The 144,179-nt window shown below is 41.9% G+C and overlaps 3 protein-coding genes across 5 annotated transcripts; all 3 read left to right on the top strand.

Annotated features, from left to right (window-relative positions):
* The first annotated feature begins 2,865 nt into the window (after positions 1 to 2,865).
* rbbp8l (retinoblastoma binding protein 8-like) lies at positions 2,866 to 24,133 on the top strand. 2 transcript variants are annotated; one of them, XM_071202497.1, is made up of 14 exons: positions 2,866 to 2,921; positions 6,363 to 6,445; positions 6,551 to 6,593; positions 7,935 to 8,030; positions 14,650 to 14,762; positions 15,396 to 15,471; positions 16,088 to 16,251; positions 16,339 to 16,382; positions 16,926 to 16,987; positions 17,464 to 18,190; positions 19,022 to 19,118; positions 19,208 to 19,266; positions 21,873 to 22,017; positions 22,874 to 24,133. In XM_071202497.1, the coding sequence occupies exons 2-14, from the start codon at positions 6,385 to 6,387 to the stop codon at positions 22,933 to 22,935; spliced, it is 1,749 nt and encodes a 582-aa protein (XP_071058598.1). In that variant the 5' UTR covers positions 2,866 to 2,921; positions 6,363 to 6,384; the 3' UTR covers positions 22,936 to 24,133. The 2 variants fall into 2 exon arrangements, with proteins under 2 accessions (XP_071058598.1, XP_033934689.1); XM_034078798.1 differs by having other exon boundaries at positions 16,085 to 16,251.
* Positions 24,134 to 45,100: 20,967 nt separating this feature from the next.
* hck (HCK proto-oncogene, Src family tyrosine kinase) lies at positions 45,101 to 106,193 on the top strand. 2 transcript variants are annotated; one of them, XM_034078796.2, is made up of 13 exons: positions 45,101 to 45,303; positions 76,345 to 76,483; positions 83,464 to 83,497; positions 84,332 to 84,425; positions 84,596 to 84,691; positions 84,851 to 84,954; positions 86,067 to 86,216; positions 86,629 to 86,781; positions 86,878 to 87,060; positions 88,445 to 88,521; positions 89,776 to 89,929; positions 90,096 to 90,227; positions 104,243 to 106,193. In XM_034078796.2, exons 2-13 carry the CDS (start codon positions 76,352 to 76,354, stop codon positions 104,443 to 104,445), a joined length of 1,512 nt encoding a protein of 503 aa, XP_033934687.1. In that variant the 5' UTR covers positions 45,101 to 45,303; positions 76,345 to 76,351; the 3' UTR covers positions 104,446 to 106,193. The 2 variants fall into 2 exon arrangements, with proteins under 2 accessions (XP_033934687.1, XP_033934686.1); XM_034078795.2 differs by having other exon boundaries at positions 83,443 to 83,497.
* Positions 106,194 to 107,670: 1,477 nt separating this feature from the next.
* Positions 107,671 to 140,366, top strand: tm9sf4 (transmembrane 9 superfamily protein member 4). Its single transcript, XM_034078797.2, has 18 exons — positions 107,671 to 107,709; positions 120,885 to 120,995; positions 121,555 to 121,654; positions 121,807 to 121,963; positions 125,859 to 125,991; positions 126,154 to 126,277; positions 126,388 to 126,509; positions 128,414 to 128,525; positions 130,588 to 130,658; positions 131,512 to 131,644; positions 133,400 to 133,481; positions 133,601 to 133,676; positions 133,772 to 133,855; positions 134,244 to 134,419; positions 134,503 to 134,566; positions 134,799 to 134,918; positions 137,347 to 137,436; positions 139,743 to 140,366. Exons 1-18 carry the CDS (start codon positions 107,692 to 107,694, stop codon positions 139,890 to 139,892), a joined length of 1,923 nt encoding a protein of 640 aa, XP_033934688.1. The 5' UTR covers positions 107,671 to 107,691; the 3' UTR covers positions 139,893 to 140,366.
* The last annotated feature ends 3,813 nt before the right edge of the window (positions 140,367 to 144,179 follow it).

The raw sequence follows: 144,179 nt of genomic DNA, 5'->3' as shown, positions 1-144,179 counted from the left end.
ATGGACGTCTCTTTAAGATGACCGCTCAGAGGAGAGGAGTTCTCATTTCTCTAACCGCCTGCTGCTTCCCCTCCTCTCTCCTCGGTTCCCCTCCTCTCTCCTCGGTTCCCCTCTTCGACTCCTCCGCTCGCATTTCCTGTGGGCGGGACTAAGACACGAGGATAGAAGTCGAGGAGGGGAATTTGAGAAATGGGAAACCTTCATAGTAATTAGGTTTGTAGTAGTATATATTTTTTGTATGGGTAAAGGTTTGAAATATTATAATATATTATTGTGTGATCACAATGGGTTGGTTTGTGTGGGTCACATGGATATAGGCATAGTCATATGGATTATCATCAGCTGTTCACCTGTGTGAGGAGCAGTGTTGGGGTGGTTACTTAAAAAAAGTAATGCATTACACATTACTAGTTATAGCTTTAAAAAAGTAATGCCTTACTTTACTAAATGACTCACTGCTGAAAGTAAGTAGTTACACTACTAGTTATATTAGTGTTGGACTACTGTGTAACCTCAAGTGAGATGCACCATAAACCATTACAGACAAGTGTAATCTGATTACAGTAGCGTGTGACTTTGTAACTCTATTTTTTTGTTGACAGCAAACGTTAACATTGCTTTGATTACTAATAAAATGTCTTTGTCCATGTTGTAATAAATTGACCATCTAAGTTTTTCATGAAGTTACCGTTTTGATCTCAGCAATACATTTTTAGATAGCGCATAAGAAAATTGCCACAAGGCTTGACCTCAGTCAGCCTCTCTGTTTGTTTCCTGTAGTCACTGACACCTTCATGTAGTCCGTCCTCTTCCCAGATCTCTATGGTGAAGACCAAGTGGTGTGATTCAGAGTCTGTCTTTCAAGCTGCACCAAGTATTTGGACTCCTCTCCATATCCGTATACTTCAAATAAATCTGTACTGTCATCCTAAACTCTGATATTGTAACTATTCTTTTGGTCTGTTCTGTCCACCAGTGGCTCCCAACCTTGAGCTGGTCGCCATTCTGTAAGAACCCCCTCCCTCATCTGTGATTACTGATCTGGTGCTCCGGTGATGCTGCATGTGCGCTGGCTTCATAGAATGACTTGCCGGGCTTTACCGCATACAACGGGCTGAAGTCTGGCTGCGACAGATCAACAGATGTACAACTAAGATGAGAAATGTATTTCTCACCGAACTGCTGGTGTTTGGTATTTTGTCTTTGGTTTTGCAGCGATGGGACCGGTAGCTTTGTCCCTGCTTCACCATGCATCCATTCTTACCAACACTTTGCAGCTAACGTTAGCTCGTTGCTATTCGCGCCGCCGTAGCTACAGAGGTCAATCAGTCAACACCATCTCGAGAGGAACAGTTACTTGGCTAATGAAAATGGATTCACAATTTAATAAATTGCAATCCCTAATCTCTCTACAGACACCCTGCAATCCCCTCAAGTACCCCTAGGTGCCCCGTAACCCCGGTTGGGAACCACTGCTGTACACGAGGGATCCATTGCATGCCTGGACGTCACATCAGTGAACTCTTCATCAACAGAACATATCATCAGAGTTCATGCTGTTGATCTTCTCATACTGTAGGTGTAGAATGTATGAAACCTGTGACAGCCGGCCGGGGCAGAGAGGAGGAGGATGACATCTGGTTTAGGAATCAGGAAATGGCGTTTTTTCAGATGAGGCATGCATCATGTCTATTGTGCAGTTTCAGTGTCAACATACGTGCCAGTGCTCTTGTCTGTTGTTTTTCATAGTATTTACATACCATCGCCACTGTCAGCGAGTCCACCGCACCCTGCCACTGCTTTATGGCTCCTCTCACTCACACAGTATGGTACACACTAACAGAATTCAAGATATGAATCCTTTATGGTGATGGACAAACATGTAGACTATAACTATTATCTCACTCCACCTGCCTGATTCCAACCTCTGGGTCCAACATTCATACAGTTTAAAGTTTGAGACACAAGGAGTCTTTTATATAATGTATTACATTCCAGCACTCGATGGGCTATGAATCTTTCCTTATCACAAGGTTATCAGGAGTGGGAGAAGTACTGAGATCTCGTACTTAAGTAAAGGTAGAAGTATTGGAGAGTAGGAATACTCTGTTACAAGTAAAAGTCCTTCAAATTGTCCTCAAGTAAAAGTATAAAATTATTAGCACCAAAATCTAGTGAAAGTAGCGACAGTAAAAGTAGTCGTTGTGCAGATTGGTCCATTTCAGAATAATATATGATGTGTTTTATAATGATTGATCATGAAGGTGTTCTCAAAGCTGGTGAAGGAGCAGCTAGTCTGAAGTACTTTGTAGACTGCAGGGTAGCTGGTGGATTCACTCCAGGTGGAACTAAAGTCTGATTTAACACTTGGTTATATTTCACATCATTCATCCACATCTGTAAAGTAGTTACTTTACCTTTAGTTAAAGGTATTAAATAAATGTAGAGTAAAAGTAGACAATGTACCTCTGAACTGTAGTGGAATAGAAGTACAAAGTAGCAAACATGGAACAAATGTACTTAGTTACTTGAGTTATTATTTTCTTTCCTTCTTTTGAATGAAATAAATAACTCTAACTTCTGATTTCCACGTGCCAGGCTTCTGCTCTGCGGCTTTGTGTTTGCCAGTCAGTTTTTCTCTCTATCCCCACAGGGCTTTATGGGACCAGTTTAGCCGGTTATGTGGGATTTCAGCAGAACAGGAAAATCAAGGGCCAACTTGCCCGGGCCTCAGTGTTTGCGTTACTTAAGGGGACGACAGCTCCAACCGGTTTTTTGGGGTGGAGAGAGGGGAGGGTGTGGGGCGTTCTCCCTCGCCTTGTTCTCCTCTCTTCTCCTCACTATCGCTCTGTCTCTGTATCACTCAGATCATCTCCAGCACCGGGCGAGTGAAGGGCAGGAGACGGCCTCCGATATCAGAGGTGAGTTTCCATCTGAATGAGCTGAAGCTGTTGCCTGAGGGCCGGAATAGATTACCTGACAGGGAGGGGAGGGGGGGGGGGGCAGGTATGTGCAGCAGGCTGGAGGACTGGCAAGGACAGAGCTGGCATACAACCACAGCTCGTAGTTGATTTTATTTATAGTTGCTTGTAAGTCCTTTAATTAAGTGAATACAATGTGCAAAAATAAATCTGCTCTGGGGTCGTGTGTGTGTGTGTGTGTGTGTGTGTGTGTGTGTGTGTGTGTGTGTGTGTGTGTGTGTGTGTGTGTGTGTGTGTGTGTGTGTGTGTGTGTGTGTGTGTGTGTGTGTGTGTGTGTGTGTGTGTGTGTGTGTGTGTGTGTGTGTGTGTGTGTGTGTGTGTGTGTGTGTGTGTGTGTGTGTGTGTGTGTGTGTGGCCTAGCATTACTATACTTGTGGGGACCTAAATCTGTTTACACAGTCACGTGTGGGGACTCGCCTCCCTTATGGGGACAAAATGAAGGTCCCCATAAGGGGAATCATTAGGCGCATTCACACAAAGGTTCATGAGAACATAGTTCTCATGAGAACTCTTTAGTTCTCATGAGAACTCTTTAGTTCGCATGAACTAAGTACAGATCGCGTTCACACCAGAAAAAGTCCCTGGGGGTGGATTAGGCAAATGAAGCCGCTGACGTCACTTCTTCTTCTTCTGCTTTGGGTTTACTGGCAGGCCGCAAACCACTTCACGGCGTATACTGCCGCCCAAAGTCCCCGGCCGGAAGTCCCCGGAGTTGGGGACTGAAGCCTTCCGAGTAAATTGCCAGAACGCCGACACCTCCTCATCTCCACCGCTCCCATGTTTTATTTTGTGTTGCCATAAGTTAGTCTCTCTGCGTTTCTGCGCTGGGCTAATGCTAATGCTAATAATGCTAATGCGAGGATAATAAAATGGCGGCTTCACAAAACTTTTTGGGAGTTTAACGGGGCGTGGTTTGCAATCCGCCCAGCCAATCAGGAATATAGCTCTTTTCTCACAAGAGAGCCGCTCGAAAGTCCCTGCTCTCTAGCAGTGTGCTCTCTAGCAGGGACTTTCGAGGGGGTAAAAAGGTTCGCATTAACTACTTTTAGTACCGGCTCTTTTTGATGTGAACGCGACAAGAGTTCTCATGAACTAAGTTCTCATGAACCTTTGTGAGAAAAGTACTGCAGTGTGAATGCGCCTATTAATTTTAGGGTGAAGACTTGGTTAGGGTAAGATTAAGGGTAAGGTTAAGGGTTAGGGTTAGGCATGTGTTGGTTATGGTTAAGGTTAGGATAAGTCAATGTAATGTCCCCTGAAGTGATGTATACATGGTATGTGTGTGTGTGTGTGTGTGTGCGTGCGTGCGTGCGTGTGTGTGTGTGTGTGTGTGTGTGTGTGTGTGTGTGTGTGTGTGTGTGTGCGTGCGTGCGTGCGTGCGTGCGTGTGTGTGTGTGTGTGTGTGTGTGTGTGTGTGCGTGCGTGTGTGTGCGTGTGCGTGTGTGTGTGTGTGTGTGTGTGTGTGTGTGTGTGTGTGTGTGTGTGTGTGTGTGTGTGTGTGTGTGTGTGTGTGTGTGTGTGTGTGTGTGTGTGTGTGTGTGTGTGTGTGTGTGTGTGTGTGTGTGGTTGGGGGGGAGTTCTGTCATTTATCATGTATTGTTATTTGCTTTAAAGCCATACTCTTGCAAAACTAATACTCAGACAGTTGGACAATGGGAGGTTTGGAAGCAAAGCAGCTCCAACAGAAGCTTCCAAAGAGGTTTTTTTACTTGATTCAAACAGAATCAGTCGATAAAGGGTGACTGCAGTGAATATATTTCAGCAGCTGAACATCTTCTCAAGTTTGGTTTCTGCCAGACAGCAGAGCAGCAGCAGATGGGAGGTGTTCTGATTCTGATCCTGCTGAAGCTCCAGTGGTGAGATAAGCAGCCAGGTTGACAACTACACACATGCATGTATTTCTACACAGTAGGTGTAGAGCATCCAAGCTGCATACTGTACTTCCACCTTATGTCATAATGCTAATAGTGGGAGGAGTGTCATAGAGTAGCGTCAGACATAACAGATTTAAAGATTCTGGGAATTCAATGCTAGTTCACGAGGAGGTAAGACATATTGGCAACCTGTGCGTGAGAATACTGATCTGGAGACAGCAGAGCGGGCACATGGAGGCAGACAGGTATTTTCTTGCTCTACTGACACCCTTTTCCTGACATATCCCAACACGTTGAGAGCGTCTGATCCGCGCTGATCAAAACGCTCAATAGTGTTCAATGAATGTGCTTGTAGTGATCATGAAATAATGAGCAAGCTGAAAGTGACACTTTAAGTCACCTGCTTGCATTGAGACTTCAAATCAACAAAAGATCTTATTTGTAATCAGTGACACAAATCGACACCATGTGCTGTACTAATCTGCATTCATATACACAATGTATAAGAGCTGGGGTTTTGTATACTTGAAACACAACCCTTTGCAGAACCAGTCTATCGGGTTCCTATCATCCTTGATATAACAACAACATTTGCCGCCACATTCGTGTAGCAGCTTTTATGCAGCAGCAGCAGCAGCAGCAGCAGCAGCAGCAGTGTGTGACGTACACCCTGAACACAACACAGTCCCCAGGCTACAACGGCCAACAACCTTGAATGTCTCACTATCTTCACACATTAGTAGATGTATCTTATTTTAGTGCAGGGGAGAAAGAAAATGAATGAAAAAGTGAATGGTCATACAATTGTGTACTGTCAAGTCTAATACACCCTAAAGGATATTTCATTGACTATCTGTAGGGTTTTATGCACATTATCAATCTGCGTATAACATATTTGAAAAGCCAAACATTCATAAATTGCAATAAATATCACAAGGCTTTGCTAAGGTGGTATTAGTTGGTGTTTATAAAAGTAAATAAAACAAAGTGCAATGCAAACAGATTGAGCAAATACATGATGACACAGATCTGATGCCACCTTCTTTACGTTCATACACTGAAAGAACTGAAATGTTGAATTTAATTAAATGTATTACGTAAACTAATAACACATAACTGTATTAGGTAGGTTGAAAGCAATAAGATTACGTTTAAATAACATATTAGGTTCAACTTAATATTATTGCTTTCAACTAACCTAATACAGTGATGTGAGATCTGTTGACATAATACAATTATTTAAAGTCAACGTTTCAGTTTTTCCCTACATTTAACAATCAAAAAGGTCATATTTCTATCAATTATTCCAAGTTTATTTCCTAGTTGAAGGCCTGTACTGGAGCTCTTTTCATTCTGCACTTGTTGTCCCCTCTACAATATCTAGGAGAACTCAGGACTACTGTGTGATTAAGTCTGTTTATAATGCATTATCATCGCTTTCAGCTTCATTCAATGAATCCAAAACGTTGACAAAATATTTTCTGTCTCTCTTCTGTTGTGCAATCAGACTGAAATCAGAGGAGGTAACAATGGAGTGCTTCAACAGCCTGCTCCTGAAACTGAGGGAGGTCCACGAGCGGGAAGTTGAAGGTGAGTGTACAACGGGAAACCAGAAGCCATCAAAAGTTGTAAAGCAGCTGTAATGTGCAGAGTATCCTGTGGCAAGGGTTAAAACCATGTGTGTTTGACTTTCAGGGTGGCAGATGAAAATCCAAGAGCTGTCCAACAAGAAAGGCTGGTGGGTGGATCTCTCACCCCCTGAGGTTTTACAATGGTCGTGTTTAGACAACGCTTTCAAGATATTCAAGTTAAGCCGTAGAGCCAGCAGTGTGTGGACCGGGCTGCTCCTGCACCTGGCCCCGTGTGTGCCCGTGTCGGGGAGCTTGTGAGGAAGCTCATGTTGCAACAAGTTATTCAGTCTGAGTCACAACACTTTCGTTTCTTTTTAAAACCAGTGGAAAATCATCCTGGTAGAGAGGTTGTCTTCTTTTAGATCATTGCTACAATAGAAAGTCACAGTGATGATGCCTAGCAAGGGCTCCCTCCACAACAAGCAATGGGATTTCTCCATGCTTTTTGGAATATAACAACATATTTGGCAGACGTGGTAGAAGTACTTAGAGATGAGGTAGCTTAAGTGGTCAAATGCTAACTCATACCAAGGTTTAACGACTTTTTCTTGCACCACTCTATTCAAGAATGTCTTTACATCTTATAGTGAATCATCTCATCTCTATCAAACACTGGTCCACTTAATGTGGCTCAATAGCTGATTAATTATAATGTCAGCTGGTATAACTCGTCAGACGTACTGTGCTGTACAGGTTGTGCCTTACCTGTAACTTAAAGTCAGATCAACTCCTTTTACTGCATTGATGTCAATCCATTCCAGGTGACAGTATGCTTCAGCTTAGCAGAAGTAGAGCTTACATGCTGATGTGTAATTATAATTCAAATCCAATAATACATTAATACAGCACTGACCATTAGTGCAGAATTGTTCAGTTTCTTGTATTTTAAATGCTCATAGGTGAATCAGTGATGTTGTATATGTCTGTGTTCTGATACAATTCATTTGACTCGAGTGTACGTTGCTCTCAATGAACGTACAGTAGGTAAAAATAAACCTAGAACTGTTTTTTAATTTGTTTTACTATGTACATACATTAGGTAGATAGAGGCATAAATGAAAAAAATATAAAAGCAACATTGAACAACAAATACTATGTTTATATGTAAGTCACCCTGTTTCTGTAACCTGTAGATAACAACACATTAGTGCTAAGAGTGCTGCAATGAGTATTACATAATCAATGTAATGGATAACTTTACATGAACATAAGTAGAGGGTGTATTTACATGTTAAGAACAGCATGTGATATTTTAAAGACACAGGGATTGTTTTCTGATTCTACTAACTGATTTGGCTGTTATCACAATAATGCTTTCTCACTGAACATATAAATCAGACACGCTGTGTCATCTCATAACATTCAGACAGCAGCCTTATTCTTGTTGTATGCGTATCTGACAGTGAGTGTGTGGATGTGTGTTTCTATGTGTGTTTGCATGTAAACAGTGATACAAAGCGAATGGAAGATCTGTTCACCAAAAACCAGCAGATGAAAGAACAGCAGAGACTCCTCACAGAGAACATCAAGACCCTGGAGAACAGGTACGGATGCCACTGTGGTTCTAGAAATTATAATTGATAGTTCTCTTCCATTTAGGACATTTTGTTCATGTGTCTTTGTGATGCCTACACACGCTTGATACTTTTTTGTTGCTTGTCTTGGCCAGCACACTCTGAAAAATAGGTTTTTAATCTCAATGTATTACTGGTTAAATAATGGTTGAATCAAAAATCTATTACAAACCATCCATCCATCCATCCATCTTCTCCCGCTTATCCGTGGTCGGGTCGCGGGGGTAGCAGTTCCAGCAGTTCCATCAGAGAGCCCCAAACTTCCTTTTCCCTGGCGACATCAACCAGCTCTGACTGGGGGGTCCCAAGGCGCTCCCAGGCCAGCGAAGAGATATAATCCCTCCACCTGGTCCTAGGTCTACCCCTTGGTCTCTTCCCAGCTGGACGTGCCTGGAACACCTCCCTAGGGAGGCGCCCAGGTGGCATCCTAACTAGGTGCCCGAACCACCTCAACTGGCTTCTTTCGACGCGAAGGAGGAGCGGCTCAACTCCGAGTCCCTCCCTGATGACCGAACTTCTCACCTTATCCCTAAGGGAGACACCAGCCACCCGGCGGAGAAAACCCATCTCGGCCGCTTGTATCCGCGATCTCGTTCTTTGGGTCATGACCCATCCTTCATGACCATAGGTGAGGGTAGGAACGAAAATGGCCCGGTAGACAGAGAGCTTTGCCTTCTGGCTCAGCTCCCTTTTCGTCACAACGGTGCGGTAAAGCGACTGCAGTACCGCTCCCGCTGCTCCGATTCTCCGGCCCATCTCACGCTCCATTGTTCCCTCACTCGAGAACAAGACCCGAGATACTTGAGCTCCTTCACTTGGGGTAAGGACTCATTCCCTACTTGGAGTGGACAGTCCATCGGTTTCCTGCTGAGAATCATGGCCTCAGATTTGGAGGTGCTGATCCTCATCCCAGCCGCTTCACACTCGGTTGCGAACCGATCCAGTGAGTGCTGAAGGTCGCAGACCGATGAAGCCATTAGAACCACATCATCTGCAAAAAGCAGTGGTGCAATCCTTAGTCCACCGAACTGCAGACCCCCTCCCCCACAACTATCAATCAATCAATCAATGTTTATTTATATAGCCCAATATCACAAATGTTACATTTGTCTCAGTGGTCTTCACAGTGTGTACAGAATAGCAGTATGACAATATGACACCCTCTGTCCTTAGACCCTCACATCGTACAAGGAAAAACTTCCAAAGAAAACCCAGTTTAAAGGGAAAAATGGGAGAAACCTCAGGGAGAGCAGCAGAGGAGGGATCCCTCTCCCAGGACGGACAGACGTGCAATAGATGCCGTGTGTAAATTGAAAAGATAATAAATTTGCAACATAGGTAGTCCAAATGTTTGGAAATGCATGTGTGTATAATAGGAAGATGAATCCACGAGGATATCCATCCAGGACCGATGATCCAGGACCACAGCCACGACTCGCTCGTTTGCGTGGAAGATTCATCGTTGACACGTACAAACTGAGAGCGTTCAGATAGATAGGACCTAAACCAGCCTAAAGCAGTTCCCTGTATGCCAACTAAGTGCTCTAGTCTTTGCAATAGGATGTCATGGTCGATAGTATCAAATGCAGCACTAAGATCGAGCAAAACAAGAATAGAAACAAGTCCCTTGTCTGAGGCTATTAGAATGTCATTTGTGACTTTAACCAGAGCTGTCTCTGTGCTATGATGTGTTCTAAAGCCAGACTGAAAATCTTCAAATAAATCATTGTTTTTTAAGTAATCACACAACTGTTTTGCGACCGCTTTCTCAAGAATCTTTGAGAGGAACGGAAGATTAGAAATAGGTCTATAGTTGGCTAAAACCTCTGGATCGAGGTTGTGCTTTTTAAGAAGCGGTTTTATCACTGCTACTTTGAATGATTGTGGAACATAGCCTGATAATAAAGACATATTGATAATATTTAATAAAGAAGTGCTAATTAATGGAAAAACTTCCTTCAACAGCTTAGTTGGAATTGGGTCTAACATGCACGTTGATGGTTTAGAAGAGAGAATCATTGAATGTAATTGTTCAAGGTTAATGGCTGAAAAGCATTCTAGTTTACTATCTAGTGTAATATTAGAACTTACGATTCCGGGAGCTGTTGATAACACTATACTGGTCGAAGGCAAGAGGTCATTGATTTTGTTTCTAAGAGTAACAATTTTATCGTTAAAGAAGCACATAAAATCATTACTACTGAGTGCTATGGGAATAGAAGGCTCAATGGAGCTGTGGCTCTCTGTCAGCCTGGCTACAGTGCTGAAAAGAAATCTTGCATTATTCTTATTCTCATCTATTAATGAAGAGTAGTAGGCTGCTCTCGCTTTACGCAGTGCTTTCTTATATTCATTGAGAGTAATATGCCAAATTAAACGAGATTCTTCAAGTTTAGTGGAACGCCATATCCTTTCAAGTTGTCTAGACTTTTGCTTTATTTTGCGGGCTTTGGCATTATGCCATGGAGCTAATCTATGTTGTTTTATTTTCTTCTTCTTCAAAGGAGCAACATAGTCTAATTGTATTCGCAGCTCATCTGTAGCACTATCAACAACATGATCAATTTGGGGTGGTGTACATTTTGTATAAGTTTCCTCCCCTACATGCAGACATGCTATCGAGTTAAGTATTGGTGGAATCTCTTCCTTAAATGTGGCTATAGCACTAACAGATAGGTTTCTGCTGCAAGAGCTTTTGACTAATGCTTTGTAGTCTCGTAATAGTACTTCAAAAGTTACTAAGAAATGGTCGGATAAAGCAGGATTATGCGGTTCGACTAATAGTTGCTCAATTTCAATACCATAAGTCAGAACAAGGTCGAGAGTGTGATTATAGCAGTGGGTTGGTCTATTTACACTCTGACAGAAACCAACAGAATCTAATATAGAGTTAAATGCGACAGTAAGGCTATTTTTATCATCGTCAACATGAATATTAAAGTCACCTACGATAATTACTTTATCTGTTTTAAGAACCAAAGTTGATAAAAACTCAGAGAATTCTGATAAGAATTCTGAATAAGGACCTGGTGCACGATACACTGTAACAAATAAGATGGGCTGCAAAGTTTTCCAGGTCGGATGCGTAAGACTAAAAACGAGGCTTTCAAAGGAGGTATAATTTAATTTTGGTTTAGTATTGATAAGTAAACTTGAGTCAAAGATTTCTGCACCTCCTCGGCCCATGCCTCGAGCAATATGAGTGTTGACATGGCTGGGTGGAGTGGCCTCATTTATGCTGACATGTTCTTCATGTCTCAACCAAGTTTCAGTGAGACAGCATATATCAATATTATAATCTGATATTAAATCATTTACCAATATTGCTTTAGATGCTAGAGATCTTATGTTACATTCGTATGTTACATTTAATCTTCCTGTTTTGTTGCACTGTAGTAGTTGTTACATTTACTTTTATTAGGTTATTATGTATGACACCTCTATTAGGTTTTACCTTAAATTGTCCTTGGGCAGACACACACACCGCTAATATTGAGTATTTTATTGGGTTCGGGATTCCTATGGATGACTGCCTTGGAGAGAGCGCAGAGAAGCGTGTAAGACTGCGACTCCGCCTCCTGGTCTCAACTCCAGTTCGTCATGGATTAAGTCCACAAAGCCCTGAAATGTTTGCCGAAATGAGATCTGCACCTTTCAAAGTAGGATGAATGCCGTCTCTCTTAATCAGACCAGGTTTTCCCCAGAAGGCTGTCCAATTATTTACGAAGCCCACATTGTTTGCTGGGCACCACCAAGACAACCAGCGCTGAAATGATGACATGCGGCTATACATGTCATCATTGATCAGATTGGGGAGGGGACCAGAGAAGATTACGCCTCGAAATCCAATCCATGTATATTACAAACAGGATTGGTGACAAAGCGCAGCCCTGGCGGAGGCCAACCCTCACCGACTTACTGCCGAGGACACAGCTCTCGCTTTGGGAGTACAGAGATTGGATGGCCCTGAGTAGAGACCCCCTCACCCCATACTCCCGCAGCACCTCCCACAGTAACTCCCTGGGAACCCGGTCATACGCCTTCTCCAAGTCTACAAAACACATGTAGACCGGATAAGCGTACTCCCAGGCCCCCTCCAGGATCCTTGCGAGAGTAAAAATCTGATCCGTCGTTCCACGACCAGGACGGAATCTGCATTGTTCCTCCTCAATCTGAGGTTCGACAATCGGCCTGACCCTCCTTTCGAGTACCTTAGAGTAAACTTTTCCGGGGAGGCTGAGTAGTGTGATGCCTCTGTAATTGGCACACACCCTCTGATCCCCCTTTTTAAAAAGGGGAACCACCACCCCGGTCTGCCACTCCTTCGGTACTGTTTCCGACTTCCACGCAACGTTGATGAAACGTGTCAACCATGACAGTCCCTCAACACCCAGAGCCTTCAGCATTTCTGGGCGGATCTCATCCACCCCCGGGGCTTTGCCACTGTGGAGTTGTTTAACGACCTCAGTGACCTCCCCCCGGGAGATTGGTGTTGATCCCCCGTCATACTCCAGCTCTGCCTCTAACATAGAGGGCGGAGTTGTCGGGTTCAGGAGTTCCTCAAAGTGTTCCTTCCAACGCCCCAACACTCCATCAGTTGAGGTCAACAACGTCCCATCCTTACTGTACACAGCTTGGATGGTCCCCTGCTTCCCCCTCCTGAGGTGTCGGACAGTTTTCCAGAACAACTTTGGTGCCGCCCGAAAGTCCTTCTCCGTGTCTTCTCCGAACTTCTCCCACACCCGCTGCTTTGCCTCGGCCACGGATGAGGCTGCTGCCCTTTGGGCCTGTCGGTACCTTGCACCTGCCTCGGGAGTCCCCCGGGATAACAAATCCCTGAAGGCCTCCTTCTTCAGTCGGACGGCTTCCCTGACCACCGGTGTCCACCAGGAGGTTCGAGGGTTACCGCCCCTTGAGGCACCTAGGACCTTGAGACCACAGCTCCCCACCGCGGCTTCGGCAATAGAGGCTTTGAACACCGACCACTCTGGTTCAATGTCCCCAACCTCCACAGCAATGCCTGAAAAGCTCCGCCAGAGGTACGAGTTGAAGGCCTCCTGAACTTGGGCCTCCTCCAGACGTTCCCAGTTCACCCGAACTACACGTTTGGGCTTACCAGGTCTATCCAGAGGCTTCCCCCGCCACTCGACCCAACTCACCACCAGATGGTGATCAGTTGACAACGCCGCCCCTCTCTTTACCCGAGTGTCCAAAACATACGGCCTCAGGTCCAATGATACGATAACGAAATCGATCATGGACCTTCTGCCTAGGGTGCTCTGGTACCACGTACACTTATGAGCATCCTTATGTTCGAACATTGTGTTTGTTATGGCCAATCCATGACTAGCACAGAAGTCCAGTAACAAACCACCACTCCGGTTCAGATCAGGGGGGCCGTTCCTCCCAATCACGCCCCTCCAAGTGTCTCCATCATTGCCCACATGTGCGTTGAAGTCTCCCAGCAAGACTAAGGAGTCCCCTTCAGGAGCCCCATACAGGACTCTTTCCAGGGTCTCCAAGAAGGCCGTATACTCTGAACTGCTGTTGGGTGCATAAGCACACACAACAGTCAGAGTTCCCCCCCCCTAACCCGCAGGCGTAGGGAGGCGACCCTCTCGTCCACTGGGGTAAACTCCAACAACGATGTACCCAACTGGGGACTTGTGAGTATCCCCACACCCGCCCGGCGCCTCACACCTTGAGCACCTCCGGAGAAGAATAGAGTCCAACCCCTATCCAGAAGTAAGGTTCCAGAGCCGACGCTGTGCGTAGAGGTGAGCCCAACCAGATCCAACTGGTACCGCTCCACCTCCCGCACAAGCTCCGGCTCCTTCCCCCCCAGAGAGGTGACGTTCCACGTCCCCAAAGCCAGCTTCTGTCGCCTGGGTCTGGTCCGTCGAGACCCTCTGATTGCACTGCCACCCTTCTGGCAGCGCACCCGACCCCATCGCTGTTTCCCGTAGGTGGTGGGCCCGCGGGACGGAGAAGCGGAGGTGTTGCCCACGTTGCCTTTTCGGGCTGGGCCCGGCCGGGCTCCGTGGCAAGCCCGGCCACCAGACGCTCGCCGACGAGTCCTCCTTCTGGGCCCTGCTCCAGAAAGGGACCCCGGGCTTCCTCCGGACCGGGTATCCTCACTTCTTGTTGTTTCTTGTCTGGCCCCTTGCCTGAGACCAATTTGCCATGGGAGACCCTACCAGGAACACAAGTTTCCAGACAACACAGCCCCCAGGTTCATCAGGGCACACACACCTCTCTACCACAGTAAGGTGCTGGTTCTTCAGAGAGGTGTATTACAAACACTTTGGCAAAATGATATAATGGTAATATAAATACTATAGGTTAATAGTAGCACAAGTGGAACAAAGTCAGCTAACATGAATGCCATTAACACAATAGAATCTGTTTAATGTTTGCTAACATTATCGACCACAAGGTGTATTGAATTAGGAAATGATGCAATTGAATGCTTATAAATTCAACTTAGTTGACTGAATTCAAAGTGTCGTGGTCTCACTGTGGCCTGTGTGTGATGTATGTGAATGTAAAAAGAGGATGTGTGTTATGGAGTATCTGATGTGTGTTTCAGGCTGAGGGCGGGGCTGTGTGACAGGTGCACGGTGACTCAGGAAGTGGCTAAGAGAAGACAGCAGGAGTTTGAAGCGTCTCAGATCCAGAGCCTGCACAACCTCTCCCTGCTGGGTATTCTGCTTGCCTTTCAAATCTGTGATCATTCATTCCCATCTGTCACCTTCATCATACTCTGTCACGTCAGACTGAATCAGCATTAAAACTTTTTCATTTGATATATTTCTTATCTCTCTTTAAGACGGCATATAAGGATTGTATGGTACATTTTCATCTTAGTATTTCAGATTCTTTCATTGCAAATTGGACACGTTATTATCCTAGAGAATGGGTATTTTGGTAATATGTGTACTGTTATTATTATTATGCTTTATTTAATTTTTGTATAGTTTTGCCTTATTATAGTACGGCCAAAGATAGATGGGTCAGCATCAACAATGGCCTATAGTTTTGATGTACATGGGGAACATTTTTATATTTACATGTTCATCATTGTTAATTTTTAACATTTAATTATTTTAATCTCTGAAATATATTTTTTATATATATTACCCCCCCCTCCACCTGCTCTGTGATTTCATTTGAACCTGCGCTGACCCGAAAACGCTGTCATACTTCTTTGCCTTTTACATTAAGAACAACTCTCTTTCAAACTCTATCCATGTTTTTTCTTTCACCTAATAATACATTTGAAAAGAAAACGTTGTTGTCCAAAGCGCTGATCATGGCTTGATGTCTGTCTTGTAGCGGGAGAAATGAACAACCAGAAAAAAGAGAACAAGAGGCTGCGAGAGGAGCTCCGGAGTTTACGAGCAGCACTCGAGTTAGTATATCATCATTACTCAAATTCATGTACATTTTCACATTATGCTACTTCATACTTTTTACTCCACTACATATTGTAGGCCACTGTTGTGCTTTTTACTCCACTACATTTATTTTACATATTTAGTTACTAGCTACTCTGCAGATTTGTAAACTATGAATACAATTATATAAATCAAATAATTCATGATCGTAAATTATTATAGGTTAAGCAACACATTATTATATAAAGTAATTCAAATAAAACCAATTTTACCAAGTGCAACTGAAGTGATGAACAGATACATAGCCTCCACAGCCTGCACAAATAACTGATACAACAAATTAAAAATATATGGTGCCTAAATGGTCATTCTGCATATTGACTACTTTTACTTTTGATACTTTAAATATATTTTGAATGCAGGCCATTTACTTAAGCCGAGCACTTTTACACTGTAGAAATGCTACTTTCACTTAAGTAAATAATCTGAGTACTTCTTCCACCTCTGTATATATGTGAACACATGTTTGGTGTTTGACCAGTATCTGACAATGGAGGGTGGTCTGCCTGAAGGCCCCCCTCCCACAAAGCCCCCCTGCTGTAATAAATCATAACCCTGTGTGTGCAGCAGAGGCCAGAGTGACAGCAGCACAGAGGTCAAAGCACATAGCCCCCCCGACCTCTCCCCCTCCTCGGGCCCCGTGGCCCTCATCCACACGGCAACCAGCAGGTCCGGTAACCAGCCAGAAGATGGCGATGTTGTAGTGAAAACTGAGGCAGACCAGAGAAGTGAAGGTGAGAATGAGGAAGAGCTGTTTGCTTGTGTATTTATTGATTATCATGCTCACAATTTTACATTAGATGATGTTTGTGATCACACAGAAGCTCAACACAGACAACTGAGATGGATCAACAGAAACCACTATGTAAGTTTCTAAATCACTCTCATAAGAGTTAAGAGTTTTAAAAGAAAGGGAAATCAGCTAGCCTCACTTTGTCCAAAAGTACACTGAAAAAACTGAAATGTTGACTAATTAAATGTATTACGTCATCAAATTTCACATAACTGTATTAGGTTAGTTGAAAGCAATACAATTAAGTTGAATCTAATATTGTTTTATTTAAACTTAATATAATTGCTTTCAACTAACCTAATACAGTTCTGTTGACATAATAACAAATTAAAGTCAACGGTTCACTTTTTTCAGTGTAACAGAAACATGAACCTAACTGCAGGTTTAACACTCAATCATTAATATCTCCTTATTGTCAATCCTCGAGAAGTGTGTCGATTATTTCATTTCCTTTGCATAGAGCCAGGCTAGCTATATCGCTTTTTTTTTACTGGTAATTTTCTTCCTGAATAGATTCATATTTTGCATGATGTACAAATGTGAAATTATTACCTTTATGAATGTGATACTGAATAGCCACACATTTCGTTTTCTCGTCTTCCATAATTCTAACAGGATTCATATAAGCCTCTTTCCTGGAAAACAGAACCTAGCATACCCCATGCTGGAGAGCGGAGGTGAGACATGCCACTTAGGAAATAGTAAAATATGCTGTAAAATAGAACAGCAAATGGAACACATCGGTGATTGGGTGTGCAATATTTATCCAAAGACAACTGAGAAAAGATCGAGAAAAAAATGGAAAGAAGAACAAAAGTCAGCACTCCCAATAGACATTTGAAGTGTTCCCTACTTCTGAAAAAAGTAATCATATAATCTGGTTTGGGGAGTAACAGATTACATGTAACGAGATTACGTAATCAGGATACAAAAGTAAGATAACTGTATTTGATTACAATTGCATATCAAAAATCTGAATTCTGTTACATTTACAAACAAATTGAGATTACTATGAGGATAACAGTGTTACAATACATTTTTAAATAAAGATGAATATATTATAGGAGAGCATACTCAATGATTTTTTTTTAAGGTTTATATTTAGGGTACTTTAATTCTTTATTTTAAATAAAGAATGGCCTCTGTTTCTCAGATCTGAGAGTGTAGAAGGTCTGGACCAGCGACCCTCCCTCCCTCCTCAAGCTCTGCTTCTTAAGAACTTTCCTACGTTAACTGGTGGAGAAGGGAGACCCAGCAGACATGTGCTCCATGCTCCCGTCCCCTGCCGTCCTCAGCCAATCCAGACCTGCCCTGCCACTCTCCCCTGGCACCTCTCTGAGTCCTCTGATTGGGTCAGCCCGCCTGCTCCGGGGACCAGCCTGGTGGTGCAACCTTCTCAGAGACCAAACCCGCCACGCTATCCCAACCTGATCCCCACCAGCCATCATGCCAGCCCTAGAAGACAGGGGTTCAGCCTGACCAGGCACAGCACCCCTCAACCCCTGGCCAACGAGCCCACTGTGGTGGTCCGGTTGAGAAGTATGTCAGATACTGTGAACAGTCAAACTATGCCCCTGGAGAAGAAGCAAATCCTGCCACCTAAGACTGAAAGGGTCTTTGCAGAGAGAGGGACATGTGATGGGCCTCTGGACCTATCAGATCGAGGAAAGTCCAAAACCAACCAAACGCCAAGAGAATGTTCACCCATAGCCTTACAAGGTGAAGACAGAGGACAAAGGAGCCCTGACAAGGATGGGAAGGCCAATCAATCTGCACACGGACCAGTGTCCTCATCTCCTCCTGTCGTCGTCCCCAGAAGCTCCTCTACCCCACCAGGCAAACAACAAGACAAAGAGTCTGCCCACAACCATAATAACAAGGTACATTTTTAGCCAATAATAGTGGGATTCGACTTGACTTGCAATTTTTGTTTTTCCATTTAAGATTACCTGGTACCTTTTTTTCGTAGCACCTCAGCAGACTTTACAAGTGCAACTAAATGGTGGCAACCCTGTAACCTGCTGATTGATCAGAGAACATATTCAGTAGCGCGTCATTGGATATTCTTCAAAATCATCAATAGTGACTGAATCTTCTTTTTTTCACATCTCTGAGATTTGACAGTGTTTTCATTCAAATGGTGGTTGGCAAAGCTACACGAACACCACACCACTTCATCCATTTGGTAGCCAATGAAAGGATTCAGCAACTCTCTCGTTTACACAAGAGTGGGTACAATCCAAATTGGTAAATTAGATTGTGTGAGGCAAGTCGAGTGAAGTAGAGCCAGTGTGTGCTTTCACAGCTTAATGGTCTTTTGGTTCAAAATAAACTGTGGGCCCTTTGCCCGATTAGTATGGTTTATTATTCATGACAAATAAGACTTATGATGCTTATAATGACTTATTTATTTGAGGGCTCTTTTTGACACCAAACATAAATATATATCTGAAGTGTTAAAGAGCACCATGAACTTCTGTCAATCACATCATTTGATGTCCCTACGTGGGTGCTGATGATGCAAAAGGATTGACAAAACTTTCCAGTCAACTTACGTCTCAGTCTGTCTAACTATACGTTTACCTCTTGTAATAAAACAATTTCCCAGACCAAATGAACTGAATTACAGGTGTGAAAGCACCTTGGAAGACATGGAGGTAACGGTAAAAGGGACAAAAAGGACTCATGGCACAATGGTCTTGTCACGGCAGGTATTCAAAGAGGATGATCAGAAAGAAGAGTTGAATGGAAAGACCGACCAAAGCAACGAGAAGAAGGTGCCTGTCCTCACCATATCACTGCGTCCAGGTGAACAGCTTACATTCACACTGCACTCGTCTGTGTGTTTCTTCATTTCTACCTCTATTCTACTTACTGGGTTCATGTTTCTTTAACAGTAGTGGTGCTGGAGAGTCTGAATTCTGCTCTGCAAGAATCCTTAACGTCAAAAAGCAAGGTACGTCCATTCAAGTCAACAAAGCAAATACAGTAAAGGCAGTGCTTGCATATGTCAAAGGGAAAATGTTCATGATCTTAGTATTTCTGTTTAATGTTCCTGTTTAATCTGGAAATGTATTTTCTCTTGGTTTCTTGTCTTGTTTTACTTCCTGTGTTTTCCCTGCAGTTTGATTGTGCCTTATTATGTTCCCCTGTTACCCTTGTGTGTTTGCATGCCCTCCCAATCTGTATCTTGTCAAGGTCATAATATTACATTACATTGCATTTAGCTGACACTTTTATCCAAAGCGACTTACAATAAGTGCATTCGATCAAGAAGACAACAAATTTGAGGAAAACAGATTCATATAAGTACATCAGGTTTCATAGAGCCAAACCATTTCAAGTGCTACTCAATTACTCAACTACTCAACTTTAGATAAGCCAGTCCTTTGTTAGTAATTCTATCGCTCGAAGTGGAGTTGAAAGAGATGAGTTTTCAGTCTCCCCCGGAAGGTGTGTGAGCTTTCTGCTGTCCTGATTTCAATGGGGAGCTCATTCCACCATTTTGGAGCCAGGATAGCAAACCCACATGTTTCTGCTGATGGGAACTTGGGTCCCCCTCGCAGCGAGGGTGCAGCGAGTCGTTTGGCTGATGCAGAGCGGAGTGCACGTGCTGGGGTGTACGGTTAACCATGTCCTGGATGTAGGAAGGGCCAGATCCATTCGTAGCATGGTATGCAAGCACCATTGTCTTGAAGTGGATTCTAGCAGTTACCGGAAGCCAGTGGAGGGAGCGGAGGAGCGGCGTGGTGTGGGAACATTTAGGAAGGTTGAAGACCAGACGAGCCGCTGCATTCTGGATGAGCTGCAGAGGTCGGATGGCACATGCAGGTAGACCAGCCAGGAGGGAGTTGCAGTAGTCTAGGCGTGAGATGACGAGAGCCTGGACCAGAACCTGCGTGGCTTTCTGGGTCAGCTGGGGACGCATCCTCCTGATGCTGTAGAGCGTGTATCTGCAGCAGCGGGTTGTAGCAGCGATGTTTGCAGTGAAGGACAGGTTGTTATCTAGGGTCACACCCAGAGTCCTTGCAGTCTGAGTCGGGGAAACAACAGAGGGGCCGATGTTGATAGTCAGGTCAAGAGTGGGACAATATTTTCCCAGAAGGAAAAGCAGTTCAGTTTTGTCAAGGTTGAGCTTGAGATGATGAGCGGACATCCACTGAGAGATGTCAGCTAGACAAGCAGAGATACGTGCGACAACCTGGGTCTCTGAGCGGGGAAAAGATTAAATTAATTGGGTGTCGTAGCAGTGGTATGAAAAACCATGCGGGCTAATGACAGATCCGAGCGAGTTTGTGTACAGGGAGAAGAGGAGGGGACCAAGAACAGAGCCCTGAGGGACCCCTGTAGTTAGTTGACAAGGGTCGGACTCCGACCCTCTCCAAGTAACCCTGTAGGTGCGGTCTTTGAGGTATGAGGTGAGGAGGGAAAGTGCAGAGCCTGAAACTCCAAGTTCTTGGAGAGTACGAAGGAGGATCTGATGATTCACCGTGTCGAATGCAGCAGACAAGTCCAGAAGGATGATGACAGAGGAGAGGGAGGCTGCTTTAGCAGTGTGCAGTTCCTCAGTGACAGCACGGAAAGCAGTTTCTGTGGAGTGACCTGCCTTGAAACCAGACTGGTGCGGATCCAGAAGGTTGTTCTGATGGAGATAAAAGGAGAGTTGTTTAAAGACAGCGCGTTCAAGTGTTTTAGACAGGAACGGGAGGAGAGAGACAGGCCTGTAGTTTATAACATCAGACGGGTTGAGAGTGGGTTTCTTTAGGAGAGGTTTTACTCTTGCCTCCTTGAGACTGTGTGGAAAGTGACCAGAAGTTAGAGAAGTGTTGATGAAATGGGAGAGAAACGGTAGAATATCAGGAGCGATAGTCTGAAGGAGGTTTGAAGGGATAGGGTCCAGAGGACAGGTGGTAGGACGGGCAGAGGTAATGAGGGTAAGAACCTCACTTGGAGAGAGAGGGGAAAAGGAGGTTAGTGTGTGGGTGAAAGGAGGGTCTGGTGACCCAGCGGTGAGTAGAGGTGAGTCAGAGAAAGAAGAGCGAATATCATCAACCTTTTTTTCAAAGTAGTTAACAAAGTTGCTTGGAAGAAGGGAGGAGGGGGAAGGGGCTCTGGGGAAGGAGGGATGAGAAGATATACAATAGTTTGTTGGGATTGGAATAGGAAGATTGGATCTTACCTTGAAAGAAAGTGCTTTTTGCCTGAGAGATCGGCAAAATGCAGTCCTGTCTCTATAAATGCCCGTCAGACATAGTGTTATTGTCAGTCCGTGTCGTGTTTCCGGCTACCAGTTTGTTCCTGGTGTTCTTTCCTGTTTCCTTTTCCTGGTGTCATTCCTGGTTTTGTTTTATTTCTCTCCTTTCATTTTACCTCACCTGCTCCTGTTTTTTGTGGTTTTGTCGAACGAGCTTTAATTTAATAAAGCTTGCCTTTTGTAAAGCTTTTGTTGTATACTTCATTTGGGTCCTGCCTTCCTTACCCCCTTGTGACAGAAAATATTAGCTTTCCTAGTTTGATTTCACTTGAGAAAAATATTTCTTTCTGATTCCTCTTCTTTGTCAGTCATCGTCAGCAGCAACACAGCGAGGGAGCAGCTCAGATGAGCGGGAGGATGAGGGGAGTGTGTCGGAACGAGAGAGCAGCCAGGGCTGCAAGAGGAGGAGGGCGTCTGCGGGGACAGAGACCGACAGGGACTCTGAGACAGACAGTAGGCACAAGTTTATCATTTCAGTTCTCGACGTTTCTTGTTTTCCTACATTATTTTTTTTTCTCTGCCTGTGGTCTTCAAATCAATTTGCATTTCTAAATGCCTCAATAAGCATAATGCTCCTTGACCTTATTGCACCTTCAGCACCATTAACCACTCCATCCTCATCAGCCACCTCCAGTTCTACACTACCGCCCTCTCCTGTTTTAAATCTTACCTCTCTGACCGACATCAACATTTCTCTATCAGCAGCTGCTAATTCCCCACAGCCTCTGTCCCCCACGGTGTCCCCCAGAGCTCTGTACTTGGTCTCCTTCTCTTTATTATATACATCCTCCCATCCTATTATTATTGCTTCTACCAAGTTTTGTGAGAACCGGGCCAACAGTTTTCCCTAATTGTGCACAAATAGACAGACAAACAAACAAAATCAAACCCATATCGACCCCTAAACAAAACCACCATGGCGGACGATCTTGAAAACCCTGCATGTTGTCTCAAACCAGCTAAAATCTATCATTCAATACAAATTAAACCAGAATGTAATGGATAAAGTGTAATTGTCTTTGCATCTTAATCCACATAGCCAACTCTGTAATTATATAACTGTCATAATGATGATTTATCTCTACCATACCGTAAGACAGAAACACCACTATTATTAAGCATACAGAGAGCAGGATAGATACTCTTAATACAACTCTTGTAAAGAAAGCTATCTGATATAGTGTCAACTATTGTCAGTATTTGTTCTGCTTTCTGCTTCATATATACATTGAAAAATGATTTGCTGGACAATTTTTCTCCTTAACCAAAAGGAACTGTTTGGAACAATTTTCCTTTTGTTCCCTTAAAGACACCCAGATGGAGAAGAAGATCAAGATCACCGTGAGAACTGAGGAAAGGAGCCCTCGCTGAAGAGAACCATGTCCCATGGTCTCGTGATCTCACTCAGACCTGCGTCAGATGATTGAAATGGTCACTTGGGGCTGTAATGACATCACTTATTGCTTTTACATAAAGGTTAGTCAGTTTAGGATCAATATATTTAAAAGTCATCTTATGAGCTGGAACATATGACATCTTAGTTCATATAGTGTTTGCAATATGTCCTCCAAGTCCTACTGTTGCTACTTAGAACATTACAATATTACCAGTGTTGTATGTCATGTAACAGTTTACTGTATTCATTTTTTGGATAGGTAAACAAAAAAATGCCATTGTGTCACTAAATCCAAATCCAATCCTAATGGCATAAATATGCCCATCAGCATTCTGTTTGGCCATTTATAGTTGTTCGTAAGAGAAGTGGCTTAAAAAGTCACACATTGTGCAACACTTACAGCCCATTTTCACAGCATATGACCAACTGAAGAAGAGTGCAGTAGGTGACAGTTTTCCTATAGAAATGTGACAAATATATCATATGATAACTTCATGTAACGTGTTTATAATTATTTCACTTTCCTGGCATTACTGTAACTGCCCGGCTATTTTTGCCTCAGAGCCTCCCCGCCCTTTACGGCGTCTTAAGTTACCAACAAAGAAGAGAAAGAGACAAAAAACATGTTCCTCTTCCTCTTTCACATTTACAGAATGCACATATTTTGCAAGTATTAACTTTCCGTTCACAGCTGTGAAAACGTGTGGTAAGCAGGGTGGATAAAAGTAATAATTGACAGAGTCACTTCATAACACCTAGCCTACTTTTGTGAATCATCACTCTAAAGTCAATAAATATCCATTTTGTGTGAATATTGAACGTATGTTTTTAATGGAGATGTCCCAATCAATAGGCAGAATCAGCCAGTATTTACCCTGCATATGAGATTGTTATTTTCCCTTTTGCTCTTTTTCTGTTGTGCACTTGAAGCCTTTGTAGCTTTAATGCTGCTTTATATAAACTTTTATTTTTCTATCATGTCTCTCTAATAGTTTTCCCCTGTCAGTGGTATCTCGTTGATTATTAAAATGTGATTGACTGTACGTACTATTGACGCATTGACTTTAATAGTGATTTAGTGTTGCCGTCTGCTCTTGGTCAATTTTGTTTTCAAAATGACAAAATGTACACTTATAAACATTTTTGTCTGAACACACTACTTCTCATGCTGAAATAAACTCCCGTCCTTGAATGGTGCCTCTGTAGCTCCCACTGTATGTGATTCAGCTCCGATTTATGGTACCTAAACTGGATCAACACACACTTCCTGTTGGGTGAATTCCCCTTGGTGAATATTGATGAGTGTTCTTGGAGATAGAAGTAACACCACGCCTGACGTTTGTTCAGGACATTATGCAAAACAAGTTGCGTTGTCATAATCAGGGATGTCGAAACCATGAAAAGTTTGTCATGTAGGGTGTTATACAAGTCACTGTTGCCAATTCTATTCTATTCACAGATCACATGTTTCTGTAAAGCTACAATCTAACAGTGAGCCACACTGCAGAGCAGTTCCTCTACTTTATTTGAGTTTGTTCTGCTTGTGCAGATGAAATGTGGTTGTAAGGCTGCATTTCTGCAAGCTGGAAGTGACGGATGTAAATTAGCTATGTTGGGTAAGCTGTTTCCAGTGATGGAAACTAACCATAACTCTACATTACAAGTACTGTACTTTAGTACAACATTGAGATACTTCTACTTTAGTATTTCCAATTCCTGCTACACAATACTTCTCCTTCACTACAAGTTCCAAGTTACATTTTGCAGATTTATATTTAAAATAAAACTATCACTAATATTCATCAACAACCAACTACTGAAAGTGTATAATTAAATATAAAATTATCCAGCAACATATACAGCAATTAAATATATATCCATATGTATAACCAACAAGTCCCACCATGAGAGACAGCTGCAAGGAAAAACTCAAACAACACAACAGAAACAAAACAAGACACATATTCTGCTCATTCTCAGGTTCATATCAGTATTTTGTGTCTCTACTGGGACATGTCTCCATGCTTTAATGTTCAAAAAGCTCTTTATTCTTCTCATACTGCCTGTGCTGCAGCAACTCTTTTCACCCTCTGTCTGAAACCAGAGCCCAGTCTGCTCTGATTGGTTAGCTGGCCACCTCTGTCGTGATTGGTCAACCACTAGAGATGTCCCGCCCCTTCAGCCTATCACGTACGATGTGTTGGAGCGCTAACCAATAGTAGCGCAAGTGTTACATAATGATGTCACTATGTGATGGAAGTAAACAATGGAGTCCAATGGAGGCGTAACCCTAACGAAGCATCTACACGGCGGAGTGCGTTGAAGCTTGCCGGTGGGCGTGTCTGAAACTCGACCACAACCAATCACATGAATCTCCCGCCCCGGACACACAAGGACGCGGTTTGATTGGCTAGAGCAGGGGTGGGGAACCTCCGGCCCCCGGGCCATATACGGCCCGTGAGACCATTTGGTACGGCCCTCGAGGTAATTTATAAACACACGCAAAAAGGAAAACATTTAAGAAATCTAGACCGCAAAAAAATTAAACAAGCGAGTGCCTGTTTTTCCTGGCCAAGGTCAGGGTCCTTGAACACAACACGAGCCTAACGTGTCATCACGTGGTATATGTCTCGTCTGACAGGGGTACAGTTCTGCCAGAGAGCACCAGAACGCCGCTCCGGCACTTCCAAAAATTGTAGTACGCATAAGGAGCTGTACACATGCTGCAGTTTTTTGCGTGACGGTACGTCCACACAGCAGCTTTAGACGAATCTTCCACCGCTTCCAACGCTTCTCTGCCCATTGACTTTGAATGGGGATGACGTCACTTTGCCTCGCTTTTCACCGAACTGCATTGTGGGGGAGGGAAGCGAAGATTTCCAGGATTTCCAGGATTCAAAAGTTGAGCAATGTTCAACTTTTGAAGCTGAGCTGGAAGCGTCAGCCAATCAAACACGTTTATGCAAATCTGACAGTAGAAGCGCTAGCCAATCAAACCGCGTGTAAGCAGGGAGAACCAGACCGCAGTTCATTTCCTCATATTCCAAACGAGAAATTACGGGAGCAAATCACCCGGTTCTTTACGACCAGAACTATTAACGGGATACAAACCGGAGGAACCAGGCATGGAGGGAGGTGGCAGAGACAGTGGGTGAAACTGGTAGGTTTTCGCCTGTTTGGGGAGTTTATATATATATATATTGCTCGCATAAAATCCCCGGGGTTTTTTGCTTTGTATGTCGGGGGATTGGTTGTTGGTCGCATTGCTCACAAAAAATCCCCAAGCTGTCAGACACGCCCAGCTCCAAGATTTTCAAGATTTTTAAAAAGCTACTGTGTGGACGTACCGTGACTGTGTCTTTAGTTGTAAGCCCAGTGGCGATCTGTTCATCTGTCATACTGATCATACAGTCAATAACTTTGTTGTTATTAGCATCTGGTTAGCTAGCTATGCTAACGATTATAATAATATAATAATAGATTTATTTTGTTAGCGCTTTTACAGGTGCTCAAAGACGCTTTACAGATATAGTGAAAAGAAAAGAAGGGAACAACAAATAAATATATAGTCAAAGTTAAAGTCAAATAATACAAAAACAATCACACATTAAAAGCCAGATTGAAGAGGTGAGTTTTTGTGAGTTTTTTTAAGGTGGTGAGGTCAGTGCAGTCTCTGATGGGTTGTGGGAGTGAGTTCCAGAGGGAGAGGGAAGCGACAGAGAAGGCTCTGTCCCCCCAGGTCCGGTGATTGATGTGGGTGGGGATGGATAGGAGGTTGGCTTCTGATGAGCGGAGACAGCGGGAAGGGGCGTGGTGGTGCAGCAGGTCTGTGAGGTAGGGGGGGGGGGGCCTGATTGTTGAGGGCTTTGTGAGTAATGAGGAGGACTTTGAAGTTGATTATTTGACGGACGGGGAGCCAGTGGAGGTTCTGGAGGACGGGAGTGATGTGGTCTCGGGAGCGGGTGAGGAGGCGGGCAGCAGAGTTCTGGATATGTTGGAGTTTATTGAGGAGGTTGGATGGTATGCCGTAGAGCAGGGGTGTCCACACTTTTTTGGATGGTGAGCTACTTTTGAAATGACCAGCTCACCAACCAAAAATAAAATCCCAAATTGCAAGGGTTGCTGAATAACACGTTTAATTTATACATGGGATAACTACAATTGGGCTGCAACAAACGACTCATTTGATAATCGATTAATGAAACGATTAATCGACTATTCGGACTATTACTGTCTGCCTTGCACAATTTCTCAACTTATCAACTTTTAGATTTAGCTTGAGGTTGTTTTAGGCATGTGGAAACTAACAATGAAGACAATAAAGATGAATACTTGATTCAAAAATACATATATTATTAAATTAACTTAACAAATTGTGAACAAAATTAACATTGCTTTTTATTTAAATTAAATAAATAATATTTCACATCAAAAGAAACAACAATGTTTTAACAAATCGTATTAAATAATCTGATGACAGAACTGTAAACAGAATAGCTGAAACTTTAACAAAATAAAGAGTAACTCTGTTACCTCTAATCATTAACCCATGTTTGTGTAATTGAGTTAACTCCGTGTGTTGCTGCTAGCATATGTTACGGGTCCCAAAAGCTTGCGTACCACAGCAACAATAAATGATATCTGTAGAAAACAGAAAAGTGCAACAGCAAGAATTAGACACAGGATCCGATTGATCGTCTGGATTGCTTCTCATTCAAAGTACACATAGCTACATTCAAATAGATGTACTTTACAAACATATCACTTTTCTCCATTTAAGTTATCCGTATACAATAAACAATATAAACACATCACGCTATCAAATAATACTTTCTATCAATATATCTATCTTTACCAAATATAACATATTATGGAGCTCACATAAATACACTATCAGTGTTAATAAACAAAAAACAAGGCAATGTGCCTGTGACGTTTAGATACTACTGGGACCCCAAAGCAGAGACTGACAAAAAATAAAGTTTCAAAAAGTTTAATAAACAAGGTAATCCAAGGCAGGTACTGACGACAGGGAGCTTGGCTGGCCGTAGTAAACCAAAAAAAAAGCTGCGGGAAAACGTTTCTGACCAAAACTCAAAAAGAACTCCTAAACCAACTACAACAGACTCCAGGCTGCAGAAAGGCACTCCGGACCGCGGGACAGCATGAAAAATACTCTGGCAGAGAAGTGAGGTGAGGGCCAGGCTCTTAAAGAGCAGGTAATCAAGTGAGTGGGGACAGGTGTGCCTCATCTGCAGCCAGGAGTAACCAGCCACGCCCCCCTGTCACACACCAGCCCTGCAGAGACAGAAAGACAGAGTAGTGAGGGGTAAAAGGAGCACACAACAAGTTAAACACAAAAACAACAAAAGCCCCATGCAAAACATAACAGTACCCCCACCTCAAAAGGACGCCTCCTGGCGGCCTACCAGGACTATCCGGGAAACGGACATAAAAGTCTCTCAAGAGTTTTGGGTCCAAAATCAGCGAGCGAGAAACCCATTGTCGCTCCTCTGGCCCATACCCCACCCAATCCACTAAATACTGGTATCCACGGCCCCACCTTCGAACCTTCAGCAACCTCCGTACAGTGAAGGCCGGGTGTTGTCGATGAGCCGGGGGGGAGGAGGGGGTTTGGTTGGAGGGCAAAGAGGGCTGCAGGAAACTCTCTTAAGGAGTGACAAGTGGGGTGCACCTTCAAGGCAAGAGGCAACTTAAGCCTAACCACGCTAGGATTGATGACCCGTTCTATCTCATAAGGTCCAATGTACCTGGGAGTGAGTTTCCGAGAATCCGTTTGAAGAGGGATGTCACGGGAGGAAAGCCAAACCTTCTGGCCCGGTTGGTAATCCGGAGCTGGTCGTCGATGACGATCCGCCATCCTCTGGTTCCGGGCGGAGGTGCGGGTAAGAGCTGCCCGGGCTTCACGCCAGACTCTGCGGGCATGCCGAAGATGCCCCTGTACTGAGGGAACTGCCACCTCTCTCTCTTGAACCGGGAAAAGGGGAGGTTGGAAGCCGTTGGAAGCCATAAAGGGTGACATACCTGTGGCAGAGCACACCAGGGAGTTGTGGGCGTACTCAAACCCATGGCAGATGAAGAGACCATGAGGCTGGGTTTCGAGAGGCAACACAACGAAGAGCCGTTCCCAGGTCCTGATTTGCCCGCTCCGTCTGGCCATTGGTTTGGGGATGGTACCCAGAGGACAAACTGGCCGACGCCCCCAATGCCCGACAAAAGGCCTTCCAAACTTGGGAGGAAAACTGCGGAACCCTGTCTGAAACAATATCCTGAGGGATACCATGCAGCCTAAAAACATGCTGGCTGAGAAGAGTGGCAGTCTCGAGGGCAGAAGGTAGTTTAGGCAGGGGGACAAAGTGCACAGCCTTAGAGAAACGGTCAACGATGGTCAGAATAGTGTCGTTCCCGTCTGATGATGGGAGACCAGTCACAAAATCCACCGCAATGTGGGACCAGGGCCGGTGGGGAATGGGAAGTGGGCGAAGAAGGCCAGCGGGGGCCTGATGTGAGGCCTTGCTGCGGGCACAGACGGAACAAGCTGAGACATACTCCTTCGTGTCTGCAGACATAGTGGGCCACCAGAAGCGTTGTCGAATTAGAGCCAGGGTCCGATGAAAACCTGCATGGCAGGCAACTTTGGACGTGTGTCCCCACTGGAGCACTGGAGATCTAACATCGGGGGAAACGAACAGCCGGTCTGGTGGACAATTCTGAGCCGCTGGATGGTCCTCCTGGGCCTCCTGGACCACCCTTTCAATCTCCCATCTAGCTGCTCCCACGACACAGGAAGATGGCAGAATGGTTGCATCCCTTGAGACCTCCACTGGGGAAGCGAACTGCCGGGACAAGGCGTCGGCCTTCACATTCCTGGAGCCAGGCCGGTAGGTCAAGGTGAAGTTGAACCGTCCCAGGAAGAGAGCCCACCGAGCCTGGCGTGAGTTGAGCCTGCGTGCAGAGCGAAAGGTAAGACAAATTCATATGGTCCGTCCATAGTATAAAAGGATGGTTGGCTCCCTCCAGCCAGTGCCTCCATTCTTGAAGGGCCAGAACCACTGCCAGCAACTCCCGATTACCAACGTCGTAATTCCTCTCAGCAGGGGTCAGCCGACGAGAGAAGAACGCACAAGGTTGGAGCTTCTGGTCTGCGGGGGAACGCTGGGATAAAACTGCCCCCACTCCAGAATCAGAGGCATCCACCTCCACCACAAACTGGACCCCTGGATCAGAATGAGAGAGCACAGGAGCAGTGGCAAACAGACATTTCAGTTTTACAAAAGCTGCCTCAGCTGCAGGAGACCACTCAAAAGGCAACTTGACAGAGGTGAGTTTAGTCAGAGGCACTGCTACCCTACTATAGTCCCGAATAAACCTTCTATAAAAGTTGGCAAAGCCCAGAAACCTTTGCAACTGCTTCCTGTTAGAGGGAGTGGGCCACTCGGTCACTGCTTGGACCTTGGCGGGGTCAGTCCTTAATTGTCCCTTGTCGACGATAAAACCCAGGAAACTCACAGAAGAGGCATGAAACTCGCACTTCTCAGCCTTAACGTACAGTCTGTTCTCAAGAAGTCTCTGCAGTACCAGCCTAACATGCTGGACATGCTCCTGAAGAGTGCGAGAGAAGATAAGGATGTCATCAAGGTACACAAAATCAAACCTGTTTAACATGTCACGCAAAACATCATTAATCATAGCTTGAAAAACCCCAGGTGCGTTCGTTAACCCAAAAGGCATTACTAAATACTCAAAATGTCCCCTGGGAGTATTGAATGCAGTCTTCCACTCATCCACCTCCCTTATTCTCACCAAGTGGTACGCATTGCGAAGATCCAACTTAGTGAAGATGGTGGCTTCATGAAGGGGAACAAAGGCTGAGTCTATGAGTGGAAGGGGGTACTTGTTCTTGACTGTGATCTCATTAAGCCCTCTGTAGTCTATGCAAGGGCGTAGGGTCTTATCCTTCTTGTCCACAAAAAATAAACCTGCGCCCATAGGCGATGAAGAGGGGCGAATAAGCCCAGCAGCGAGTGAGTCAGAGATGTAACTCTCCATGGCCTCCTTCTCTGGCCTAGAGATATTGTACAGTTTACTAGACGGAAAGAGGGTGCCAGGGAGCAAATCTATGGCACAATCGTAGGGCTGGTGAGGCGGCAAGGATAGGGCGTGGTCCTTGCTGAAAACCTCCTTGACACTGTGATATTCAGGGGGTACAGAGGTGAGATCAATGGGTTTGAGGGGGTCTGGTGCTCTAGTAACTGTGGGGGGTACAGCAGAGTGTAAGCAATGAGAGTGACAGAATAAACTCCAGTTAATGATAGACGAGTTGGCCCAATCTATGTGGGGGTTATGGAGCTTCAACCACGGAAAACCTCAAACGAGTGGCGACATGGGTGAGGGGATAAGGTACAGGGAGATTATCTCGTGATGGTTGCCAGAGATCTTGAGGGAAACTGGAGCAGTACGGTGAGTAACTTGGGCTAGGAGTCTCCCATCTAAGGCAAACACATCCTTAGGTTCTGGAAGAGGCTCAAAAGGAAGTTTAGACTGCATCACAAAGTCAGAGTCAATGAAATTGTCATCCGCACCAGAATCAATCAAGACCTGCAGCGGAACAGAGTTCTGAGACCAGGAAATAGTACCTTTGACTGGGATGCGGTTGGAGGAGGCTGAGTTGATAGAAGTGTGGCTCATCAGTGCTCCCCCTGTCGCTGATGAGCCATGTCTTTTGGCAGAGAGGAACAACCGGCGCTGACGTGACCAGCCTGGCCACAGTAGAAGCAGAGTCTCTGACGAAGACGGCGTTGACGTTCTGATGGAGTAAGCGTCATCCTTCCCAGCTGCATGGGCTCCTCCATAAAGAAGGGAGAGGTCTGGGTATCTGGAGAAGGTCTGGGAGGCCCGGAGTCAGGAGGATGGCGAGAAGGTCCAGAGAATGCTGGCCGACTAGGAAACTTGGACGGAGGGGGAAAGGAGGTGGAGCTATGTTTTCCTGATCTCTCCCTACGCCTCTCGCGGAGGCGGTTATCTAGTCGTATCGCTAGAGAAATCAACTCCTCTAAGGAGGAGGTTTCATCCCTAACAGCTAGTTCATCCTTTAACTCATCATTAAGCCCCTTATAAAAAATTCCCAGCAAAGCCATGTCATCCCAACCACTCAGCTGCAAGAATGCGGAAATCAATAGCAAAATCAGCAACAGAGCCTGAACCCTGGTGGAGTGAAAGGAGTCTTTTACCAGCCTCCTTCCCCCTCACTGGATGATCAAACACTCTACGCATCTCTGCAGTAAAAGACGACAGAGACTGACTAATAGGCGAGTTGCTGTTAGATATGGCAAGGGCCCATGCTGCTGCTTTATCACTCAGTAGGCTCATGATGAAAGCAACCCTGGTTCTATCAGTGGAATAAGTGAAAGGCTGTTGCTCAAACACAAGACTACACTGGTGTAAGAACTGACTACAAGACCCTAAATCTCCTGAATACCTGACGGGTGTGGGGATAAAGGGCTCACGAGGATTGCAGGGCTGTCGTTCTGGATCAGCTTGAGGTGGAGCAGCAGGGTCTGTAGCTTGAGCATCTGCAGTCGGCGGGAGTGTGGAGAGATGTGCTGCGACCTGTTCCATACGGCCTCCGATGTTGGTCACACCGGCGGTTAAATCCCGAATCGATTCCATAACTCTCTGCAGAGCTCTGTCATGTTGCCCTATCATTACCCTTTGAGCAGCAAGCGCTTCCCTGAGTCTCTCATTCTCTGCGGGGTCCATATTGGCCAGAGTATTCTGTGACGTTTAGATACTACTGGGACCCCAAAGCAGAGACTGACAAAAAATAAAGTCTCAAAAAGTTTAATAAACAAGGTAATCCAAGGCAGGTACTGACGACAGGGAGGGTACTCTGGCAGAGAAGTGAGGTGAGGGCCAGGCTCTTAAAGAGCAGGTAATCAAGTGAGTGGGGACAGGTGTGCCTCATCTGCAGCCAGGAGTAACCAGCCACGCCCCCCTGTCACACACCAGCCCTGCAGAGACAGAAAGACAGAGTAGTGAGGGGTAAAAGGAGCACCCAACAAGTTAAACACAAAAACAACAAAAGCCCCATGCAAAACATAACAGTGCCTGCAAGACTCCACTCAGGTGAACAAAACAGATTATCCGTGCGCAGCAGCTAACCTGCCTGTGAGCCTTCGCTCAGGTCACCTTTACACCCGGTGCGGCTGAAGCCCGCGAAAATGGCACCTATAGTTGCCGACAGTTTAGTATTTTAAAATAACGTTACTATGTCAAACATGCTCAAAACTTTCTGACACACTCTCTTAAACATCTCTAACATTATATCTAATTTACACAAGTTAACATCGATCATTTTTATCATGTACTGACCTGTAGAAAACAGAAAAGTGCAGCAGCAAGAATTAGACACAGGATCTGATTGATTGTCTGGATCAGAGTCCTGCATCGGGTCGGTACCTGACGGGTGACCTGCAAAAAAAAGTGATTCGCGGGTGGTATTTTTTCAAACGCTTTTTTACGGGTTCGGTTCTGGGTAAAACAAAGATGATGCGGGTCGGGTCGCGGGTGTTGCATAATAAATATATTAAAATAATAATAATTTAGTTTAATGTTTAAATCCTCAAACCTCTCCCCCGCGGGACCCCGCATAATCATAACCTCTGCAGCGCATCAATCTGCTGCTGAGCGCGTCACATTCAAAATGGCTGAGGTGAAGCTCTCCAGCGGAGAATACAGAATTTTCAATAACACTTCCTCAAGAGCGAAATCCAACGTCTGGGAGGCTTTTGATGTCATCCTAGATGGAGAAAATAACCAACATCCCACGCTTTTTGAGACAAATATGCAACTGCGTGTGTTAATAATTGCACGTTTTCACTGTTCATAGCCTATATATGTGGGTTCGGGTCGGGTTGCGGATCTTGTGCCGACGGGTCGGGTCGGGTTGCGGAACTAATTGGCAATATGTGCGGGTAGCGGGGCGGGTTCGGTATTGCACGTCGCGGGTGCGGGGCGGGAGCAGCTCTTGAAAATCAGACCCGTGCAGGACTCTGGTCTGGATTGCTTCTGAGGAGGGGGCGGAAGTGTCCCCCCTAAGATAACCCAGGCGTCACCGCTCACCTGCCAAAGGTTCCACCTTGGCGCTGCTTACTATTACTGTTTCTCAAACAGTACAGATAAACCATAAAATGATATGAATGTCGCCAAAATAAATACAGATAATGTTGAGCTTTTCAAAACAATAAATTCACTGTTTAGCAAAAATAAATAAAAGTAAATACACAAATAATTGTACCATTTTTGGGGTGTACCACACATACATAACACCTGACATGGAAACGTTACTCGTGGATGGGGGGGCTACAGAGCTGCGAGAAAGACAGTCGAACGCGGTGCATTCCTCCGTCTGAATGTGGTGCACTTTTGCTAAATGTTTAGATAAATTGCTCGTGTTACCGCCCTTACATGCTAAACACTCTTGGCAAGGAGCATTGTCCACCTCAAGATGGGTAACATTTAACCACACCTTGGAGCGCTTTTCTCCGCCATCTCCTCCATGTGTTGCTGCATGTAGCAGCTGCGTGCGTGTAAACTGCCCCGCCCCCTCGCACACAGACGGGGGACAGAGAGATCCCGTCTGGATTGGAAAGGTCGAAAATACACCGACCACAGATGCATTCTTTTGTCTTTTTGCATGTTAGAAACGAGTTGGCGACACTAAGACTGCGAGATAATATTTGTGTAGCAATAATACATGACCTTTCTCAACTCGCTACTCGGAGGGAAGTCGCTGTCATATGCTTTGTGAACACACCGATAATGCCTCTCCACGTTACCTTTCTTTGGCAGAGCGACGCTTGCTTTACAAATAAGGCAAATAACCTTTGAATGTGACATCACAACAAAAATATTCTTCCTCCCATTCTGGGTGGAAGTGGTTTGTCTTTAGCTTTTTGCTCGGTCCCACACTCATTTTGTTGTTTGTCTCTTGTTTGTCTCTTGAACTTAATTTGAGTTTTCCCGGCACTTGACTGATTTTGTATTCTGGGTTAACAGACTGGAAAGCGATAGGTCGCTTTTTCTGTCAATCAAGTAAACTCCTGAATTAAGTGGCAGGGAGGCCAAGGGAGGAGGGATCAAAAGCTGTTTTGTCTTTTTTAACGGAGCTGGATTTTTTTTTTTATGAATGACTCGTGATCTACCAGAATTGCTGGTCGACCGCGGTCGACGTACTGGGCACCTCTGCTGTAGAGGATGCTTTTGCAGTAGTGGAGTCGTGATGAATGCATGAATCAGGGTTTCAGCAGCAGAGGAGGAGAGTGATGGGCGGAGACGGGCAATGTTTTTGAGGTGGAAAAAGGCGGTCCTGGTGATGTGATTGATGTGGTGGTTGAATTTGAGCTGACTGTCGAAGATGACTCTGAGGTTGCAAATGTGAGGGGGGGGATAGAGTGTGGCTGTCAATGGTGAAGTTGAAATTCTGGATGGCTTTGGTACGGGATGGCGGGCCGATGATGATGTCTGATTTGGCACTCTTCAGTTGGAGATAGTTTGTTTGCATCCATGCTTTTATGTCTGAGAGACAGTTGGTGAGAGTGGAGTGTGTTGTGGGGGTGATGGTTTTTGTTGAGATATAAAGTTGGATGTCATCGGCGTAGCAGTGAAATTGAAGGTTGTGACGACTAATTATGTTGCCAAGGGGGAGCATGTAGAGCAGGGGTGGGGAACCTTTTTCCTCTCAAGGGCCATTTCAATTTTTTCAACATCCTCCGAGGGCCGTACAAATTATTGACGTCTGCTTAAAAATACTAAAATCACAGCCCATTCATTTGGCCTTTCTTTCATGCTGTGCAAAGAAAAAGCAACCTCTTAATCCAGATATTTTACCATGATTTGCGCATGTATGCACGTGCACGGTTGTGGCATGGCCACCAAAACAGAAAGATATGGACACAAGATGTGTGCAATTTAGTTTCCTATCCATGTGAACATGATTTAAGTGGGGGGGGGACCTAACCTCCTCTAGCGGGGTCTGGGCCCGGGGCATGTTCCCCCGGGAAGATTTTTTTTTAAATGTTGAAGTTTGGTGGACTTTGAGAGCAACATTAGGAGATCTATGGATACCTCTCTCAGCACCCATATGAAACAGAACTGGAATGAGATTGTCTTTTTCTTTATGGATATTTTACAAATCACTCCCCTTTCAAACTGTATTCTTGTTTATTAATAACAACTTTTTTTTTACTGTCATATAGTATTTTATACCCGTTTACTGTATTCTCTTATTTTTTTACAACTATAATGATCATATAAAGATGTGCCTTTACCTCACTGGTAGTAGAAAAAGCTTCTTATATTCGTTAGTATAGCTAGCTAACCAGATGCTAATAACAACAAAGTTATAGACTGTATGATCAGTATGACAGATGAACAGATCGCCACTGGGCTTTCAACTAAAGACACAGCCACGCAAAAACTGCGGCATGTGTACCGCTCCTTATGGGTACTGACATTTGTGAAGTCCCGGCCCGGAGCGGCGTTCTGGTGCTCTGCTCTCCGGCAGCTCTAAACCCCTGTCGGAGGAGACATATACCACGTGATGACATGTTAGGCTCGTGTTGTGTTCAAGGACCCTGACCTTGGCCAGGAAAAACAGGTACTCGCTTGATACATATTTTGCGGTCTAGATTTCTTAATTTTTTTTTCTTTTTTGCGTGTGTTACCTCGAGGGCCGTATCAAATTGTCTCGCGGGCCGTATACGGCCCGGGGGCCGGAGGTTCCCCACCCCTGATGTAGAGGATGAAGAGGAAGGGGCCAAGCACCGAACCCTGGGGGACGCCTTGGGACAGAGGAGCAGTGGAGGAGGTGCAGTTGTTGATGTTGATAAACTGATGTCTGTCGCTGAGGTAGGATTTCAGCCAGGAGAGTGCAGTGTCGGTGATGTTGAGTGATGATTCGAGGAGGGACAGCAGGATGGCGTGGTTGATGGTGTTGAATGCTGCGGTGAGGTCGAGGAGGATGAGGATGTTCAGGTTGCCGGAGTCAGAGGAGAGGAGGAGGTCGTTTGTAATTTTCAGAAGAGCTGTTTCGGTGCTGTGTTTTGATCAGAAACCGGATTGAAATGTCTCAAAGAGGTCATTAGAGCTGAGGTGGGCTTTTAGTTGTGAGGCAACTACGCGTTCAAGTCTTTATGACAGAAAGGGGAGATGTGAGATGGGCCGGAAGTTGGACATGATGTCAGGTGTGAGTCCCGGTCTTTTGAGAATGGGTGTGACAGCAGCCAGTTTGAGAGAGGGGGGGGAACTGATCCAGATCTGAGGGAGGAGTTAATGATGGTGGCGATGAGTTGGGAGATGGCAGGGAGGCTCTCTTTAACACATTTGGAGGGCATTGGGTCAAGTGTGCAGGTGGACTTAATTCCAGTCAAGAAGTCAAGAAGTGCTGATGAGGGTGTCAGATTGCTGTAAATGTTGCTGATTTTGGTTTGGAAAAAACGAGAGGAAGGAGTTGCACGGTTCGGTGGTGAAGGACGAGGCGGCGTTGTCACAGGGTTTGAGAAGTTTGCTGATGGTGGAGAACAGACGCTTGGGGTTGCTGGAGCCAGACTGGATGAGTTGTGGGTACTAATTAGACCGGGCTGCTTTGAGTGCGTTACTGTACTGCTGGAGATAGTCTTTGTAGATTTGAAGATGGACTGTTATTCTGGTTTTCTTGTGTTGGCGTTCAAGTTGACGTTTCCTTGATTTCATTTGGCGGAGTTTGGGGGTATACCAGGGGTCGCAGTGTATGAAAGAGACATTTTGTTTTTTTGTGGGGGCCAGTTCATTGAGACAGAAGGAGAGGGTGCTGTTCAGATGGGTTTTCAGAAAGTGGGGGGGGGGGGGGGGGGGGTGGGGGGGGGGGGGGGGGGGGGGGGGGGCGACATCTTGCAGATAATGGATGCAGTGATTGCTGAAGGTGAGATGGATTTGAGATTTCTGTAGGTTATTGTGCGTGTTTGATTTTGGGCGAGGATGGGGATGTTGATGTCCATGATGATGGCCAGGTGATCAGAGATGTGGAGATTGAGGCTGGACAGATGATGGATGGTGAGACCAGTGGAGCAGACCAAGTCCAGGATGTGACCACGGCTGTGTGTTGGGAAGTTGATGTGTTGAGAGAAGTTGCAGCAGTGAAGGGTTTCGAGCTGGCATCCTTGTTAAATAACTCCCAGTACCTACTACCACCTCATTTGAGTGTGTTGTTTTCAAACTGGCTGGGTCTGCTCCGCTCCAGGTTGCCCTCATTTACCGCCCACCTAAAGCTTCCACTACCTTCTTGTCTGAGCTGTCTGAGTTGCTCAGGCAGCATCCTAAACGCGCCATTATGTTTAGGAACATCAAGACTGTGAGTGCACCGGCCCTATCCGACCTGATAGCTACCCACATGGCCTCGGCTCCCTCCGACTCCACCGTGGACGGCCTGGTAGCCCACTAAAACACTGCCCTCAGTGTCCCTCAGTCTCAACCCTCTCGCCTCAATCAAAACCCGGACTGTCTCCTTCACCCTTCACCATGTGAAAGCTTATAAGTCACTCATTACTACTCCCGTCTCATCGGTGCCCAGGAAAGCAACCCCAGAACACTGTTCTCCACCATCAATCGCCTACTCCGCCCCACTAACACCCCCCAGTCCTCAGGGGCTCCCGATCTGTGCTCCAAATTCCTTGACTTCTTCCAGGCGAAAGTCGAGGCCCTTCCCTTCCTAAGTAAAACTCTGGAAACAGTGGTCGCCGGCCAACTCCATCTGTATATGTCCAACCATGAGCTCTATGAGCCCTTCCAATCCGGCTTCAGACATCAACACAGCACCGAGACCGCCTCATCAAAATCACCAACAATCTCCTCATTGCTGCTGACTCTGGCCACCTCAGTATCCTCATCCTCCTGGACTTCTCTGCAGTGTTTGACACCATCTCCCACACCATCCTACTCACCCACCTATCTGACCTCCTAGGTGTCACTGGCACAGCCCTGTCCTGGTTTACATCCTACCTCCATAACAGGGAACAGTTTGTAACCATTAATGGCTCAAATTCACCCCCGGCCCCAGTCAATCATGGTGTACCCCAGGGTTCTGTGCTTGGCCCCCTCCTGTTCCCCATTTACATGTTCCCCCTCGGCCAGATCATCCGCCATCATGGACTCAATTTCCACTGCTACGCTGATGATACCCAATTATATCTCAGCACTACTGCATCCTCCCAGCTCCCCCCCCCCCCCCCCCCCCCACTCTCTCGTCAACTGCCTGCATGACATAAAAACCTGGATGTCGTCCAACTATCTCAAACTAAACACCAGGAAAACAGAGTTCATGGTTGTGGCACCCAAAACGCTGCTCCGGGAGGTTGGTGACTTCATCCTTGAGGTTGACGGCTGCTCCATCTCCCCATCTCCTGAAGCATACAACCTGGGTGTCATCATTGACTCCACCCTTTCCTTCCACTCCCACATCAAGTCTGTGACCAAATCGGCCTTTTACCATCTAAGGAACATTGCCAGACTCCGACCGTCACTCTCGGAGTTGGTTGCAGAAACCCTAGTCCATGCTTTCGGTACCTCCCGCTTGGACTACTGCAATGGTGTCCTGTTTGGGGTCCCCAAAAAAACCCTGGACAGGCTCCAGTATGTTCAAAACTGTGCTGCTAGGGTACTCACACATACAAAGCCGTGGCAGCACATCACTCCCACCCTCATCCACCTCCACTGGCTGCCGGTCAAGTCCCGCATAACTTACAAAGTCCTCCTCCTTAGCTACAAGTCCCTCCATGCCCATGCCCCCCAGTACTTATCGGACATCTTTCGCCCACATGCCCCACCCCGGAACCTGCGGTCTTCAGATTCCGGCCTGCTTACCACCCCCCGCACCAACCTGCAAAACGTAAGGGACAGAGCCTTCAGTGTGGCAGCCCCCACCCTCTGGAACGCTCTCCCTGTGGAGATGCGCAACATCCCCACGCTTGACGCCTTCAAAAGGGCCCTCAAGTCCCATCTGTTTGCCAAGGCAATGGCCCCTAATCTATTTGTTGTTTTGTCTGTCTGACTGTTTGTCTGACTGTCTGACTCCTGTTCTTCTCTGTAAAGCGACCTTGGGTCTCATGAAAGGCGCTATATAAATCCAAGCTATTATTATTATTATACATGTTCCAAAAAAATCAGCAAAATAACATAAAAACAACATGTAAAAAAGCAGGTCAACCTCCAGCAATATCTGAGAAAAACACAATGCCCCTCATCATTCACATTGTTCGTCCAAATGTCAATGTGAAAAGAGGAATATAAAACTCTATTACTATTCATTCCCCGTGTAATAATCAGACTGTGGATCTCCAACCTGCTAAAAGAGGAACACATTTCCCCTGAAATTTAAATATAGAGAGCCAGACTGAGGTGTGTGTGTGTGTGTGTGTGTATGTATGTGTGTGTGTGTTTTTGTGTGTCTCACTTCGCCTGCACACACAACATCAGCACATCTGTAAGCAGCTGTTTAACAACTCGTCCTTCTTTGTATCCCTCACGCTGGGATTGTTTTTCTTTTCTTTATCCTCAACCGATTTTTAAACATTCTACCTATTTTTTCTGATGTCATTCAATTATCTTCCATGTCTCCATCTCATCGCGACTCACTGTCTAATCCTCACTGTAGATTAAGGATTACAGCTGGAGAGCCGGGAGCGTTCTCTGACGTGTTATGGCAACACATCCTCACTCCCAGGTCGGCCTATGTTGACGTTATGTCAAGTCCCCTGCCGGCTTTTTCCAAGGCAAGGGGGGGGGCCTTAGCGTCCATTTTCAACGCGAGGGGGGGGGCCTTAGCGTCCATTTTCAACGCAAGGGGGGGGCCCTTAGCGTCCATTTTCAGCTTTCCGGGATGTCCATGTGCTTCTATGGACGCTCATGGAAGCACGGCATTCGTTTGTGTCAACTGCCCTTAAAGGCAATGAAGACACTACACTACCCAGAATCCCCAGCTATCGTTTGGACTACACCATGTGCTCTGTTTGACAAACCCCGTGATAGTCCTCAAGCTCTGTGATTGGAGAGTGTGCTCCAGGGTTACCGAGCCTCGAACAGCACTTGAAATGGGATGGAACCACGGCAGACTGTTCAAAACTGGATTTGAACGGGTCCACCGCGTCCCCCCCCTCCCCCACCCAGTCCCCAGAACTACACATGCTGGCTATTCTGTTTCGCAACATGTTCTCTATGGCACGACTCTACTGGGAGTTGTAGTTTTAAAAGACGTTTTCGTATTTCCCATAATAAGAAGTTGCCAGTATTAAACTGTGTACATCCCTGGAGGTTTAGGGGACAGGAAACACTCACATTTAAAACATATAATTAATAAATGGGTGGAAATTGCTGGTGCCCATAATGGGCAGTATTAATATATATACCCACACGCCAGCTAAGGTCAGAAGAGCTTTATTTAACAGCTGGACTTATGTTTGTGACCCCTCCTGTTGTTAATTGATAACATTACATTACATTACATTAATTGATAAGCCTGAAACATGCACTTGTCAAGGTTCAGAGGCACATTTTGCAAATATGGCAGTAGCCATCGATCAGCTTAAGATAAGATATACTTTATTGATCCCAAGTTGGAACATTTGCGTTACATCAGCATGTGTAACAGTTAAATATGCAGTGGTGTTTATTTGAAAATCATTTAGTATAATCACACAAATTCTGTGTTTTATATTTAACAATTCTGTGTTCTTTATTTATTGATTGTTCAATACCTGACAAGGCCGGAGATGAAATATCTGCATACATCATAAGAGTATAATACATTATGTATAATATCAGTTAAAATAAGTGCTTCAACATAGTTAACATTGCTGGAGGTATGCACACATATTGATAGATGTCTTGTAATGCACTGTTGAGGAACCTGCGACCCAAGTTTTTCATTCAGTGCAGAACTCCACCATAGTTGTGTAGGCCTATAAGATATGTCAATAAACCTTAGAACATCTTGAAATCTTGAACGGGATGTGCAAAATAGTCATTATATACAGTCTTTAATTAACTATTAGTAGAGAATAACGAGTAATGAATATACTTTATAGGGATCCTATTAATATCTAATAATAAAAATAATGAAATTCAATAACATGCTTTAACCACCAGGTGTCTCTTTATATCATCTGTGCACCTTTATGGTGTAAATACAGCCTATCTACCAATTGGATCAAATATAAAAGTGAGCCGAATTAGTGTTGATACGGCAAGGAGACGTATTGTGTGAAAAGAAATGTAAGATGTTGTTTAATGGCTGATATATTTATGATCCACGTCACGTTTTCAGTTCGTCATGTTTGTATTCTCATCAGGGCTATAAATACAGAACTACGGCAGATATGTAATATTTAATGCAGCCGAACCGTGTATTACAATGCCTTTATGTGATGACTTTCAAAGAGAAAAGCAAGCACACTCGGAATAAGGTATTATTTTCTTTTCTTTAAATGTTTTCGGTCTGTTTCCGGTATTTGTTAATGACGATGTGCTGTGAGATGTGAGACTGGAATTGCACAGGGGGAAATAACGTATCTTTAGATGCGGATTTTGTTAACTAATATGTTTGCGCTGTGGACCAACACTATACATTGACGGGGAAGGGGGTAGCAATAAAGATAACACCATTAAACAGTTACACAACATAACAGAAATAATATCGATAGCAGCGTCCCTAGCAACCACCTTGGTAACAATGAAAACGTTGGACGCAATTTCCTGAAGTAATCTTCGTAATAACTAGCAAACTAAAGATCATGTACATCCACTGCACACATAATCTGAAATAACAACTCATATTTCTCGCATCAAATGACATCAAAACGCATTTTAATGGCCAAACTAACTTTAAAATAGGCATTTTACACCCAGAATAAAACGAAGTTCGGCCATGTTTTCTTTTTCTGCAGGGAGAAATGATAGCTGGGGATTCTGGGTAGTGTAGTGTCTTCTGCCATCATTTACTCCGAAAAAAGATTTGTTTCTTCGAATCGAAGGGGAAAAATACAAAAGCATTGCACACAATTTAAACCAATCAATGTTGTGTAATTAACAAGGATAATCTGGTGTTTTTTAGTCGATGAGTAGTGCAGATATCACTGTAAAATCAATCGTCAGTAAGGGGAATATTTACTTCCAGGTGTACAATTCTCCGCTATCCAATGAGAATGGACGCTCACATTGCCTTTAAGGGCAGTCGACACAAATGAATGCCGTGCTTCCATGAGCGTCCATAGAAGCACATGGACATCCCGGAAAGCTGAAAATGGACGCTAAGGCCCCCCCCCTTGCGTTGAAAATGGACGCTAAGGCCTTGGAAAAAGCCGGCAGGGGACTTGACATAACGTCAACATAGGCCGACCTGGGAGTGAGGATGTGTTGGTTATGGCTGAGCTGCTGTTGTGGCCCTTAGGCTGAGCTGCCCCCACCCCCCTTCACCCAGAGGAGGCACTGAGCATGATAGCTGTCAGCCTCATTTGAATGCATGTTAGAGCTGTCCTGTACACAATGCAAATGTGTCCCTCACATCTGTCCACACGTTTATCCGTCCTTCCCTCGGTCCTGCATCCGACATGATGGCAGCCGAGACCATAATTAGACATTTTAACATACAGGTTTGGATTTTTGAAAAAGGTGCCCTGAATATAATTATAACACACAATGATTTAGAATAAGTTGATACATTTTCAGAAATGTGGGTGAAATATGATCTCCAGACTGTGTACATCTATCACATTTACAACATTTATCCGGAATATGTTATATTGTATATTTTTTGTGATATTTGTCTTTTCTACTGTAGATATGTTTATATTTGCTGTTTATTTATTTGATATTGTATTATGTCTATACTTTATTCCATCTTTTAAATATTGTAATGCCTGAACAAACTGCTGGTATAACAACCTAATTATCTATCTATCTATTTATCTATCTATCTATCTATCTATCTATCTATCTATCTATCTATCTATCTATCTATCTATCTATCTATCTATCTATCTAGGCCTATAAAATATTTGCATCCAAACATATTTAAAGTATAAAAATTCAAAGTAGTGATTGTGCAGATTTGTCCATTTCAGAATAATATCTATGATATGTTTTATAATGATTGATCATGAAAGTGTTCTCAAAGCTGGTGAAGGTGCAGCTAGTCTGAAGTACTTTGTAGACTGCAGGGTAGCTGGTGGATTCACTCCAGGTGGAACTAAAGTCGGATTTAAGACTTCATTATTGTAGGAGCCGCATTTAAGTTTATTTTGTTTTGATTTATTTGGAACCTTTATTAATGCATTTGTCTGTTTCAGTGAGAGGTGCGCTTTGGTCAGGTGAAGGGGGCGGGGCTAAGGCTTTAAATTGGAGGTGCGGTGCGTGACGGGAGAGCAGCAGGCAGCAGCTATCGTCATCGTCATTGACACGCAGACGCAACCTTATGCTTATTAAAAGACAGATTATTAGGATCTGCTTTTTAAGTTTATGTTACATATTGTGTTCCTATTTTGTTTTATGTTTGCTGGAAATAAACGTTGAAAAGCAACCGAAACGTCCAGTGGATTTTGTACTCCGAGTCTGACACTGCTTCTCAGGCCCAAGCTCGTGGCCAAGAACAATAACTTTTGAGGTATCGAGTTACAAGGCAAACTTTTTGGGATTTTGGCGACTACAATTATATTTCACATAATTAATACAAATCTGTAAAGTAACAAAAGGTGCATAAAATACGCAAGTAAAGTACACGAACCTCAGAAATGTACTTAAGAACAGTATTTGAGTTATTTACTTTGTTACTTAAGACCACTTTTAAAAACACTCTTAAAATAAAGAAAATAGATCATTTTCTGAGAGGCACAGAGCCTTAAAAATACACATAGGCTTTAGAGATTATTTAAACCATCTTTCATTTTGCGTGTTTAATCAGGCAGCCCGCCTCTCTCCGTTCATCTCTATCACTGAACAAGCAGCTGGGGAAGAAAAGAAAAAAAGCCGGGTATTTCAGCCAGTAGAGTAGGACCGCTGAGGGCTGGTTCCTCTTTTCTCTCTCTGTGAGATGCACACAGCTCCAACTTCCTCATGCATCCCAGTGCGCTGAGCTCTGCCGCCCCGTCCGCACCTCCAGCCCAGCCCGCACAACAACTACCGAGAAGGGATGGAACAAACGAAGGAGAAATGAGGAATATTCTTTACATTGTCACCAGAGTCTAGAAGAGCACACACATCCGAAAAGAACAAGAGTCGAGGTGATTGGTTGAAGCGCGGTAAGTTTCCTCTCGTTGTGTGTCTGCAGAGGTCTAACTGTCTGAAATATGACTGGGAATCAATGATAGGCAGTGGAGAGGGACATATAGGGAATATAAGGATGATTCATGTGATGATAGGCAAAAATAAGATTTTTAATGCTCGGTTCCCAAAAGAGGAAGTGCAGTGAGTTGGAGTTGAAGCGACTAGCGCCCACACACACACACACACACACGCACGCACGCACGCACCTACACACACACACACACACACACACACACACACACACACACACACACACACACACACACACACACACACACACACACACACACACACACACTCCTACATCGTAATATTGATATACTAGCAGTATATTGACCAGCCCTATACAATGGCAATTAAACATCTGAAATGAAAGTTCAAGTACAGACACTGGTGAGAGAGAACAGAAGAGAAACTATAGCTTCTGGTTTATTCTGGAGCGACAGTTTTAAAAATAACTCTAACACACACACACACACACACATGCACGCACCACACACACACACACACACACACACACACACACACACACACACACACACACACACACACACACACACACACACACACACACACACACACACACACACACACACACACACACACACACACACACACACACAGGTAAATATTTGAGGCAGCCCCTGTATTGGAGCAGTTTGCATCACTTTTGACCACTTTCTCACTCTACAGTGTGTGTGTGTGTGTGTGTGTGTGTGTGTGTGTGTGTGTGTGTGTGTGTGTGTGTGTGTGTGTGTGTGTGTGTGTGTGTGTGTGTGTGTGTGTGTGTGTGTGCGTGCGCGCACGTCCGTGCGTGTGCATGTGTGTGTGTTAGAGTTATTTTTAAAACTGTCGCTCCAGAATAAACCAGAAGCTATAGTTTCTCTTCTGTTCTCTCTCACCAGTGTCTGTACTTGAACTTTCACTTCAGATGTTTAATTGCCATTGTATAGGGCTGGTCAATATACTGCTAGTATATCAATATTACGATTTAGGAGTACATTTCGTTACAGATTTTGAAAAAGGCCATAACAAAACCCTGGTTTCCTGTTTTTAAAGGCTGCACCACAAGGGATTAGATCTGAACGACGAATTAAAATTGGGTTTCTTGCTGGATCATTTCTAGTGATGCCTATCAATCCTCCAGCAACCTTTCCCGTTTTATTGATGTGTTCAAGGCGAAGGTCGAAAGGCACCTCGTTGAAGCTGTGTTTGGTCTCCTTGGCTACAAAATCACCATCTAGGAAGCCCTGGTAGACCTCTGGTGCTGTCTGTGCCAGCTGTTCCATGTCTGCTATGAACACAGCACCCCATCTTGTGTAATGGGTGTGATCATACGCAGCAAACCAAGGCATCATGCTCTTGAAGGCTGACATGTACAGGTTCCAATCACCACATCTCAGTGCCCGGGTGAACGCAAGGAGAATAGACACAAGGTCCATGTACTGTCTCCAGAAGGTAAAGGTTGGCTTGTCTTCATTGGCCTTGTCAAACTGTACAAGGAGATCTTGAATCTCCCCAACTTTCAGCACAAGTTCCTCATAGCATGCTGAAGCTGCTTCCATTTCTCCACTTCCTATGTGCCCAGACAGTGCATCTGCCAGCTCTAAGCAACTGTTGTAGATTGTGCAGTCATTCTCTTCCATCCATTGCAGAAAGCTTGGCCACAATATTCTTCAAAGTGCTTCAAATGTTAGCTTGTGTGCACGGGCTACACCAGGGGTTCTCAAAGTGTTGATGAGTGAGGGCCAATGTAGGTACCCAATATTGGATTGAGGGCCGCCCAAAAAAAAACGGAACACAAAAAAATTCCAAAACAAATCCTTTCTTTGTTGTACTAACCAATTACCGCAACTTGCGAGATGCCTAGTTGCCATGCAACCAGTAGTCTAGCAAACTTTCCACAAGCTGTCATTCATAATTTAGGAATGACAACCCAGGGGGCGCAGTTTTACCATTCTTAACGCTCTGGAGTCTAACGGAGCGTCCACACTACAGCTCCAAAAATAGCTTGGAGCTGGGCGTGTCTGGAGCTTGGGGATTTTATTCAAGCAACACGGCCAACAACCAATCACATGAATCTCCCGCCCCCGACATACAAAGCAAAAACCCCCGGGGATTTTATGCGAGCAATATATATATAAACTCCCCAAACAGGCGAAAACCTACCAGTTTCCCCCACTGTCTCTGCCACCTCCCTCCATGCCTGGTTCCTCCGGTTTGTATCCCGGTAGGTGAAGAGGGTCTGGTCATACAAAACCGGGTGATTCTCTACGGCGATAGTTAGTTTCTCCTCCGACTTTTTTTGAAATATAGAAATGAACGGCGGGATATCTCTCCCAGCTTAGACGCGGTTTGATTGGCTACGGCTTCAGCTGTCAGATTTTGGGAAACGGGATTTGATTGGCTGGCGCTGGCTACTCCGGCGTCCAGGCGACCAGAAGTTGAACAATGTTCAACTTCTGGTCGCCTGGGTCGCCTGAGACGCCTCGCTCTGCTACCCACAATTCAGTTCGGCGAAAAAGCGCGGCTACGTGACGTCACCCCATTGAAAGTGAATGGGCAGCTTGGAGCAGCTTGGAGCTTTCGACGCTGTCGACGCTGTCGACGCTGTAGTGTAGACGGGCCGTAAGGGTATTTTCTCGATTTTTAGATGTTTTCTTAAATCACCTTTTAAATGTATTTCTTCTAACATGGCACCCCATGTGTTACATATCAAAATCGAATTGTTTTGGTGTTTTAGATTTGGTTACCAAAGTCCTAGAATCACAAAAGCAGTGAAATATTTGAATTACACTGTATATAAATATGTTATTCATGTCTAAAATGAAAAAAAGTTAATTCGAATTTTGAGTAAAACAGGTGTTTGTCACTCTATTTTAACCACAGCAGGGACTGAGATACATTAGGACTGAATAATGACTTCATATTACATACCAAGGTTCATGTGACGTGTACAAATACAAATTGAGCATTCAACCTTTTTTTTCAACCAACAATTTATTATAAATATGTTTTTTACAACCAACTATTTATATAAATATAAGAAACTGGAAAATCTAACTATTTACAATATTGAACATCAGAACTTTCAACCAACTATTCATTATAAATGTCAAGACAGTGTCAAGGTCTTTGTCTGTCTTCCAAGACAGTGGGTCTGGCTGCTGTGTATGTGGGGGTGATGGTGCATGGGCTGCTGTGTAGGTGGGGGTGATGGTGCATGGGCTGCTGTGTAGGTGGGGTGTACAAGTGCTATACGAGACCTCCACGAGACCTCCTTGCTGGCTGGGTTGATCGTGATGGCTGTGGTGGAGCCTTTGTGCTGAGGTGTATCTTGACCTGGTGGCAGCCTGAGATGGAGGTGGAGGCAGCTGTAGTGATGCTGGTCTGCTGGTCCTTGGTGGTGATGGCTCTGGGCCACAGTAGATCTTGACCTGGGGACCGGCACAGATGGATGTTCTGGGTGCTGGATAAACGCCGCCTGTGTAGGACAATAATTACAACTAATTTCATTGAAATAAAGTTCAAGTAAAATGTTGCTCAAGCACAAATAACAATGCACACATACAAATAAAGTTTGGGAGGTTGCAGAAGGAGTCTCTCTCGATCTCACACACACACACACACACACACACACACACACACACACACACACACACACACACACACACACACACACACACACACACACACACACACACACACACACACACACACACACACACACACACACACACACACACACACACACACATTTCCAGTTACTTTACTTCAGTATAAAATCACAGACACACATATACATAGGCTACATCTGATTACAAAGTCTCATCTGTACAGGACGGTAAAATAATAACAGGCACACATAAATAAATCTATGACGAAGTCTCATCTGTACAGGACAGTATGATAAAATAATCGATGGCAAAAACATGTCACTGTAAATGTCTCCGTTGTGGGACGAATAAATTATTAATTTAATCATCTACACATGTAATCTCACTTTACACACCAACATAACGTTAACACAGAGTAAACGTTTGCTAATGGAGTCTATTTCGTCCCAATAAAAAGTTCATGACTATCGATAACAAATATATATCAATAAACCTATTGTTCATTTTCGCGGTATTCCCCACACATTGCCAGTACACTATTACTGTAATATGTACACTTACTAGGGCTGTGCGATTATGGCAAAAATCATAATCACGATTATTTGGGTCAATAATTGATATCACGATTATTTTGACGATTATTCATTGACCATTTATTGAACTTTAAAACAAATAATATTTTACCAATAAACAAGATCAACAAATATGTTGGAGCGCACTTCCAAAACCATACTAAACATATATTATTAATATGATAAATACAAATAAATTAGACCAAAATAAATTAAATCAAATATGATGCAGTGCACGGTCACAACCTACTGAAAACTCCTTAACATATAGCCAACATGTTGGTAAAACATATTCAACATATTCCACTCAGTTAAACGTTGAAGGCTGGCCAACCGTCATGGTCCAGAAGTAACAGGAAATAAATGTTGAACTACAATTTAAGACCAAATAAAAATGTTTAGGCCACCGTGGCAAATGCTGGTAGGGCTGCTCATGCAAGAAACACCAGCCTGTTGACATGGTCTGGTTTCAGAGATGAGCGCAGGCAGGTGACAAGCCGCCTGTACTGAAGACCCTCAGCCACGCCCCGACACATGGGGTGACGCCGGCCAATCACAAAGCTTTGATGCGTTCAAGTGCATTATTCTGGCACAGGAAGATTATGTTACAGGACATTAACGATAAAACAGAATATTGTTGTTCTATTTTTAGACGCATCTCGCGATCGACTGGTTGAGCACCCCTGGGCGAGACCATAGGTCTGTTGTGGTAGCAAAGTAGTCAGCTGACGCCACATCTCTCTCAACTTCCCCACGGCATGTGTCATATAGTGCAGGCAGCGCAGACCTGCTGAAATAATACCGAGACGGCATCGCGTAACGCTTGTCCAACGTGTTGACACGTTGCTTGAAGCCCTGGTTGCTAACAGTGCTAACTGGGCACATATCTTTAGCGATGTGAAACGTAATGACAAAGTACTTGCAAATAGTGGAAATAGTTTTACCCTTCTTTTTAACGAGTTGCTGCTCTTGTTCTGACGTCTTCGCTCGCGCTGAACACTCACACGACATGTCACTCCCAGGTGGCCGAGTGGGCTTTTAGGGAGGGGCGAAAGCGCACCCAGCAAAATAATCGTATTTTGTCAATTATGCTGTTTTCATAATCGTCGCAAGCCATAATCGTAATCGCGATTAAAATACGATTAATTGCACAGCCCTAACACTTACCCATGTCCAAATGGATCCTTGTTGTTGTCTTTGTGTTCTTCTTCTTCTTCAGAAGAGTCGAAGACTTCAGGTTCTGAGGCTCTATCTTCACTGCTGCTAGCGAAAACAATCTCTAGCGAAGTCGGCAACTGTAAAGTTTTGTTTAGCCATTTTCTCTGTCTCTGTCTCTCTCTCTCTCCTCACAGACGTAAACTGATGGGAGACACGTGGTTTATGTTTTGTTTACTTGGTGGGTAGGTCCTTAGTGATTTCTCGATGTCCATTGGTCATTTCAGACCATGATGGCTGCCGGCCGAGATTTCCTTGACGGACACACAAATCCACCAATCCCACACAGTGTAAAGTCAAGCTGCTTTGAGCGGCCATATTGGCTGCAGTGCCCTGGTTACAGTCTCACAGGAGATACCGCTGGAAAGCTACTCATTCTAATTCTTACTAGATACAACCACGGAGGATTAAAATATAACGCATGCATTTCAGCGTGTCACATTAACTATCGCGGGCCGCCAGAAACATTTACGAGGACCGCCATGGGCCTGCGGGCCGCACTTTGAGAACCCCTGGGCTACACGGTTCCATCCCTTTCCGTTCATGATGTTTTCAGCTGTGTTCTTTCCAAACACACCACTTTCCTCAAGGATGTCTCTCAGTCCAGAATCAGCAAGATGCCTGCCAATGACCTTTGAAAAGTTAATTTGCACATGAAAGCCACCCAGGACAATAACAATATTCTCGCACTCTTTTTGGTGATGCCACTGAAGCATCTTTGCTTTGTAGTAGAGCTGCTCATCAAAGGTTATGACTGTGTACCTTTGGCCCAGCTGTGTAGTCATTTTGTGGCAGTTTTGTAACAGCGTCCAGATTGTGTCATAGTCATGTGCTGGAGAATTTATGATAGGCATCATTCCAGCTACTGTTTTTTGGTGATCTGATTTTGACATAAGCTGGTTGAATCCACTCCAAGATGGAACAACTTCCGAGTTCTGTTGTCTGCACAGAATCCAGGCAAGCTCCTGGTTCTTTGATTGCTTAGTTAGTTGCGTGTCTGCATCATACATTTCTGGTGTAACTGGCCCATGGCATTTTGGAGGGGGCTTCTGTGATTCCATTTTAGCATCCTTGAGCTCAAACATCCCTGGTGGAATTGAGAATGACTTTGCTCTGCCTGATATCAGCTTCACTTTGGGGATTTGTTCTTGAGGTTCACTTCGTCTGAAAGCTGCAGTCTGGGAGGCATGAAAGGTTCCTTTCCCATCAAGGGTTTCTTCATTAATCTCGATATTGTCATTTGCATACATGATGTATCCAGGGAGCTTTGCATTGACAACGTTTTGTGGAATAAATACTCTACCATTGTCAAAGTATTGTTTCACAGCCTCGTTTGCTATAGCAGTATCTGTTCTCAGCACTGACTCGTAGCTTATACTGTGCCCAGCAGCATGAAGTAACTGCACTAAGCCCTTTGAGCGTGTAGCTTGGTGTACTGCAACTCCAATTCCAATGTGCTTTGGTGTTGGTCTTTGTCCACCAGATGCCAGGAACACAATGTCTTGAGCAATGCTGAGTAGTTTTGTGTTCACGGTTTGTTTATCCATATTGTCTTGGTCGTCATCATCAGTGCATAGAAGTCGTAACAGCAGGTACAAACTCTCAGGCACCACTTCTTCTGCATGGTGCTGATCAATCCCTCCCATTACATCATGTCTTGGGGACTCCCTGATGTCTGCCTTGATCTTTAATGACACCCAATACAGCCAACTCAGTATCTCATCGTCACAACTAGCCATTCTCATTCCTTTAGTGTCATCTTGGGATTCCTGTTCATCATCCATTGTTTTCTTTAGGTTTTGGAGAGCAGCCTCAGCTGTCATTTCAGGAAATATCATCAAGGGCTTCGTTGGGCTCAATGATTGCACAAATAATGCTTTCCCTTCAAGCAATTTGTCAAGCCTAGTCTTGAAATGATGACTGTTGTATGTTCCTGGTTCCAAGTTAAAGTCTTCAATAATTTCACAGTATCTTTCCCAAACAGTTTTCAAAGAGTATATTTCACCCCTGGCAAGGCCAGTTCTCAGCTCATCTGCCACATTGTCTAAGCCAGAGGTGCCCAACCAGTCGATCGCGAGATGTGTCTAAAAATAGAACAACAATATTCTGTTTTATCGTTAATGTCCTATAACATAATAAAGAATAATGCACTTGAACGCACCAAAGCTTTGTGATTGGCCGGCGTGACCCCATGTGTGGGGGCGTGGCTGGAGGGCAGTGGGCACTATTTCGCTGACATTGTCCGTGTCAACAGGAGTGACAGTCCGCACACACACACAAGACCGCAATTATGGCAGAAGCAAAAAAGCCCAAAATATATAATTTTCACTCCGAGTGGGAGGATGATTATTTTTGTATCTATTCCAATTCAAAGTCCATCTGTCTCATCTGCAATGCGAGCGTGGCTTTATCGAAGAAGGGTCATTTAGGAGCGGCATTTCAAAACAGTGCACAAACGCTACGAGACGGAATTCCCTCCCAATTCTGCCCTACGCTCCCAAAAGGGGAGGGGCCTGAGAGGACAGCTAAATGCACAGCAGTCCATTTTCACCAGGCCCAACAACAAGAGCAAGGCTGCTACCATAGCATCTTATCGTGTCAGTCACGTTCTTGCGAAACACATTAAGTCTTTCAAAGATGGCGAAGTTGTGAAAGAAGCATTCCTGGAGGCTGTCGATGCGTAATAAAAATAACAGAAGCATTTCAACAGGTTTTTGATATAATAAAAACTCAAGTTAGATACCGTTATTAATCAGCTGTAAGTTTTAGTTTGTTTGAATTTATTCATTATAATTATTGTACAAAATGGTATAAGAATGCAAACTTAAATTGATTATAGTCTATCATCAATTCAGGTTAAGAAACTAGTGTTGCTTGCATCCTATTTTAAAGGCATTTATTTTTATACTCGACTAAAATGCAACAAAAAAAGGGTTTGATTTTATTAATTTTGTCTTTTTTATTGCACTTTGGCAGCAGATTCCTGAGTAGCTTCAGATCTGAGTTGTCTTATTAGTAAGCCTAATTTATACTTTTGTAGCAACACTATTTTTATATAATGGCAAAGAAAGCGTTCAGAGTCTTTTCTTTTTTTCCTTTGTCATATGTGGCAGCACTGTTCAATGTTTCTTAAACATTACCCACTGTAGTGACGTGTGAATAAATTCTGTATCAACAACTCTGTTGTGTAACTTCAGTTAAATACTTGTATGTGTGTAGATTCGAAAGAGGTCAAATAAAGGATCTGCAGTATTTTATGGAGTATTAATCGTACAAAGGTCAGTTTTATACAAGTAGAAGTGTGTATTTACCTGGTAGTAGGCTGTCAGTAATGGCTACGCCTCTCTATTTGGACTGGTAGATCTCGGCAGACTGGCAACTTTAAAAGTAGCTCTCGGTTCAAAAAAGGTTGGGCACCCCTGGTCTAAGCAAATGGCATATGGGTCTGCTCTTGGCGTAGTGCTTTGGTACTTCCTGGAGAATGCCCTGTAGCAGATAAGATGATATTTGCCCTCTGCGGCAATCAGGTCATTGACTCCTGCAAGCCTGCATCTCAATACTGTGTCTAGCTGAGCCAGCTGAAGAATATTTTCCGATGTGTGTAAGACTTGAATAGTGTGGAGGTTTTCCTGAGACTTATCCTCCTGACAAAAAAATGCATATTTCCCAAATGACTGGAGCAATTGAACTTCTAGTGGAATGAGGGCGGCTTGCAGGTTCCAGTGTGTCCTTAGTGTTTTCAAAGCGCTGCTTAAGACGATCAATGACAACGGCATGGGTAAAATCAGCATAGCATGTCTTGTGCCACTGGACCTCTTCGGCTTTTGTGTCCAGGAACTCCTGAATCCGATCTAGAGTATCAACATATTGTACATCTTTGTATTTTACTCGTTCACTTGCTCGAAGTTTAATGCATTTCAGTCCATCCTCAGATGCTTTTCTTAGTAGTTTATCTTGCCTGTTTTTCCCATAGTCATGTTGACAAATAAAGCATTTTCCCCAATTAATATAATTTGCTATTCTTCTTCTTTTACTCATTAGAGCTCCCTCTGGCTCCATATTGGCTCATCTGAAAGGCAAATACATAGTATCACTACTCTAGTCTCTATTCTTGTGAGGAGAAATTAAAAAGTGGATCACTGCAACATCTTTAGCTATACATTATCTCAGGAGCTGGCTAGCTAACCAACAGATTTAAACTTCTAGTGTTCTATATACATGTGTAATAGATGCTATAGCTATTTTACCAGTACACATTCTCACAAAAAGTCATGTGCACACAGTACTCCTTAATTTGACTGTTGGTGAAGTGAAAAATTGAGATGGAAAAGATGGAATGATCTGTGCTGCTAGCTAGCTAGCAGATGGGCTAGCTAGCTTGTAGATGGAAAAAGGTTTAGCATACCTGTTTTTTTGGCAACACTTGGTGGTCGAATCCGGAGGTAACTGTTATTTAGTCGACAATATCAGACTCAAACTATTTATTATCTCAAATACTACCCATTAGTTTGAACTGTATAACTATTTTGCTTCACTGACATTGCTGCTGTGTTTTGCTGTATCAACCCACAGCACCCCATGTGGTAGGCTATGATATTGTTTTACCATTGGTTGATTTTTTTTTAATCAATAGTTAAGATCATACTTTCACAGGAGATATAATGAGGGATAATATTACAAAATTGTTAGAAATTAGAGAGCAAATTGTCACTAATTTGGCAGCATTGTGAAAAAAGGTCCGATTTTACCACTTACAATGATTAAATGACCAAAAAAAATAATTTTCAAAGATGTCAACATAGCTAGGCCATATGTCAAGGGGTTAAACATGAATACTGGATAGGTTTACAGCTTCTACCCAAAAGTGATTACTTAAGTTGCAATATCAGTGTTGGCCCCCTGACTATATGGGCACATTTTGGTTAAGGCAACATATGTGAAAATATCTTCTGCAGTGAGTTTTTTCATTTCATTTCAAACCTTTATTCAGACAGATAGGTCCCTTGAGATCATGGATCTCTTTTACAAGGGAGACCTGCATCAATTTAGTTCCACATGAAACATAAAAACAACATAAAAACAAACAATAGAGGACATCATATTTACATATTCACCAACACTTACACCCATAGTGTCAGAAAGCATCTTGTGCAGACGTGCCTTAAAAACATTCAGAGAAATAAAATTGCTCAATTTCAATTTGGACTGTAGGCTGTTCCAAGCAAGTGGAGCTGTGCACATAAAAGCCGTCTTACCTAAGACAGTCCTCCCTCTTGGCACATCTAACAAGACCACATCCTGCGATCTCAGACAATAGCTGCCCGCAACTTTCTGCTTTACCAGAGAACAGATGTAATACGGGAGTTTGCCCAACAAAGCTTTATAGATAAAAGTGTACCAGTGACTGAGCCTCCGTACAGAGAGAGATGGTAAACCTGCCTTGGCATACAGGGTACAGTGATGTGTAAGCGCTTTACAATTTGTGACAAATCTCAGAGCACTGTGATACGCAGCATCCAATTTGCTCAGGTAATTGGCAGGTGCATTCATATAAAACAAATCCCCATAGTCCAGCACAGGTCAAAAGGTCACAGTGACTAGCCTTCTCCTGGCCTCAAGCGAGAAACAGCACTTGTTCCTGAAAAAGAAACCTAGCCTAACCCTCAGTTTTTTTAGCAGGTTATTGACATGAAGTTTAAAAGAGAGACAATCATCAAGCCAGATACCAAGGTATTTGTAACAGGCAACAACTTCAAGTTTTAGTTACAATATCTAAAACAGGCTCTGGTGTCTTTTTTGCTTTTGAAAAGAGCATTGTTTAGACAGGATATCATTTATACATAAAAACTCCTTTACTTGTTCACTCACAAGTCGTTCGAGCACCTTAGCCAGAACTGACAATTTAGAGATTGGCCTATAGTTATTTAAAATAGTTGCCTCCCCTCCTTTCAGTAAAGGCAAGACATAAGCAGACTTCCATACTTTTGGAATTGTGTTCGTGCTGAGGGAGAGGTTAAAAAGAGAAGTAAGAGGCGGAGCAATAAAATCTGCAGCTATCTTTAAAAAGAAAGGTTCTACGTTGTCCGGGCCAGCCGGTTTCCTAGGATCTAACTTGGATAATGCTTCATGAACAATACCAGTGTATTTCAGAGTAAAACTGAAAGGGTTTTCCAGACCACTTTGTTCAGAGTCAAGGATTGGAGCGTTCACAGAAGCAGAAGTACAGTCAGTGACAGAATCAAACAGAGAGCCACAAGACACAAAATGCTTATTAAAACAATTTAGCATAGTAGCCCTGTCTGATATAGAGCCAGATGCTGTGGTAAGGCACGGAGGTAGCTCATTTGGGATATCACCGGTGGAAATCGATTTTATGGCTTTCCAAAATTTCCTAGGATTATTCAGGTTTTCTGTGGTAACCGACAAATAGTACTTTGATTTAGCACTTTTTATTTGAGATGTGAAGCTATTTCTTAGCTGCCTAAAACGCAGCCATTCTACCTCTGAGCCTGATTTCCTAGCCTTAGCCCAAGCATTATTTCTCTCATGAAGGAGACTGGACAGCTCAGCAGAAAACCAGGGATTGTTTCATCCCTTCACTCTAAATTTACGCAGAGGTGCATGTCTATCTATAATTTTCATAAAACCAAGATAAAAATAAGACCATGCAGTTTCTACATCAGCACACAGATTGATTCTACCCCAATCAAAATCAAACAGATCATGTAAAAAACCCTGCTCCACAAAGTGTTTTTTGTCTCTCTTTGTGATGACACGTGGTTTAACCTTTTGGACCTTAGTGTCCCTAATTGTGGCCACAACACAGTGGTCACTCACATCGTTAGCAAATACTCCCACAGATGAGTATTTATGTGGAACATTTGTTAAAATTAGATCAATTAAGGAGGATTTATTTGGGGGCTTAATATTTGGGCGAGTAGGACTGTCTATAATCTGGGTACAATTCAATGAGGTACACAGGTTTTTAAAATCCTCTGACACAGAAGTTAACCAGTCCCAATTAAAATCACCAAGCAGCACTATTTCCTTGTAGGAAAGTTGCGATAACAGTTTTGCCAATGATGATAAAGAGTCCTTGACAGCCGAAGGGGCCCTGTAGCAGCCCACCACCATGACCTGTTGACCCTTTGTTACCTCAATATTCACGGCTACAAATTCTAGCTGTTTACTAACAGATTTGGAAACCATATTAGTTACACAAAACTTATTTTTCACATAAATGGCAACGCCACCACCTTTTTTAGGCCGGTCAGTACGATATACACTGTAACCATTTATGTAAATGTCAGAGGCCAAAATGGATTTATCTAGCCACGTTTCTGATAAGACAAGGACATCAGCATCAGTCGAACTCGCCCAAATACGGACAAAATCTAATTTAGGTAACAGACTACGCACATTTAAATGAATTAAACCTAGCCCAGATCTAGATATAAAATCAGCAGGAGTAGCTATTTGACTAATACTGCTAGGTGGACCTGGATTTGGCTGTACATTTCCTGATAGTAACAACAATAAAAATACCAGGCACCTTTTCCTCTTAATCAACACACATACATTGTCAGCTGTTCTAGAGTCACCAGCAAACTTCGCGAAAGTGAGATTAGAGTTTAAAAAACAATTCTGAAGGACCATCGTGGCAGGCATGTGAGAAAGACACACATTTTCCGAAATGAATGTCCGCGACAGTGCAACCAGCAATTGTTTGTGCAACACCTCCGAAACTGTACAGGGGATGTCCACTGCGAGCGGCAGAACATACCCGAATCCAGTAGATTGTTCAGGACGACTAGCGATCTTCTCCTTGTCCACCACAGCCAAGAAAGGGCACAGCAGAAACACTACACCCGCCATTCTCCCAGTCCAGCACAACAGTATCCACGCTGTTCCCGGAGCAAGGTGGAACCAGGCCTCAGCTACAGCAGCACAGCAGAGCAGGTGGAACCAGGCCTCAGCTACAGCAGCACAGCAGAGCAGAGAAGGTGGAACCAGGCCTCAGCTACAGCAGCACAGCAGAGTAGAGAAGGTGGAACCAGGCCTCAGCTACAGCAGCACAGCAGAGTAGAGAAGGTGGAACCAGGCCTCAGCTACAGCAGCACAGCAGAGCAGAGCAGGTGGAACCAGGCCTCAGCTACCGCAGCACAGCAGAGATTGGTTGTTTTTTGCTGCAGAGAAGACAGTATTCTACAGACTGCTCATTCCCTCTGATATCGTGAATCATCTCATGGATTAGTGTAAATATTATGTCAGAGCAACAAAACCCTACTATATTGTCTGGTAAGAAACATTGTCCATATCGCTCTGTTCTACTCCTAAACATTTAACAGATATACTGTCATTTCACATTGTAGTGTATGAAGACATTTTATTTGAGTGTATCCCTTACAGAACATGTGTTTATCCTCAGGGAATTTCACCCACACTCTTTGTGCATGTGTCAGTAGAGAGTTATGTACATTGCAGAAATGCCATTATTACAACATAAGACTATTGTTAAATTCCCCACTCAGTATCTATCTGCAGCCACATCTCTCTGCTTAACCCTAACGGCCCGTCCACACAGCGGCGTGCGTTGACGCTTCCCCATTCACTTTGAATGGGGTGACGTCACTTTTAGCGGAAATGCATCGTGGGAAGCGACGTGGAGCGTAGCTGGCGTGGCTCGCTGCAAAAGTTGAGCAATGTTCAACTTTTGACGCCTCGGCGAGGCGTCAGCCAATCGAATCATATGCCAGTACAAGCTCTAGCCAATCAAACCGCTGCTTGTGTGTCAGGGGCGGGAGATTCATGTGATTGGTTGTTGGTCGGGTTTCAGACACGCCCGCCGGCAAGCGTCAGCGCACGCCGCTGTGTGGACGGGCCGTAAATGTTGTAAAGAGTTATAGCAAACTTACATTTTTCAAATGACACAACATATATGTTTGGTTTCTGTATGACTTGCTTTGAAAGAGAAGAGAAAACCAACTTCCTTTATAAAAAACAAAGCTTTATTAGTATAATATAGCATATGAAGAATACACGATGAAAGCAAATGCGGAATTAATGGCTAGAAGATGGTGAGTCCATAGTTGCAAAATTAAGTTTCTATTGAAGTTGAGAAAACCCTTCTGCTTCTCTCTTGATTTATTAACTTGTTCAACAATTTTCTGATGGGTTTATGGTCTCAATTGCTAATTTTCTTTAATTCAACATGATAATCCTTCAGTAAATGTTGGTTTAATTTTGATTAAAATAGACGATTAAGCAGAATATGTTGCAGGGCGGGGCTACTCCCACAGCATCTCTCCACTTTACCCTTTCACCATTTTATTTCAGTTCACTCGAGTTAATATTCACACTTTGGTCACCTAGAATGTCTAACTCAGTTTAAGATTTCATTTAGCTCCACTCACTGTCACTTCTGGATCTAAAAACAACAACATGGTAATGGACAAACCATATGGTCACTTCTTAGGTAATGACCTCTCACTGAAGAAACATGAACATATTGTTAGCTTAAGAATCTTGCCTCGGGCTGCAACTCATTCGTTTCAGCTACTGTTCAAATAGTTAAAACTGCGCAACAAAGTTTAGGAGAGTCGTAAGGTGACGTTTTCAATTGATTTGTCTTATCCAACAAATACAAACACTCAGATATATTAAATGATATGTTTTTTCATTATGATTGATGACATTTCAATTATCAACATCGTCGCAGATTCATTTTCTGTTCACTTTTTAAGCTCTGATCTGATCATCATCATTCAGATTTCATATAACCTACATTATATTAGGCATATGCCGGTTTTCCAAAAATGCAGTACATTCCTGCATATGCAGTACATACTGTACCCTGCTAAAATATATTTACTGCAATCTAGCACTAAATATATGAAAAAGTTAAAATGACATAAGTAAAATGTAAACAAAACAAAAAAGTAGAATAAAGATATAATATAATGTATACTGTATAATGTTTAGATCTTTATTTTATTTGTATTTTATTACATTGTATTTTAAAGTCATTTTGTAATTCTTGTAGATTGACTGTCCATATGCTGCTGTGACAAAATCATTTCCCAACTTAGGATAGAGTATCTATCCATCTGTAAAATATAAGTCTCACACTGGCTATGACTGTGATCATCTCCATCTCCTTGTTGGTTTGGATGATCACAGAGGTTAACATGCTGAGATGCAGTCGACATGCAGCCCAGCACCACAGTCGTTTCCTTGATAAGTAACTTGTTAACAATGCAGTTGACTGGTAGAGGCTCGGCTACTTTTTCTTTCTTTTTTTGCTGTCCTGTTGGTGCAGAGCCAGGGCGGCAGCAGGTGGTGTTGTTATGGCCCCAGGTGGTCCCACACAGGGACACTCATGCCCACAACATTTACATCCGTGTATAAAAAAGTCACTCCTCATAACAGAACATGCTCTGTAATGTATGGACTAGTTTCTAATTCCCTCACAAATTAGAGTTTATTTTGGGTGGAGATTGACTCAGTAGGCAATTGTTTTAAGCCCTGTGTTGTGTAAAATGTACAAAGTATCAATGCACACTAGTTATCCTCACATCCTGGAAGCTTGTACTGTCACATTGTAGATGTATGGTTCCACAGCCTCCTGTTTCCAGTGGTACTTATTTGCATGGTTTGATGTAATATGATACATATGAATCAGGCCTTTATACACACTTAGACTCACAGTATGATAGAAGGGACAGCAATGTTATATTTTCATTAGTGTTGTTGAATGAAAAAATATATCGTTCTTCGAGCTGAACGCTTAGTATCATGACAATCCTGTTATTCAGTTGGAATTGAAAGTTTGCATATTGTTATATGCTATATATATATATATATAATACATATATCATTGCTTTTTGAAATTGTGATTATAAATTCATCCTTGACCCTTAACTGCACTAGAAACAAGAACATCTTCTAACTTCTCAAAAGAGTAGATAGTCACAGAGAGACCAAGGCCAAGAGGTAACACTGTTTTTGAAAAAGGCTTTATTATTGAACTATGAATTTCTAAAAAATAAGAAAGAAAATCTAATAAAAGTTGGCACATGGTGACTAAACTGACTACACTTTAGAGAGATGCCGTTAAACATTACCAACTGGCTGCTGACTTTGTTACTGGTTGTTCTACTTGCTCCTGTTAGGGTTAACTCTACTTTCCACTAGATTATTTTACCTCAGAAAATATTTCCCTGAGGAGTTTATGGTCTAATTGCTAATGTGGTGTTTTCTTTAACACAGCACAATGTTCATTTAGTAAATGATGGTACCATTTAGAGTAAAAACCTCATGTCACGGCAGGTTTTTAAAAAACAACATGGCGATGGTCAGACCATAATTCTACTTCTTCTACAGTCTATTGTAGTTTCCACTTCTGGCCCCAGCTCTTCTTGTGTACACTGATATTTACAGATTAAATAAACAAGACATAATGTAATGTGTTAAATTGCTAAGTACAATGGTAAGTTGTTTTACTGTTCCTCCCGATAACCTGTCTTTGTGCTAAGCTAAGGAAACTGCCTCTTGTCCTGTCCTCATGTTTAGACAATGGTATTTCACCCACTGCAAGAATGTGATTATTATTTCATCTTTATGACCTGAATTTACTCAACACACTGTTTCATTATAAATAAAAATATATATAGTATATATATATATACAAAATATTGCCCACGGCTGAATTCCTATGGATTCCCAGGGAGTTTCTCGCATGATGTTGTATGTGACAGTTGGTCTGATAGAATTTCGGGTTTTTTGCTTTGGTGCTATATAAATATAATTGGCTTGCCTTGCCTTGATAATATAGCATTTGGTGTTCCACTATTAGGATCTTTCTTAAGAGATTCTAGTCAAGCTTACACATACCTGAACGGTATGAAACTAAACAAAAGATTATTGTAAAAGTAATTGCTTTTGTAACTTTATTCAAGTAGCTGTGAAAGGTCTGTTTTAAGGGGCCCTATTATTTGGGGGGGTTCTCCCTTTACCTATAGTGTGTTTGTGAAGCTGACAATTGAGCGGCCCGACCAAGCAAGGAGGCAGAGGCAGAACGTCCAAAAATACAACCCGGTGTGGGCTTTTATTCAAATCATAAGCGCATGATTCACAGCCTCAATTGCTGTTCCCCTGAACACAGTCAGCAGCCACCAGGATCTCACCCACACTACCAGCCTCCAAACAGACAGGGCAACAGACCCTACATACACACACTAATCAGCAATTCGACACAGGTGGAGGGGAGGAGACAACACAGGGCACCAGGTGCACACAATCAACAGCCACAGACATGGGGGAAGGGAACACTTTGAACATGAAACCAGGAAACAGAGACAGACAAATTTACATAAATTACATATATTCCCATGCTTCCTGTGCAATGTTTTTAGTGCTATATTACCCGTAACGGAGGCCGAGATCTATGGGCCCAGAGATCACCTCTGTTACAGTGTTGTTCTATAGGTTTTTGTTTTTGTGCATGTAAATAAATGATCTGTAAAGGTTAAGATATCCCTGGGAGCAGTAATTTCTTGAAGTATTGACAAAAAAGAGATGTGAGATGAGAAGTGAAGGATTGGGTTTAACGAATGCTGTTTTTTTGTTGTTTTTTTTTTACACTGTTTTTATACTGGCTAACCAACCCAGTCTCACAAAAAAACGTGTAATAACTACGTTGGTCCACAACTTGGGACGTAGTATTTCTACAAAAACCCCTCTGAAATTGTAAGATCCCTACGTTTTTTTTCACCATTCATTCCAGAGTTGTTATTTCAGATTGTGTGTGCAGTGGATGTACATGATCTTTAGTTTGCTAGTTATTACGAAGATTACTTCAGGAAATTGTGTCTATACAACGTTTTCATTGTTACCAAGGTGGTTGCTAGGGACGCTGCTATCGATATTATTTCTGTTATGATGTGTAACTGTTTAATGGTGTTATCTTTATTGCTACCCCCTACCCCGTCAATGATGGGTGGCGCAGTGGTCTGTGCATCTGATCATCAGATCAAGGGGGAGTGCTGGGGAACTCCAGTTCGAAACCCGCTCCTGCCGCCACTGCGTCAGGCCGTTGTGTCCTCGTGCAAGACACTTCACCCGGATTTGCTCCTGTGGGTATTGTCCACAGTACATGTATGATACTAATGTGTACTTGTAAAAGCACCTCGATGACTTCGAGGCGTGAAGATGGACGGTGTTGCGCTGTGCAATGATCATCAGATCAAGGGGTGAAACCCGCCGCTGCTGCGTCTGTAAAGCCGGTGTGTCCTTGGGCAAGACACTTCACCTGAACTTGCTCCTGTGGCTATTGTCCACAGTGGTGACCATATGATATGTGTAATGTGTATTTGTAAAGTGCTTTGAGCATCTGGAAAAGCGCTATAATAAATGTAAGGAATTATTATAATTATAATGTATCGTGTTGGTCCACAGCGCAAACGTATTAGTTTGTTAGGCAGGGCTTACAAAGAAATGCTCATAACTGGTTAGGGTTTAGGGTTAGGGTTACCCCTAACCCCTAACCCACACACTGGCTCTACTGGCGGCAAATTAAATTACAACAGACACCTATACACTCCACAACACACACCTACTGACTGTACAAAACACACATACCGCTCCTAAAGCATATAATGTATATCAGGCTACAGCCCTTGTATATTTATGTGAAGCACTATATGGTTTCATGAAAAATATCTACTGTTTACTTGTAGATATCTACTAAAGCATACAAATAAAGTGTGTAATGTAGGCCTGTTACATATATTATTGCTGTTATCACTGTAAACATTGCGTCTGAATTAAACCAGTTGTATTAAAAAAAAATAGCCTAACATCCAGGGGACATGTGATTAGTGAGTAAACAAAATGGTCAAGGGCAGAAAGTCTGATGCACATTTCATCATCTTAAATAACTTATAATCACAACAGGAACAGTTTGCAGAGCTATGCTTTGTTAACATAAGTCCAGCCATGCGTCACAACTCTTTTAAACATCACTGTTGGCTGAAATCGACTCCGGAGAATACTTCAGTGGACCCTCGGTTATAGCTCCTCCAGAGAGACTCCTCTCTCCTCTACATCTTTGTACCCTCGGTTATAGCTCCTCTAGAGAGACTCCTCTCTCCTCTCCTCTAAATCAGTGTATCCTCGGTTACGGCTCCTCCAGAGAGACTCCTCGATAATCGATCCTCGACGAGCCTTTACAGAAATGTGTTTTCCTTCGAGACATCAGTTTCCGGGTCGCTGCCTGGAGGACCTGGGAGTCTGGGACGCGAAAATTATAGAAATGGGAAACGGCTCATTTCCCAGGATTCGCGAGCGTCTGCTTGACGCCGGGACGACCGGCCGCCCTCCCCGACAGGCGCACGGACGCGAGGGCCCGCTCATCACTGCGCGCACATCTGCGACCGCAGTTTTAATTATTTTTATTATTAGATATTAATAGGATCCCTATAAAGCAGGGGTACTCAAATACAAATCTTAAAGGTCCAAAAAATGTTTTTCAATAAGACAAAGGTCCGTTTATTACAGTCATTCAAACTTTTAAACAATTGCAACAAGATTCTTAACATGAGGTTGCAAAAACAAAAATAATATGTATGCAGCGGTTTTCATTGATATTGTGTCTGTGCTTGAGTCGCAGCTGCACCCTCTTTCATTCAGCATTCCCATTAGTGCTTTATAAATGTCTTCCCCCTTGTGTGTCCACTGAGGTTCGTCAGGCCCAACACATCTTCAACAAACTCCCCCTTTGCCTCATCATAAAAAGTCACAAACACCAGCAACTGAGCAATGTCAGCGGTGTCAGTGGACTCACCCACAGCTAAGGAAATGCACTGTGCATTTTGTATTCCATCACAAAGCTGATTAATCAAATCACCAGCCAGTGTTTATGTTCTTCTGGTTGCTGTGGAATCTGAGAGGGGATTTGCTTGATTTGACCTGTTATTTCCTCTTTGTGTTTGCCTTCAACATGGTCTCCATCACTTCAGTCATGCATTCTTTTATACTTCAGTTATTATCCAGTGGAAAGCCCTTACCTACTAACCTAGTTAAATCAAAGTGGTTACTTTTGTTTGGCTGGGCAGTGTAGTTTTACACACCATCTTATTTGACTTTCTCAGGACTTAAAAAGTGTTTTGGGGGCAGACCCCCTCAAAGAAAACAATAAATGTACACACGTAAGGTGAAAACGCCAACAATTATTAAGATCCAAAGCTTTAGTGCGTTTTGATTCAATGCTGAGTGCAGCCAAACTTGACAGTCTCTTCTCTGTCATTGTAGACCGCAAATACCTCATTCCTTCAGTGCTTGGGTCCGAATGCTTCTCGTTTTGCGCCGTACCGTTCAAATGAAATCGCCGCCAATCATATTGCAACGCTCGCGCCATGGCCGGGGGAGGGGTTATAAGACGTGCGTCTTGTGCTACATTCACTTGCACTCGGACATTAGAGACGTTCTCTCATAAATGTCCGATGAGCCACAACTTTTCCTTCAAAACAAAGCTGCCAGCTGGGGTGGCAGCTGGGGTGGCAGCTGGCGTGGCAAGGCCTATTTTTAGGGTGGCAGTTTCCACCCCATGCCACCCCGGGGTCCCCGGTAGGTGAAACTAGGCTACTAGCTATAGTACAGATGCAACTAGATGAGCTGTTAACTCTCGCTCTGACTGTTTTTTTTTTAAACACACATTTTTCCCACCCGCATTCCGCGAAGACCCGCCCTACTGTGCCTCTGATTCGCAGACTGTGGGGGGAAAAACGCTGACGGGAAGCTGAATGTGATTGGACTAATGCGTTGACAGACACAGACAGACAGACAGAGGCAGAGTGCTGTTTGCAGTGGACATAGCGGAGAATTTTGACTTGTTGCGTTGTCTCAAAGATAACACAGATAATACAGATAATACATATGAAAAGTATAATTTGCTCAGAGTCCAGAGACAGCTGTGGTTCGGTCCGGATCCGGACCGGAGTCCGGACTTTGAGGATGCCTGCTTTAAAGTATATTCATTACTCGTTATTCTCTACTAATAGTTCATTAAAGACTGTATATAATGACTATTTTGCACATCCCTTTCTAGATTTTCTAAGGTTTATTGACATATCATATTAGTTATACGGTGTAGTTATGCAATGAATTAAAAACTTGGGTCGCAGGTTCCTCCAGTAATTAAAACGATGTTGAAGCACTTATTTTAACTGATATTATACATATGTATAATACTCTTATATAAGATGTATGTAGATAGTATAAGAAATGTGCAGAATACGACCTAATACGACCTGTATACCTCCACCTAATGGAGGAGGTATACACACATATTGATAGATGTCTTGTAATGCACTGTTGAGGAACCTGCGACCCAAGTTTTTCATCTTCGACCTTGTCAGGTATTGAACAATCAATAAATAAAGAACACAGAATTATTAAATATAAAACACAGAATTTGTGTGATTATACTAAATGATTTACAAATAAACACCACTGCATATTTACAACTTGACAAGTGCATGTTTCAGGCTTATCAATGAACAACAGGAGGGGTCACGGACATAAGACCAGCTGTTAAATAAAGCTCTTCTGACCTTAGCTGTCATGTGGGTATATATTAATGCTGCCCATTATGGGCACAAGCAATTTTCACCCATTTATTAATTATATGTTTTAAATTTGAGTGTTTCCTGTCCCCTAAACCTGCAGGGATGTACACAGTTTAATACTGGCAACTTCTTATTATGGGATATACGAAAATGTCTTTTACAACTACAATTCCCAGCAGAGACATGCCATAGAGCATGTTGCGAAACACACAATAGCCAGCATGTGTAGTTCTGGGGACGGGGTGGGGGAGGTGGGGACAGGGTGGACCCGTTCAAATCCAGTTTTGGACAGTCTGCCGTGGTTCCATCCCATTTCAAAGTGCTGTTCGACGCTCGGCGTAACCCTCGGAGCACAATCAAACATCCAATCACAGAGCTTGAGGACTATCACAGGCAGGGCCGCCTTAATGCACGGGCTGACCTGGGCTGAAGCCCAGGGGCCTACGGAGATCAGGGGCCTATCATGAGCCAATACAAAAGTTTTAAAAAAAATTGTAATTTAAAAAAAAAAAGTTTTTTATTTTGGATGTTTTTAAAAAACATTTAAATAAACAAAGTCTTGGCTTTCAGAATATGAAATTTTTATTTCCAAAATCACACGATAAATACATTTTTGAAGCTTGTAAAGGGAAGATGACAGCTCTCACTCGCCACTCACTCCTCCTCCCTCCGACTGACATTATGAATGAAAGGCGTATAGTAATCATAGATAACACGGCAGGGTCCGTTACAGTTTGTTTTCATCTGGTTTCAAATAAACAAAGTCTTGGCTTTCAGGATATTAAAATTGTTTCGGCAAATTCAGATGATAAACACAACTTTGAAGCTTGTAACGGCATAATTACAAGCGGAGAACGGAGTAACTTTACGTCACAGCAGGCATAACAACAGACGGTGTTTCTCGTGAGTGTTTTCCCCGGGAAACAAACGCAAAAATACACAAACACACACACTCGCGAGCTTCCCCCAGACCAGTAATCCAAACGAAAATATCTTCCCTCCGTAGTATTATGATCATTTGCTCCGCTAATCAATCAGATCGATGGATTCCAGAGATTTTTCTCAAACATGATGACTCCGAAACAGTCAGTGGGCACCACTTAACAGCCAATCAGAATGAGAATATGTTTCACATGTGAGTGATTGAGTGACAGATGAAGGTTGTTTAGGAGAAAAAGTTTGAAAGTGGCGCTCGGGAAAGGAAATTGTTGAGGGAAAAGGAGTTTCGAGACAAGCAGCTATTAAAAACCATGCCGAAGCTTACAGGTTATTTTAATTTAATTTTAGATGCGGATTTTGTTAATCTAATACGTTTGCGCTGTGGACCAACACTATACATTGACGGGGAAGGGGGTAGCAATAAAGATAACACCATTAAACAGTTACACAACATAACAGAAATAATATCGATAGCATCGTCCCTGGCAACCACCTTGGTAACAATGAAAACGTTGTATAGACACAATTTCCTGAAGTAATCTTCGTAATAACTAGCAAACTAAAGATCATGTACATCCACTGCACACACAATCTGAAATAACAATTCATATTTCTCGCATCAAATGACATCAAAACGCATTTTAATGGCCAAAGTAACTTTAAAATAGGCATTTTCCACCGAGAATAAAACGAAGTTCGGCCATGTTTTTTTTTTCTACAGGGAGAAAGTTGAATATTACGTGACATAGACGCCAGCCATTGGAAATTAATGGTGAAAAAAACGTAGAGATCTTTCAATTTCAGAGGCGTTTTTGTAGAAATACTACATCCCAAGTTGTGGACCAACATAGTTATTACACGTTTAGATGTGAGACTGGGTTGGGCTAACCCTCGCCCTAAGCATACAGACAGGAGCAATTAGAAAATTCTTCCCATCTAACTCTGTGCCAAAAAAAGAAAACAAGTTATATTCCAAAATGTCGAACAATTCCTTTAATATTGTGTTTTCCAGTAAGTGACACTTGACCTCCTTGAACCTATTAAGTCCCTTAGCAAAAGCGGCTTGAAAAAGAAGAAGTTACACATTAAACTCTGCTAGCTGTCATCCTGTGGATCCTTCCATTGGGATGAAAGTGGAGATAATGATGACAGTAAAACATGACAGGGAGCCCCCACTGTTCTGACACTTGTGTGGCTCGGCTCTTATGCAATTAGACATGGGAAGAGGAACAAGGCTAGGAACAGGAAAAAAAAAGGAAGCAAATAAGTTGACACCACTCATTCTGACCTCAAGAACACCGGAACTTCCTGTGTCTGAATGTTCGAATGAAATATTTTCCACTGCTTGACACTGTATAGTGGTGTTGTTGAGGCGAATGTGAAAGTGTGAAAATAACTCCAGCTGATGGTGGTGTGGTTCATTCCAGTGGTGGTTGGCACGTTAAAACATTTATTGTAGTCAAGATCAAGATGCTGGAAATAAACTAAAACAATCTGTTAACTTTAAACTTAAAGAGGCCCAAGAGGTTTTCTATTTCCTGTTGTATGTTTTATAGGTTTTTTTGCATGTAAATGGTCTGCAAAGGCTACAATCCCTGTGTTCCCTGAGGGGACACACTAACCCCCTGTTCGAAATGCCTCTATTGGACTCCTATGTTCACTTCCAGAACATAATGACATCACTATGTAGCACCTGTGAGAAAATAAAAGTGTGACAGGCCTGAAAGCGTAGAGTTTAGAAGCTTGGGAGTGGTCTACCTTGATTGACAGTCTGGTAATGTAGAGGAATGTGATTTTTAACATCAACACTGAGCAGGATTGGGCTATCTTTAAAATAAACATGTGGTTGTTTAATTGTCTAACGGTGTCTTATTGCGTCAGTCTCTGCTACAGAAGTTAGCATTAGATAGCGCCTCATTAGCATGTTCGGACAAAGAATGCTTTAGTGCATTTTAGTGGGGAAGTTCAAATGTTTACCCTGTTCCCCTATAGTGTCTTGCAAAATTCATGAATTTTACGAAACATATCTTTATGGGTCTTTGTAAAGCTAGACAACATATGAACATGTATTTAAAATGATTGTCTTAATATAAGCCATTGACTAGAGAAGTTGATTTATGTTAAACTGCATTATTTACTGAAGGACAGATCAAGAGATGCTTGAAATAAAATGTATTTTTAGTCTTTCCTGTGCTAGTGATATATCTACTGAGGGTATTTGTGTCTTCTTTAGTGGTAGTTGTGGTCGTTTTACCGTAACATGTTACCACTGCATGGAAGATCTGGTTGGCCTGTAACAGGGCTCATAATAAACTTTATAATATTATCATAACTCTCTCTTCTCTACATCTGTGTATCTCCCATCACACACTCCCTCTTTGTTCTCGCTCCTGTTAAACCTTGCTCCAGATAACAGCGTTCATATTTACATGCAGGTACATCAGATACAGTTTGATACAAGAGAAGTATTCCCTAGATGTGTCTGAAGAATAATAATATTGAAGTACAGTATAGAGAATAAAGTCCAACTTTCAGTATGTGCTAAGACTAATTGAATTACTCTCAAATGTTTTAATTTGAGTCCTGAAATGTCAAGTTTTCTTTGACATGTTGGCATTATTGTCAATATGTCAACTTTATTCCAGGAATTCATATTTTAATTGGACTTCAATCTCTAAATAAATAATTTTACGACACTCGTTTTTTTCACTTATGCCTGTCCTTTATACTGTTCCGTATAACAGACTGTGTCATAGTGTACGCCCTGTTGCTGAGAACAACTCACACCTTCTCCACCCAATAGTAGATACATGTTGGAATACATTTATAGTAACTGCTATTGATGATAATGTCTCACTTTTCTTAGCATGTGTCACAGCTTGTTCCTCAGGGGACACTATTCTATGGTATATGACTTGTTTTTTTAAATGTGACTTCACACATATTAAAGAAGCAGTAATAAAAGACATGGACACTTGTTGCCTAATAATTAGAAAATGTATATATTAAATACACTGAAAAACTGAAACGTTGACTTTAATTAAATGTATTATGTATATGTTACAGTTATCCATTCTATCTCAATATGTTCTATAAATAAAATATAACTTTCATGCAATCATATATGTTATAAAAATCCCTTTAGTACTTCAATATGTATCTGTTATGTTTTTGCAAACATCATACAGTGCATTAATACATAATGAATATTTAAGAGAGTCATTTTATACTCACTCCTGATAGTGTTTGTTATTTGACTAGAATATTTCCCCTTGTACTATTCAAGGTTCATGTAATACATTCATTGTTGATTTAAAACAGTTTATTGTTCATTCAATAACTGTTTATGCTTTTGTTTTGGTGATGGTGATGTGCAGCATAAACTTCTAGAAATACAGAAGAGCTACCAACTTGAAAATGAATATGTTAAAGATTTACAATCTTATAATGCTCAGTAGCGACTAGCGAGTGGAGCAGGGATGAGTCCTAAACGTGGGAAATGAGTTAGCATGCAACCCTTCCTGGTTCCCTCGTCACGAAAGACGGCGATGCCTAAAATAAATGTGGTGGTTCACACAAGCTGACAAGATCTTCACGTTTTGTTATATGATTTAAATTACGTCAGTGAATGGCCCACTGGTGAATATCTGTAGCTTGTACGTGTAAAAATGGCGGTTGTTTAACAACTTTAGCCGAGCTGTGGTGACATGATGTCATGTGACTCTTTTTACCTCTGGCGTTTGCCTTTACGCTTAAAATATTATAACATGTGTCAATTAGACTTCAGAAAACACCGTCCTGGGGCCTCATTTATAACGCTGTGCGTAGGATTCACGTGGGAAGTTGCTTACGTAAAAAGTAGGTACAGAAATGTTCTGACATTTTCCGATTCACCAAACATTGCGCGAGGAAAGTGCGTACAGCACTTCCTACGCCGGTTTCCCTTTATAAATCACAACCGACTCGAAATACGGTGCAGCTTTTGCGGGCTTCACGTAACGCCCATATTTGCCTATAAATAGTCAAAGAAACGCCCATTCATTCATTCAGACTGACTGCAGGAAGAAGAGCAGGGAATGACGACAGAACAGCTAAAAAAGACGTCTCACACCGTGTCAGATATTGGTTATTTTGGGGAGGTCGAGATAAATCATATTGTTTGGTGGATGCAGTTTGAACCAGAGTAGCAGCATGCAGGTCGGATCGTCACCAAAATAAATAAATAAATGGCCCGAAAAAGGATAATGACAAAAACAATACACATAGCCTTTGTACCGGGGACAGGATCATACCCCCTTGATGAGAAACTGTAAGAAGTGAACGGGGAATCCCCCCGGTGTGGAGTCATGACGACTGGATCTGAATTATGTTTTTGTAGTTGGTGGTTTGTGTTCCAGCTGTCGATCAGCTGTGCGCAGCGTCTCCACTGCAGCCTGTGCGTCTCAACCCCCCCGTAGCAACTCTATATCCACCAGTTAAAGGAAATACAACTAATGTGTTGTGTTATATTAGCTGTACAATTGACCACATATGGTGTCTTAGCTTCCATACCTCCTGTGTTTTACGAGCGACTTATCAAGTCTTGGAAAATGGCATAAAACACGATTAAACATAAAACCATGCTCGTATCTACAACCTGAAATGCAAAACGGAGTCAGTTTAGACGTAATTCTGTCCTTCTGCTTACCGCATCATTTATGAGAAAACATTTCATAACATTAACACAACATATTCGAGGTGGTTTTAAATAACATATCCGTATTTATTTATTTCTCCAAATTATGTTTTTGTGTGCACTGAGGAGTCGCAAACAGGCGTTTGTTTAATCATTTTAAGATTGGCTTTAATCAATGTTTGAAAATGAATTCTTCATATGATAAATGAGAGGTAACATTTTATTTATGGTATTATTTCCACATATTTCTCTCCATTCTTCCTTCTGCCAACGGTGTCGCAGTTTCTCGTCTCTCCCATTTTTGTGCTTGCGCATGGGTTAGAGTTTGCGTGGAGGACCGCACATTTTCCCGTCAAGTTAGTATTTTATAAATCGCAAACATTGCGTAGAAACTGGCGTACGCCATCTTTTGAGCGTATATCCCTTTATAAATGAGGCCCCAGAACCCGCCAGCCTTCACCTAAATGGAGAGAGAGTGGACAGGGTCTAACCTTTAAGTTCCTGGGGTCCGGGGATACAGATATCGGAGAGCCTCAGATTGACAGCACACACCACTGCAGCATATAAGAAGGCCCAGCAGCGACTACACTTCCTGAGGGTGCTTTGGAGGAACAGACTGAACAAGAAGCTGCTCGTGTCCTTCTACCGGGCAACCATCGAGAGTGTGCTGTCTTACTCCATCTCGGGGTGGTATGCAGGATGCTCAGCTGCAGACAAGAAAGCCCTGCAGAGAGTGATGAGGATGGCAGAGAAAATCATCGGCTGCCCCCTGCCCTCTCTGGAACACATCTCCACCTCCCGCTGCTTCAGCAGAGCAAATAAAATAATAAAGGACAGCTCTCACCCAGGTCACAAACTGTTCTCTCTCCTGCCTTCTGGGAGGAGATACAGGAGCTTCAAGTCACGGACTAACAGACTAAAAAACAGTTTCAACCCCTGGGCCGTCTGAACCACCAATCGTAATGCAATAACCGGAACCATCTTCACATATCCTCATACACATTTTAAATACACTTTAAAAGTGTAAATAATTTTGATATCAACATATGATATCACACTATCTACAGAGTTGGGTGTAACGCGTTACTGTAATAATATTACTTTTGTCGGTAACGGAGTAGTGTAACGCGTTATAATTCAGTAATCACACTACAGTTACTAACATTGCCCCGACACGCGTTACTTCGTTACTTTTATAAAATAATCACACTCACTGACAGACAAGAGGGGTTTCCGCCGCAGGTTTATATACATGTCGGCCTATGTAATCTGTGCGACTTGCGAGAGCACATCTCCACGTGCAGTGCTGCATAAACATGGCTGAGTCTTCTCATCTGTAAACTCCCTCAACGCGGCCGCTCTCTTTTGTTGATTGCCCTCTCACGGGTGAACAGTTCAATGTCCCGCTTCATTGTAGGAATTCTGCCATGTCTCTACCACTTTAGTTTGACCATCTCGGTTATGGAATACTAAATAAATAAGTAATTAGATACCTTACCGTTACTGCGCTCATAAAGAATGATAAGAATAATGCGTCTTGAACTGGTTTCATTAATTAGTGTCTTGACGTTTCACAGACTGTTAGCTTGTTGTGGTAGGCTGGTAGCCTATTTTAGAGCATATACAAAGAAAGACTTACAAGTGTTATGTCTTCCTTAATGCAATAGTAATTGGGGGTGCAAGTGGAGTGTCGCAGAGGCAAAACTGTGGTGCGCTTACACTTTAGGTGCGCCGCAGTCTGCGTGATCTGCCTGTAGGGAGGGGCGGGCCGGCCCTGCGAGTAAAGTAACGAGTAAAGTAACGAGTAAAGTAACGAGTTACTTTATGTAGAGAGTAACAAAGTTGTGTAATATATTACTTTTTTTTAAAGTAATATGTAATATGTAATATATTACTTTTTTTTAGCAACGACCCCATCTCTAACTATCTATTATCTATACCCTCCGTATGAATGTTTATGTTATTGTCCTACTGCCGTGTACTTAATATAATGCTGTCAAAATTATCGCGTTAACTGCGGTAATTAATTTTTTGAATTAATCGCGTTAAAATATTTAACGCATTTAACGCATGTGCAGAATGGCCCGCCCCATACATCCCACCAGTGGCAGCGCCAGGGTATGGCTGGGGTAGGCTACACCCATACCAAGAAATGGCTTAGCCCCACCATGACAAATGATGTTAAAGTAAACAAAATAAAGTCTGCCAACTCGCGCGGAGTAAATTGCACAGACAGCAGTTAGTAAGATTGATTTCAGCAGCCACTTCTCTGGAAATACCGAAGACCAGAAACGGTTTTGAAAACTTTTGTCACGTAGTGATCGTCTTCTCAAAAGAACATCTTTGATAATATCTTCTGGCCAATCAGAATCAAGATAACGGCGTGGTGTTGTTGCAGGAAGTCCCGACGGAGAATACTTTTGCTGTAGTACAGACAGGGGTGCACATAACTGGTACGCAGTTTATGTGCGTAATCTGAAATGTGTACCGTCACTTGTGTCACAAAGCGCATTTGCGTACCGACGTACTTGTGAAGCTTTTCCAGAAGGCGGTTAGATCACCGGACGACAGAGTCGGTCTCCGTGTGCACAGACAGGGCTGCTGTTAACGTCGGTCTGTACAACGGAACTGTGCCAAAACTACGCCAACCGGCTGCGGAGGGAGACTCCCCCCCCTTCACTGGAGAACTGCGCTAAGACAGCTGATCACAACGTTCACACTCTGGTCAAGAAGTACTCCACTAGCCCCCCCCCGTCCCGTCTCGTCCACTTTCCTGAAGTACTCCCCCGTTGATCAACACGTAAAGAATTAAGACCCCACGGTTTGATGATTGATAGGTGTGTGGGTTGTCTTTCATTTTGACACACAGCAAAATGTTATAATAAACATAGATACTGTATGTTAAATGGATACATCCGCCTTCTTTCATTTATCTTTCCATTCCCACAACAATATACATAAAGAAATGGCATATTTTGGACATAGTTCGAATGGTGATTAATCATGATTAATTAATTTTTAAGCTGTGATTAATCTGATTAACATTTGTAATCGTTTGACAGCCCTAATTTAATGTTATGTATGTTATTGCACACTGGGACAGGCTTTAACTTTTAACTTTACTTTTCCTGCTGAACAAAACATGTAAATATCATAAAACGTGCCAAGGAGCATATTTTCTAACAGAAAAATCCCAATGCTTTTTGTTCAGGCAATCCTTGCATTGGTAACTTCCGGGTCATATAGCTCAGTATGGGTCACTCTATATGTTTATCTTTAATTGGTGTGACCTGTCTCTAGGGCTGGGAGAACTGTGACTATTACATGTAATTTGCTCCACATCCTTCGTGTTCTGCTGTCTCTCCCCCGGCAGGAGCACCATGGGCTGTGTGGGTTCGAAGAAGGAGTCGGAGCCGCTCGGCAAAGGGACAGCCAACGAGGAGCAGAACCGTGCCCAGCAGGCGGCCCACTACGTCAAAGACCCCACCACCGGGACCTCCGGGAACAAGGCTGTAAGCAGTACTGTTGTGATACCATCTTAGTGAAGTAACATGTTCATCACATGGCAATCAAAAACCCACATACAGATTTTATCATGGACAAGTTGCTTTCTCATAATCGGGCCATGCAATCGGGTATTTCATTTAATTTCAAACCTTTATTTATACAGATAAATCCCATTGAGATCATTGATCTCTTTTCCAAGGGAGACCTGTTCAAGTAGTTCCACATGAAACATAAAAGCATCAACAGAACAACAAAAGGACATCATCCAGCATCATTTACATAATTATCCACATAAGCAGGTACCAATAGCTTCCGATTGAGTAGCATCCAACCGAGCTTTAAAAACATTTAGTGGAACCAGATTGTTCAGTTTCCATTTAATTTGCAGACTATTCCAAGACAGAGGAGCTGCGCATCTAACAGCTGCTTCCCTAAGACAGTCCTAGCAGTTGGCACATTTAATAAAACCACTGCATTCGATCTCAGGCAGTAGCCACTTACAATTCTCCGTGAGATCAGGGAGCAGATATAAGATGGAAGTTTCCCTAGCATGGCTTTGTATATAAAAATGTACCAGTGACTGAGCCTCCGTACAGTTAGTGAAAGCAAACCAGCCCTTGCATACAGGGTACAGTGATGGGTTAATACTTTACAGTTCGTCACAAATCTCAGAGCACTGTGATACGCAGCATCTAACTTGACCAGGCAATTGGCAGGTGCATTCATATAGACCAGATCCCCAGAGTCCAGCACAGGTCAAAAGGTCACAGAGCCTTTTCCTGGCCTCAAGCGAGAAACAGGACTTGTTTCTGAAAAAGAAACCTAGCCTAACCCTCAGCTTTTTTAGCAGGTTATTGACATGAAGTTTAAAAGTGAGACAATCATCAAGCCAGATACCAAGGTATTTGTAACAGGTAACCACTTCAAGTTTTATTCCTTGCGTAGTTACAATATCTAAAACAGGCTCTGGTGTCTTTTTAGCTTTAGAAAAGAGCATTACCTTGGTTTTATCAACATTTAAAAGAAGCTTTAGTTCAGAGAACTGAGTCTGAATAGTGTTAAAAACAGCCTGTAATTTAACACCAGCCTCTTTAATGGAGGGACCTGCACAATACATCACAGTATCATCCGCATAAAAATGTAAAGTAGCTTCATCCACATTTTCACCTAAACTGTTGATGTAGATGGAGAATAAAAGTGGACCTAAAACAGAACCTTGAGGAACACCATTAGCAATGTTCAACCACTCAGAAGACAGCCCATCAAAATGAACACTATAGCCGCGTTCACACTGCGGTACTTTTCCCACAAAGGTTCATGCACTTAGTTCATGCGAACTCTTTAGTTCGCATGAACTAAGTACAGATCGCGTTCACACCGGAAAAAGTCCCTGGGGGTGGATTAGGCAAATGAAGCCGCTGACGTCACTTCTTCTTCTTCTGCTTTGGGTTTACTGGCAGGCCGCAAACCACTTCACGGCGTATACTGCCGCCCAAAGTCCCCGGCCGGAAGTCCCCGGAGTTGGGGAAGGCTTCAGGAGAAGCTGCTGGGAGTCCCAGCAGCTTCTACTGAAGCCTTCCGAGTAAATCGCCAGAACGCCGACACCTCCTCATCTCCACCGCTCCCATGTTTTATTTTGTGTTGCCATAAGTTAGTCTCTCTGCATTTCTGCGCTAGGCTAATGCTAATGCTAATGCGAGGATAATAAAATGGCGGCTTCACAAAACTTTTTGGGAGTTTTACGGGGCGTGGTTTGCAATTCGCCCAGCCAATCAGGAATATAGCTCTTTTCTCACAAGAGAGCCGCTCGAAAGTCCCTGCTCTCTAGCAGGGACTTTCGAGGGGGTAAAAAGGTTCGCATGAACTACTTTTAGTACCGGCTCTTTTTGGTGTGAACGCGATCATGAACTAAGTTCACATGAACCTTTGTGGGAAAAGTACCGCAGTGTGAACGCGGCTATTGGGACCTTTCAGAGAGGTAGTTCACAAACCACCCACTGCATGGCTGGACATTCCTATACTGGCTAGCCTCTGCATCTGACTGATGTTTAGACAGGATGTCATGTGTACATAAAAACACCTTTACCTGCTCACTCACTAAGCGTTCAAGAACCTTAGCCAGAACTGACAACTTAGAGATTGGCCTATAGTTATTTAATAAGGTGGCCTCCCCTCCTTTTAGCAAAGGCAGGACATACGCTGACTTCCACAATTTTAGAATCGTGTTAGAGCTGAGGGAGAGGTTAAAAAGAATAGTGAGAGGTGGAGCAATAAAATCTTTAAAAAGAAAGGTTCTACGTTGTCCGGGCCAGCCGGTTTCTTAGGATCTAACTTGGTTAAAGCTTCACGACCAACATCAACAGTAAAAGGGGTAAAACTAAAAGGGTTTTCCAGACCACATTTTTCAGAGTCACAGACTGTGGTGTTCACAGAAGCAGAGTTAGTGACAGAATCAAATAGAGAACCACAGGACACAAAATTCTCATTAAAGCAATTTAGCATAGTATAATTAATTTAATTATTTATTTAAATATTCAAAGTGAAAGTCCTACTTTTAAAATGTTAATAATACAAAAACTGCTGAATTATTATTAACAAAATGCTATAAAAGGAGACACGGATTTTCAGGTGAATACTTTTTGGTTTTTCTGTTTCTACCAGAAGTGGTTTTAAATCCTTTATTGTTCAGGAAACACAAGATTTGTCTCCACTGTCTCTTTCTTCAAAAATCTCCATAAAAGTTTGAATCTCTTAGGCCCCCTTACCCTAAAAAGGCCAGCCTGCTCTGATTGGTCAGCGTTTCTGCACCCCCATGGCAGCCCGAGAATGACTGAAACGTCTGTTCAGTTCAGACAGAGTGTAGAAAATGTGATCGGCACTGTATTTATAAAGCACTCAAAGCTGCTTTACAATCTCTCTCTATCATTACAGTATGCAACCATATTTAATTAAAAATAAAAGTACTTGTGCAGCTAAATGGCCTCTATAACTAAAAGAGCTACTGTATATACTGTTGGGTACTTCAATCCTTAGGTTAACAAAGTAGGGATTGGGTCTCATTTTAAATGTATTTATCGGCCAATTAAATGTTATTAGTTGTTTTCGTACCAATATATTGTGGCAGGGCAAACCACACCTGCAGCCACTTTGTGAAAGTGAAACAGTTACAGTTTCAATCACGTGTGAAATGAAATGGAACAACTTCTTTAGGTTCAGACAAAAAAAAAAAACATTGTTAGGTTTAGGAAAAGATTGTGGTTAGGGTTAAAGTACATGTGTTACATAACTTAAAGGGGACCTATCATGCAAAATGCACTTTGTGATGTCTTTTATACATAAATGTGTCCCCGGTGCGTCGGGGAACTCACGCAGCGTCAGAAAATAACACCCTCTCTCTTTTCCTCCGTACCCAAATCTTTTTAAAACGGGTGTACAACGAGCGGATACAGATTTCCATCCGAACTGACGTGTCCATCCGAACTGATGTCGGTGGACCCACAGAAAGTTGCTATCAGAAACAATGCCTGACGTGTTTTGGACGTCTTTGTTTACATTAGCAAGCCTCGCTAACACTCAGAGCTAACCTGTACTGGAGAGCACATGTGTTTAAAAAGCAGGAAATTAAAAAAAAACTCACCTCGTGATAAACCCGCAAGAGAAAAAGCATTTGAGCTCCATACTATTTCAGAAATAATCCTTGACGTGGTTTAAACAGGATGGCGTTTTATCACAACCGAATTTAACCTTATCTCCGGTAGAATTCTGATCAGGCATTAGCTCCGCCTCCTCTTATTTATTTTTTTCAAGCTAAGGACCCAAAATCTGCATTTCTCTAACAGGGCTTCAACAGAGGGGTTTGAGCAGTATGAGGCATGGCTACAATGGGTGATCTGTTAAGTATTTTGAAAAAAAAACTTCACAGACATGTTTTATATAGGTATGGCCCTACAATATATTTTTCAAATATAGCATGATAGGTCCACTTTAATGATTAAGTGTAAATATGCCAAGAGGTGGAGTTTCCGTTCCATGTAGTACACAAGCAGCAGTGAACGTCCTGTTGGTTTGACCCGTCTGCCCACCACACACACGTCTGAGGCGGATTTACTTTTTATAATATGTCATCTGACTTCCTACATAATAAGGGCTTTCTAATTAAAGTTTTCTATCAGATTAACTTGAAAAAATAAAAAAATAACTTGAAATAAGTAATGCAAATAAACCTAGAATGTTACTTAATGTATATATTAATAGATGTACCAATGTTACTGTGAGTTGATGCGTGTTAAATAACACTACCTAAAGTGGCAAACAAAGCCACCATCACATTTACCATGTTTGTATCCCTCTGACCCCCTATGTGGCGCACAATGCAGACCGCTCAGCTGCGCATCAGTAAGTCAATCAGTTGCAATTACAGCGATTTTTAACCAGCCATTTACTGTTGCATTGTGGTCTATATCTGATCCTGCTTAACTGCAGCCAAGACGGACCGCTTGCATGGAGGTGATAGAAGTGGAAATGAAAGATTTACTCATTTTTACGGGCCCGTTTTCGTCTTCCTAGTCGTACTTACTACGGCCGCTTCACGTATAGCTGCCGGACAACTTTGACCCTCCCAGCATGTGACTTAGCACATGACCAATAGGATGAAAACCCTGAGGTAGATTTGGACTTATACTGTATCGCTATATAATCAGACAACATAAAATCAGGTGTCAGAAAAGAACCTAATTTCACTGCAAACATCGCTGCTACAACCCGCTGCTGCAGATACACGCTTTACAGCATCAGGAGGATGCGTCCCCAGCTGACCCAGAAAGCCACGCAGGTTCTGGTCCAGGCTCTCGTCAGCTCACGCCTAGACTACTGCACTCCCTCCTGGCTGGTCTACCTGCATGTGCCATCCGACCTGCAGCTCATCCAGAATGCAGCGGCTCGTCTGGTCTTCAACCTTCCTGAATGTTCCCACACCACGCCGCTCCTCCGCTCCCTCCACTGGCTTCCGGTAACTGCTAGAATCCACTTCAAGACAATGGTGCTTGCGTACCATGCTGCGAATGGATCTGGCCCTTCCTACATCCAGGACATGGTTAACCGTACACCCCAGCACGTGCTCTACGTTCTGCATCAGCCAAACGACTCGCTGCACCCTCGCTGCGAGGGGGACCCAAGTTCCCATCAGCAGAAATATGGGTTTGCTATCATGAGCTCCCACTGACATCAGGACAGCAGAAAGCTCACACACCTTCCGGCGCAGACTGAACACTCATCTCTTTCGACTCCACTTCGAGCGATAGAACTACTAACAAAGCACTTATATACTAATAAAGGACTGGCTTCTCTAAAGCCAGTTGAGTAGCACTTGAAATGTGTTTGCTCTATGAAGCCTGATGTACTTATATGATTCTGTTTTCTTCAAGTTTGTATTTTGTTGGTCGAACGCACTTATTGTAAGTCGCTTTGGATAAAAGCGTCAGCTAAATGTAATGTAATGTAATTATCGCTGACAAACAAAAGTAGGTGAGTTAAACTAAAGCATCAAATGAAGATAATTGATTTAGGTGCTTTAAATGTACTTTTAACCACTAATCAATCATACATTTAGATTTGTATCCACATCATATTTGACAAAAATATTTTATTGAACTTTTTTGCAAATGATAATGGGTGAACACAACTGCAGAAGTTCCCTTGCATACATGTAGAATGAGGAAGAAGTATGATGAACAATAGAATAAAGAAAACACAGTTTAAACGGTTACCACGCACATGTTTCAGAGAGTATGGATGTGCGCCGACACACTCTGTCCCCGTGGCTTGTTTGCATACTGGCCAGACTTTGATCTGTGATGTTGGTGAAGCGGCTGCTGCTGCTAACAGCGGCTGCTTCCTGTGTGCTGACTGTAACAGCTCTCTGACGCTCGGTGGAGAAAGAGGAAGTGACAGAAGCAGAAGCACAGCGCTCAGGCAGAAGACTAATGATCAACACTTGAATATTAAGCAACACGACTTCCCTCCAATCACACATTGGAGACAACCAGACAGTCATCTGTACATTTAAATACAATATTGTATTTAAATGTACAGATGACTGTCTGGTTGTCTCTTCCCATTGCAGGGTCAATACCTTTGAGCCAACAAACTGTTTCTAATCGACACATTACGAAGCTAAAGATAACTGCCGACAGCATCAACCGCTTGATAAGATGTTGCTTTCCTTCCTTCCTCCCTTCCTTTCAAATCTTTATTTTCTCTGCAATGGCTTCAAAGAACACTACTGCTTTGAACAATCTTCCCCACGACAAGGACAAAGTAGAATGTATTACAATTTTCACTAACAATGTGCATGTCAACTGATTATGTTCGATACGCAGAATGATTGTATAAAGCGGCACTCATCCATGTTGCATCTCCCAACAGCAGCAGCAGTCAGCACCCACCAAGAGACAGAGCATGCTCATGTGGAAAGTCACACCTTCGAGAACTTCAACCCTGTGTGCTACACAATTACGTTTGAATACAAAGAAACCACATAGTCAATTTTGTTTTAAGGGAAACGTTGTAAAATAACAAAACTACTTGGATAGGGTTAGGTTATGCTTTTTAAAGTATCCTCTTTTGGCTTGAAAATAAGTTTGTTATCAAAATGAAATAAGTGAACATTGACGTTTGACGGGACTTTCACCCGGTAGACCGCTGTCTGTGTCCCATGTGAAAGTCCCGTAGAAAAGTATTTGTTATAGACGAACAACATCTTGGAGAATGTACGTTTCCCAGAGAATGTTGACAATGCAGTTTCGTTGTATGTTATGTTTAGACCTGGCTGACTTAATACGCTGATCGTGTTGCATTAGACCTGAGAAGCCCGACAATATAATAAAAGCAGCTTAAAGAAAATACATTTTTGTTATTTCGAATCAACCAAAAAAAAAGGGAAATAATTGTTGACGTCTTCTCCCAGTCTCTGTGTTTCTCTCCTCAGAGCAAGACGCCATCCAATGCAAACTCTTCAGACGGTGAGTCATGATCTGTATTCACATATGGCCTCAGCTCCACTTACGGCCGTCCACACGGCGGCGTGCGTTGAATCTTCAGCGCTTCTGCCCATTCACTTTGAATGGGGTGACGTCACACTTTGCCGAACTGCATTGTGGGAGTGTCGCTTCGCTTTGCTCGCGTTGCTCGCTTCAAAAGTTGAGCAATGTTCAACTTTTGAAGCTTCGACGGAAGCGTCAGCCAATCAAATCATATGCCAGTACAAGCTCTAGCCAATCAAACCGCGTGCTTTTGTGTCCGGGGCGGGAGATTCAGACACGCCCGCCGGCAAGCTTCAACGCACGCCGCCGTGTGGACGCTGCGTCACACAGTCGGTCTATGTATTCAAACCTCACCTGATGGTCCTATATTAAGGTTACTATACTATTAGTTAACACCACCAACACACAGCGGCATGTAGGTCAGTGCTGGTTAGATGCAGCCAACTCAGCACAGCATGTGAGTGAGAGGAAGTGGAGTGAGACAGAGCGAGCCCCACCCACTGCTTCACCACACTCTCTGGAGACCAGCCCAACTGTTATTAACAAGGAAGTCAGGTACAGATGTGCTCAGACTTAAGGGCAGTGTGTCTACTGAAACATGCACAGATACTCAGTCATGCTCCCTCTATCACACATATCAGTGTTTGATGAAATCCTTAACAATATGTTTTCTCATGCCATTATTTCTCAGTATACAATTCTTCAGAAAGTATCCTTGCAGCGTTCACATGGCAATGCAAAAAGGAACATGTTTGTTATTGTGTATTAGGACCAAACATGAGTATGTTTCTCTTCATCGCCCTGCCCCCGTAGGAGAGAGTATTGTCATGGCACTGTACGACTACGAGGCCATTCATGAAGCTGACCTTGGCTTCAAGAAGGGAGACAAGCTCAAAATCTTAGCGGAGTAAGTATCGTCCTTCTTTGATCCTTCAGATATAAGAATAGCTACAGTATATTATATACTAACTCGTAGGGTAATTGTGCCGTTAAATGTTGTGTTTGGACTTTTGAAGCATGTGGTTTGTCATTTGTCGTTGAAGAAAAGTTCACGCTTGTGTCTCTGCTCTTCTGCAGATCGGGGGAGTGGTGGAAAGCAAAGCTTGTGAGTACAGGTCAGGAAGGCTTCATCCCCAGCAACTATGTGGCAAAGGATACTCTGGAGGCAGAGGAGTAAGTGTACAATACAAACACATTCTCACGTCACATACATGTTTGTTTTATCACAAAGTGTAAATGAATAAGGACACGAAGAACCCAATGTGATAGAGAATCCACAGAGGAAGAGCTGCTGAGATCTTCTGAACTGACTGATGTGGTCCTGTTGTTCAGTTGGTTCTTTAAGGGCGTGAGCAGGAAAGATGCTGAGAGGCAGCTGCTGGCCTCGGGGAACAAAGGGGGGTCCTACATGATCCGAGACAGTGAGACCACCCAGGGTAAGTGAAGAACAGAATATCTGTCCAGTGTTGGAGCAGTTTGAAGGGACGTGGTCACAATGATTAAGAGTAGAAAGTCATACTCTGCTATATATACAAATATTTATAAAAAATAAAAATATAAAATATATATTATTATGTGAATAATACAAACTATTCAAAGTTGCTATATATATATATATATATATATATATATATTGCTATATATCCACTAGTGGTAAATCCACAGAGAATTATAACCGGACTCTATAGTTCAGCGCTTTTTAGCATATTTGAATTCTTTCTTTTTTTCTAACCTTTTAAAATGCGTGTTTTCTGAATGGCTAAGCTGACGCAGTAGCTGCTCCGTCCACACTCACAACAACGGCCTCCAGACATAAATAAACCAGCGACTGTATTGTCCATGACACAGACAGTCTGTGGTTAGTACTTGTTTAACTTGTCTAGTTTCTGAACAGATACGAGGAGCTGTGAGCTCTGAGGGCTAACAGCTAACGGCTGATGTTTGGTTTTGTGGTTCGCATTGAAGAGGACGTCACGGCAGTTTTACGCAGCGTCGCTCCGCCCGCCGAACAGCCGATCGCCCCGCCTACACTGCGTTACCATAGTTTCTACCCCTGTTACTAAACTGTAATGGAAATGCAGCATAAAGTGAGCCTGGCCTACCAAGGCCTAACCATACCGTACTAATCCATGCTAGGTCATGCAGTGGAAAAGCGCCATTAGTTATAGAATAGTTGTGTTAGTTGTGGGTTAGCACCTTCGAACTTGTAACAGAAAGCTTGCATTACAAACTGAACGTGACATTTGAAGGACGTTGGCATTAAAAAGGAACCAAAGATTCCATTGTGATGCATTGAAGTTTGACTGATAGGAGAATACACTCATAATATTACTTGGCCTCGTTTGCTTCGATTTCAGTTATGTCTTTTGTGAATCCCTTACATTTCTGAAAGTACAATACTAATTCAATGGGGTGCCCCTTTAAGTGTCCCATGTTATTCCTCAGGAATTCAAAGATATTTTAATTCTAACAAGTAACATTTTGTTTTGCATCCGCATCAAAATATCCCCTGATCACATGGTGACTACTGTTTTCTCTGTTCCCACAGGCAGCTACTCCCTGTCGGTCAGGGACGGGGACGTGAGGACCGGAGACACAGTGAAACATTATAAGATCCGTATGCTGGACAATGGAGGGTTCTACATCTCTCCCCGCATCACCTTCAGCACGCTGCAGGAGCTGGTCGGCCATTACAAGAGTGAGTCAGGCCTCCACGCTCGGAGAGATTTACCAACCTCACTACTGTTTGTCTAGTAAAGTAATCATAATCACTAACATTGTAATGTGAGGACCAAAAAAATAATAGAGATTTTATATTGAGTATTATTGTGGTTCATATCTATCTATCCATCTATGTTAACCAAAATGTCTCACAGTAATGCACAGCACACTCTGCTGGCCAATCATACCTGCACAGGGTCATCACTGAGGGGATGGATCGTATTGCTCTTCAATATGAATTCTTGTTTGAATTATGAAATGTAAATTTCCCTGTAATTAAGAAAAATTATAACATTTATATATTTTAGAGAAAACATTTCATTAAAAAAAGTCTGACCCTACAAACATACATGACACAAATGAAATAATATGTATTGTGTTGGTTCCAGAGCAGGGAGATGGTCTCTGCCAAACCCTGACCCAGCCCTGCTTGAGCCCTAAACCTGAGAAACCGTGGGAGAAAGACGCTTGGGAAATCCCCCGATCATCGCTGAAGCTGGATAAGAAGCTCGGAGCCGGACAGTTCGGAGAGGTTTGGCTGGGTGAGACAGATCTGAAGCACTTTCACAATCCAGTCCTTAATGAAGGTACGAGCTTGTTATTTCATTTTATAATTCCAATCATTGTGTTGCTTCCAGCTACTTACAATAAGCACACCAAGGTGGCAGTGAAGACCATGAAGCCTGGCACCATGTCGGTGGAGGCCTTCCTGGGGGAGGCCAACCTGATGAAGGCTCTGCAGCACGACAAGCTGGTGCGCCTCAACGCTGTGGTCACCATGGAGGAGCCCATCTTCATCATCACCGAGTTCATGGAGAAAGGTGTGTGTGTGTGTGTTTGTTTCGCAACCTTTTTTGTATTACATGTATTAACATGTGAACTCTACGCTTGTATTTGAGAGTGCATAAAAACTAGGTAGCAAGCACAGAAGATTTTACATGAAGTTAAATGCTTCAAATAAAAAAGTGTGACGGCCGAATGATATGGACATTTTGAGACAAAAATTAGATATTTTTAAACAGTTCTTTTTTACAAGAAAAAATGTTTGGGAGGGGGGTTAAGGCAAGGTGCTTTTGTTCTTACAAAGGCCCCAATCAGCAGTTAAGTGATTGGCGAATGCTTTAAATATGAAGCGAAATGTGTAAAATAAATGTCCAATTAAAGGTGGGGTAGGTAATTTTGGAGAAACCAGCTCGAGATCGCTAGAATTTGAAAATACACAGCCGTAAGAAATCTGCCCCTTCCTTCAGACTTCCTCACAGAGCCCCTCCCCCAACACACACGCACCCGCACATGACCAATGAGGGCACGAGGTAAGTTTGTGCACAGATGGAAGGCTGACAGGCAGGCAGGCCATCCAGTTATTTTAGCCGGGCCGGCTCAAATGATTGGTCGTGCTTTGTACAGTCCTACGGCTTCCACAGGTGAATTTTTTTCATGGATTTGTTATCAAAGCACTTCAGATATTCATTGCTAACGGGACGTTAAGAGCATTCCATGGAATATAACACAAAGTGTATCTCGAGCCGGTTTCTCAAACTTACCTGCCCCACCTTTAATCTGGTGAAAGTAATACATATACAGTGGCAATAGGTGGAGCTCCATAACAATAGCATGAAATATATGAATCATCAAAGATATCGGTTCAAACGTACACGTACAGTATGCATTAAAAATATACATAGGTGTGAGGCAAACTTCTGCAGCAATGCAGAGTCAGGGCTCAGAGAGACACGAGGAGAGCTGGAGCTTTGATGTCAAACACTGGTGTTTATTACAAGTATCGGCCGGAGAAATTCACATCAAGTCACACAGCCAGAGGTTCCGACTGCACGGGTGGGTTGCCACATCCACTCTGCAGATAGACCTTTTAACTAGTTTTAACCAGCTGTTAATCAACAGCTGGGCACACTGGAGATATCCCCAACATCTGGAGACACTGAATCACTTGCCCGACTCTGTGACCGAGAGTTGACCGGTCATACAACTGAGAATGAGTGCAGCAGCACATTCTTTCATGAGATAACAGAGTCAGGGTTGGTTATTAACGTCAACAGGCAATCAAGTTTAAATATCTCGAAGTAAAGACAGACATATTCCCTCACAATAGGTTGTTTTGTTGATGTATGCTTATGGTAGATATATGTTGAGCGCATTGAGCTTTACATGCAGCAGATGTGTTGATGTTTCTGTGTGTGCCCACAGGCAGTTTATTAGACTTCTTAAAGAGTGATGAAGGAAACCGTGTCCAGCTCCCCAAGCTCATCGACTTCTCTGCCCAGGTGAGAGTCTCTCAGTCGCTCTCAGCCTTCGAGCACGTGTGCCCCGCTGCTCTGGTTCTTTGCTTCTTGCATACCTGACACTCAGTTCAACTCTTACTTTGTGTTGTCAGATCCTCCAATGCCTTTCTTTTAGAAGTACCTAAAGTATTTCACACTATTTCCCCTTGGATCTTAGAACAGCAAACTCCCTTGTGAATTAAAAACATATCTTTTTAATTTGGGGTAATGTTAGTGGTAAAACCTTCGTGATGTTTTATAGTTTTGTGATCGAACTCTTTCTGTTTGTTTTATTACGTGTTTGTAATGATGTCCCTTACTCTTTTCCTTTACTCCTTTTGTTTTATGTATCTTGTCTTGCTCTGTAAAGTACTTTGGGCTGCATCTGGAATGTATTATTAGTATTGTGATTGGCATTATTACAGGAAATAGAGAAACATAGATGGTTGATTTCATAAGAGAACACAATGCTCTTGACGTGGAGCACCTTTCCACTCCCAGACAATATCTTACCCGTCCCTTTAGACCTGCAGATCCAGTCCAACTGGCAGCAGCTCTTGGAGAGAGAGCGGAGCAGGTAGCTGCAGAGGCAGACACGCCCGTGAGATGATCGTGACAAGACAATATTTATCTTAAAACAACGATTTGAGATGCAAAGGCTACACCAAAATAAAAGAACAGATGGTGTTTACGCTGCTTTACATTTGTACGATAAACGTATTGGGTTATATATGATGCCGTATTATGGCGGTTGTAGGTTAAAAAAGAATAATAATGGAATATAGTTTATATAGTTTACATGGGATATAGTTTCAGTTATTGTGGATGTGCATGTTTGTTTATTTTTTACAATTTGCCCCCTTTCCCATCTACTTCTATTTATTTATTCCTAATACTACAACAAACCATATATTCTTTTAAAGTCATACATAATGGATGTAAAAAATAAATAATTATAAAATAGTTAGATCTGCCCGTTTTGATTCAAACCCACCAAGATTCATTTGACTTTGGAACAGATTGATTGGTCTTGCAAAGAAGGTAGCATGTGTACCTTAATTAAAGGTACGGTGTCTCTTGTTACCAGTGGCGCAATTAACTGAAACAAGCTGCTTGCCCGAAGTGGTTGAGTGCATGGACGTGTTGCTGCTTATGTTGAAGCATCATGTTTTGTACTGTTTTGTCATTTCATCTCCAGTGACATTTGGTATGGGGAGCTGTGTGTTGGCCCGTTTCAACTGACTGATCTATCTTTAGATTGCAGAGGGCATGGCTTTCATTGAGCAGAGGAACTACATCCACAGAGACCTGAGGGCTGCCAACATCCTGGTCAATAAGGCTTTGGTGTGCAAAATTGCTGACTTTGGCCTCGCCCGTATCATTGAAGACAACGAGTACACAGCCAGAGAAGGTAGGCGCCGTCCACGCTCACATGTTGTAATGCTAGTAGTCATCAGTGATTACAAAACCGGGAAACTGATTCCCCCAGAACTAATGAAGGGAAGCAGGTCAGTTTCATCACTTTAGTAACATCGTCGACATTACTTCAAATGTTTTTTGATTTCCTCTTTAACCAGGAGCAAAGTTCCCCATCAAATGGACGGCCCCTGAGGCCATCAACTATGGCTCCTTCACCATCAAATCAGACGTCTGGTCCTTTGGTATCTTGCTGACTGAGATTATCAGCTATGGACGCACACCATACCCAGGTGAGAGGCTCAATTGATATCAGCATTGATAGGATTGCATTTGCCAGAAGGCCTAAACAGGAGGGCCCTGCTGCAGGGGCCTAAGAAAACATAATTAAAGGGGCCCTATGCTATTTGTGGTTTTCCCCTTCCTGTAGTGTGTGTTATAAAGGTTGTGTACCAGAGGGAGTTTCTCTCCCACACATTTCCCCCTACTGTGACTTTGCACAGTAGCACGATAGTCATGTCACTACTTTACATAGTGACATGACTATGTAACACTCACGCTTCTATTGGCTAACACTTCAACACATTCTACGTAAGGGCGGGACATCTCTAAGTGATTGACCAATCACAACAGAGCCGGCCAGCTAACCAATCACAGCAGACTGGGCTCTGGTTTCAGACAGGATAGCAGTATATTAAAGTGTCAAAAACAAAGTGACAGTAACAGACTGGAACAAGAAAACCAGTGTTTTTGTACCGATAGTACTACCAAACAAAGTAGGCATTTTCTTTGTGCCACTGCATCTCACAAATAAACATTTAATAATCAGACCCTGCAATAAAATAAATCAAGTTTCACTTTAGTTTTTCAAGTAACTCAACTCAAACTCACGAGTCACTCACTCAGCATCAGACAGGTTTTTAGGAATATGAGAATGTCCACATTTGCAGGTATTTATAAGCTGGGATGTTTGGGCGTTTACAATATCCCCTGCTCTGGAAACAACTCTCTCACTTGGTGCTGATGTTGCTGGGACAGCAGTGGTCGCGTTAACCGAATATTTTATTTAACAATGACGGAAAAATCTGAAAGCAGTCTGTCATTTTGACAGATTAGAACAAACTGGGAACAGCGCCAGCGTTTCCCCGCAGCGAGGCTCTGGTGTTATGCTGCCCTCCAAAAGGAAATGATATAGTTTCCAAACCGTACTTTGCCGTACAGATCAGGGGCGTCGCCTGGACCTGGAAACATTCGGGGCTTAGCCCACAGTGGCGGCGCTACAGACACATTTTCTACTGCAAGACTCCCCACACGCACATACACAATTGCGCCATCTGGTGTCACAAACATGTGCCTGCATTAGCTTTGTTACGGCAATGGATTGTGGGAGATTCTCAAAGCACGTGAGGATCTCTTGAGGGTAAGGTGCCTGTATTATCTCGGTGGACAAAATGTATGTTTTTATTTTATAAGGACAATAACGTACTGTTGTGTTTGTTTAGTTTAATGTTAATTGTTTAATGCTCACAGTCACAGCAACATGTTTTTGTGTGATTGGTTTTATATGATTTATCAACGTGATCATCAATAGCTAATCTGAGCACCAGAACCCAGCTCACGTGTCCTTTTATGCTATCCATTGAAATGCAGGAAAGTAATCACCAGCTCTGAGTGATCTGTTGCCGAGGGGACACTACACCGGAATTACATAAACAGAGAAAAAGTGCTATTTTGAGGGAACTCACCTCCTCCATCCTTTAAATGATGAAGTTAAAAGCATCAATCTTGTGCACGTTGAGAGCAACATCAAGAGATATGATACATCTCTCAACACCCAGATGTCAACAAAAATCAAAGAATCCGAATCAGAAACGGGTTTATTATTTTAAAACACTTTATTTTCCAATTAAATCATAAACTATGTCAAATTATTAGAAGTTGTTAGTAATCAGATTAAACAGAAAAAAGGGATGGAAGGAGGAAATAATAATCCCTCATCTCTTGCTGTTTGCCGTTGAAATGATCTCTTTTGCTGGCCAAACACGCTGGATGGAAAGCAGTGATGTCTCACTTGCCTTGGCCCTGTATCTGCAGTAGTGTTGTCACGATACCAACATTTTGGTTTCGATACCGATACCAAGTCAAGAATTGCGATTCCGATTCTTTTTCGATACTTTTCTTAAAAAAAGGGAAACACGGAATATCGGCTTTAAAATTAGGAATAACAGATGATTTTAGCAGTCAGATCAACTAAAGCAGCAGTTAGTAAGAACAGAAACGCCAAAGAGTCACATCTAATATAAATATATATAAAAGCATTTATTTTAATTGTGTAGCAGTGAGTTTAACATTTTGGCAGCACTGTTGAGCATTTTGAAAATGTATTTTCATGCCTCTGTGCAAGGCTTAGTCTTTCTATCTGTATAGCCACTGGTGTAAAGTAACCAAGTTCATAAACTCAAGTACTACTTGGGTACAATTTTGAGATACTTGTACTTTATTTAAGTATTTCAATATTTCTTTTGCTACTTTGTACTTCTAATCCACTACAGTTCAGAAATAATGGTGTACTTTTCCTCCACTACATGTATTTAATCCCTTTAGTTACTCTACAGATCTGGATGAATGATGTGAAATATAACCAAGTGTTGAATCAGACTTTAGTTCCACCTGGAGTAAATCCACCAGCTACCCTGCAGTCTACAAAGTACTTCAAACTAGCTGCACATTTACCAGCTTTGAGAACACTTTCATGATCAATCATTATAAAACATATCATATATATTATTCTGAAATGGACCAATTTGCACAATGACTACTTTTACTGTCGCTACTTTAATACTTTTACTTGAGGAACATTTTGAATGCAGTACTTTTACTGTAACAGAGTATTCCTACACTCTGGTGCTTCTAGTACAAGACCTGAGTACTTATACTTTTACTGTCGCTACTTTAACTATATTTTGATGATAATACTTTTGTACTTTTATTTGAGGAACATTTTGAATGCAGGATTGTTCCTACATTCTGGTACTTCTACTTTAACTCAAGTACAATACCTGGGTACTTCTACTTTTACTCAAGTACAAGATATATACTTATACCACCTCCGTTTATAGCCTATGAAAAAAACTAATAGAAAACGAAGGCTAAAGCTAACGTTAGCAGATAGTGATGCTAGTTTGCTAGTTAAGTTTGCTCAACGATAATATTGCGACAGAAAAACTGTTCAGTGCACATCACGCTCTGCCGCTCCCACAGGGAGCTCTGCTCTGAACACCTGAACGGCCCGTTCACAGACTTCTGGCGTCTTTTTTGTCAACAAGCCGAGGCGCAGCGGCAGTTGCACTCCCACTTGCAGCCATGCTTCTCGTTTTCTCACATGCTCTGGCAGCTAGCGCGTGGCCGCGTGCACGAGAGAGGGGAGGGACTTAGAACGTGCTTGAGAGGAGCGGGACTGCAGGCACGGCTGCAGAGCAGGGAGTGGAAGCAGAGCGCTGAACACACACGGCTCTTATTAAAACGGCGCTTTTTCACGGGAGTACTTTTCCCCGTCATTCTTAAAGTACCGATACTAATGTAACGGAGGAATCGTACCGTTTTTAACGGCAGGGTATCGCGGTACCTTACAAGTATCGGTACACCGTGCAACACTAATCTGCAGTCCCTACATCAGTCATGTTACCCATTGACTCTTGTCTGTTCTGGTGCTCCTGTTCATTGTTGTCTCCATTGTCGTTCTTGTCTGTTGTATCTCCTTCTTGTGTGTCCCTTTCTCCTGTTCTCCTTTCTTCATCCTCTACTCCGTTTGGCTCATCTGTGATGACTGTGTAGGTAAACACAAACAAGTATGTAAGTCAATCAGTTTCCAGCTCTGTCAAATAAATGAATTTCAAGATACACACATGTGTCTTCATTAAAATGAGTTTCACCACACAGTCACAAAATGTAATACTAACCAATTGAAAATAGTTAAATGTACATCTCTTGTAGATATCACTGTTAGAGTAGTTATCTGCCAATAGGACAGAATCATTCCTACAAATGCAGTTTGAGTAATTCACTTAATATATTCACATCACACTTTAATATAGTCATTTTCACTTAATACTCTAATATAGTCATCTTTCTGCATTCAACACTAAGGAAAGCTGTATAATTTGACATGATAATGAGGAAAAAAGGCCTCCGACAATGCAGATCATTTTTTGATCATATCAATTTTAAGATGGGGTCCCGGGTCAAGGCTTAATATTTGGGAGCATAGTGTCCCTTGCTCTCTTTCAGGAGCCCCACTGGATTAGCTTTGATCTGAAATATTTGTATAAAAAGCTTGTTAGCTGGCTGTCCATCTCATAATGTTCACATAGAAACTAGCTGTCAATAGGAAATATCAATCAGAAGAATTATAATTGAATGCAAAGATCTGTCACAAAAAGAGGTTGCACATTTAAATGCAGGTGTTGTTATGGCAACGTCAGTGGCCAAACAGCCACTTACTGCTGCAAATACGTTCAAACATGCTGTCGACACGTAAAGCAGTGGCAACTATGCCACCATTTCAGCTGACTCTTTCTCAGAAATACAGTCACATAACATCCAGGAATCATATATTTCAGTGCTAGTTTGATGCTAAGCTAAGCTAACTATGAAACACTTTAACTGACAAGACTCCGGATTAACTGTGTACTGTAAGGTAGCTTCTAGCTTCATGTCGAACAGTAAGTCAACCTTTCCCAGAGAGCTTTCTTTGAAATCACCAGGTAACGCTAAAAAATACAACATTTAGATTGTATGACAAAGTGTGTATATAATATATCTGGCTAGCTAAAGCTACTTGCTAACGGTTTAGCTTACCCCCGCGATTCAAAGTAACGTCAACGTAGCTATAATTTATGCTTTGCTTACATGTTCGCATAACTTGTAAGTTTACTGACATTTACATACCTTGTTCACCTTGCTCAGGTGGTGGCTCTGGGGTTGTTGTTTGAGCCACCACTTGAGAGTTGCCATCTTTTTTATTAAAAAAATGTCTAATGTCCATCTTCAGAAACTCCGCGTCCGCGGCTGAAAGTGTAAACACTGTCACAGAGGAGAGGTACGTACCTGTCAGCCAATAAAACACGTTTATTTCCATGCAACTCTCTGATTGGTCTGGTGGTTGCCTCTGTTGCATTCACTGAACACGGGAAATTACAATTCTACCATCCTCTAGGTAAAGTACGGTTAATGTATTATATTATTGAGGGAGAATTTGTCCGGGGCTAAAACCCCGGATGCCTCCCCCAGGCGACGCCCATGGTACAGATCAATACATGTCTGGGAGGTTTTATTACTCTCAATGAATATAAGAAAGCACTGCGTAAAGCGAGAGCAGCCTACTACTCTTCATTAATAGATGAGAATAAGAATAATGCAAGATTTCTTTTCAGCACTGTAGCCAGGCTGACAGAGAGCCACAGCTCCATTGAGCCTTCTATTCCCATAGCACTCAGTAGTAATGATTTTATGTGCTTTTTTAACGATAAAATTGTTACTCTTAGAAACAAAATTAATGACCTCTTGCCTTCGACCAGTATAGTGTTATCAACAGCTCCCGGAATCGTAAGTTCTAATATTACACTAGATAGTAAACTAGAATGCTTTTCAGCCATTAACCTTGAACAATTACATTCAATGATTCTCTCTTCTAAACCATCAACGTGCATGTTAGACCCAATTCCAACTAAGCTGTTGAAGGAAGTTTTTCCATTAATTAGCACTTCTTTATTAAATATTATGAATATGTCTTTATTATCAGGCTATGTTCCACAATCATTCAAAGTAGCAGTGATAAAACCGCTTCTTAAAAAGCACAACCTCGATCCAGAGGTTTTAGCCAACTATAGACCTATTTCTAATCTTCCGTTCCTCTCAAAAATTCTTGAGAAAGCGGTCGCAAAACAGTTGTGTGATTACTTAAAAAACAATGATTTATTTGAAGATTTTCAGTCTGGCTTTAGAACACATCATAGCACAGAGACAGCTCTGGTTAAAGTCACAAATGATATTCTAATAGCCTCAGACAAGGGACTTGTCTCTATTCTTGTTTTGCTCGATCTCAGTGCTGCATTTGATACTATCGACCATGATATCCTATTGCAAAGACTAGAGCACTTAGTTGGCATACAGGGAACTGCTTTAGGCTGGTTTAGGTCCTATCTATCTGAACGCTCTCAGTTTGTACGTGTTAACGATGAATCTTCCACGCAAACCAAAGTTAGCCATGGAGTGCCACAGGGCTCAGTGCTCGGACCTATTTTGTTCACATTATATATGCTTCCGTTAGGCAATATTATAAGGAATCATTCTGTAAACTTTCATTGTTATGCGGATGATACTCAACTATATTTATCAATCAAGCCTGATGAAATTAATCATCTAAATACAATTCAAGACTGCCTTAAGGACTTAAAAACGTGGATGACCTTAAACTTTTTGATGTTAAACACGACCAAAACTGAAGTTATTGTACTTGGCCCGAAGAATCTACGAAACAAATTATCTAAAGACATACTAACTATGGATGGCATTAATTTGGCCTCCAGTGAGACTGTAAGGAATCTTGGTGTTATATTTGATCAGGATTTATCCTTTAACGCCCACATAAAATCAATTTCAAGGACCGCCTACTTCAATCTACGTAACATTGCATAAATCAGGCATATCTTGCCTCAAAACGATGCAGAGAAACTAGTCCATGCATTTGTTACTTCTAGGCTGGATTATTGTAACTCTTTATTATCAGGGAGTACCAAGAAGTCAATCAAGTCGCTTCAGCTGATTCAAAATGCTGCGGCTCGTGTACTAACCAGAGTTAGGAAAAGGGACCACATTACTCCTGTTCTGGCTGCCTTACACTGGCTCCCTATAGAACACAGGATAGAATTTAAAATTCTTCTTCTCGCCTACAAAGCCCTTAATGGGCAGGCGCCATCTTACCTTAAAGAACTCATTATACCCTACTGTCCTACTAGGGCATTGCGTTCCAAGAATGCAGGGTTGTTGGTTGTTCCTAGAATCTCTAAAAGTACAATGGGAGCCAGAGCCTTTTCTTATCAAGCTCCACATTTGTGGAATCAGCTTCCAGTTTGTGTTCGGGCGGCAGACACCCTATCCGTTTTTAAGAGTGCGCTTAAGACCTTCCTTTTTGATAAAGCTTATAGTTAGGGCTGATTAGATTCAGCCCCTAGTTTTGCTGATATAGGCTTAGTTTGTCGGGGGACATCTTACTTCTTCCTTCTCTCTGTCTATACCCGTGTACACTCATGTTCCGATTAACCCAGCTTCCCCAAATGTCTTTCTTTTTGTTGTCTATATACGCCGGGATCCGGAGTCATGGATGATCCTGCGGTCCTGTGTCCTGGATCACGAGCCCTGGATCTTGAGTCGTGGCTGTGGTCCTGGATCATAGGTCCTGGATGGATATCCTCGTGGATTCATCTTCCTATTATACACACATGCATTTCCAAACATTTGGACTACCTAGGTTGCAAATGTATTATCTTTTCAATTTACACACGGCATCTATTGCACGTCTGTCCGTCCTGGGAGAGGGATCCCTCCTCTGTTGCTCTCCCTGAGGTTTCTCCCATTTTTCCCTTTAAACTGGGTTTTCTTTGGAAGTTTTCCTTGTACGATGTGAGGGTCTAAGGACAGAGGGTGTCGTATTGTCATACTGATATTCTGTACACACTGTGAAGACCACTGAGACAAATGTAACATTTGTGATATTGGGCTATATAAATAAACATTGATTGATTGATTGATTTTGCTTTACGCTGTGTGCGCTCCCGCGAGGTGCATGCACACACGGCATAACCCCCCCCCCCCCGTTTACAGTTCACGAGCGTGCTCTCTCTCTCTGTTCAGACCCGACGGTAATAAGGGATTCTGACGGATATTTTACGATCCTGTCTGTCAAAATGATGGACAGCGAAAAAGTCTAACGCCACCTTAGTGGGACGGAGAGATATGCTTTGGCCATGGGTGACAGCAGTGGGTCAAACTGTGCATTGTCTCTCCACCACTTCAAAAACAATACAGTTTTTGCCAAGAAGGTGAGGCTTATTGACAGGGCGAGATATAAATATAATAATTAATAATAATTCCTTCACATTTATTATAGCGCTTTACAAATACACATTACACATATCATACATGCAATGGTCACCACCAATATACTGTTTGTATTTGTCAATGTCTCTAGTGTGTAAATGTAGCCCTGTAAATAAGATGTCCTTTTGTGTTCGGTTGCAACCTGATCTCACCAAAATGCTTGACTCCACCACGACTCCTTAACACCACAATGCGTGGTGGAGTCACGAACTTTGTTACATTTGCGTGTCGGCACCACGCAAACAACCCCAATTAAAGTGAATGAGGCTCCTTTGTCGTGGTGCACACACGCATTTCTACAACGTGCATTGTGTGTAATGCAACTGTTATTTTTATTAAATTAGTTTGTTTTTAAGGAAGGCCAGAGCTTCAGCTGTGTCAAATAGATTGTTCCCTTTAGTTAACGTTATTTAAAAGATAATGATCATGTCCCCTGTATTGTATTACGAGCGTCCATTCCCATTGGATAACGGAGAATTTTACACCCGGAAGTAAGTAGCCTATTCTCCTTACTGTCGATTGGTTTTACAGTGATATCTGCACTACTCATCGACTAAAAAACACCAAATTGTCCTTGTTAATTACACAACATTGATTGGTTTGAATTGTGTGCAATGCTTTTGTATTTTCCCCCTTCGATTCGGAGAATACAAATATATTTTCGGAGTTTTTGGACGGCAGAAGACACTACACTACCCAGAATCCTCAGCTATCGTTTGGGACTACACCATGTGCTTAGCTTGACAAACCCCGTGATCAGTCCTCAACCTCTGTGATTGGATGCGCGACGTTTACACAGAGCGTCCAAAAGGACTTTGAAATGGAATGAAACCCATCGACGGCACACTATTCAAAACAGGAATCGAACGTGTCCTACCCCCTCCCCCCCTTAGGTCACAGGCTCCTCCAACAGTGCTACGCAATAAAACAGATACACAGAAAAAATAGTGAAATAGTGCAATAAGAGTCTATATACAAGTGATTGGAATATGATATATTAGATAAATAATTTCTAAGTAGCAGCCAGATGAATGCTATTTCTAAATTCAGGTGTTTAATAATCGTATAGCCTGTGGGATGAAGCTGTCCCTGTGTCTGGTGGTTTTAGTCCGGATGCTGTGGTACCGCCTGCCAGACTGCAGCAGACAGAACCGTTTGTGGCTGGGGTGATGGGGGTCTTTTATAATCCTGAGGGCTTTCTTTAAGGTTAACCTGGTATTTTTAATCCACTACATTTATTTTAGTTACTTTACAGATTTGGATTAATGATGTGAAATATAAACAACCCTTAAATCAGACTTTAGTTACACCTGAATGAAATTCAGTGAAGGTGATTGTCAAGTGCCAACAATCAGGCGAGATATTTGATAGTTGGTGCTTGAGAAGACTAAATATTTATCTGCAGATCCGTTTAAAGCATGTTCATTACTCGTTATTCTCTAATAGTTCATTAAAGACTGTATATAATTGCTATTTTGCACATCCCTTTCAAGATTTCAAGATTTTCTAAGGTTTATTGACATATCATATACACAACAGTCAGTGTTGGGAAAGTTCACTTTCTACATGAACTAGTTCAGTTCACAGTTCACACATTTTAAAATGAACTAGTTCAGTTCATAGTTCATAATTCAAAATGTTGAACTAAAGTTCATGGTTTCAAAAATGAACTAATTTATAGTTCATAGTTCTTTTTTCAATATGTTGCTGCGAGCTATTATTTGTCTCCTGTACGATGTTAATGGGCCATTTCAATTTTTACAATATCCTCAGAGGGCCGTACAAGTTATTGACCTCTGCTTAAAAAAACTAAAATCACAGCCCATTCATTTCATTCTGTGCAAAGAAAAAGCAACCTCTTAATCCAGATATCTCACCATGACTCGCGTATGCATGCACGTGCACGGTGTGGCGTGACCACCAAAACAGAAAGATATGGACACAAGATGTGTGCAAATGTATTTAGTTTCCTATTCATGTGAACATGATTTAAGTGGGGGGGGGGGGACCTAACCTCCTCTAGGGGGATCCGGGGGGCATGCTCCCCTGGGAAGATTTTTTTTAAATGTTGAAGTTAAAAGCATCAATCTGGTGCACTTTGAGAGCAACATTAGGAGAGCTATGGACACATCTCTCAACACCCAAACACAACTGTAAGCAGATTTTCTTTTAATTTATGGATATTTGACAAATCACTCCCCTTTCAAACTGTATTCTTCTTTATTAATAACTATCATATAGTATTTTATACCTGTTTACTTTATTCTCTTATTTTTTTTATAACTATAATGATCATATAAAGATGTGCCTTTACCTCACTGGTTGTAGACAAAGCTTCTTATATTCGTTAGCATAGCTAGCTAACCAGATGCTAATGATAACAACAAAGTTATTGACTGTATGACAGATGAGCAGATCGCCACTGGGCTTTCAACTAAAGACACAGACACGCAGAAACTGAACATGTGTATGGACTTTCTGCCATTTCTGAAGTGCTGGAGTGGCGTTCTGGTGCTCTCCGTCAGAACTGCACCCCTGTCAGTCGAGACATATACCACGTGATGACACGTTAGGCTCGTGTTGTGTTCAAGGACCCTGATCTTGGCCAGGAAAAACAGGCACTTCCTTGTTTAATTATTTTGCGGTCTAGATTTCTTTCATTTTTTTATTTTTTGCGTGTGTTTATAAATTACCTCGAGGGCCGTACCAAATTGTCTCGCGGGCCGTATACGGCCCGGAGGCCGGAGGTTCCCCACCCCTGCCGTAGAGTCTCACTCTGAGCGAGTGCTGCTGCAGCTGCTCTCGGCTTCGTCCATACTAATTCATTCATTCATTCATTCAATGCTCGCCGGTTCCGCGGTTCCACATTGTTTGTTGTGAGGAGTCTGATATATTTAGTATATTTATATTTTAGTGCGACAGCCAGGGGTGACAGGCGCGTACGCGTCACAGGCAGCTTGCTGTTGCCAAATTGGGTGGTTTTCCGCATTATTTTGAAGCCTGTTTACGGTGTGTTTTAACTGGGTTTTCGGCTGAAAGGCATATGAAATCTGGTACACGTTTGAACGCCGTTATAATACAGTGCTGAGAATGAACGCACTTTTGAACGCCGTTATACACCGCTGAGAATGAACGCGTTCTCAATTACGTTCATCTAGCGGAAATACAGTACGTTCAGTTCACGTTCGCCCAAAATATGAACGATCGTTCATTGAACGCGTTCAGGTACATCACTGACAACAGTGTAGTTATGCAATGAATGAACAACTTGGGTCACAGGTTCATCAACAGTGCATTACAAGACATCTATCAATGTGTGTATACTTCCACCATTACACTTTCGTATTCTGCACATTTCTTTAATTAAAGCCTTATTAGTTAGCACATCCTCCTATCAGGCACTAAACTGTTTTACTCTAGATATCATTTGAGTATCTTCTTGATATTTTCTATTCTATATTTATATAATTGACCTTCTACTTTCCCACTATTTTGTATGTACTCTTAATATTTGAATGTTTTCATAAAATATAACACATTCAAAAGTGCGTTACAAAAATGAAAGACATTAAGAAAAAGGCATTTTAAACAGTCATTAAAAAGCAACACAATCTTCCTGCATTGCAATTACTCTAAACGTGTAATAACGTGCTTTAACCAGTAGGTGGTTTGGGTTAAAAGGCTGTCAAGTTTACAGTGTTAACAAAATAAAATATACTGCTGTTTCCGGTTTAGTTTACGACGAATATTATGTTGTTATTGTTTTGATATTTGTAACACAAAAGCGATGGAAAAAACCCATAGCAACCAAAAAAAGATGGTCTTAACATGACCCAGCAGTCTAGTAGTTAATAAAAAACAATAATATCAAAACAAAATATTACTACTAACTTTATTGTGAAATTAAAACAGAACGGTAAAAGAATAGTTTCCGGTGTATTCTGATTCCCGATCTCTGTAGATAAAGAAAGAACTAGGACAGATGTGTAATATTTAATGCAGCCAAACCATTTATTACAATGCATTCATGTGATGACTTTCAAAGAGTAAAGCAAGCACTGCTGAATAAAGTATGATTTTCTCTTTTACGAAACCTTTTTTTTCATATGGAATGCAGTTGGAGGTCAACCAATCACAGAGCTTGAGGACTGATCACGGGGTTCATGGTGTAGTCCCAAACGATAGCTGAGGATTCTGGGTAGTGTAGTGTCTTCTGCCGTCCAAAAACTCCGAAAAAATATTTGTTTCTCCGAATTGAAGGGGGAAAATACAAAAGCATTGTACACAATTCAAACCAATCAATGTTGTGTAATTAACAAGGACAATTTGGTGTTTTTTAGTCGATGAGTAGTGCAGATATCACTGTAAAACCAATCGACAGTAAGGAGAATAGGCTACTTACTTCCGGGTGTAAAATTCTCCGTTATCCAATGGGAATGGACGCTCGTAATACAATACAGGGGACATGATCATTATCTTTTAAATAACGTTAACTAAAGGGAACAATCTATTTGACACAGCTGAAGCACTTCAGCATTTCTACAACGTGCATTACACACAATGCACGTTGTAGAAATGCGTGTGTGCACCACGACAAAGGAGCCTCATTCACTTTACATTGGGGTTGTTTGCGTGGTGCCGACACGCAAATGTAACAAAGTTCGTGACTCCACCACGCATTGTGGTGTTAAGGAGTCGTGGTGGAGTCACGCATTCTGGTGAGATCAGGTTGGTTCTGTTGTTTTATGTTCATGTTGTAACCTAGTTGCTGCCATGTTGGACAGGTCTCTTGAAAAAGAGATCGATGATCTCAATGGGACCATCTGGTTAAATAAAGGTTTAAAACAAAACAAAAAGTGTTTAAAAAAAAAAAATATTGCGGTAGATTTGGTCAGTCTCACACGGTATTGGAACGTTTATTTACCGCGATATTCGGTATATCGTTACATCCCTAGTGGAGACCCTAAATACAAATATGAGCCTAAAAATTAGCAGAATAGAGTCCCTTTAATACCAATCTACTAAGCAATGGTGATATTGGTAAATATCAAATGATATTAGAGATATTATCCACCCCAGCAACCGCCTGTTGACCCGTGCGATTCACTCCTAACAGACTATACAACGGCTTCTTTCCTCATACAGTAACTCCTTGACTCATCCTATCACCAGCATAAACAAATCTGGATTTTGGATAGCACCCTACAACCCAATTTTGCTGTGCAAAACTGTGTTTTACAATGCATTTAAATCAAGCTTGAACCTTGAATCAAAGTTTAACCCTAAACTCAGCCCAGGGATTCTCTTGGCCTTCAAAGTGGCCTGCAAAAATGAGGGTAATGGGAGGAAAATGCCACTGATTTGATTTTAAATAGAACCAGGATAAAAAACACTATAGGGCAATATGTAGTTTTCTGCTTGAGTTATTTAGCAACAAAGCCCTCCACAGTTAATCGTTTTTTTATGTAATTTGGGGTTTTTCTCAAGGTTGTACCGCTTGTCCTTGATGCAGCAAGAACTAGGGTACATCTATGATAGTGATTTTTTGAAGGGGGGCATCCCTATGTTTTAGGGTCTTATGTTATTGATATAAACTAACATTGTACTGCATTTGATAGGCCCAATACAAAAGTCTGATGGACGTATCAAATTCAGTTTGAATGGTAAAAAAGAAACAGTTCAGTCACTGTGAATATAACAATGTTTAAATGTAAAACTGCCCACAGTTTTGAGGGCATAGATTGTCTTGAGTTTAACATCATTAGGCTGTAAGATGGAGGTGGGAGATTTTAACATTGTGAACTAGGGCTACATTAATAAGAGGATCAACAAAGTTAAGACAATTCATCCTGAGATCATCATGAGACAAATTGCGTGGCAATTCTTCCAATAGTAACTTAAAACCACAATGTTAACTAGGCGTTTCGATACAGTCAGGGGATTACCAAGTTCAGAGGGGATCTAGAAAGTCTGTACACAGTTTCATGGCATCCCATCAAGTAGTTAAGATATTTTTGTCAACTCACCAACAGAGTAATATTGCTAGCCATAAAGCTACGAAGCAAGCATCCCAGCCAATGAGCTATTTTCTATAGGTGTTTTTGTGTATTGTTCTGCTTCTCTTAACCAAACGATGTGCTCGTGTCTTCAGGGATGACCAACCCGGAAGTGATCCGTGCCCTGGAGAAGGACTATCGGATGAAGCGCCTGGACAGCTGCCCCGTGGAACTCTATGATATCATGCTGGAATGCTGGAAAAACAAGCCTGAGGAGCGTCCCACCTTTGAGTACCTGCAGAGCGTCCTGGAGGACTTCTACACAGCCACAGAGAGCCAGTATCAGCAGCAGCCATGAGACATGTCTTCTCTTAGTGCTGCTCATTCTCACAGCAGGTCCACTTTCTACAGTGAGATCCAGAGCACACACATGTTCTCTCTTTACCACTTTCTGTTTCTCCTTTGCACACACACACAACCATCACAGAGACTGTACAAACATTATTGGGGTGGGTTGAAAGTCTTTAAAATATATTTGTAGCAAGCTAGACATTACTGATACTAACATTTTATTTGTATTTTAATTCAGCCCTCATTCCTTAGAATGAGAACATTTAAAGTAATAGGACTACAGAATAGAAATACAAAAACAATATTAGCAACCTATCATTTATTATTATTACTAATGCAAAAACATTATGAGAAAATATTTTTACCTCCTACTCTTACTACCAGTCTGATGATGATCTGAAGGTGTGGATTTAGGTTAACATGACCACAGCTGCATCAGGTCTACTGGATATTTGTCAACAGGTATAAATAAGCAGCAAGGACAGTTTGTTTTCTAAATGTAAGTAAAAATAGCACCTTTGCTTGGATAAGCTCTAATAGTGAACAGGCAAGCACATCAAGACTGGTATTTTTCGCAAATTGGAAAGGGAAAGCTGGATTTAAAACAAATCTGACCATATACTGTGCTGTAAAATAGTCTGACTGCTATTTTTCTAAACATATATAAAATAACAATATAAATAGCAAATCCCACTTCTCTACCCTGAGCCTCTTATACTGTATGTACAGTCTCTTGTAAAAAAGTACAGAGTAACAAGATATGTCTATATTCACAAACAAACAAACAAACAAACAAACAAACAAACAAGGCCACCTGAATGCAGTCACATGGAAGACACAGGATTTAGTTGTGCTCCAGCACATATTGTGCATCCTGCTCCATAACACAGATGTAATGATGTCTGATTATACTGTGTTTATGCCAACCATTCAGCTGTGACTGTCCCTCCTTCTCTGGTTAAATCTGCAGGGTTTACCATGTGAAAGGAGAGCGTGTGTTACAACGTGCAAGATATACTGTATGCTTTAACCTATATTTATATATGTTCCATGCTGTGGATTGTTTTAGCAATACTCCTTCAATGTGCCTTTTTTAGGTGTTGTTACTTTTTTCAAACATTTATAATATATTCCACACGCACTGTATATATAAGGTGTGTACAATTAAATACAAAAATGTAGGAATAGCATTTAATGTGAAGCCATATTAACTGATGATGCTTTTTTATCCTTTCCGCCCATTACTTTGGTGGTGCTGTATGTGGGAACTAAATGAAAAAGCAGTGCATATAGATCCACACATCGTTTGGCCTTGTTTTATTCTGAGTAAAACAATAATTTATTTGTGAAAATGGAACATGAGTGTATCTTGAATGCAGTGATCTTTCCAGAAGGAAACACTTTTTCTATCATTTTTTTTGTGAAGCACTCATTAAGGCTTACTCTTTGTTTGGATGATGGGATTCTTGTAGGGATGTGTTTTTTTGACAAAAATCCTAAAATATCAAAGAGAATGCATTTAATAATCTAAGAATTTGTAATGTGATGATTGGTACCCTTCTGAGTTCTGTGAGTAACAATATCTGAGAGGATGGTGAACATATTGAATCAATGCCCTGTGCTATATATGAATTCATCTGGTTACTAATGTTTTTTTGTTATTCTTTAGCAATATATTAATAGTGGCATATTTTGTTAAACGCTTTGTTCAATGCAACTCTGGGGACCATATTCAAATAAAAGGTTTTATTAGCATTTATCTACCTTTCTTTTACACAATTTTGTACACAGCTATCTGCTTGTTTCTAGTTAAATAGTAGGAGGCTAATAAATATAACATTTTAAATATAAATACATATTACTTTTGGTGGTTAACATAAAATTAGGCCTATGTCACAAGATGGAAAAATACTGTAAACACTTTCTTTAACTCAATAGATATTAATATGTATTTATTATATTGTTATATTGTTATTGGCATTCAATTGTTTCAGTTATTAGTAGATGTTGCTTTAGGTTAAATCTTCATCTGGAGGTTGTTTTGGTTTTTTAAATCAAGAAATTGCATAAACCTAACATTATACATGGTAAAACAAAAACAATCTCTTCTTATGGATGTGTAATTTTCCCATAAAAAACTGGGTATAAACAAACAATATATTTTCTATGGTTTCACCCTTAAATATATAAAAGTGTTTTCTGAAAATCTTGAAATTGTTTGCCCAGTTTTCCTTATTTTAAATAGACCTAACATACTGTTCAACATACATATTCCGTTGTGCTTACAATGAAAACACAACTAGTTTATTCCTAACAATGTTTATTAACAATTTAGACGTGGACAGTAAGTAACTGCACTATATGTAAGGTACTTAAATACACATTTGAGGTACTTGTATTCAACCCGAGTGTTTTCATTTTATCCTACTTTATACTTCTACTCTACTACCTTTTGGAAGCCAGTTTTGCACTTTTCACTCCACTACAATTATTTTTACAGATTTGTTTACCAGTCACTTTATTCATATGTTGACACACATTACAAATATGAATATTTGGTATAGAATAAACGATCCAACATTATATGGAATTATCTGAAACCATGAGTTGGTTCACTGGAAATGTATTGGCAGCAATTTCTCTAAGAAGTTTTTTGTCCACAGGAATTTCAGAGTTCCAGCTCCGTAAATGTGAAGATTTGCTGCAAGCTTTAAAATATTTTTTTATTTAATATGTTTTTAGTGTTTTCTGCAATGAGTCCTCCTAATACTTTAAGTATAGATTTTCTTAATCGTACTTAAATACTTTTACCTAAGTACCATTCTCGTTGCAATACTTTTACTTTAAATGTAGTATGTTGACGGTGTAGGCCTACTTTTACTCAAGTAAAGAATCTGAATACTTTTCTCACCACTGATTTAGATTACTACTCAATCAAATTTAATTCAAAAAGTATTGTCAAAGTTGTGTAAGCCTACAATTGCGAAATCTATAGATGTCGCAATTGTGCTTACTTCAAATATGTAGGCCTAGGCTATGTATATTTGAAATGTATACCTAATGTTAATTTCATTAACATTTGAACAAATGCAAGAACATGCTATCTTTACAACAAATACAAGGAAAAAGTCATTAATAAAACATGTACAAAACATAATAGAGAAAGTTATGTGAAGGGTGTGTCAGATAAACCCGAAAGGAATTCATCTTAACTACAGTACTTCCGCAACGTCACAAATGACACGTATTCAAAATGGCGGCCGCGGCTAGGGTGAGTGGAAAGCGAACTATTTTCTTCAAACTACACGACGCTCATTCCTTCTTCCAAAATGAACTCGAACACACTGGTGACATTGTACCACAGTATATGTTAACTTGGTCGATTTATAACGTTAATTAGGTTCGGGTTTACGAAATGCGGACGCTGTTAAAATGTTGGCGATCCTGCTAACTGCTTGCTGTAGTTAGCTAGCTCTCGTTTGCTAGCTTGACTGTCAGTCAGCAGTGGCTAAAAACACAGATTTTCTAGGATTTGTCTCGTATATTAAACAGTGCTGACAGAGTACGTATGGCTTCGTACTTGGTTGTTTGACTGTCATGTGCTGTACAGCCTAGAGTAATCAGCTAGCCAAACTTTGGCTTGAAGCTAGCTGTTAGCAGCTTCAGTTTGAGGCTGTTGTCGGTGTACCTAACAGAGCTCAAATATTTCAGCACCAGCAGATGGATACTAAAGACACAAATAACGTTATCTAAGACTGTTTGTTATTTAATTGTGCTGGTAGCGTCTGATAACATACATATAATTTATGTAAGAAGCAACGCTTGCTAACTTAATTTAACAACACTCTATGCCTATACGATGGATGTACTTCCTTCCGATGAACAGAGGTTATGCAAGTTGGCCCATTTCAGAATATAATATATCATACGTTTTAGTTATTATTATTGATGTGTAAAGCTGATAAAGGTGGAACTTATTATTTACTGCTGTGTTGAATGTAAATTAAATCAAGGTGGAACTAAAGTCTTAAGTTTTGCGCCTACTGTGTATCATTAATCTATATCTGCAAAGTAACTAAAGGTAGTGGATTAAAAGTAATACTATTGATAATGGGAATACACAAGTAAACAAATACCTCAAAATTGTACTTAAGTATAGTACTACTACTTGAGCAAATGTACTTAGTTACTTAACACCACTGACCATGGACGGGGTCATCCTTTATTGTTTTCCAGTTCTGAATCACACATTAATTGTGAGTCTCTTTGACATTAATCAATAGAAAACTTAAATCTACACTATTCTCAAAAAAATATAGTACCTCTGATCCTATAACTGTTTTTCTGTGTTTGGGATCAATGTCTGTTTGAAAAAAAATAGTATATTAGTAGTAGTATTGTGCTCCATGGAGACAGTTCAGAAAGCATGACATGAACTCCTTCTCCCTTCTTGTGAGAAACAATAGCTTCACTGGTGTGAGCAGAAGCTCCAGTAAGGATTCTTATTGTGTGTGTGAACAAGCAGCAAGGATACACATGGAACATTTAGTTCTAGTTTCTATGATTCATATCTGAATATAACAACCCAATAAATACTACAGAGGAAACTGAAAATATGTGCGTCTGCAATGTCCCTCCGCATTATGCCCTCATCATGAAATTAAAACGTTATCGTTTTCTGAGGTCAGAATGATTATATATTATAGGTCTATATGTTGATACAAAGCTAGTTTACTACTCACTGCTTGCTGTTCGTCTGAGTCTGAGAACACACGTTGTCGGATAATTAAGCTCCGTGTTTTGTTATGAAGCCGGCATTCAGGAAGCTGCGCTCCGATGGTGTGGATTAGGGATCGACCGATATGGCTTTTTCAAGGCCGATACCGATTATTAGTAATCAAGGAGACCGATAACCGATATTTGGAACCGATATACATTTGCAGTAAAATCAGAAAATCTTGGTGCCAAAATGTAGAATAACACAAACTCCAACACACCTTCTTTGAAATGCATTTAAGCATATATTATGTTTAATGCACTTTTAAACATCTTACAACTGGTTTCCTCTCTGTGCCCTTTTCTTTAGTGCAGCCATCTGCAATGAGATGGACAAGTAGTGGGGCTGCAGGCTGACATGCTTAACTGACAATAATGCTTAATTTATTATATCAAAACAATGCCTGTCTATCTAGCATAAAATCCCAATAAGCTGCTAGCAACTGTAAAACACTAGTGCTAGCTAATGTTGTTAGTCTAGTAGCCTCACTTCTAATATTTTGCTAAACATTTGCTAGATACATGTTGGCTAGCTAATGAGCTTCACATATCAACCTGAACAACTGCAAGGCTCCACTCGCAGCCCCCCTCCGCACCACAATTACTCTGCTGCGAGACGCTGCACGCACCCCCAACTCTGACTGACTTCCCGCATCTCTGTGTAACTGGGAAACTGATAGAATTGGATCATAAGATCGTGGTGTTTTTGCAACTTCAGCATAGTGGATAGGGATGTTTATTGAACTTCGGTTTAACACGTGTATGGCTCTGCCGCTCAGCGCTGCTGCTTGCCTGTAATCTGAGAAGGTCCCGCCTCTCTGGCTAGCTCCCGCCCGGAAAATCTTCAGTGTTGATTGACACTTCAGTAATAGCCATCAGATGGCGCTGTGGGCGGGACATTGCTCGTGTACACAGAGTGGTGACTGCAGCCAGAGAAACGGCCGCATCAGAGCCAACGTTTTATCGGCAATTTGATTAAAAAAAGGCCGATACCGATAATCGGTCAAATGCGGAATATCAGCCCCGATAATCGGCCCCTAGTGTGGATATGGAGGAGACTTTGCCTTCATAGTTTGCATGTCACCTTGTGGGACTCGTCCTTTACTCGCTCTGAAAGATCCACACTTTGGATTTCCTGCTCAACCAAATTAACTTGAGTTTTTTGTTCTCCAACTAACCGACTAATGAATAATTGCTCGATTAAGACTTAACTAGTCAATTAGTGAGTAATCAACTATTTGGGGGCAGCCCTACAATGTACGACATGTTTTGGACGTAATATGGTCTTTGTTTACATTAGCAAGCATCGCTAACACTCAGAGCTAACCTGTACTGGAGAGAATATGTGTATAAATAAAAACGGAACTCACCTTGTGCTAAACCTGTGAGAGAAAAAGCCTTTGAGCTCCATACTGTTTCAGAAATAATCCTTGATGTGGTTTGGAACATGATATGGCATTTAATCACGGCAGCATAAGCTAAGGACCCAGATCAGCCATTCTCTAACGGGGCTGAAATAGAGGGATATGAGGGATGTCTAAAATGCAGGATCTGAGACCCCATATGCCCAAAAATAGCATGATAGTAGATCTTTAAAATACAAAAAAATACTGGTTATTCATCACGTTTTTATAATTTAATTATGAATTTTTTTAAATTTATAGTATTTTTAAAACAATAAATTAAGGCAAGGATTATAATTTATTAACATTTTATATACATTTAGTTTCTAGAGCACCAACCAGGGTTCTTACGGTCATTGAAAACCTGGAAAAGTCATGGAAATTCAAAATACAAATTCTAGGCCCTGGAAAAGTTATGGAAAACAATATTTGTCCCAAAGTTTTGGAAAAGTCATGGAAATGTAACTAAAGTTGCGTCAAATATAATTTACATTTTATCTAATCGCCCAAATAATCTGCGGTCGTGAGCTGTTATATGCCATCATGACGAGCATGGTGTTATTTTTTAATATATGAAGCGCGAGCTGTGTGCTCGAGTCTTCCTGCCTGTCGGGCCGGCTGAACTCTGCTGCTCCGGGATGAGGGTCAGCTACATTATCTACGGTGCGTTCGTTAACTGTGCGGAGTCACTGTGGCACAGACTGCACCGCTGGTGAACAGCTGTTAGAACGGGCCGTTCAGGTGTTCAGAGCAGAGCGGCAGAGCGTGATGTGAATTGAAACGTCGCAATATTATTTAACCCTCTGGAGTCTAACGGTATTTTCTTGATTTTTAGATGTTTTCTTAAATCACCTTTTAAATGTATTTCTTCTAACATGGCACCCCATGTGTTACATATCAAAATGTTCAGGACAATCTCTGGTCTTGCTATATATGCAAATTACTCACCTTAGAGCACTGTTTGATGAGATAAGTAGCTCAAAAGCTTAACATTTGATATCCGATTTTCGGAACATCTTCAAAACTTTTGTGAAAACACAAATGTACTCATGTGATCGAATTGTTTTGGTGTTTTAGATTTGGTTACCAAAGCCTTAGGATCACAAAAGCAGTGAAATATTTGAATTACACTGTATATAAATATGTTATTCATGTCTAAAATGAAAAAAATGTAATTCGAATTTTGAGTAAAATAGGTGTTTATCACTCTACTTTCACCACAGCAGGGACTGAGATACATTAGGACTGAATAATGACTTCATATTACATACCAAGGTTCATGTGATGTGTACAAATACAAATTGAGCATTCAACCTTTTTTTTCAACCAACAATTTATTAGAAATATGTTTTTTTTCAACCAACTATTTATATAAATATAAGAAACTGGAAAATCTAACTATTTACAATATTGAACATCATAACTTTCAACCAACTATTCATTATAAATGTCAAGACAGTGTCAAGGTCTTTGTCTGTCTTCCAAGACAGTGGGTGCTGTGTAGGTGGGGGTGATGGTGCATGGGCTGCTGTGTAGGTGGGGGTGATGGTGCATGGGCTGCTGTGTAGGTGGGGTGTACAAGTGCTATACCAGAAAAGTGTTTTTAAGCTTCTTCTTGCCCCTGTTGAACATGAACAGAGACTATCTGAAAATTATTATTATTTTTTATTATTTTATTTTTTTTGGTACTTTGTTATAATTATTAATCTGAGTGAAAAAAAAGAGAATATATATATATATATATATACAGTGTTTCCCACAGATCTGAAATATACTTGGGCGGGTGGTGGCAGCGGGCGGGGGGGAGGGGGGGTTCCCGAAAAAAAAAAAAAAAGTTTTAACAACATGTTTATTTATTGACTTTTCATTCCTGTATAATCATTTTGCGCAAAGATGGCACTGTTTGTCAGAGCACTTCATCCTTCTGGGATTTCATGAAGAACCGCTCCAATGCCTGTGCGTATGGGAACACCTCTGGTGCTGGTCCATTAACTGCCAGTGTTTCCCACAGATCTGTTTCCCACATATCTGAAATAGCGGTAGCGGGGGGGGGTGAGGTGACGTGCAACAACATTAACCTTTCTGTTGGTCGCTTGTTAGCAGACCCTTCACGCGATGGCAGAGCGAACAGGTACAGGCAGGGCCCATAATGATAGCCCTATAGTTTAAATCTACTACCCACACATGAACATATGGAAATGGGTTACTATTTAAAAAAATAAATGTATTTAGGAACCTATCCATGTGATTTTTAGTGTGGGTCGAACTCAAATCCTCTATGGGGGTCTAGGGGCATGCCCCCCCGGTAAGATTTTATTTTTTATTTTGGAGTTAAATGCATCAATCTGGTGCATTTTGAGGGGAAAATATAGAGACTAGATTATGGAAACACCTATATTAAACAGAATGTATACATTTCAATAATCATAAAATCATGGCCATAACCAATAACATACCATTTCCAATATGAAAAAAACACTGAAACTTGTTTATTAATTTATTTTTGGGTCATTTATAGTTGTGAGTGTGTCTGTGCTCCTGAATCAGCCTCTCCTGTCTCCCTCCTCTCCCCCCTGCTCCTCTTTGAGGTAGCAGCAAATACTAGTTTTCTCTCAACAAGTTTTAAAAGTGTATCTTACCTTTTTTCACCTTAATATGTGTTTGCATAACTGGTGACCACACCGTTTGAGACCCACTGAGAACTTAGACTAAGTTAACTATCTAAACACTCAGAGAGTCCTTTACCTCACCTGAGCTGATCCCGAGCTTGAATGACACACAGAGACCAATCAAGGGCTTTGATTTATGATCTGTATGACAGTGGCCATGTCGGCAGGCCACATCATGTGGACAGTAGGGGTGTTGAAAATAATCGTTTCTACGATGCATTGCGATGCGGACGTGGACGATTCGGTCTCGATGCAGTGACGGAAGATAATCGGTTATAGAGTAGTAACGTTGCTTCCTGATTTTCCGGCCGCGGCTTTACTATAACATTTTTTCTGTCACTTTAATATCAAATCGGTCGGTGACGCAGAGATCAGGGAACAGACGTGACAGCGGCATAGCAACACGGAGCAGTCTGCTTTATCCACCAACACAAGAACACCAGTCCAGAACCGACAGCAGAAGGACCCGCTCTCAATCACTCCGTGTCAGAGACACAGGGTCCCTGTGTCTCTGAGCCGCAGCGACACGGAGTGTGACAGGGATTTATGTTTTTCAAAAATAATCGCGTTACAATCATGTCAGGTTTTTGGTGGATTTAATTAAGTCTTGGATTGCAAAGTATGAATGTCCTCTAGCAATTTTCAGACGATATATACGTGTGTAAAGTTTGTGAAGGCAGGAGGAAAAAAGCTTCCGCGATCACCGTCTCCTCTCCGTTCCTCCAAGCCCCGCCCCCTCCCTGAAAATAATGAGTGACATGCTGATAGTGACCCGATAGAAACTTTGTTATTCACTTAATCACTGAGATATAATGAAGCTAATTTAATCTCATACATTCATGGGATTTATGTAACAGTAAGACAGAGAATGTAAGTGTGCACCCACATGCACTATTTTTGTTTGTATATGCTGTTGTAAATACTCCTGTTGTCTGCTGTGTTCAGACTCACGTCCTGTGTGTGATGCCTCATTCAGGACATTCAGTGTCCTTTCTTAACAGAAGGCCGTGGCTAGAAGCTGCAGCTCGACTGCAGAAGCATTAGCTTTTTGTTTTTGAGGATGGAACAACTTCACACACGGAGGCTAGACCTATACAATTCATTTATTTTGGTTTATAAATTAATGTCAAGACATTTATGTTATTGATTTCTGAAGCACTTTCTAAATAATAAAAAGAGAGTTCATATGTATTTACTGCATGTATGCGTTGATGAAAAATAAGCCATGTGCAGTAATATAGAAAATTGAGGATGCAACGCATTGGTATGAATCGTGATGCACCGGGATATCGAACCGAATCGAATCGTTGACAGGATAATCGTAATCGAATCGTGAGACCAGTGAAGATGCACAGCCCTAGTGGACAGCCAGTCACCCTGTGTTAGGCAGGCCACTTAACAGGCCAGAAGGAGGCGATATCAGTGCAAGGGAGCGAGGGATCATTGTCCACAAGTTAATCGATCGCAGATGGCGTCGTGGTCACGGACGAATAAAAAAAAAAATTATATAAATTTTTTTTATTAAAAAATTATAAAAAAACCTAAATGGGTCGCGAAATATACTTAGGCGGCCGTTAATATACCTGGGCGGCCCGCCCAAGTATAGTCTGTGTGTGGGAAACCCTGATATATATATATTATTGTTATATTTTTTTGTTTCTGACATGTTCAATAAATAAATTGACTATACGAGACCTCCTTGCTGGCTGGGTTGATCGTGATGGCTGTGGTGGAGCCTTTGTGCTGAGGTGTATCTTGACCTGGTGGCAGCCGCAGATGGAGGTGGAGGCAGCTGTAGTGATGCTGGTCTGCTGGTCCTTGGTGGTGATGGCTCTGGTGAAGGCCCTTGAGCCACAGTAGATCTTGGCCTGGGGGCCGGCACAGATGGATGTTCTGGCTGCTGGATAAACGCCGCCTGTGGGCCTCTAGGCCCAGGCAGCTGTAAAACATCTCTGTAAAACAAATTAAAATGTAGGACAATAATTACAACTAATTTCATTGAAATAAAGTTCAAGTAAAATGTTGCTCAAGCACAAATAACAATGCACACATACAAAGAAAAATATATATCAATTAACTAGGGGTGTACTTCGGTACGGGCCCTTCTGTTCGGTACACGTGTGTACCGAACGAATATAACGTTAAACGTAAAAAATTGAGAACGTGAACAACTTCTTGGAAGTAATCTCAGGTGCTGCGTCGCAGCATTCAGAGTAATTTGCTCCCATTGTGTTCAACGCATAGAGCGAGCAAGTCAATTCATTGGACGAGCTGGTCAGAGGGATGCGTTCAAATGTTGTCAGTAATTTGAGGAACTGTCGAAATGGCGAACGCAGATAAAGTTGAGCTCCAAAATCCTCCAGCATCATTGAAGTCTCCGGTTTGGGAACATTTTGGTTTCGCAGTTACGTACAAGGATGACGGACAAAGACAGGTGGACCAAACCAAAGCTGTTTGTCGGCATTGTTCAACTAAAATTGGTTACGCGGCTGGCAATACATCAAACTTGCACACTCATTTGAAAAGGCATCACCCGAACGTGAATATCACCGGTACCAAAAGAAAAAAGACTGAAGTGCAAACCCAACTCCGACTAGCATTTAACCTTTTTTATTTGGGGGTGGATCTCACCTCCTTTAGGGGGGTCCTCACCGCCTCATGAGCGAGCATGCATGGAAGATTTTTTTTTAAATGTTGAAGTGAAATGCATCAATCTGGTGCACTTTGAGCACAACATGAATTGATGGATACAGCTCTCAACACTCACATGAAAGGGAGCTGTATTTTCAATAATCCAAACATCTTTAGAATATGATCACAACCAATAACAAATCATTTAAACTTGTTTATTCTTATCTTATGTTACCTATAGCATTCTTTCTTTTTATTTATGCATATTTTACTAACCACTCTCCTTTTAAACTGTTTTTTTTACTGTCCTATAGTACACATTGGAATTATTTCTTACTTTATCTATATTAAATAGATAAAGGTGTGCTCTCCCTAGCTCTCTTTCTCTCCGTCTCTCTCTCTGTCTCCCTGTCTCTCTCTCTCCCTCCCTCCCTAGCTCGCTCACTCTCTCTCTCTCTCTCTGTCTCGCTCGCTCACAAAGGCTGTGTGCTCCTCCGTGGCGATGAAGGCTTGCGTTAAAAAATAATAATAAACATATTTGTAAAGTGGGGACACAAAGGTGATTTCGAAAAGTGCGGGGGACATGTCCCCAGTGGAAATTACGCCATGCGTGTGTGTGCGTCAAGTGCAATAAATATATAAGTTACAACACACAGAGTACAACTCTGCCCCTCATGTGTTGTATAGGCTCGCATGATAGGCTGTGTTCAATGGGGCTGATGTGTAGTGTAGATTCTGCCAGAAGGAAAATCAGCGGGGAGGTGCCACATTGGTTTTCTTCCCGACTGCAACGCTGGTCCCGCAAATCAAGCAAGAACGTGATTGGTCGATATTCATTGTGGGGGTGGTGGGGGGAGGGGTGTTATAGAGTTGTAGTAAGTAGATAGAGTTCGCTATGATTTAGGTTTCGTTTATGCATAGGGTAGATTCTTTTAATTACATTTCCTTTTTTGTTTTGTGTATTTTATACATTTTGGATTTGCTTGGCGAGCTATTCTTAGAACATGCCCGGCGGGCGACTCACATTGCCCCTGCGGGCGACTAAGTGCCCGCGGGCACCGTGTTGGCTACCCTTGCTCTAGAGAGAGAGAGAGAGAAACAATGTTCAACTTTTCTGTAAAAACATGACAAAATAATAATGGTTTAAAATGGTTAAAAAAATATATATACATATAACAGTAATTCATTAAGGCATAGCTAAAATGTAATGCACAGTAACATCCTCACTATAGGGCATAGCAGTGGCAGCCATGTTCTGGTTCCATCATTCCAGACCCCATTACTTTTTCCCATAGAGATTTCCTAAAATATTTATATCAATTAATTTAAGCCTAGAATCAAGCCATCCAGGATACTGGTGAATCATGACCATAACACATTTGATTCTATGAAAAATGAATGAATATTTAATTATATGATATTCTACATTTAATAAATACCCTTTTGTTTTGCGGTTTTAACTTCTTTTTTTCCACAAAATCAAACGTGTTATGGTCATGAATCACCAGTATCCTGGATGGCTTGATTCTAGGCTTAAAATAATTTATATAAATATTTTTGGAAATCTCTAAGGGAAAAATGTATGGGGTCTGGAAAGATGGAATAAAAAAAATGGCCTATTCATTTAAGCCTGAGTATAAATATATACCCAAATGGCGGGGGGTACTATAATATTTAGACTATACATTACAATTTAAAATGGTGGTAATTAGTTAAATGAAATGAGATTTTTTTTTTTTTAATACATAAACATGTTCAGTACAATATTGACAGTTAATTTAACTCTACACTCTCAGACATAAATGAACAGAAGACTTTACTGTGGGATGGATTGTACTTAGCTCACCTATAGCCAGATGTAGCCTGTGGCCAAAACACTGGAGCCTTGTCCAGTTGTTTATGTCGGATGCTTTTATGATGTTTGATCCACTATCTGTAGTGATGCACACCATCCTTTTCGGATCCAAGCTCCAGGACTGGAGACTTTCCATTAGTCCCACTGCAATTTCGTCGCCCGTGTGGTCCACGGGGAAGAAAGCTGCCTGTAGGCACCGACTTTTCATGGTGAAATCACTGGTGATGAAATGCACCGTCAGGTTCATATATGGTTTCATGGTACGACTGGACCACAGGTCAGTTGTTGTCGCAAAGTGCTGGACATCTTTCAGTTCCGTCTCAACTGTGGTTCGAGTCTTGTAGTACATGGCAGGCAATGCAGTACGTGAAAAGTAGTTGCGGGAAGGCACTGAGTACCGTTTATCCAGCGTCTTCATCAAGTTCTTGAACCCTTCATTTTGAACTGTATTTATTGATGCCATATCCTTAGCCAAGTAAAAGGTGATAGCTTTCGTTATCTCTTTGTGCCTTCGTGAGCTGTGTGAATATGGTGTTCCGTTGAATAACGTTTGGCTTATGGATGTTTGCGTCGTTGTCTGCGGGTTTGATATTTGTTTTGGGTTGTCCTTCTTTGCTAAAGCATACTGTATGTTATGGTGACGTTGCAGGTGATTTAATAGGTTTGTGGTGTTACCTGACGTCGTTGCGACGATGCGAGAACAATGCTTACAGTGGACGACTTTTTGTAAGTCATCATCAGGATCAAATCCAAAAAAGTTCCACACACTGGATGAATGTGGTCCTTTTTTCGGCACAAGCACAACTTCACTCTCACTCTCGCCAGAGTCGCCACCGGGATTTTCATCGGTGTCATTGTCCTCGACCTCCTCGTAACTCATTTCTGTGTCACTCCTTTCTGTTTTTCTTGTAATCAGTGCTAATGCTAACGCTTCTGTAAACATACTGCCGGCTCCTGCCCTCACGTGTTGCAGTCAGTGAGTGTTGCCAGGTATACTTATTATAAGCCACATTGGGATAATCTTTCTGTAAAGTTGCTTGGTAGTAAGTAATAATGGTTGTTGCGGTTGTGAGATTGTAGATCGGTTATTTTCAAATAGCCGACCCGACATATATAGGTTTAAAGTGCTCATGTTCTTTTGCGCTTGTTTTCATAGACCTGGTTGCTTATTCCTTCCGCAAAAACTGGCAACACGAGTGGCTGCAGCGTGAACACTGCATGAGAGGAGGAGAGACAGACAGAACACTACCATTTGCATGCGATCATGGTACTTTAATGTTAAATATATAGAGTATATTTGCTTTACAACGTTTAAGTATGATTGACATTGCAAGTTGGTATTATTCATAAGCAAAATAATAAAAAATTCAAAAAAATAAAATCAGCATGACGTCATAGGATCGCCGTAATTTAGAAATGAGATCACGATCTTTTTTCGATTAATCGTGCAGCCCTACTGCGCCCACTCTGTTGCCAGATTTGAGAGAAATAAGCAACCAGGTCTATGAAAACAAGCCCCAAAGAAGCAACACATACATGATGTTGTGTAATTTTAAACCAAAACTAAGGCCTCAGGATGACTTTAAGACGTGAACATGGTCATTTTTGTTTTGTAACATAAAATAAAAAAGATTCCCGATCCCCGATCTTTTTCTCCCGATTCCGATCTTTTAAAAATCACGTGATCGGCTCCGATCCCCGATCACGTGATCGGATCGGGACATCTCTCGTAGCAACGCAGTGTAGGCGGGGCGATCGGCTTCACATTTTGAGTTGTTCTGTCGAGCTCCCGCTGGATTGTATCATCCCCAATGAGATGTAGGAACGTCGTCACCTCCTCGGTTGACCACGGTGTGCTTTTCTTTGACGTTGCCATTTTTGTAGCTCCTCCGTTTACAAAAATGCTGTGTGTAAAAATGCTGCAAGCTTGCTTCTAGATATATACGCGACGCTAGGGATGATCTTGCGCGCGATCTTGTGACGATTCTCTCTGACCAATCAGCAGTCGAGAGTGTTGACGTCACTAGTTCAGCCCTGGCCTGATGGAACCACGATTTGATGGGGCCGGAAAAAGAGGGAAAAAGTACCCGCTAGCCGGTGCTACGCTATATGGAAAGGCCACCAAAAACTGGCCTGGCCGCTTGAGGACGATTAAACGGGGCTACCCGCTGCAGTGGAAATGCGCCATAAGTAGGGATGGGTATCGTTAAGGTTTTAACGGTACTACTGCTTTTATCGATACTGCTTATCGATCCGGTCTTTTAACGGTACTTTTATCGGTTCTTTTTAAAAAAAAAAAAAAAGGTAAACTAACTAAACAAATTGTGAACAAAACTAACAATATATTAAATAATGTGATGACAGAACTGTAAACAGAATAGCTGAAACTTTAACAAAATAAATAACTCAGTTATCTCTAATCATTAACCCATGCTTGTATAATGTAGTAACTCTGTGTGTTGCTGCTAGCATACATAACACCTGACGTGGAAACGTTACTCGTGGATGGGGCTACAGAGCTACTAGAAAGACAGTCGAACCCGGTGCATTTCTCCGTCTGAATGTGGTGCACTTTTGCTAAATGTTTAGACACATTGCTCGTGTTACCGCCCTTACATGCTAAACTGTTATTGCACTTTTGGTAACGAGCATTGTCCACATAGAGACGGGTAAAGTTTAACCACACGTCTGAACGCTTAGTTCTCTCCGCCATCTCTTCTATATGTGTGTGTTGTTGCATGTAGCAGCTGCGTGTGTGTAAACTTCCCCGCCCCCTCGCAAGCAGGCGGGGGAGAGAGATCTCTCATCTGGATTGGAAAGATCGAAAATACTAAACATAATCATAGATGCATTTTGCAGTCTTTTTGCATGTTAAAAACGGAGTTGGCGACACTAAAACTGCAATATAATGTTTGTGTAGCAATAATACATATGACATATCTTTTTTACATGTCTCCAGTAGCGATAAAAAGACCGATAACGTCAGAGCTTAACGGTACCACGGTCTTTAATAATTCAGCCCCGGGGCCCGTTTAATACCGGGGCTCGGTACCCATCCCTACATGTAAGATGAAGCCTAGTGTTTGAGATATTTGTGGTGTGTGTGTTGCAGGAGACGTGGTGGGCCTTGCTGCTGTTGTCCTTGTTGCCTGTTGTCAGGCCATTCTATGTTCCAGGAGTCGCACCCCGGGACTTCCAGGACGGTGACACGGTAGATCTTAAGGTAAGACTAAAATCTCTGATCATTATCTCAGGATTTAGGAGAAACATTATGATATGTTTGTTCAGTTGCCTTACATCACACACTTCCTGGTTTAAACACGACTGGGTGTTCCTTTGTGTATGTAAGACTTGGCCACTATAGCACACCCTTATATGTGAGACATTTTGTTTGTTAGCATGACAGAATGAATTCTATGGAACACGAGTCAAAAATAAGATATACATGCAGAGGCCTCGATACATTGGATAAATGGCCACTATACTGTAGTTTTGCTGAGCTTTCCATATTCATGTGTTTGTCCAAAACATGGAAATCAGGTGCATTCACATCTGCACTGTACTTTATTTGGTCCTAACCAACAGATAAAATAATGCTCTGTGTAATATTCCCACTGACTGGTTACCATCAAGCTAATACAAAACACTGGCCTTACTGATAATGGTTGGAAAGCCCTCACACAAAGTACAGTTTCCAATGTGATTCAAACCAAGGTGTTGTGAGGGTAGTTTTGCATATGACCTTATCTTTGACACAGTCATTCTCCTCATTTGCTTTTCAGGCCGTGAAGCTGACTAGCTCTCGCACCCAGCTTCCCTATGAATACTACTCTCTGCCTTTCTGTAAGCCCGATTCTATCTTCTACAAGGGAGAGAACTTAGGTGAGTTTACTGCTGCTGACAAGTGTGGATCATGCTCTGGGATATTTCCCGACATACTCGCCTCATTTAACCTCAAACTAATTAAGAAAAGCACTCTCATCTTACATGTTGCTGTAATGAAAAAAGTGTAAACATGTTGTTGTTTTTGAAAGGTGAGGTATTACGCGGAGACCGTATTGTGAATACCCTCTACAATGTGGATATGAACAAGGACAAGAAATGTGAGATGGTATGCAACGTGAAAAAGCTCAACGTAGAAGAGAGCAAGCTGGTTGCTGAGCGAATCCAGGAGGAGTATTATGTGCACCTGTGAGCATCCCTTCCTATCTGTTACAATAACAATATTGTTACAAGGAGAGTCCCCAACAATGCTAATATTCACCTATTGCCATGATGATTAGAGTGATGCAGTGATGATGTATTTTTGTAGACCTACTCAGAAGTACAGTGGGGCAAAAAAGTATTTAGTCAGCCACCAATTGTGCAAGTTCTCCCACTTAAAAATATGAGAGAGGCCTGTCATTTTCATCCTAGGTATACCTCAACTATGAGAGACAAAATGAGAAGAAAAAAATCCAGAAAATCACTGTCTGATTTTTAAAGAATTTATTTGCAAATTATGGTGGAAAATAATAATAATTTGGTCAATAACAAAAGTTCATCTCAATACTTTGTTATATACCTTTGTTGGCAATGACAGAGGTCAAACGTTTTCTGTAAGTCTTCACAAGGTTTTCACACACTGTTGCTGGTATTTTGGCCCATTCCTCGATGCAGATCTCCTCTAGAGCAGTGATGTTTTGGGGCTGTCGCTGGGCAACACAGACTTTCAACTCCCTCCAAAGATTGTCTATGGGGTTGAGATCTGGAGATGGCTAGGCCACTCCAGGACCTTGAAATGCTTCTTACGAAGCCACTCCTTCATTGCCCGGGCGGTGTGTTTGGGATCATTGTCATGCTGAAAGACCCAGCCACGTTTCATCTTTTCATCCCTTGCTGATGGAAGGAGGTTGTCACTCAAAATCTCACGATACATGGCCCCATTCATTCTTTCCTTTACACGGATCAGTCGTCCTGGTCCCTTTGCAGAAAAACAGCCCCAAAGCATGATGTTTCCACCCCCATGTTTCACAGTAGGTACGGTGTTCTTTGGATGCAACTCAGCATTCTTTCTCCTCCAAACACGTCTAGTTGAGTTTTTACCAACAAGTTCTATTTTGGTTTCATCTGACCATATGACATTCTCCCAATCCTCTTCTGGATCATCTAAATCAGGGCTGCCCACGCTTTTTCTGGCTGGTGAGCTATTTTTGAAATGACCAGCTCACAGAGCTAAACTAAAAATAAAATCCCAAATTGCAAGGGTTGCTGAATAACACGTTTTATTTATACATGGGATAACTACAATAGGGCTGCAACAAAGGACTAATTTGATAATCGATTAATCTATCGATTAATGAAACGATTAATCGACTATTCGGACTATTACTGTATGCCTTGCACAATTTCTCAAGCGCTCTTATTTAGCCATCAACTTTTAGATTTAGCTTGAGGTTGTTTTAGGCATGTGGAAACTAACAATGGAGATAATAAAGATGAATACTTGATTCAAAAATACATATATTATTAAATGAACTTAACAAATTGTGAACAAAATTAAAGGTGGGGTAGGTAATTTTGGAGAAACCAGCTCGAGTGCGCTAGAATTTGAAAATACACAGCCGTAACAAATCTGCCACTTCCTTACAGAGCTCCTCCTCCAACACACACGAACGCGCACATGACCAATGAGGGCACGAGATAAGTTTGTGCACAGGCTGACAGGCAGGTAGGCCATCCAGTTACCTTAGTTACCTTGCCGGCTAAAATGATTGGTCGTGCTTTTTACAGTACTACGGCTTCCACAGATGACATTTTTTTATGGATTTTTTTTGTCAAAGCACTTCAGATATTCATTACTATCGGGATGTTAAGAGCATTCCATGGAATATAACAAAGTGTATCTCGAGCCGGTTTCTCAAACTTACCTACCCCATCTTTAACATTGCTTTTTATTTAAATAAAATAAATAATATTTCACATCAAAAGAAACAACAATGTTTTAACAAATCGTATTAAATAATGTGATGACAGAACTGTAAACAGAATAGCTGAAACTTGAACAAAAATAAAGAGTAACTCAGTTACCTCTAATCATAACCCATGTTTGTATAATTGAGTTAACTCCGTGTGTTGCTGCTAGCATACTTAACACCTGACGTGGAAACGTTACTCGTGGATGGGGCTACAGAGCTGCTAGAAAGACAGTCGAACCCGGTGCATTCCTCCGTCTGAATGTGGTGCACTTTTGCTAAATGTTTAGATAAATTGCTCGTGTTACCGCCCTTACATGCTAAACACTCTTGGCAAGGAGCATTGTCCACCTCAAGATGGGTAACATTTAACCACACCTTGGAGCGCTTTTCTCCGCCATCTCCTCCATGTGTTGCTGCCTATGGTTGCTGCATGTAGCAGCCGCGTGTGTGTAAACTGCCCCGCCCCCTCGCACACAGACGAGAGAGAGAGAGATCTCGTCTGGATTGGAAAGATCAAAAATACACCGACCATAGACGCATTTGTTTGTCTTTGTGCATGTTAGAAACGAGTTGGCGACACTAAGACTGCAAGATAATGTTTTTGTAGCAATAATACATGACCTTTCTCAACTCGCTACTCGGAGGGAAGTCGCTGTCATATGCTTTGTGAACACTCCGATAATGCCTCTCCACGTTACCTTTCTTTGGCAGAGCGACGCTTGCTTTACAAATAATAACCTTTGAATGTGACATCACAACAAAATATTCTTCCTCCCATTCTGGGTGGAAGTGGTTTGTCTTTAGCTTTTTGCTCGGTCCCGCACTCATTTTGTTGTTTGTCTCTTTAACTTAATTTGAGTTTTCCCGGCACTTGACTAATTTTGTATCGCTTTGCATTCTGGGTTAACAGACTGGAAAGCGATAGGTCCAATCAAGTAAACTCCTGAATTAAGTGGCAGGGAGGCCAAGGGAGGAGGAGGGATCAAAACCTGTTTTGTCTATTTTAACGGAGCTGGGTTTTTTTTTCTATGAATGACTCACGATCTACCAGCATTGCCCCCGCGGTCGACGGGGGTAATGCTGGTAGATCGTAAAATACGGGCACTGATCTAAATGCTCTCTAGCAAACTTCAGACGGGCCTGGACATGTACTGGCTTAAGCAGGGAGGGGACACGTCTGGGACTGCAGGGTTTGAGTCCCTGGCGGCGTAGTGTGTTACTGATGGTAGCCTTTGTTACTTTGGTCCCAGCTCTCTGCAGGTCATTGACTAGGTCCCCCCGTGTGGTTCTGGGATTTTTGCTCACCGTTCTTGTGATCATTTTGACCCCACGGGGTGAGATCTTGCGTGGAGCCCCAGATCGAGGGAGATTATCAGTGGTCTTGAATGTCTTCCATTTTCCAATAATTGCTCCCACAGTTGATTTCTTCACACCAAGCTGCTTACCTATTGCAGATTCAGTCTTTCCAGCCTGGTGCAGGTCTACAATTGTGTTTCTGGTGTCCTTTGACAGCTCTTTGGTCTTGGCCATAGTGGAGTTTGGAGTGTGACTGTTTGAGGTTGTGGACAGCTGTCTTTTATACTGATAACGAGTTCAAACAGGTGCCATTAGTACAGTTAACGAGTGGAGGACAGAGGAGGCTCTTAAAGAAGAAGTTACAGGTCTGTGAGAGCCAGAAATCTTGTTTGTTTGTAGGTGACCAAATACTTATTTTACAGAGGAATTTAGCAATTAATTCATTAAAAATCCTACAATGTGATTTCCTGGATTCTTTCCCCCATTCTGTCTCTCATAGTTGAAGTGTACCAGGATGAACATTACAGGCCTCTCTCATCTTTTTAAATTGGAGAACTTGCACAATTGGTGGCTGACTAAATACTTTTTTTCCCCAGTGTATACAGTATAGGATCTCAAGGGATCCCTCAACAAAATCCCTTTATGGAATATTGCAGAAAATAATCTCTGTGGCAAACCAGTGTTTCAAATATGTACACGTTTTGTTTAGCAGAACTAACTAATCTCAGAATGAAGTTGAAACATCTGTTATCATATCTTTGTGATAATGTGATTTTCTGGAAATTAGATATTTTTCAATATGCAAACTAAAAGTGAAAATGTCTGTGACTCAGTATTGCAGACAACCTGCCAGTTGCCACCAGGTTAGAGTTTTACCCGAACAGAGAGGCAGCAGGGGAGGAGGAGCAGAAGAAGGATATCCAGTTTGAACACGGATACAGACTGGGCTTTGTCGACAACAACAAGGTGTGTGTGTTTGTGATTTATCTACGTTATTTATTTTAATTAACACTTTAAGGTTTCCAGATTAATCACAAGCGTTTGCGCGCCGTAAAATATTTACTAAAATGATCATTCTGTCTGTGTTTTTAAAGTATACTAATTTAGTTTTTCTCTTCTCCCTCACAGTTTTACCTGCACAACCACCTGTCCTTCATCCTGTACTTCCACAGGGAGAAGCTGGAGCAGGTGGATGTGCACAACTACAGGGTGGTGCGCTTTGAGGTTGTACCCCAAAGTGTAAAAGTAGATGGTAGGTTGTGTAATGTTTTCAACCTATGATGATTTAAAACTATAAAGTGGGAGTAAAGGAGATATGGTTACCCTCACTCTGTACTTACCCAGTTTTGTATTTATTCACAGATCTGAAGCCTGTGGAAAAGGACAAGACTTGCACCTTGCCTGAAGCCAGTGGCTCTGCCGCACAGGAGATTGACCCGACCAAGGAGAACGGAGTCCTCTTCACCTACTCCGTCCACTGGGAGGTCAGTGACTGCTCCATGGATTCCCATAGACTTTAATCATCTGTAACAAGGAGTCAGACCCGACTAAAACACTGAAGGGAGTTACTATTTAACTTCAAATCTTAGCATTTAAAAATCCAGTCTGCTATAGTGCTACAAAATCTAAACAATAGAAGGGGTGACTGTCTCAGGGCTCTCCACTAACTTTTTCACCATCCTCCCGGAACGTCCCGAAATACAATCTAAGCCGTCCCGAAATTAATGTGGACCCTCCGAATTTAAAATGTTCATTTTTTTACATTATCATGAGTTAAAATCATTCAAAGTGACCTTTAACATAAATAAAACATCATACAAATCATTAGATGATAATTCATCAACCTTTTTATTTGAGTAAATCATTCAATCACATAAACAAAGGCCAAATATATTTAAACAAACACACAAACGATAAAATTACTCTAATATTGAATCCAATCAAGTCCCATCCAATTATCAAAAAAATCCAACACTGTGTCCTGAAGACAGAACCCAGAGTAACCACTAACCAGGATGACAGTCTGTAACACAGTCAGGAGACCTTTACGAACTGCCCGCCCCCTCGCACACAGACGGGACAGAGAGATCTCGTCTGGATTGGAAAGCTCGAAAATACATCATAGACGCATGTTTTAGTCTTATTGCATATTAGAAACGGAGTTGGCGAAACTAAAACTGCGATATAATGTGTATGTAGCAATAATACATATGACATATCTTTTTTAAATGTCTCCAGTACCGATAAAAAGTCTGATAACGTCGGAGCTTAACGTTACCACTGTCTTTAATAATTCCGGCCCGGGGCCCGTTTAATACCGGGGCTCGGTACCCATCCCTACATGGGGAGAGGCAGCATATTGCTAAGGACTAAATACGATGGAGGGTTCTCATCTCAGCCTTATTACTCATAGGGGATGAAGAGGAGTAAGTAAATAAAGAGGCCGGCGCTCCAGGGTCTGGTTCTGGTGTGCGTTTTTGTGATGTTACGGTAAAACATTTCAGAATTCCTCCACGGGATGCCATTGTCATTGTACATCACTCAACCCGCGAAATACACACACTCAGTACATAGCTAGACCCGCGAATTTGCGGGCCAGGAATTCGGTGTGTGTGTGTATTTCGCGGGTTGCTAAATGTTTTGTGTGTTTATGTTGACAAGGAGGTTTAATAACAAAACGTGCAGGCAGTTTAATTTTCATCGCCGTTTGTAGTAGAGTTAGCAGGGTATTTTTATTTTAACTCTCGTCCCAAATTCGTCACAATATTATTTTTTATCCTCCCAGACACTATTTTTTCCGACGACGGGACGTCCTTAAGCTCGAGCCCTGGACTGCCCGAGCATTCTATTTCTATATAAATACACAATACATTTAAGTGCACAACAAAATCTTTCTCATCAATATGTATATTCAGTGTACATCAATAACATTGTGCCTCTTTCTTGTAAATGAGGTGACAATGTAATGTACAATGTATGACATGATAGCTTGCAGGTGGTAACATTATGCCTATGAAAATACATTAGAAAAGTTAGGCTATAGCATTAGGAGTTAGAGGAAATGTAAGCTAGTAAAACGTTTAGCTGAATGCTTTGCGCTCTGCCGCTCTTTGAGCGAGCTGCCCTTCAATATCAGAACATCACATTCCAATAAAAGAATGGTCCAGTTTGTGCCAGAGTGACTCCTTATGACTGCACCCTATACAGTATACCTTTGTTGTTGAGCAATTATGGTTTCAAAGCAACAAGGTCAGATGTCAACATTCCAGCATTTTGTCCAGCTGTTTTAGTTTTCTAAGATGATACAGCTTAGAAATAATTAAAGATTAAAAATGATACTACAACATGTAAAGGAAGGAATGCTGAGCCTCTAATGTCCTCTGTGCAGGAGAGTGAGGTGAAGTGGGCGTCTCGATGGGACACATACCTGACCATGAGCGATGTTCAGATCCACTGGTTCTCCATCGTCAACTCTGTGGTGGTCGTCTTCTTCCTGTCTGGTATGTCCAATTTTTGACAGATCTTGCTCAGTGCTACTGTCATTTCTCAAATGGCCTTATAAACACAATAAAGTACTGCAGGTCATTAGAAATCACAAATAGTACATACACATTTTATGTATAAAACTGCCTTTTAATTGGTGAGATTTAAACGCATACCATGAGCCTTGTGCTTTGTTTACAACTTACTCTTGTTAAAGTCATGTCGATCGATATGTAAGGCCTCATACTGCAACATTCTCCTAAATGTCTCGCATGCTTTCTGGTAAGAGAAAAAAGTAAGAACAGTCAGCTCCAAATGTGTTCTTACCTGTCCAGTTCTACTGTTACCAAGGTGTGCTGAATAATAAATCCTACATGATCATTAATTGGAGGCATAATGGTTGATTGTGTATTATCAGCACAGGTACTGCCTAGTGTTAATTTCGTTGACTAAAACTATGACGAAATATGTTCGTCAACGACCTTTTTTTCCATGACGAAAACGAGACGATGACGAGACGGCACCGACGGCAGTAAACAATAACTGTAACGAAATCATCATGCAATATCGTTGACGAAAAGTGACGAGACGAAAATGTAGTTTACTAAATAAAAACTATGACAAAATCTCTCTTTACTTTCGTTGACGAAAAATGAGGAGACGAAATATTATCAAAGATAACGTTAAATGTCTGATAGTCAGTTTTTCTCCCAGCAGTTCCATTTCCGGTGCTGTTTCTGTGCTGCGCGCGGCGGTACATTTGAATTACACCGGGCAGCAGCACAATATGAACTGTCAGGAAGACTCGGGTCATGGTCTAACTAACCTTATTTAACTTATTTAAATAAAATGGCAACAACAGGGCTTAGGAGCAGTGGTCGCGTTAACCGAATACCCCCCCGTCAGCGCGAGTGAGTGATACATTGTGCACTCGACGGATAATAATGGATTATGACGGAAATGTTACGATCCTGTCCGTCAAAATGACTGACAACGAAAACGTCTAAAGCCACCACTGCTTGGGAGAAAGAAACGATGTGATATTTGGGCCCATTTTCGCTACAATGAGGCGGAGAAAAAGAGCGAATGCATTGTTTCATCAGAAGGGAAGCAATGTGGCCATAACACAGCTGGTACAAACACCACAAACCTGATACTCTCTGCAAAGCTGCTTTCTTAATCATTCAACCTGTTTTTCATCAAATAAGGACAAGATAATCTTATTTATTTATATACTAAAATGACAAATTATTGGTTTTGGCTAGACTAGTTTGACTGAAATGTTCTATATAATCTGATGACTAAAAAAGACTCAACAGTTTTCATTGACAAAAAGTAGACTAAAATAATTAGTTTTCTTTGACTAAAATAAGACTAAAATGCTCAGACTTTTAGTCGACTAAATAAAAACAGGATGAAGGTGACTAAATATGACTAAAACGGAAATTTAACACAGGACTAAGACTAAAACTAAATAAAAAAATAGCTGACGAAATTAACACTAGTACTGCCCCATAAACACTTTATAAAGGCAGGTGTGTGCTGGGTGCAAATACTCTGGCACATGCCCAATAATGCTTGAGATTCCTTCTAAGAAAAGCTGTATGGGGCACAATTTAATAAAGAAAGCATAACATTGCATAAAACGTAATTACTAAAGGACAATCAAAAGACATCTAAGATAAGTCTGTAAGCCTTTCAGAAGCTGAATGCACGCAATATCTTTTAAGGGATCAATGGAACAACATTTATTTAGCCCACAAATCTAATAATACAATCGCTATTATAACAATAAAACATATGTAATATAAATTTGATTATATGATATTTATGCTTTTTTATGTTCCTCGAATTCAAAACTTAGGTTTCCTTGTGCTGGACCAATAATTTGTGGACTGTAAAAAAGCAAAGGTTTACTCTTATCTTGCTAAAAGTGCTCTCAACCCCTTGTACTAAAATAAGAAAAAATTGTGAATACAAACAAAAATAATTAAAAAAAATCCTGTATGGCCAATTGTCTCATAGGTATATTTATATATCATATATATTGTCTGATGTTCCCTGCCTTTCACTTTTCAGGTATTCTGAGTATGATCATTATCAGGACTCTGAGGAAGGACATTGCCAACTACAACAGAGAGGATGACATAGTAAGTAAATAGAGTCCTGACAGTTGGCTTGGTTTCAGCAAGTCCTTGGGAAAAGAACAAAGAAGCCCCTTTCACACCAACGCAGCTCCCGTTCTAGCTCCGTGCTTGCGCTCTTATGGTTCGGAACCGGTTTTTCTTTTCAGCCCCCGTTTTGTCCACACCGCCCAGAGCCCGAGTGGTGCTGCGTCATCGTTTGCGTCATGACGTAACCGTTTACGTGCCTGCTTCATACAGCCAAACCGTGCGGAAATCCCTCACATAACAACACAAATGATCCCGGTCGTCTTTCTTGAGTTTTTTTAGCCTGTTGCTTATTTGCTCCAGAGTCCGGTGGTATCCAGCGGGGCCAACTCCCGCTGCAGCTGCTGGAAAATAGCTTTAGACCATGTTGTGCCGTCCAACTTCCTCTGTACCTCTTGCGTTGACCAATGCCTGAGGAGGTAATTTGTCTCTTCAGCGGTCCACTGCTGCTTACATTTACTGGCATCCATCCTGGTTCTTAGTTGTGTGTGTGTTGCTGAACAGAATTTGCGGCATTTTGTTGTTGTTCATCAGATTAATCTCGCCCCCTCCGACGTAACGTGACTTATGCGGTTCTTGCTTCTAGACGGACCATTTTTTCGAGCTTGGTAAGAACCGGTTTTCGGGGGAAAGAGCCGGCTCCGCTGCGGTGTGAACAGGAAAAGCCAGTGCTTATCAGGCTCAAGCTCCGAACCGGCCCTGGAACCGCGTTGGTGTGAAAGGGGCATAATAGTGTGGAGTGATTTGATTTGAGTTCTACTGATTTGAGTGGGACCTCTTATTGTTTCTCAGTATATTCCACTGAAGCCTAATGTTTATGTTTTCTACACAGGAGGACACAATGGAGGAGTCAGGATGGAAGAATGTCCACGGTGATGTCTTCAGGCCCCCTCAGTATCCCATGATCCTCAGCTCTCTGCTGGGCTCAGGAATCCAGCTCTTATGCATGATCCTAATTGTCATCTGTGAGTTTGTTTTCTATATAATCTCTTTTCCATCATGTCATCACATGGTTACATTGGGTCAATGGAATGTTGTCGTGGTGCGAGGGCTCTCATTCATCCTGCAAATATGAAGCAGAAAAATCCCTTTTTTTATACCAAAATCAATGTTACTGTTTCCAACAAACTACAGTTACTGCATGTGTTGACATTGTCTCAAATTACATTTTAGGTGTTTATTATTTATACCTTTGGCAACCATATAAGAATTGGGCTGTGTCTCAATTGAGATACTTCCCTTAATATACTGATGTAGGGATGTCCCGATCACCTTTTTTTGCTTCCGATCAATTGATTTTGACAATCTGCCGATACCGATTGTTCCCGATCCGATCTTTATGCAATGCATTAAGAGAAAAAAAAGGTAACGGATAACGGCTGGTCATCCAACGCGATGCAGTCAGCTATCTTGGCTGTTATTGTTTTGGCCTTGTCACTGTTCTGGGGCAGTTTCTCTTTCCTTTTGAAAGTCTCTGAAAGTGTCGGTTGTTTCAGTGCAGTTACCCGAGTGGCCGCTGTGTACTCGCCGTGTTGTTGTTGGTGTTTGTTTCTCAGGTGGCGTATTAAATTGGTCGTGTTGAACGTAGCTCTGTTCTTTCCACCACGCGGAACCTCCGCCTTGCAAACATTGCATCTGGCTGTTACACTGCCTTCGCTTTCAGCTTTATAATACTTCCAAACTCCTGACATTTTCTCTGTCCCGAGTCACCAGCTGAACGTAGCCTCTCGTTAGCTTGCTGCTACTATTAGACACTGCGCCCACTCTGTTGCCAGCTTTGAGAGAAATAAGCAACCAGGTCTGTGAAACCAGGTCTCCCTTGAAAAAGAGATCATTGATCTCAATGGGATTTTACCTGGATAAATAAAGGTTTTGAATTGAATTGAATGAAAACAAGCCCAAAAGAAGCAACACATACATGATGTTGTGTAATTTTAAACCAAAACTAAGTCCTCAGGATGACTTTAAGACGTGAGCATGGTCATTTTTGTTTTGTAACATTAAATAAAATAATAAAAATATTTTATAAAAAATAAAAATTCCTGATCCCCAATTTTTTTCTCTCCGGATTCCGATCTTTTGAAAATCACATGATCGGATCGGGACATCTCTACACTGATGTCGTGCATTGTGAACACTAATGCCATGCGTCTCAAATCTCATATGCTTTGCCCTCAGCGATAGTCGCAAAGCCGCTGTTAGTTAGCAAGCTAGCACGGTCATTTGCGGTGCCATATCATTAGTCTGCTTAATTAACCTTATACAATTAATGGTGGCTTATTTTTGACACCAGTATAGGGATATATTACTTAAATAGTGAAAAAACAGGTGTAACTTTTATTTTAATTCTTCTGCAACCCCAATCACAGCTGGATATTAAGAAGCCAAGATGGCGGTCATTGAGTGTGAGAAGTGTATAGCGTTTCCCCGCTTAATTTTCTAAGTGTTATTAGAGCACAATACAGGTACTCGGTGCATTTTAACAATTGTGTAGGTACAGAAGTACACAATGTGAGACTCAACATTATTCCTGGCCATCTTCCTGGAGACTTGTCGTCATGGTAAAGTTGCCAGAAAACCACATGAGAAAGAGCTCCAGCTGTGTTACCTTTTGACCTCTAAAAACTGAAATATTCAGATGAATTTGGGTGTAACATTGTGACATAGTCAGTGTAATCTTTGACATGTTGTAACCACCATGTGTTTCATGTGTGTCATAGTTGTTGCCATGTTGGGCATGCTGTCCCCTTCCAGTAGAGGAGCCTTGATGACCACTGCTTGCTTCCTCTTCATGTTCATGGGGTAAGGGCCATGTTCAGCTTTCCCATCCCCATAAAGAAAAATCCCAGAAAATGAAAGCTAGTGTGTTTTAAAAAAGTGTATTTATTTGATTGACTAAGCTTTGGATGTACCTCCTGCAGTGTGTTTGGGGGCTACTTTGCTGGAAGACTGTACCGCACACTGAAGGGCCATCGGTGGAGGAAAGGAGCCTTTTGTGTAAGCCAATAGTAACCTAACTATATAACCTTTGATGTGTAAATGTGAGGTGTGAACAGAAAGGCTGAGGTTGTGTTTGTTTTGTCTCCCTGCAGACAGCAACTCTGTATCCAGCCGTGGTTTTTGGAATCTGCTTCATTCTCAACTGTTTCATCTGGGGGGAGCACTCTTCTGGGGCAGTGAGTATCATGTCATGATTACTCATAATTACTTTATTGTAAATGCGATGTAACTTAGATCAAAATTCATAAGGAAACATATTTTTAGTAAATTCTAGAGGTTATTAGGAAAAAGCAATTTACTAAATTCTAGAGTTTATCAGTCAAAATATTTTAGTATATTCTAGAGTTTACTAGCAAAAAGATTTACGTGCATTCTAGAGTTGATTAACAACAACAACAATTCTGTAAATTCTAGTAGACAATAAAAGTGTAAAGAAAGAAAGCAGACAGAAACAATGTACATAGAGCCCCTGGGGGACCGTTTTATTCCAAAGTTGAACTAATGAAAGATTATCAGTACACTTATGGATTGCTGAACCTCTCCCTCGGCCCCCTGCCCCACCAGGTCCCCTTCACCACCATGCTGGCCCTGCTCTGCATGTGGTTCGGTATCTCCATGCCCCTGGTCTACCTGGGATACTACTTCGGCTTCCGCAAGCAGCCTTATGATAACCCCGTGCGCACTAACCAGATCCCCCGGCAGGTGCCCGAGCAGCGCTGGTACATGAACAAGTTTGTAGGGTGAGTCTACAGACATTTACTCATGTTCTTTATTGGAGGCTTTGAACTTTCTCGTAAAAGGCAAAAATGTCTCTTTCCTGTAGAATCCTGATGGCCGGGATCCTGCCCTTTGGTGCCATGTTCATCGAGCTCTTTTTCATCTTCAGTGTGAGTACTACTTCTCTACGTCCTGCAATCACTTCTCTTCCAATGCTGTGCAATAACTGTGTGTGTGTGTGTGTGTGTGTGTGTGTGTGTGTGTGTGTGTGTGTGTGTGTGTGTGTGTGTGTGTGTGTGTGTGTGTGTGTGTGTGTGTGTGTGTGTGTGTGTGTGTGTGTGTGTGTGTGTGTGTGTGTGTGTGTGTGTGTGTGTGTGTGTGTGTGTGTGTGTGTGTGTGTAGGCCATCTGGGAGAATCAGTTCTATTACCTCTTCGGCTTCCTCTTCCTGGTTTTCATCATCCTGGTGGTGTCCTGCTCTCAGATCAGCATAGTGATGGTTTACTTCCAGCTCTGTGCAGAGGTAAGTTACGTCAGGCTTGGTGTGTGTACTGAACCTTGTGTCTTTTTGGTTGAATGGAAAGTGTTTCATTTAAAAGATTGCCATCGTGGTTTGGTGTAAATGATTTGCAGATATTTTCCAGAGGCAGGACTTTCACTTATTCAACAATGCTTCTAACTCCTACAGGGTTCCCGGCGGGTCTTAAAAAGTCTTACATTTGATAATCAGAATTTAAGGCCTTAAAAAAGTCTTTAAAATGATTTAGAAGGTCTTAAAAATGTCCAAAAAAATTAAAAGTCCAACTGTATTTAGTTGGACAACATCAAATGCAGTGCTTGGTTGAAACCAGTGGAGGGAACGTGTTTGAAGCCCGCCGGACCTTTTGCAAACAAAATTAGCGTTTGTTTTGCTCATGCAGCGTTAGCTAGTGCAGCAGCTCCCGCAACAACACCGGGGGACCTCCGGGCGACGTTTGGGTCTAAGTCAACCCTAAAAGCGGAGGTGCTGTGGACGCTAAATACCAATCATACAACAGCATGAAGACAGCAGAGCTCTGACTTTAGCTCTTGTCACACACACACACACACACACACACACACACACACACACACACACACACACACACACACACACACACACACACACACACACACACACACTGTGTACTGTTATGTTCAGTCATCGTTCTTATGTTGAACGTGAATACATTTACTTTGTAAGTAATTATGAGATGTATTTCTTCTTTCATAACAATTTTCCTTCATACTTTCTTGCCGTGAAATAGGTCTTAAATTCTATTCAAAGTGGTCATAAAAAGGTCTTAAATGTGAGTTGGTGAAACCGGCAGGAACCCTGTCCTAGCCTTACAGCAACAAATTACGAGTTAATAAAAACTGTGTCTTGACCTGATTGGTGTAGATCCAAAACGTTTTATATACATATTTTCTGTGTCTTCAAAAACGCGTATAATTTTTACGTTTTAATAATGGTTAAAGCACAAAAATAAAAACGCATGTTAGCAGGGCTCGAGCTTAAGGACGTCCAGTCGTCCCGGGGCTGAAGAAAATGGTGTCGGGGAGGATGAAAAATAATTTGGGGACGAATTTGGGACGAGAGTTAAAATAAAAATACCCTGCTAACTCTACTACAAACGGCGATGAAAATGAAACCGACTGCACGTTTTGTGTAGCACACAGTTATTAAACCTCCTTGTCAACATAAACACACACGCACAAAACATTTAGCAACCCGCGAAATACACACACACACAGACCGTACGTAGCGAATTCCTGGCCCGGAAATTCGCGGGTCTAGCTATGTACTGAGTGTGTGTATTTCGCGGGTTGAGTGATGTACAATGACAATGGCATCCCGTGGAGGAATTCTGAAATGTTTTACCGTAACATCACAAAAACGCACAGCAGAACCAGACCCTGGAGCGCCGGCCTCTTTATTTACTTACTCCTCTTCATCCCCTATGAGTAATAAGGCTGAGATGAGAACCCTCCATCGTATTTAGTCCTTAGCAATATGCTGCCTCTCCCCATGTAGGGATGGGTACCGAGCCCCGGTATTAAACGGGCCCCGGGCCGGAATTAGTAAAGACAGTGGTAACGTTAAGCTCCGACGTTATCAAACTTTTTATCGGTACTGGAGACATTTAAAAAAGATATGTCATATGTATTATTGCACATTATACATTACACATTACACATTATATCGCAGTTTTAGTTTCGCCAACTCCGTTTCTAATATGCAATAAGACTAAAACATGCGTCTATGATGTATTTTCGAGCTTTCCAATCTAGATGAGATCTCTCTGTCCCGTCTGTGTGCGAGGGGGCGGGCAGTTCGTAAAGGTCTCCTGACTGTGTTACAGACTGTCATCCTGGTTAGTGGTTACTCTGGGTTCTGTCTTCAGGACACAGTGTTGGATTTTTTTTGATAATTGGATGGGACTTGATTGGATTCAATATTAGAGTAATTTTCTCGTTTGTGTGTTTGTTTAAATATATTTGGCCTTTGTTTATGTGATTGAATGGTTTATTCAAATAAAAAGGTTGATGAATTATCATCTAATGATTTGTATGATGTTTTATTTATGTTAAAGGTCACTTTGAATGATTTTAACTCATGATAATGTAAAAAAACTAATATTTTAAATTTGGGACGGTCCACATTAATTTCGGGACGTTTCCGGGAGGATGGTGAAAAAAGTTAGTCAAGAGCCCTGATGTTAGGCAAACAAATGGTTTACACCTGTCTGATGACCAAATCCAGTTGTATTGACATCATTTCAATACCGGATTAATCATTAGTAAATAAGTGATTGACAAACAATAAAGGCATTAGTTACAACTTAACAAACAATGAGAGAGTGGAATGTGTACGTGGAAGCAGCTGCGGTTCTGAATCTGCATCCTCAGCGCTTCTGTTTTTGCTCCATCAGGACTACAGGTGGTGGTGGAGAACGTTCCTGGTTTCAGGAGGATCAGCGTTCTACGTCCTCATCTACGCCGTCTTCTACTTCATCAACAAGGTAAAACATGTCAGATAACAACACCTTCTGTGATTGTCAATGTTTTTGTTCATTCATTGTGCCAACTAAAAAGATACAATTATGAATATATCAATATCCTGCAGGATGTGAGCCAATGTGAATTACACACAACTCAACATCTCATGCAGACAACATACTCTATGTCTGGATTAATAATGTTTTTGATGTATAGAAAATATTATCACTGTGATTCGTGTTTTTGCCACATAAAAAAGAGGAAAAACACATTTGGTGTGGAGGTGTTTTTGCTTTTAATATAAGAAAGAAATTATAACCCATCCATCTGTTGACCTCGCTCACTTTCAAATGTTTAAAATATCACATGAGCAATGTGGCTCTGAAAATATTCTGTCAGAAAAAGCTGAAACAAACATTACATAAAGGAGACCCATATCTGAACCGGGCACTAAGAGTCAGAATGTCTTAGCTTGTACTGATCCTTCGAATGCGCCAAACAGCTGTGTCCTGAGGGATTTAAATGTCAGGTTTCTATCCTTATCTTTTAAATGTGATCAGGAACGCCTTCAGGGAACTTCTTCGTCACTTGGTCTCGAGGATGAATTGATAAGGTTTTGGTGGTCAAAGGTCACTATGACCTCAAAGAGCCTGCTAATAATGACAATTTCAAACAAATGAAAGGATAACATGATAAAGTAGTGATATATTAGACAGACGTATGTAAAGTGCAACTGGACTAGTTGGCAGAGGGATACCACTGCTTGTGAAAAGTAGGACCGCATCTAACAATTATTTCACATATTCCAGATGGATTGATTCATCGTTTTGTCTATAAAATGTCAGAAAATATTGAAAAATATTCATTTTAGTTTCTCAAAAGTCCACATTGATATCTTTGAATGTCTTGTTTTGTCTTAAGATATTTACTTTAACAAGATTTTAAAAAGGGGAAATAAATCAGTAACTCTTTGTTTGAGAATCTGAAAGCATTTTCTGCCAATTTTCATAAAGAATGGCTCTTTAGTCTAGTTTCCAGCACTCTGAACCCTGAAATGTTGAGTAAGTCTCATGTTTGCACAATTAACATAAATAGCGTTAATTAGCAATACATTGCAAATAGTTTTAGACAACAGTTGGACAACCTTTGAGTACAAATATGGCCACTTTGTGGTTAAAACTGCCATCTTGGATCCTGAAGATGTCAAAATAGATTCAGCATCATCAATTAACTCCAAAACCACTTCAACATTGTCCAAATCAACCAAGCCATGTTTTAACTATTGTCCACAGGCTATAATGTTAATTAATGCAATTTATACTAATTGTGCAAATTGCCCAACATATGCAGATTAGCGTCCGGCAGATTCTATGTGCTTGGGTCCCTACTATACATTTCTAACATAAAACTTTAGGGTATTCAACATTTCCGGGTTTACAATAGTACTCTAATGGCGCATTTCCACTACGCGGCCTCGCTCGGTATGGCTAGACCTCGTTAGGCCTTGTTAGGACTGGCTCACTTTATGGCGCATTTCCATTACAGTTTAGTAGCTGGGGCAGTAACTATAGTAACGCAGTGTAGGCGGAGCCGTGACGTCCTCTTCAATGCGAAACACAAAACCAACATCAGCCGTTAGCTGTTAGCACTCAGAGCTCACATATCTGTTCACAAAAGTGAAACGAGTACAAACCACAGACTGTCTGTGTCATGGAGAATACAGTCGCTGGTTTATTTATGTCTGTAGGCCGTTGTTGTGAGTGTGGACGGTCGGAGCATTTACAACGTTAGCTTAGCCAATCTCCATTCAGAAAACACGCATTTTAAAAGGTTTTTCGTCTGTCTGCAGACTTGTCAAAGCATTAATTCATGGTTGTTACTAACCGGTATCAGTGTGTTGTTACTTCGGCATCATTTTGAAACGTGTATTACAATTAAATCACGGTCAAATATGTTCATCTTGTTGTAGTTGTAGCTCCCTTGCCAGCGATTCTCTCTCTAGTTTAGCATGCTCAGCCCGACTCAGCCTGGTTGTTGGCCCGGAAAGAACCTCGATTTTATGGGGCCAGAAAATCTGGAAATAGTACCCGCTAGCCGGTACTACGCTAAGTGGAAACGCAACCAAAAACGGGCCCCGCACTGCTCGTCACGCTTAAAGCGAGCTCTGCGCTGTAGTGGAAATGCGCCATAAGAGCTGGCACACAGAATAGTAAGGATGTGTTGGTTATCAAACATTGCACCTCGCAAGTCTGACTTCATGGAAGTGAATAGCAAAATATATGGAATGACCCACATGTTGAGCCTGCTTCCTCTTTTATTTGCTCTGCAGCTGGACATTGTGGAGTTCATCCCCTCTCTCCTGTACTTCGGCTACACAGCCCTGATGGTGCTGTCCTTCTGGCTGCTAACAGGCACCATCGGCTTCTACGCAGCCTACATGTTCATCAGGAAAATCTATGCCGCGGTCAAGATCGACTGAGGGTCGCTGTCGCTGCTCTCGTTGTTTTCATTTTTTGTTTTTTCATCACATTCATTTTTTAATGTATATATTTTTTATTCTTCATGTACAACAAGCGCTGACTTGTGTGTAGAGGGAGCGAGACAGGTGATCTTTGAGGCGCTAGCCTCATGGGGAACAACAGTCAGGTGGTAAACCAGCTGTGTCTCTCTCTCGCTCTCTAGCTTCTACATCCCCCCCCCCTCTTTCACCAGGACCGAGACTCATGAATCCTCTGATGGGACACTTCATGTCTCCTGCTGTTTCACCTTGCACACAACACAGTGGGCCAAAGCTTGTCAAACAATGGTTTCTGCACATTTGTCTTTTTATTTGTCGAGTCTAACTTATCCTAGTTTTTATTTTTGTCATCACAGGATTTATCTTTTCTTTTCAATCATCTTCTGCCAGGTTATTGCTCTGATTTCCTTCCATAAATTCTATCTTTTCTCTTTCCATTGTCTCTGTTTCCAAATACTTTGCTCTCTGGGGATCAGGGAAGGATTGTGGAGTCTAACTGTGGTTATACTGTTGACTTTCTTGTGTCGTAAGGATGCGGATGGAAATTATGCTGGGATTAATACATTGTAACACAAGAAAGGATACATTAAATGTTCTATTATTTTTACCCCAGTTTCCATGTCCTGGTGTGACCATGTTAACCACATCTGAAATCTAGATATTCGCCTCTCGTTCCAAAACAATGAGTCTCTTATAAATGTCGACTTATTGGTCCATTTGCTCTAAATGATGCAGAACAACTCAGAATGGGACTGTGAACCCGATGCCCTGAAGCGGTGGACTGCTGGGTGAAGCCACTGGAGATGGAGGAAAGGAAAAAAGATGCAGTCAACACGAAAATGACAAGGACGTTTTGCATTTGGAAATCTACAATGCAAAATAGTTTGAAGCTTCCCGAAACGTCCAGAAAAAGCTGTGCCGTGTGTAGCCTTAGCAGAGCCTGCTGAACTATGCAGTAATGGAAAGAAAACTGTTTGTGAAGGTTGTTTTTAAGGACCATTTTAGTTGAATCTCATTTATTTAAGTTCAATTATGATATATGAAAAAATTGTGTGTGTAATGTGACACCCAGCTGGATCATATCCTTGTTTCAGAAAACATTTCACATTGCTGGAGTGTCCTGTGTTGCAGGGCATTGACATGTTCTTAATAGATCTGTATATTAATAATGTATTCTTAAATTACAGCTCACATTTTTTTTACTTCTTTAGAAAATACATTTTTTTGGGGTAACAAATGTTTTATTTTATTTGTTTTGCCAGATTTTCCAGCTAAAAACCTTAAAATAGCATTTAGAGCATGAATGGAACATGACGTTAAGACTTGAGGTTTGAACAAGCAACCTAAGGGCGTCCCGGGACAACAAATGTGTTTTACTGTAGCTTAATTACACTAAATATATTAATTACCTTGCATAATAGTCATATTGTTAAAGGTGGATCACATTATTGACACCCCTCATAATGTTATGTTAAACATGAAGCTACAACCATCAGGTTTAACTGCTAAAGGGTTCCAATGTCCTGTATGGAGATGCTACGCTAACTAGCTGCTGGCAGGTAGCTTCATATATTCTTCAAACAGTCGCACGGCATTTTGTCACAAAATGAATCTATTGATTCGTGTTCACCAACACGATTTCGCAATTGTTTTCCTGTTGCACAGAACGATTTTAAAAGCAATAATAATAAAATAATAACAAATTGGAAGGAAAAACAGATTAAAAAAAATACAGATTTCAGTATTCTGACAGAACGATTTTTAAAGCAATTTAAATAACAAATTAGAAGGAAAAAAAGATGACAAAAAATACAGGTTTCAGTTATCTGAGACTCTTTGCCCCATTTTCTTTCCACGTGGGCGGCAAAAGAACTCCGTCATTATACAATTAAAAAATAAAAGGGCTAGGGTTAGGGTAAGATATTGAGTAAGGAAATGTTTTTATGAACCACACAGCTTCTAGTATTCCAAGACCCGACCGGAGAAAAAGACGTGCTACCAATAGAAATACATTGCTTTTAAAGTCGTTCTGTTTGACACGAAAAAAATGCGAAAATCGTGTTGGTGAACACGAATCAATAGATTAAATTAATTTCGTGACTATATCACGAAATGCCGTGAGACTGGGTTGATTCTTCACATACCACAGCAAGAAAGAGAATAAGTGTATCATTTCCTTTTAACTTAACATAGGCACATCAACATGGTTATTTGTGACCCTTGCACATATCTCCAGCACAGGACGTGATCCTTCTCTGCTGAGGGGCCAGAATTTAAATCCTGAGAAAATATTCTAACGGCCAATTTTAATCACAAGCTCCTAAACAAAAAGCCATTCAATGATCAACCCCCTACGGCTGGAAGGGCACTATGATCCCTTCAGGTACATATGTATTGTAGTCTTTATGGTTACCATAAAACTGGCTTTAGTAAATAATTGAATTAGGGAAGTAGCCTGGATCAACCCTCTTTCTCCAGGAGCAACAGAGTAAAATGACGCCAAAACTTTTCTATGATAAGAGTGAGACGAGCCAAAATGAAGTTCCCCTGCCACCTGCTCAGTAAAGTGTGTTCCTCAGTCCATCAGACACAGACAGCATCTCTTACTGGTGTGTTTGCCAGCTCAGAATCCTATTGTGAACCAGGAAATGTTGCGTACACCAAAGTATTATGTTAGGAATTTATAATATGGGACCCCAGCACATAGAAACTTCTGGATACTAACCTGCATATGTTGGGCAATTTACACGATTAGCATATGTTGTATTAAATCAAACCACGTTTTATTTATATAGTACAGTTATAAACGATTTTTGGTCGAGCCAAAGTGCTGTACATATAATAAAAATAGCCTACAGTAGAGACACTTTACAGCAAATACAACAGCACAGATTGTTCAGAATATCAGTATGAGAACAACGACACCCTCTATCCTTAGAGTTGAGTTATGTTGTATTAATTAGCATTTATTATGCAGACGGTAGCGAAAAAATAGCTTGGCTGATTTGGACAATTTTAGAGTGGTTTTGTGGGTTATTTAGGATGCTGAATCAGTATCAGAAATTGCCATTTTAACCAGAAAATGTCAATATTTGTATTCCTAATTTTGGGTCGATTTGGAAGATTTAGGGGACTCTGGATTATTTGGATTGCTCATTTATTTAGAAAGCACATTTTCCACAATAGGGAGAATAATTTTCATCTTGTGCTCTATATCCAATAGTTGCAAACTACTCGTGATAGTCAAAATCAGCCTACAGAGAGAAAGAATATGGCCCCTATCTAGCTAAAACTGCCATTTTTTTATCCTGAAAATGTCAGAAATGGATACAGAACCCCAAAATACTACACAATTGTCCAAATAGGCCAAGCCAATTTTCAACTATTGTCCACATGGCTATAATGGTAATTCATGCTCATTAATGAAACGTATTATAATAGTGCAAATTGCGCTACATATGCAAGTGAGCATCCAGCAGAGTCTATGTGCTGGGGACCCTACTATACATTTCTAACATAAAACGTTCGGGTATTCAACATTTCTGTGTTCACTAAGCTGGGAAGTAGAGTATGGTGTAGCGCCCTGTGTGCACGCTCAGTCACTGTGTCCTCTCCTGAAGGCTGACGGCCTCTCCTGCTGCTGGAGTGCACACGCAAGGGGAGATTTTTTTACACAGACTTTTAAAAGACCCCGGGTCATGCCTGCGTACGTGTGATCAAGGGGTTTACAATGTAAATAAAAGAAAAACAGCTTTGTATTTGTTGCGTTTCGCTGTTTGTGGCGCTCTCTGTAACGATCCTGTCATCGTTTTAGCCAGAAGCATGACGCTCATGATGAAAAAGGAACTTACTTCTCTCTTTGCTTCTTTTACAGAATGTTCAATTACAAAATGTACAATGACAAAACAATAAAGTGATGACAAGTTGAATATGAAAATCTGCTCCTGAGGTGTTTGTCTTGTTGCATTCCAAACTGGCAAGTAAACTCTAGTGAAAGATGCTACAGGGTTGCACTTTGATCATTCTTTTGTTAATGTTTCCAGCCTCCCAACTGTATGGATGAGCAGTACTCATGGAGGAATTACTGAACCACCATCTACAATGACACTCAAAGAGACACTTACCCACTAGAATGGGGTTGAAAATGAACCTGAAAAAACAATTCCAAAGGGACCAAAACAGCTGCAAAGGAACTCAGATCAACTGTGACATGGGTCAAAATAACCACAAAGAAAATAAAATGACTGC

Source organism: Pseudochaenichthys georgianus, unplaced genomic scaffold, assembly GCF_902827115.2.
Source record: "Pseudochaenichthys georgianus unplaced genomic scaffold, fPseGeo1.2 scaffold_483_arrow_ctg1, whole genome shotgun sequence".
Classification (NCBI taxonomy): domain Eukaryota; kingdom Metazoa; phylum Chordata; class Actinopteri; order Perciformes; family Channichthyidae; genus Pseudochaenichthys; species Pseudochaenichthys georgianus.
Note: the sequence above shows the minus strand (reverse complement) of the source record. Positions and strands in the feature narration are given on the sequence as shown.

Coding starts and splice junctions, on each gene's coding strand:
- rbbp8l (XM_034078798.1), top strand. CDS start 6,385: ATGGAGTGCTTCAACAGCCTGCTCCTGAAACTGAGGGAGGTCCACGAG. Junction 14,763..15,395: donor GCACAACCTCTCCCTGCTGG/GTATTCTGCTTG, acceptor TCTGTCTTGTAG/CGGGAGAAATGAACAACCAG. Junction 22,018..22,873: donor CAGGGACTCTGAGACAGACA/GTAGGCACAAGT, acceptor GTTCCCTTAAAG/ACACCCAGATGGAGAAGAAG.
- hck (XM_034078795.2), top strand. CDS start 76,352: ATGGGCTGTGTGGGTTCGAAGAAGGAGTCGGAGCCGCTCGGCAAAGGG. Junction 84,955..86,066: donor AGACAGTGAGACCACCCAGG/GTAAGTGAAGAA, acceptor CTGTTCCCACAG/GCAGCTACTCCCTGTCGGTC. Junction 90,228..104,242: donor TGGACGCACACCATACCCAG/GTGAGAGGCTCA, acceptor TCGTGTCTTCAG/GGATGACCAACCCGGAAGTG.
- tm9sf4 (XM_034078797.2), top strand. Junction 133,856..134,243: donor GGGAGCACTCTTCTGGGGCA/GTGAGTATCATG, acceptor CTGCCCCACCAG/GTCCCCTTCACCACCATGCT. Junction 137,437..139,742: donor TCTTCTACTTCATCAACAAG/GTAAAACATGTC, acceptor TTTGCTCTGCAG/CTGGACATTGTGGAGTTCAT.